Source organism: Larimichthys crocea, chromosome X, assembly GCF_000972845.2.
Source record: "Larimichthys crocea isolate SSNF chromosome X, L_crocea_2.0, whole genome shotgun sequence".
NCBI lineage: Eukaryota > Metazoa > Chordata > Actinopteri > Sciaenidae > Larimichthys > Larimichthys crocea.
Genome location: NC_040020.1, coordinates 10,282,061 through 10,426,239, shown reverse-complemented (window position 1 = coordinate 10,426,239; position 144,179 = coordinate 10,282,061). Strand labels below are relative to the sequence as shown.

Genomic DNA, 144,179 nt, shown 5'->3' with positions numbered 1-144,179 from the left:
CATTAATACAACACAACGTCTCTTTACTGTCAGCCATGCAGGAGTGTTTAGTAGAGTGCGGTCAGCTGCATGCGTTCATATTAACGGTACAGAGTTCTGACATGCACGACTTCACAAAAGTCCTCCTCAAATAAGGGACTGATCAGGACAAAAGAGCTGAAAGAGATGGTCAGACAGAGTGACAGAGAGGAATTAAATGAAGAGGTGACGAGTCTGTATACCTCCGTGGTTCTATTGACCATCATCTGGTTAGGACGCATTGAGAGAGAAAGGAGGGGGGATAGGGCGTAGGGTTGTTAGGGAAAGGGTTTACAAGGTCACACAAACCAAGACAAGCAGGCACACAACAAAGTATTCTCAGAGAGGCTTTGTCCATTAATATTAGATTTCCAAATGGACATGCAAATACTCCATTATCCATTCAGTCAGATGCATTATGACACACTTACTCAATTCTCTTTTCCCTCTCCCATTTTGTAATTACACCCTCCCCTCCTATTCTTCCTCTACTCCCATCAAGCACTCTACCTCCTTTTTTCCTCGACATCGCTCTCCCTCACCTTGGACTGGACGTCAGCGTTGTGGTCGTTCTGGAGCAGCAGCGCCGCAGACTTCGTGTCGTCTTTCCGGGCCGCGATGTGCAGGGCTGGGAGTCGGACCTTGCCCTTGGTGTCGTGCTCCAACAGCAGGGACACCACTGAGTTGTGGCCCTGCTGGAGAGCGATGGCCAGCGGAGTGAAGCCATCCTGGAAAAGAAACAAAGGAATTATAATATAAATGATCTATTTATAATTTGTACAATTCAACACATATACAGGCATTTTACACACAAACTCACCTCTGTTGCAATGCTTTGATTCCCGTCATTTTCCAACAGGTATCGAACCACCTCCAAGTGACTCTCCTGTGCCGCCATGTAGAGTGGAGTGAAGCCATTCTGTGGATGCGACGAATACATGCACACACACGTAAAGTAAGCTCGAGTTCTTGTTATTACACAGCTGAATTATCTACACAGATTTTGATCATTGAGAAGCATCTCACCTGTGACTGAGAGTTGATATCTGCACCTCTCTTCACCAGTAGTCTGACGACTTCTTTTTGTCCGGCCAACGACGCGATGTGGAGGGCGGTGTTTCCTTTCTGCAAAGACAGATTCAGGGTATACTTGCTGATTACAACCCCTCACTTCACCCTCTCCCTCTACAATAGAAACATCAACACATGGAGGACCCACAGCATCTGCAAACAGAGCTTCCTACATCCGACACACTGGAAGTAAAAGTACTGATTCTGCAGAAAAAACGGTCTGTGTTTAAGGTTGAGCTAATTTTAACTACTTTATATACTGCTGTGTAGTATAATCTAACCAATGCATCATATGTTGCATGTGTTGCTGTCCTGTGAGGATTGCATATCATGTGTATCATCATTTTCATGAGCTAAGCAAATCCAAAGACCTTTTTTTTTTCAGCTTTGTGATGGTACGTGTTCCAGCTAATTCAAAGAGGTTTTAAATAGTTTCTTCAGCTGGAGAAGTAGAATTTTCTAAAACCATAAAGGAATGTTTAAACCTTCAGTTTATCAGAAAATAAAAATCACTAAATTTGGAGAAAAGGTACAATATTTAGTATAAAGTTGCATAAAATGGAAATATTCATGTAAAGTACTTTCTTGAGTAAATGTACTCAAACTCCACCACTGGAAAACTCTAATGCAAATCGATAATACGCCAATGTTTTTATTTTTAAGGACGTGAAGGTTACTGACTGATTAATATCAAAGGCCAAATTCATGAGCGGCAGGGTGAGACATTCCTCGCTGACGCTTCTTGTTGGTATCTGTTCAACCTGACACATCAGGCATTCACACCGTCACATGGCAAACGACTCGCCGAGCAGCTGACCCCACGCTCACTCTCATCCCTTCTTTCCAGTAAGCTGAAGTCGGAAGTGATTTTAAGTTTCATTATAACATAAATTAAAAAAAGGGAAGCCGTCCATAATAAACACACATAAAACCTGTGAATGTATAAGGTCACAATACTGAACTCTATTGACATTCTCCCTCTGGAATCAGCCTCATGTCCAGCACCGTCCTCATGTTTCATATTCCAAGACAGAAGCTTTACATAGTACCTTACAACTGATACCACCATATATTACTTACACTTATGTGCACTCCTGCCTGTCATCTCCTTCGTTCTCTTTCTATCGCCCAGCTATCACTGTCCTCCGTCCCTCCTCCCTGTTTTCCCCTCATATCTCACCCCCCCACGTAAAGCTAAAGATCAAACTGTATCCGACAGTTAAATAATATGAATAATGTGCATGTACCTTAGTGGAAGAGTCAACAGGTGCTCCTCTTTCCAACAGTTCCTCCACTAAATCCGTGTGTCCCTCTTTGGCTGCCAGGTGTAACGCGTTCAGACCGTTCTGAAGAGAGAAAAGAAAAAAAGAAAATGTCATCACACGACTTCAAGGCTTACAGAAATAAAGCCCCGGACCGTATAGCCTGGGCAATAATAAAGCACCTGCACCTGAAGTACTATATTCCTTTAATATAAACACACGCTCCCCCTGCTGATCCTCCACCATGATGTAAAGGTGCAGAGATCTTAATGTTTTATGGCAATAATGTGAGCTCTGTACTGAATTATACTATATCGAACAGATGCTATTATGGATCTTGTGAACATTTAGACTGGCAGTGGTTAATATTGCATTAAAACTATATGATTTGTAGCTTCTTCGGCAATATTATGGTCAGATAAAATGTTAAAAATGTTATTTTTAATCAATTAAATCAAATTTGCACATTGATAGAACAAATTCTTGCAGCAGCATTTCTAAAAAAATAAATAAACAAAACATTTTTTTAGAAATAATTTGGGAGATCCATACCCAGCATCTCAAACCCAACATGTACTGTATCAGGCAGTTTTGGCATGAGCATTACCACCGAAGGCCTCTGATCCATCAAGCAGAGCTCCACAGGTTAGGAGCAGTGTACATGTTTTACTCTGACAGGCAATCGCAACCCAACTGATGTATTGACACAACACACACATGCACCAACATATTTCCTCTGAGACAGATCTATATAAACACGCAGAAGAAGAGTGATTCACCTCGTCCTCCTCGTCTTCCATTCTCTCCGAAACGCGTAAACTCACTCAAATGCGAGTCTTTTAAAAGCGCGGTCTCGTTCTTATCCTTCAGGTTCCCCTCCGCTTCTTTTCTCAAAGCTGAGAGTCAAACTCTCTCCTCCGTCTTCTTTCCTTTCCGAGTTTCTTTCTTTGCTCTTTTTCGATCTTTCTCCTTAGATGTTGCACCAAGACAGATTCAGAAGTGATGGAGCTCCAACCATCAACAGTGAGTGCTCCCCTGCCTCCTTCCTACACGCCCTCCCCTGGTTTAGATCCAAGCTTCAGGGTCTGTCTCCCCCCCCCTACAGGCTCTATCAGGTGGGTAACAGGGAGGAACTGTCAAGCCTCCCCTGACACTGATGTAAAAGAGGAGCTGTTATGTTGCAAACACTTCTATCATTTCACTTCTTTCCCTTGTGCATATACAACACGTACACACACACACACACACACTCTCTCTCTCTGAGTTGCAAAATGCCAAACAGCCAAAGGGGTGTCATGTTTCTGCACAGTCATAGAGGGTATGTAGGACACACACACAAACATAGATACTCATATTTAGAAGCTATTTCGAATGTCAACCTTTCAAAAAGAAAAAAAAGGGGGCATTCCTCAGAGGCCAACGCATGTAAGTGAGCGTCCGGTCGAGTGAATGATTCTGTCAAAGACACAGTATATGACATGAGAGCCGCCATCATGTCCTAGAATAAAACACTGAAAAATGCCTTTATGTTAACTGTACGTACTGTAGCACAGTCAGTCAGAAGACATCTGTAATAATTATCAATGAGATATCATGAAAACATGAGAGGAGTGGACTCATTACATTACATGTACCACACACACACACACGAGCTACAATTAATTAATATTTTTCATTATTGTTTAATCCCGTCACTTATTTCAACTATTTATTGTAATTATATAGAAAAAATATCCAATGTAAGAAGCTGGAAGCAGCAAATATTTGTTTAGTTTTTTTGCCAAAATAATTAAAGGATTCATCTCTTATCATAATTATAAATACTACTACTATATGATGCATTCAAAATCACACAAATCACACACTTGTGGGGAACTGCATGGCAGTCCTGACCTATTATTTTGCACTACGGCTGCAGCAAACTATTATTTTCATTAGGCCTGCGGAGTCATCTGTAGAATTCATTTACAATTAAACGATTAATATTTATAGTATATATAAAATGTCTTTAAATAGTGAAAAACATTTTCCTAGAGCCAAAAATGACATTTTCAATTAGCCTGTTTGATAGATTTGATCGATTGACATGACTAATCCTTTCAGCACTCTCATCATCGTCATCAGGTGATGGGTGTGGTTCTACTCCGCTCTGGACAAATGGTCCTCAGGTTTGTGAGGTCGTGCAGTCGATGTTTCTAATGTCATCACGTCGGTGAATCATAAATCACATTTCTCAGTCAGTCGATAACATTTTCACCGCAGTGCCGACAGGCGAGGTGAAACAACTCCCGGACGTAAACACTACATGCATCTCTGCTGTGGTTCCAACAGGCACAAAGTTTCAGCGCCAGGTCTGAAATGTTGGACTCACTGACACAGCAAGAATTATCTTATTAGAGCGTTTCAATCACATGTCAAGCATTATGTACTACAGGAGAGACAAGCAGAACCCACACACACACACACACACACACAAACGGATCTAAAGCTCCTTTTCCTCTCAGCTGTAAATCAAAGCTTCATTTAGCTAATGGACGCTCGATGATCCCTGGCAGTTCCTGGCAGGACGGACGCTTAGCTGAGCTCCGTCCAACACAGATTCATATTCATACGTCGTCCCTACGACCACTGAGCTTTCTTCAAATCACACACGATGAATAAAGTTTATTTTGTGTTGTTTTATGATCCAAAATGTCAGAGGGGGGTGGATGTTAGAAATAATGTAAACGCTGCAGATTAAAGGAGTAATATCACTCACCAAGGATTAACATTTGGGTAGATTAGGGGGGGACGAAACAGCTCATATACACAAACACACACAGTCATTGTCACACACACACACACTCAGACAGTGTCTACAGATCTTATATTATAAGCTGCGAGCTGAAGCTACCTGTCTTATTTACAGTATGCCGTTCATAAAATCTGTGCAGTAGTTTGGCTGACAGGACGGTGTATCTCTTTCTGTCTCTCTCTGTAACTAACTTGGACAGCCTTCTGTCCCTGGCGTCAGACTGCTGCTTTCTAGGATCAGACTCTCCAGTTATTACTCAGCACACCGCCAGGAGCAACTCTTGAAATTCCCATGTTACGTTCCAGCATCTGGCGCTGTCGCCCAGGTGAACAGTTTGACGAAGTCAAGCCCAGAAACCAGTGATGATGTAACATCGCACATTCATATTCAATCATATTAGAGCGAGAACTATTAGTCTATTAATCAATTAGCTGGCAACTACCAACTATTCTGTCAATCCATTAAGCTTCTCAAATGTGACTATTTTCTGTGTTCCTTTATTACTCTGAACTTATTATCTATTTTACTATTTTATGGAGCAAACGAGGACGCTTGAGGACATTTTTCACCACTTTCTTACATTTTTTGGACCAAACAACTAATCGATTAATTAAAAAAATGATCAACAGATTAATCGAGAAATGAAAATAACTGCTGCAGCCTTGGATGGACGTTATATTGTAGCACACTGAAGATTCCCATTAGTTTCCTTAAGTTCAAAGTCACTGCAGATTATACGTTTGTTAGTTGCTTGTAACCAGACCGCACATTTGTGTCTGTTGGTGCTCTTATCGACAGAGCTCTGCCTCCGCTGACTGCGACGCTTACAGATAATGGTCCTGCAATTGTGTGGAGTGCTTTTTTTTTTCTCCCACCGACATGATTCTGATCCACTCATTTCCTTGAGAGCAATTCTGCCGCTAATCACACATAACCTGTTACCTTTGAATGAATCGCATCCTGTCGTTGTGTTTGTAGAAAATTGGTATCTCTTTGAAAATGTCATTATGGTTCAAATGACATTATATCTGGGGGGGAAAATGTCAATTAGCAGAGTCACGGAGAGTCGAACCGCTCGTCAGCTGCCGTCCACACAAACGATGCATCTGGTTAACGTGTGGCCGAGCCTCTTCGGCGGTGAGTGCGATCATAAACCTTCACCACCGGATCTCATACATGAAGTGAACATGAAGTAAAGTGTTTCTAATTAAGTTGCATGATTAAGCCTGTGACCATGACAACATGGCAGTCTGGACAGAAAAGCAGTGTGAAGTATAAGAGATACAATTTCACTATGAAACAACATGACAGGAGGAGGAATACGAGTACTGTACTTGAAGAATGTGTGTGTGTGTGTGTGTAAGCTTGTGCACACACATACGAGGGAATATGCACACATAAGTGTGTGTGTGTGTGTGTGTGTGTGCGTGTGCGATCCATGTGATCACTTCTCTAATACAAATTAAAATGAGCCACAACTTACTGCATAGCTTCAAGGTCATAACTGAGTAGTTATGTCTTGTGACTCCCGAACAAAATTACATGTACTGCATTACAGTATACACACACACATGCACACACTTTGTAAAAGCATCACGGGGATATATCTGAAAATGTCACTTGCATTTTTGGTCATCTGACAAGGGCTCAAATGTGATCATCTGACCCCCTGACAGATACGATGAAGGGCAGGACTCTCCTGTTGCAGGGAGGGAGCTGTGTGTGTTTATATGTGTGTGTGTGTGAGATGTATGTAGCCCTGAATAGTTAGGTGGTGCACAAAACAAAAACCCCACAGTGCCCATGACAACCTGTGTGCCAACCAATTACAGCCCGGTGTATAAATAGTTGCCATTAAACTGCTGGGAAATTACAAAAGGCCAACCTGCAGTGAGACAGCACAAAATGTGAGGAGCTGATGATACGCACACACAGTCCTTTAAGCCACCTTGTGACTACTGTAAATCATACAGACACAGACAGGGCAAGAGCTCCAGGGGGAAGTATTTTGTTCCCTCCCCTAATCCGTCCTCCCACAGTGGAATGTGGGTGAGGGGGGTTGAGAACAGCTGTCAGATGGACACAGACCCCCCCCTGTCAAATACAGCTGAGATTGGATGGAAGAGGGGGGTGTGGTTGAGAGGGGAGGAATATGTTGATGGGGTTTGTTGTGATCTTGTGAGGGAGACGTGGTAGGTCGAGGTATGCGCTGACCTGGCTGGGCTGGGCGATGCCGCCGTGACACAGCAGAGCGATGGGAAGGTTCGATTCAGCAGGTTTGAACCAGTTAACAGTTTTGACAGACAGGAGCAATGTACCGCGTGTGTTTGTGCAGCATTCTGTGCATTTACTTCAAATGAGACAAAATCTAGATTTAGTCGACCATAAAACAGCTTTCCTACAGTTACAGTTACAGTTTTCCGTGACTAAAAATACAACAAAACCGAGCTGATTCAGCTGATGATGACATAGGAACAGTTTCTTCCCGTTGCTCCGATGAACAGTTAACACCAAACACACAGTGTGCGCCTCAAACATCCACTGAACCTGTAAAATATTTATCCACACTGTTTCACTTCAGATGTTTTTTCTTTAAACATGTAAATTTAAATCAGTCATACACAATCTACTAATGTTGTGCATATGATATATCTATATTTCATATCCACCCGCCTCATTAACATTGAGCAACCTGCTACATAAATCATATTTCAGCATCCTCTGCACTATTGTCTTACTGTACTTACTTATGTTTACCTTGCTGTAGCTGTGTGTATGCTTGTGTATTTGCACTAAGAGAGATGTCAGATTCCTCGTGTGTGCACACATGCCTGACCAATAAAAGTGATTCTGATTCTGACAACCCAATGAATAAAAACTAAAAAAGTACGTGCAAATTATACCGTACGTCCTTAAATAAGAAGACTAAAGTTTTCATTACACTACATTGCCTTGTGTTGCTCAGCCTGTGAATATTTATACTTTTTTTAATGTTCAGAGTTTAAAATGAGTCAACACAAGTTAAAATGGAAATCAGTGAGTTTACTTACTTACTTTGTCTGTCTCTTTCAGGGTCATGCCTAGTCAGGCACGGTATTGGTTGAAGATGCAGTCACATCTCCCCTCTCTCATTAATGCATGTTACTAACTAAACTTCTTTCCTTCCTCACTCGAACCGAGTGTCTAAGGACAGAGGGTGTCACTCCCTGTACAGATTGTAAAGCCCTCCGAGGCAAATGTACTTTGTGACTTTGGGCTTTACAAATAAGATTATTTAAAGTGTAATATTCTCACACACGGCTGAACTGAACTCTAGAGCTTCTGCACAAATGTTTAGTCAAATTTAACTGCACAGCAGCATGATGTGATCGTCACCTGCTGAACAACACACATTAGCACATGCTTGCCTGTCCCCACTGTGTTGAATGATTTAATTGACTCAATAAATGATGATGAACATGACTTTCTGAAGACTGCATCAACACCAGTCAGTAAATGATCAATGAGGAAAGACACCGTGACTGTTGTGTAGCGGTTCATTTGTAAAGATGACACAGGAAAAAAAACGATGCACATCAAGAGCAAGAGGAGAAACAAAGACGTCATCAGGTACCAGCCTCTGTTGAGACCAGTAAGAAGTTCCCTTACCTGGTTACAGGTGCTAATGTCTACTCCGTTTTTCAGGAAGTCGAGGACTTTGTCAATATTCCCGGCTCTGGCAGCTCGCAGGAAACTGGTGTTACTGTCGGACTAGAGAGGCAAAGACAGAAAGGAGATGATATTAGGAGCAGGAACACAAGCAAGTTTTCAAGTGTCGGTTCTAGGTATCATCTTATCCTGTGTCATCATTTGTTTTAGGTCTATTTTTGATATTTCTGGTAGAGGTGAGGTGTCTATAAAGGCAACAGGACTGTATTTATTATACAAATATATTATTTATTATACAAAATATTTACATTTTTACCCAGCACATACACAAAAACTAAAAGTATTGTAATATTAGCTTTTACAGACCAATCTTTCATTTCATTATATAAAACTGACCCCGTGTTTTGTTCAGTTCTGTTTGTGTTCACATCTGCATTAGAAAAACTCGAGTCAATCTACAAAGATGGATGCGGTTTGTTATTGCCGTGCCGTGAGCTTTCAGAAAGGGTTTGATGCTTTTATGAAGTCGGACTTCCTGTTTGTATCAACAGTTTGTCTGCGTAGGCTATTTTAAATTTAACCACCAGCCATCAAGACTGCACAAACAGCTGCAACACGCACTGTGTTTGGCCTCGTTTATGTGCATGAATTGGATTTAAAGTTTCTCACTGAACTTCTCAAAAACGTTGACGGCATGTACGCAGAGAGGAAGTTTTACACGTGAACAGTTACAATCAAAGCTGAGTGCACAAGTATATTAGGACCAAATTAATTTTAAATATAAATAATAACAAGATGTAAAGTTTTAAGGTTTAATTAAGAACATTAAGGGTATATGGTAATAGTATAAGGCTGCTGACAGCAGTGAATAACAATTATTTTCATTATCAGTTCTTGTGGTGATTATTTTTCCAATTAATAAATGATTAATGAATGATAAATGATTATTTTGGTCTATAAAAATGTAAAAGAAATTGTGACAATGCACCAAAAAACATGAAATCCTCACATCTGACAAAAAGTATGGAATGTTTGTAATTTTATCTTGAATTATGCAATTAATCAATAATGAAAATAGTTGCCGTGGATCAGCTCACCACTGATTAATGGACTAATAACAAACATTTACAAAGATATTCCCTCATAAACTTTACAAAGCTTCTATTCTGCACCATGCATGCCACGATACTTGTGCAAAGGACTCGTGGCTGTATTGCTTTGACAGTGTTGACGTGGTTTTGGTTTGCCAACACAATCAAACTCCTCATCACATGTCTGCGACGAGGCCACACCCCTGTGTAGGATCAAGGGTCAAACCACACAAACACACACACACAAACACACACACACACACAAGCAGATTAACACGACATGTTTTCTTGAACACACCATCAGTGCAACACGTGTGACAGAAAAGCTGATGAACCGCGGTTCTCTCTCTCCGCCTCTTACCGGTGAATCATCAGTGTCAGATCCAGAGTCAGCTGCTCCGTAGTGATAGTTTGAATCTTTGTCACCGCCATTGGTCTTTAAAGCTTTATCTGATCCACAGGCTTTACATGATGCTGCATTGCCCATGGTTACCATCCAAATCAGGAAGCAATTCCCCAGCTATCAGTGAAAACCGTGGCTTTTCTTCACTTCACTCACTGTGCAGTCCACCAAAGTCCAATCCTTGTGTTTTCTTACTTTGCTTCCTTAAGATAAAGCCTCTCCGGCCCACGTTCCTGATGTTCGGCTGCATCAATCAATCTTACAATCCATTAAAACTATCCATGTCTTCAGTCCAAATCACACTTACGTCACAATTAACACCACTCTCTTCCTTTCTCAGCAAAAACTCTTCGGTCTTGGACACCTCTGCCTCTGTGTTAGTCTTAGTTTATGAGCTGAGCCAAGCCAAGGCCCAGTCCTGCTCTTCTCCTCCGTAAGATAGAACAACTGCAGCCATAAACATTCAACCCTCATGTCTCTTCTCCCGCCTTGGCTATTTTTACCTTTCCAGACCTTCTCCTCAGTGAAGACCACCACCCCTCGCTGTGTGTACCCAGGGTGGGGTGCATGACAGCTGGGTTTGAGTCTGGCTGGAGAGCGCACGGCCTGTGGTGCTCTTCAGGAACGTGGAGGGTCATGATGGAATGATAGAAGACGAGCCTGAACTCAGTGCTCGAATTTCATTTTTAACTTACAACCTTACACAAGAAAACACTGTTCATCAGTTAGGGAATGTAAAAAATGTCTGACATGTAGACAGGGTTCAGAAAACAGCCGTTACTGCAGAATATTCCAGATTCTGGGTCTTTGCATAACAAATTTAAAGGCATAGTCAGAGTATTATCACAACGGCACATGCAGCGTGTTTTCCAATCACTTCTGCTCGCTCGCTTTCTTGTTCGACTCACCGCCGAGGAAGCGCAGAGATTGGATTGATTGAGAACCGGCTGTAATCTCTGTATCTGTACCGGATTTGATCTGCAGTCCGTCATGTAACAGAGGATACTGGATTATACACTGTGCAGTACTCTGTCCCAGTCTATGCTTACAATGGAGGTACATCGAAACTCTACTTTGTATCATAAACAGCTGTATTTACATGCACACACGGCCATTTATGGTAATTTTAAACCACTGTAATGGCCTGTATTATAACAAGTATAATCACACAATATTCATTTGATGAGTGTTGTCAAACACTCAATCCAAATAAAGAGTGTGTGGCGGTATCTTTCAGGTGAAATCAGGCTACACGATATATTTAGACGTCATAAGCACGATAATGCACTGTGTTCCAATATTAGAAAATAATGGACTCCACTTTGGACATTAATTCCCATGAACCTTTTTACCGTAGCGTTTATTTCACGTCTCACCAAAAGGTCACTCAGTCTGAGGTCAGCATGTGACCTCCCTCTGAGCTTCTCACATCTGTCATCAATCCCACCATCATCCATCTCCCTCAGACTGCTTTATAAATCATCTGAGAGGACAGCAGCCCGGTCGGCCACATCCACATCTGTGCAAACCCCACAACCCACCCACTCCCCACACACACACACACACACACAACGGCCTAACACCGATGCTTACAGTACACGGCTACGCCTGTGAGAGCGTGTGTAGTTGAAATATATTAACATGTAGATATGGTAATGTGCGTTTTTACCTGCCGCTTGCGCTCAGCTCTCTCACGCTGACGTCTCCTCTTGTCTCTGGCTTTCTGCAGAGCTCTGTACTCGACGCTTTGCTCGAGCTCTCGAGCTTTCTTCAGGTGGGCCGCAGCGTGGGCCATGACTTCCTCTTTCTACTCTTACTCTTACGCGTCCTTAACTTAATTAACTAAGAACCTCATATATGCAAATTAGTCATCAACTGAAAATGAAATTTAAAAAAATATCCTCAGGTTGTGGGTTGGCTCCAAAATATGATCCTGTTAACTGACACTGTTCCCCTCTTTATTGATTCTTCTTCAGGAGCTTTTAATCAGACTTTGTCTCTTCACATCAAGCCGAGAAACAGCTACCGAACACGCCACACATGCACACACACGACTGAACCGTTCACATTCATGTGTACATGAACACGACAGAGGGAGACGATGACTGCAAAGGGTTGATGAATGATGACAGTAAGACCCAACCGCTTAGTCACTACACATCCCACAACACACACACACAAACACACAGGAAATGACCCAGTCCAGATGTACATGAAAACCCGACTCCAAGTGAACAGATGTGGCTACGAAACATTTGTGTGTGTGAGTGTGTGTGTGTGTGTTACTGTGAGCCACTGTCACAGGAAAGTGTTTATTGTGTGAGAGGTTTAGGGAGGCTGCATGCCAGCAGCCAGCTGACTGCTGATAGCTGCAGCTACTCTCTCTTACTACTGCTGTGAAACTAAACTGTGCTGTATCCTGAGGGGAAGAAGGACCCATGGGGGGAGACAGAAAGGTTACTGGGTGAGGAGGGGAGATAGGGCTGAATCAGACGGGGAGAGTGGAAGAAAACAGGTGGAATATGTTAAATATTTTAGACGTTTTGTGTGGAATTTACCAGTTCGGTGACCCCGAGTGGTAGCATCAGAAAAGCTACGCTTAGATCTAACCAAGAGACTGTCTCGTTTTTGATGAGCAAAGACTAATTCTATCCAATTGCACAATAATAACATAAATATCGGATGCATAGTGGCTTTAAAAGAACAGCAAGTTTGGTTTTGAAGCCAAGACATCTTGGGTCAAGTCTTACAGAGAGAAGAAGATTGTACAGCGAGGATGAATTAAAATGAAGAGCGTGAAAAGAAGGACCGCTGCAAGGAAGAGAAAGAAGAGTCGGGAGGAGAGAGAAACAGGGTGAACCTGGGTACAGGATGTCCTTCTGTGAGCAAGCAGAGAAGATGGGACACACCACCCGGTCCGGAGGGGGACCAGTGAGCACTGAGCACAGAACAGCGGCTCCCAATCACCTGCAAGTTAGGCAGGCTTCCCCCTGCACGGTGCGGGGAAAGTGGGTCGGTCTGCGTCTCAACTGCATCTGCATGTGTGTGTGTGTGTGTGTGTGTGTTCATCACTTGGGTGTCAAGGTGTCTCTTTATCAGTGCAGCTAATGTTAGGAGTTTGAAATTTCAGCACAGAGGACAGGGAGACTACCTCACACCTCTATTTCTGTTCACATGTTTTCGCCGGCTCAGTCAACAACACCAACAACAACAACAACAACAACAACAACAACAGCAACGTCGGCAACGTCGGCAACGTCTCTCTTTACCGTGAATGGGACACATCTGCTGAATCACTCGGCTCTGTCGTGCAATCTAAAATGCTCTACTCTGACTGCTTCATTCAGTTTTATGGTGATCCTGCTGTTTGAACATTTCTGCGGATCTGCACCTCTGGCACGCTCTGCTGGTCAAACAGAGAATGAGGCATCCTTCTCTAAAGGATGAATAACAGAACATTAATTCAGTGATGATGCATTATGTTATATAAATATTTTATGACAGTGGTTCCCAAACTTTTTACTAAAACAACAGTACACAATAACTGATAAACTGTAACTTTAACCTAAACAGTTTGCGCAAAATGAGAGATTTGAATGAATCTGTGATGGTTTTTCCTGATATTTTAACTTTTTCTGTCTGTATTATGTGTTTGTTACAGTTTTTAACAGACTTCTCATGCTTGACCATTGTTCTATGAGCTTTTTGGTTGTTTTAGCTGTTTTCTAATGCAAGATGAGGCTGTTTAGCAGAGAGGCAAAGCTTTGTGAATATAGGTAGACCTGAAATCAAGAAGGCCTCACGAGACCCTGTGAAGCTTTGGGACCCACAGGTTAAAAACCAGTGTTGTATAAGTCTGAGATTCAAAACAGAATAAAGAATTCTTCAGATATTTATTTTCCAGGATCGTTAATCGGTCTTTAAATATTAAGAACACTAAATGAAGATTAATAAATGCTCATTATAATGTACGCATGTAACTCCATGAAAGCCTAAAAACAGTTTTCCAACAGCGGGGCTGTGCTAAAAAAGATAACAGAATCTTAAAACGACTTCAGTCTCAGCTTTGCAATGATGCATTCCAGTTTTTTCTATTCTCATGAGTGTCACGTCTTTGTGTCCCAGTCTGTCAGTACTTTTTGTTTTTATATCTGGCGTCTAGGAATAACTATACACACATTACGTAATCCATCTAATCAGGGCCGGTCCTAGCTATGGGCAATGTGGGCGGCCGCCCAGGGCGCATTCTCCGTGGGGGGCGCACGAACGCCCGAAAAAGCAAAAAACCTCGGTAATTTTCGATACCGCTCATTAAGTTAGCGGAGCGGGCGCCCCGATAGCGGGGTGTTGACAAGGCAGAGGGGGGCGTCGGACAGACAGATGGGGGCGCACGCATCCAGGGGCGCACGGCGCATCCAGGGGCGCACGGGCGGCCGTTAGGGCGCACGAGAAAATGTTCGCCTCGGGGGGGGGTTCGCCCAGGGCGCAAATGTGGCCAGGACCGGCGCTGCATCTAATCTTTTAAACGTCCTGAAACTTAAAAGTGAAACACAAACATAACACACACAATACTGCACACTGCAGGCAAATCTAAAGACCTGCTGTACTGTATTAGTTCTTGAGTTTCATATTTAACAGCCAGATTCTATCAGCTTATTGATCGGCATGTTAGTTGAGCCTGAAACAGTGTTCTGACTGTAATACTGTTACAGTGTGTGTGTGTGTGTGTGTGTGTGTGTGTGTGTGTGAGCACAGCATGTCTTTATTAATACAAACTTCCCAATGTCTGTGCATCAGCAAAGGCTGATCAATGACCTCTATTGATCCCTTCCATCACTCATGCCAGACAATGAAGATTAGGAGAATACATTAAAAAACTAAAGTGTGTGTGTGTCTGTGAGTCCATTTGGGAGTCAGATTACACTGAAGGAGGGGGGCAGGGTCCCAGAGAGAGCTGATGCGAGCTCTTGTTTCTCTTAGTTTGGTGTACGCGAGGAGGGTTAATGGTCTACTTTTCATTTTATAGATCCAGAGGCTTTTATACGGCCCATTAGTCTCTATGATAGACAGATATGAGAGACACAGAGGCTGCGCGGTGCACGTGTCGGATCGTGTGCCTCAAACCGTTGGTGGATGTGTGCACGCAGGTGTGGCGCGTATGTACAGCGCCCCATCACGTGCATGCACACAAATAAACACACAAATTTTAACGTGACAAACGTTTCACGGCGTCCGCGTTTAGTCTTTTCTTGTTCGATTTCCCGACAGTGCTCGCTCCGTTATGAGGCAAAAGAAACGTAACTTTGACAATACATAAATAAATGTTCACTGTGATGGATTGCCTATGCACAACTTGCTTGTCTCTGCAGGTTTATTTTCATATCACACTGACATAAACTAAAAAGAACCGGTGGCTGCTTAGGAAGAAGAAACGATGCATGAACTGATTCTATGATATGCTTTGGAGCATGACTGTACTGTAAAGTACATACAGATTTGTAGTAAATGAGCTAATGAGCCATTCGTTTGTTTACTTAAATCATCTTTCTGCTCCTGGGAGCCGGTGTCTTATGATTTTTGCTGTTCTCTGGATGTCGCCGCTGTTGTTGTTGGTGATTCGTCTGCCTGATAATGGAGCCACGGTGCGGACTAGTGGAGTTCTGCCAGTGATATGAGTGTCTGATGGTGTATAATGCATCTGAGATTTATTGGAGGAGGATTCTTTCTGTTTAAGATGACTCATTTGAACTTTTAGAAGTCCATACAATTTCCATTTACTGCACCCATTCACTGACAAATGCTTGTGTTTGGTTTAAGTTATGCATTAGGCTTACGTTAACCTGGTAAGTGAGTGAAAATCTCCATGTGCTGCAGAAGGCCTGAATCTCTTATACTTATGCAACACTTTTTTTTAAGAGTGGACTCGAAGGCCAAACCCAAGAGACTCGAGTGCTTCCTACGCTCTGATACATTTGATATTAGTATCAAGTGCATCACTGAGTTTCTTCTATGTGTCAAGATTGTAAATGCCAACCAAGAAAACTCCCGTACAGGATACAATTTATGAATCAATAGATACTTTTCCAAAGAAAGTTCAAGTCTGAATAGTTAATAGTTCATTTCTTGTGGTGAGAAATCTAAAGCATCATTTCCAAGAAGTCACAGCACCTGAAGATAAATAGTTCCACTCCATAACTCCCTGAAAACCTCAACTTCTTGTTGTTTCATTTCAGTTTGTGCACGGATTAAACAATTGAAATGCCACGGTTACTTTGCGAGAGATGTTGGTGGGTGTATTTATTTTTGTTTGCCCACTGCTTCCCATCTGTATAACGCACAGACATGATAGTGGTATAGATTTTCAAGTCTAAGTCTCAGGAAGCAAGAAAGTACAATTTTAAAATTGTTTAATTAACCCTTTAAAGAGACTTTTTAGAGTTGTGCATCTTCGATGTGTTTCGTTTTTCTTCAGGTAGTTATTATTGAACCGTGTTCTATTTTTAGAACCTGCCAGTTCAATATAAAGTCATTTTATTTGGGCGAGTGCCTCGTTTTCTTCACGATTTCTTTGCTCTCCTTTCATTTGTACTCAACAATTTCGAAAACCTCTCTTAGTTTCTTATGATGTTTCATGTTTTGGTTTTCAGCCTATCGCAGTCAGCAGTGGTAAATGACACCAGCAACCCAGGCTTCACTTGACTTAATTTAGACCATGGCTTCATAATAGAGACAACACATCCAGAAACCTGGGGGATTATTTTTTTATAGAAACTACGCTCAAGACAACAACAGGAGGTCTGCAGTGCCCACACTGATGCTCAGAATATTACACACACACACACACACACACACACACACACACACACACACAATTCCCCTTCGGGATATTGATCCTAAACTGCAGCTGAACCCTGCACCACATGACTGTAACATGAGATAACACTGCAGTTTTACTACCTGCCTCTTTCCCAAAGCTGCATGTTCAAACAAACATAGTTTCCAGTCGAAGAAGTTCTTAATATGAGCCGTGACTTTGTGCTTAAATGGCAGTAAAAACACGACACAGTCTCTGACGAGGATTTGCTACAGGAATGAGTTATGTGACGAAGCTGTGGGCTTCATAAATCAACCAACAACCCGACAAAAACAACACATCTTTGCATTTAAAGCATCGATGGTCGTCCAGGTAGACCTGTGTGAACGGTTCGATTGCGAGTCCGCAGTATAAATGCGTAAACACGTAACGGAGTGAACAAAATACAGAGCAGAGACAGGAATGGATTGGCTCGCAGATATGATTTAAATGTCAAGTCATCTCGCTGCCTCTTTTACTGCCTATGAAAGGTCAGACCCATAAAGTACACCACACACTAACTCTCTCTCTCTCTCACAAAACCAAATCACACGGTCTCAAATTTAATAACACAAATCCAGATCAGACCACACCCAAAAACAGTGAGTAATAACAGTGAGACAGCAAGGGTGGGTGAGTTAGAGAGGGAAAAGAGAGATGCACTGTGGATTGGAGATATAACCTTGATACGGCCACATGATGCGCCCAGAGGGAGTGACTGGAGGGGAAGAAGTGGAGACGACCACGCCCTGAAGCAGCACCACCTCCAAAACACAGTTTATATACGAGCCTCTTGATTCCACAGAGCAGCAGCCCTGCAGGCAGACAGCAGCACTACATGAACTGACTGCATGCAGCTTTTTGCTTCATTTGGTTGCAGCCTTCAGCATCCTGTTTCCAAAACAAACCATAAGAATAATGGATGTGGGAAAAGAAACGCAGAGCAAGCAACTGAATTTTTTTTTTTAGAATTTCATTATTCAGCTGACGGAGGGGGGTTTATGAGGTGTTATATCTAAAAGCTATCAGTAAAAATGCAATGCCTGCAACCATAACCAATATCCACTGCTTCTCCAGGATACAGGAGGGTTGGTTTTGAAATCCTCTTGCCTTGAAAATGGCCGTCAAATTAATTTACGGCTTTGCCTTTCCTTTTTTTTCCCTTTTTGAAGTGCTGCCCAAGTCTCCCCCCGGGGAGCACATGACGTCAGTTTGTCGTTCCCGTTAATGAAATGAGAGAGAGAGAAAGAGAAAGAGAGAGAGAGAGAGAGTCTTGGAGTCCTCTGGAAAATAAACGGCCATATTCCAGTCCTGCAGTCCTACTGCACAAGCTATATTATATATATCAATATCCTGGCATGGGGCACTTGAGATACCGTACTGTGTAACGTACTGTGAAAAAAGCAGGTCATGGGTTCAGAAGAGTGCAACACAATGACTCATCTGCCCATTAAGACATTAATTGCCCTCATTAGTTACTCTAGAGCTAAGATGAAGTAAGTGAAAAGATGGAGTTTGAGATTTGCCAGAAAATGTGAGAGAAAACTGAATTCTCCAGAAGAAACTTTGGCAACACTTTCTCCAAATGGTAATTTGCGTACAACATCTTGAAATCTGACCGATCTTCACCTCTGGACTGCACACAGAGAAGCCACGGCCCACAAATGTTGCACAGAGTTTCATGGCAGACAGACACATTTTCTGTTTTTACCACTCTGACTCACAGTTTATGTGCTGCCATCGCTTACATATTAGCAGAATGTGTTTCCATCTGGTAGCTGATCTCATCCAGCGTCAGATGACAAAGGTTGCTGAGGCAGAAACTGATTTCACCTCCGAGTTGAACGTACGATGAATAATGAAGCGTGTGACCTAAAATTGGCGGCGGCCAGTACGAGGAATGCTGAGTGACGCTGGCAGAAAGAGAGAGAGAGAGAGAGAGAGAGAGAGAGAGAAATAACCGGGCTGGCAATTAAAAATAAAAAGAGAGGGAAAGGATTCAAACTGAATTAAACAGATGTGTAAGTACATTTACGTTCACTTCAGTTCTGGACTAAAACCAAGCGCGATGAGTCTGACCGCCCAACTGCAGGAGTTCAAAATTGCATCACAGCATCTTCCTCAGCATGTGGCAAAATCAGTTTTTCACCAGAATATATGTGTGTGTGTGTGTGTGTGTGTGTGTGTGTGTCCATTTGATCTGTGCCTGCGTGCAGTGTGCAGAGCTTTGATGTGTTCCCCTGTGAGAAAACCTTCACTTACTCAGCTCAAACATTCTCAGAGCGGATGGAGAGAGAGGAGGAGGAGTGGAGTGCAGGAAGGTTAAGGGAAAGTGAAAGAGCACATTTACATGAAGGTGTTGTGAGTTCAGCTTCTGAGAAGTCCATTGATCACCGGCCACGCCCCGCTTCTCTCTCTGTCTTTCTGACGGGAAACACAGTTATGAGGCCTTAATGAATAATTGACATCTAAATGCCTCCCACTGCCTCCAGTCCAAAAACACCTGCCTTCCATAGAGCACGACCAGCAAAGGATGCATCTGATATCACCCCTTCCTTGAGGGAGCATATCAATCTTTAAATCCCACATCTGTGGCCAGTTAATGCATGCATCTCTGTGCATTATGCACTCTCCTGTCTTTGTCACTCTTTGACTTTGTCTTGTCTCGACTCTCTCTGATCAACGGCCTTTTACCTAAACGAGAAAAGCTTGACGATGACGAACTATGACTCATCAAATGATGCTATCTCGCCCTTAAAACATCCATCGGGGGAAAAATAGGCCAGTGGGAGATGGTGTCAGATATAACTAGGCCACCCCAACTAGTTATGAGGTACCATGACAACCAAGAAGGACAGTACATGAGTGTCAGGATGCCGTTTGTACCCAAATATAGAAATGCTGACGGTCTATATGGATGTTGGATCCGGGACAGGAATACCTGCGCTTTTCTCACCACCCTATCACCATTACACTGTATGGAAACTCATACGAAGCCCATAGATAACCATCGCATGACTGTTGCTTGTATGTTGCATCAGAGCTGGTCGACGAAGTGGCTCCTTGATATCTGGAGGAGTATCATGCCAAACATGGTCACCGTCTGAGGTAAAATTTCCCCCACGAGTGGGATGTGAATATTCGTGAGTCAGTTCTGCAGGTCAGCTTTGGACAGTGCAGTAGACCCGGTTCAGAACCAGAGCTGAGACTAGTCGCCGATTAGCCGGTTAGTCTATTGATAATCGATAATCAACTGTTTTGATAATTAAATCATCATTTGATTTACTTTTTAAAGCAGAAATTCCAAGAATATGATGGTTCCAGCTCCTTCGATATGAGGCATGCTGCTTCCCTCTATTGTATATCACTGTACATTGAGTATTTTTGGGTTTAGGATTGTTGATTGAACAAAACAAGACATCACTTTGAGCTGTGGGAATCTGAGACAATATTCTAATTAATGAAATCAATGAAAACTATCTGTGAATTAAATGATTATGAAAATAATTGATATATGCAGCCCTAAAGACAATAAGAATAGTGCTGAAATGATTAGATTTCAATTATTTGAGGAGTCATTTGGCAAGAAAAACAACAGATTTGATAGTTAATCAATCATTGAAGTCCCTGAGTTGTACCAAACTTTGTATGGTTACAGCTTGTGGGGATATGCATGCTTGTAAAACTTGTTTCTACAAAACATGCAATCTACAGTACTCGCAACTAACATATATTGATTAATCTGCGGATTATTTTGTCAGTTAAATTAAAAGAAAGTAATGCCAATTTTGCCCATCATGAGTTATACCAAAACCCAAAAGCTTTGTCCAACCAAAACCAGATCCCTTATGTAAATATTCACACGTCCTCGCACTCGAGAAGCAAGAACTAGTGAATGTTTTAATATTTGTGTCATTTTTCAAGCACAAACTCTAATCAGTTATCAAAAATCGTTTCAGTTTTACAATCTTCAATCTCTCGTCTGACTCTGACTAAAAACATGCAAGAGACCATTTAATGATTTTCTGATATTTGATAGATTAAATGATGATTTGAAAATAACTGATTATGACAGATAATGATAATAATCACTGGTTGCAGCCCTGGGTAACTATACTTGATGTTGCATCATTTATGATGTTCATACAGTAACATGACTGCACTTAAGGTCCCATTCAAAGGAGAGATTATATTAAAAAACAAAGGCTGCACACTGACAACAAACTTCGGTGGGGTCTGTTTTGTCAAAGCTGATTATGCTGATCGTATATAGGGAGCGGGACAGAGCACTGGGCGGACACATCTTGCTGAATCATGCCTGACTACAGAACACAACAATGCAGGTATCTCCAAGAAAACAAATATTAATTAATTCTTAATGGCTTCTGGTAACCCTCAGTCGAGGTACTGGAGCGGTTCACTTGCGGTCTCCCAGGTTTCTCTGTAAGCACTTATAACCAGACAAGTGCTCTAACAGCTCTGGTAAATACAGCTAAGTAATGCTGAGTTTGTTTGGGTGTGTGTGCATGCTCATATACTCTCTGAAGACCCCAGCTGGCCAGATATTCCTATTGGACCTCATGCTATAGCTGTATGGGCGTGCATGTGTGTGTGTGTGACTGTAGTTGTTCAGAGGTAATGTAATGAAGGCCATGGCTCCATTAGGACTCCCTTCCTGCAGAATCCCATCATACCACTCCCAGTGGAGGAGAAAGAGATAGACAGATAGGGGGGAGGCAGAGTGGTGAGATGGAAATGTCAAAGGCTGCAGTGAAACCTGACCTCCTGGCACATCAGGATCTTAGTGTAGCGGACTAGGGGTGGAGGAGGATGGTGGAGCAGACGGGGGCGAAGGGAGAGGGAGCGGCATTTTGGAGGGAAATGAGCTGATGGATAAGAATGACAGTCATGAAGACGAGGAGGAAACTAGGGTAAAGAGTCTCATTTTAAGGCAGTGAGGCTCTGAAGGAGGAAGAGATGGATAGGAAGCTGGCAAAAGGAATGGTGCATGAAGAGCTGTAGAACGAAGGGAAAGAGAGGATGATGCTTGAAAAGTGATCACAAGGTTAAGTTGTCTCATCCTAAACATCATTTATGTCGACATATAAGACAAGACATTTGTGTTTGGAGGTAAACAAAAGTCCTGATCTCGTCTCCGAGAGTTGAAGCCATGTCTCATCTAAGATTTCAATTATCAATATCAGACTGCATCAGTCCTGAATTGATCTCTGTAAACCGAGCTCTTAAGTATCCACTATTCACCCACAGGCAGAGGTTTGACAAAGTATGACGCAGTCTCTGTATTGTTCAGACAGAAGACGTGGTCGCTCAGCACCAGAGCAGCGACGAGTAAACGCCCGGTGACAAAGGTTCAGCGAGCGCAGAGGCATTGGACACACGAGCCACTTGGCGAGGAAGAAGCTATTTTCCTCCCCGGACAGTTACACCAGAGACGGGCTGTATTTTTAGACCTGTCTTCACATCACATCGTGTCCCTTTGTCGCTTCTGTCTCGCAAACGTTAATCTGTTATTTCTGTACGTGAGCTCTGTCTCGATATCAAGTTTTATTAGCTTGAGGTTTTTCCTATTAGTTCATCTTTCACACTTAATCTCTGTCACGGAGCTTCCACCGGCTTTAAGTGAATCACAGAAAACATTGTTTTTCACTTAACCTCGAGTAGCATCGCCATAGAGCTATTTTTAGATTGCGAGGTATTGCATGGTGGTAGTTCTGTGTCAACACTGTAGGATACTATAGGAGATCAACATTTGACTATTTGACTGTTTCCTAGAAACAATGTGTTATCCTGAGACACCAAGACATATTCAAATATCTGCATCAAAATACACACTAGAATAAAGCAGATTTAACCATTCCCTAAAAAAAACCCAATGACTGTACGTGATGTGGAATGAGCGCAGTGATGAACCCACAGAGGATTCTCACACAACTCTGTAGCTTTCAAGCCTGTTGGCTCATCGCTGTGCTTTCTCATTTACTTCAGCATCGCTGCTTTCATCAACCCCAATTCCAGCAGCAGCAGCAGCAGCAGCATGGCATGTTTTCTCTCCGATGAAAGCACCTGCACCAAACTGCAGTCAGACAAAGTAGCAACTACCTGGTGAAGAAGGTCAAACTATCTACAGAGCTGACCACACAGATATTTTTCACCAGAGCTCCGTCTCGAAATAAAGTTGCTCTTTGCTCTTCAAATGTGGGCTAACATGCCAATATTATGTCAGAGCTGTGTCTGTCAGCTTTAAAGGCCTTTCACGCCAATCGCCTGATCAGACCTCTTGTCAGGACCAAGCAGCAACCTCCATAGCTGTGAAGTGAAGCCAACGTCAAAGCGCCAAAACCTGAAGCAATCAAACGTCCACCTGAGGCTGGCTCCACAACAAATCAGTCTCCATAAGTCCCCATGTTCAAATGTCCAACTTCACATCAGAAATAAACATGTTTACAGCCTGGTACAAAAAACAGTTTTGGTCTCTGTAGCTAATTTCCCCGTTCATGACAACTGTACTGAGGGTGAATTTATATACAACTCACCTGTTCACATTATATTAAGGCTTAAAGTTATGCAGGATTATTAGTGTGGATGCTTTGACTGACAGGTAGGTGTTGTTACAGGTGGCTGGTTTCAGCAGCCAGGCTTCATTCAGCTCCACCCATGCTCCATCTCTTTTTATGGTTGCTCTGTACAATGGAGTTTAGTGATCTCCCATAACTCCCAGCAGAGCCCCACCCAGCTTCAACCTGGTGGATGTAAACAATGCTATGCCCCACCCAGCTTCAACCTGGTGGATGTAAACAATGCTATAACCAAAGGGCATTATTGAGTGATACCCCTCTCATATGTTAGTGTCCAATTCTACCTGCAGTTTAGGCCTCACGAACTCAAAGTCACACTCTTGTTTGGGGGGCAGGGTGTAGATAAAAAGATGGTGCTGCGGCGAGGACATGATCATTCATCACCACTGCCACTTGTGATCGATCATATGGGGCCAAGTCGGAGGCACTGCTGCGAGGGGGCTAAACATGGATCTCTGCAGTGGTGAATGATTCTTCCTCCTGCACCACCCAGGTGCCTCAGATAGCCTCATACCTGAACAGGTTTGTACCTTCATCTATCCAAAACTACTCTGCATCTTCACAGCGGATCAAAAGGAACACATCTACTCTCCTGAAAACTCTTGAGTGAGTCGGCGTGAAGGGAAAACACTGTGGGGGTTTATTTGTGATCAGGTCGAAGCGATCATCAGTTACCAGCACATAACCCACTTTAGCTGGAGAAAGGAGTTTCCACAGAGAATGTGGACGCTTTCACTTGAGAGGTAAACAGTGAAACTGTGCTTCTGTGTCGAAAGCTGCTTAGGAGAAGTGTTTATCCATGCTCAGCTGATGTAACAGACTGATGTGTACTCGGGAGATCCTCTAAGATCTGCACACATGTGGATACAGATGTCAGTAAACGGCACAAGCTTCCAACCTAAACTTTTGACCTCTCATCATTAAAGAGCATCAAGATAAACACACACACACACACACTGGTTAATTGACTAATTTGCTCATCTTCTCTCAACAAAAGGACACAATTATTCCGATTCGCTCTGCAAAATAGATTCATTTCTATGCCGATGATGCAAAAACTCCTGATTGCATTCAAGTATGTGAGCTCAATGAGCCCCACCCTAAAAGAACTTAAGTGTGTGTGTGTGTGTGTAGCACTACAGTCCATTACTGAAATCACATTAGCCTGAGAGAGTGCACTGAGACAGGAAACAGCCGTCTACCATCTCCTGACTCACTTTCACTGAACAGAGAAACACTCACGTTACACGATCAGACGTGGACGGTAAAAAACTTGACATTCGTTCTCAAGTTTACGCCTTTCATGTCTGAAAACAGATGACACGAGCTTTGTTGTTTTGCAGGTTGAATAAGAGAGGAGGGAGAAGCTGCAGGGTAATCTTAGTATTTCAGTCCACACTAGGACAGAATGACTTATTGTCACAGCAGCCCAGCCCAAGAGTGGCTTCAGAGATAGTGCACAGTATTTATCTAACATTGCATTATGCTGAAGATAAACCGAGCACAGACCACCTATTAGAATAAAAGAGACACATTATTATGTGTCATGTTTATGGTGGAAGACTCTGACCGCTGGAGCCCAGCATGGTCAACAGAAAAGCTCCAGTGATTGATGTGAAGTTGTAAACATTGCTCACTGCAGCCTGAGTCTGCTGCTGTTTATTGTGACGGCAACACAGGCAACAAATCGGCCTGTTCTGGCAATATCACATATGGAAACAGATTATCTCCAGCAGCTAATTTAAAAATAAAAAAAACACAATTTATTTAATTTAACATAATTTAAAATCAGAGAGATTCTGTCACATCACCGGTGCCGACGTGCCCAAAGACGCACACACACACACACACACACACGGCAACGCCTTTCCCCGCTCAGCCCGCAGCATCAGCAGCAGGTTCGGGCACGGATGACTGGCTGGGCCGGTCAATGCAGACTCGAGAGCAGCGGACGGACGGACACCCACCTGCCGTATACGGTTCTGGTGCAGCGGTTGTGGAGGTCCACCCTCCGGGGACGTGTTGCTCGATGAGGCCATTTTCAAGTCACACTGGGAGCCGCCGCCCCTGGACTGACTTTCTTCGGCGCTACTTGACATTCTGCCTCGGGGAGGCTGAACTGCTGCAGCTGCTGGAGGCGAGGGGTCCTCTCCCGGTGCAAGGTGGATGTCAGTGCGGGCCTCAGAATCCAGAAGGCTCGGCTGGGCCCGGGATCATCCTGCGGTGTTTGCACACAGTCTGTTATTAGGCGTGATTCAGATATAAATAACTGTGGCTCTGGATCCGGATTGTTAAACCCAAACGAGCGCTCCCCTCCTCAGCCCAGCTCAGGGATGCTCCCCGCGTGTGTGTGTGTGTGTGTGTGTTGCTCTATGGCTTGCGCGCGCTTGTGTGTGCGGTGTATGTGTGTGTGGACACGTGAACGCGCTTTTCAGATGCGCTGCCCCGAAACTCCGCAGGATCAATGCTGCTTTCAGGGACAGTCGGGAATTTCACAAACACACCTTAATTAGGATGATCAATCTGGAATTATTAAGTGCAATTATCTGACTGAAATATGATCTGTACGTACTGACGTAGACTGTTATGATTGGTTGGTTTATATTAATTGTCATATTTACTCTCTGATATTACACCAATTAAAACAATAATTAAATTAAATTAAATAATAAATAAATATAATGTATAATAAATAAATAAAAATAAGAATATCATCCCCTACTAGCACAGAGAAACCTGCTCCATATGATTCCCATAATAAAAACATATTGTGACCACACCACATGTAACCGATGGTACTTGAATGCACCGTGAGGCTGTAGTGTGCTCCTGTTATGCTTCTTGTAGCCCCTCCACCCTCAGTGCTTCTGCAGCAGCATCAGGCAGTGAAGTTCACAGTGTGGTCCATCATGATGTCCCATGATCCAATGAAAACTGCAAACATTGCCCACACACAAACTTCATTGAAGCCCATGCAGGCACACTGGGCCAGGCTTAGATAATGTAATCTCCCTTTTAGTATTCTTACGCCCACCACCTTGGCCTGTGCGTCTTCACTGAGCTGCAAATTTAATGGAAGATGACAGGGGGAAAAATCAATAAGAATGTCAGACACAAACAGGCGGAGCTGGAGAAGAGCAGGCAGAAATGGAGAAGGTGTAAGAAATCATGTTGGGGAAGACAACAAACCTGCCACTGTTGGAGTCTTCAGAGGGACGCTGACGTTGGAGTCAGAGTCAGATATTGATGTTTATTTAGCTTTTCTTAAAAATGTCAGAGTGAAGGATGAACATGTGGGAATAAGTGTAGACCAAAGGTTGCTTCATGTATGAAACATAACCTGATGCCAGATGTCTGCCTGAGACCCTGAGCTTCAGGAAACCTGGAAGAAACCTTTGCCACTTTAGAGTGTGTGACCTGCGACGAAGATAAAAACACACAGGTGTAATGATAAGGCTGTATGAGCTACAGAAACTGTGTCTAAAAGCAATTTCATAGTGGTTGGCCTCATCAGCAATGACCACTCTGAACCTTCTCCTACTGTAATGTTAGATTTTGAACATGTACAGTAATAGGTCTGGTGTAAGGTTGTCCAATCTGTATCAGCAAAGGTCTTTTATAGGTTTATGTGCTGCTGTAACACTTGAATTTTCTAAACTAATTATAACATCAAGACACACAATTTGAGAACCAGATTCCTTCATTGCTGTTCTGTTAAAGGTCACAGAGAATGACTTGTTATTGTAGAAACTGAGCTACATTATACTTTCATTTGAGAGGAAATGCTATGGAAGTCTGTGTTGCACCTCGGGCAAACATTTTATTACTGTAGCAGACATCTGTGCGATCACAAAAATACATTTAATGACCCAGTCTGCTGCTAGATAATAGGTAAGAAGACTTAAGGTTTACATAGGGAATGGTGTGTGACCACATAAGAAATAAGACTTTAATGAGGGGAACTCGCTGAATAAATTACAGAGTGCAACAGAAAGCAACAATCTCAGTCTTTAGTCACTCTTCTACTAGTCCAGAGAAACTTCTTTAACAGGCGCTGAATAATCAACCAGGTAAAGCAGGAAACTGACCAGACAGTTTACTCATTTACTGCGCCCCCTTACTTATTTCATACAGTTTCAACTGGTTTCTCAGTGATTATGTAATCATGCATCTCTGTCTTTTAACCTAAAGAGGCTGATGTCAAATTAAAGCTAGAAGACCTACTGACGCTATGATTGGTGGATTTTTCTAAATAAAGTTGTTTCATTAAGATGTGGGGCCACCTATGCAGAGTTCTGTGCACTGTACTTGTGAGGCAGCATCAAATGTGTGAGACAAGCTAATGAAGTCATATTCCTGGAAATTCAATATTTCCTGGGCACTGCAATTTTCCTTTTTCATAAAGCATCAACCTAGAAATAAATTCTTAAATCTACATATAGGACGTTTTACTCCATCAGTGTGAATGACTGCTGCGTTTATCCGTACCTCAGGACATGATGACTCAGCCGTGTGGTGGATGTCTTTCACAAACACATGTGATGATGCTCTTTTTCAAAAATATATAAGCAACACTGCCCTCTGTTTACGCTGCAAGGTATCACACTCAAAGCACAATACACGTTTCATAAGGCTGCCTATTATGGCAGGTGTAAAACATCCTGCCTTGATCGTCTGAATCAAAAATTTTAATTAAGGATTCATCATGATCACCTCGGATACAAAAAGTGGATGGGTAAATATATAAAAATACTTTATTAAACATCTAACTTGTACAAACAAAATATCATTGAAGTGAATCAATGACAGCAGCACCAAAACCACCAAGAAACATTAACAATGACAGACAACAGAAGACAAGGACAAATGGTGGAGAGAAAAGCTAGAACTGAAGTTTTTTTTTTTGTTTTTGTTTTTTTGTAATTCATTGTGCGGAGAGTTGGTCCAGGTCGTCATGGCTGCGGCTCGAGAGGTGGGCCTCCACAATCTCCCCAAACAAATTCCTTTTCAGCAAGCTGTAGGCCATGGGCAGGAGCTGCTTGACCACCTTGTGGAAATACTGGAGAGGAGTCAGGAAAGCAAACATTAATGAAGCATTTCTTTCACTTAGTGAAACTCGTGGCCTAAAGGGCTGCTACCCAAATGTTTTGGCTTGTAAAGCCCAAAAATGGATACAAATCTGTGTGGCAGAATATTTCCATTAAATCCCACTTTGCCGCACTTCAGATTTATCTTGTGATTCACTGGAGGGGTGCTAACCCCTGGGTAGGGAAACAACAACAGAGCTATTAGGCGATACTTTGTAATGAGTGTTTCGACAACGTCTAATACGACACAGAGGGAGCACTGTGCGGGACTGACAACACAAACAACAATCTGAGATTAGCATACGAGAAATTAATCATATCACAATGTCTGAATATTTGTTTTTGCACGGCACAGTTAACAGAGCGGTCACGCAGCAGAGGAACAGTGGGTGTGATGAAACCACTTTATGACACTCACATGGGATCCGTAACAGAAGAGGTCTATTCCCAGCTCGTAGCCCATGCCGTAGTCACACTCGTCGTTGGCGAACTGAACAAACGTGATCATCTCCTGGAGAGGTCCGAAGGCTTTGACGCGCTCCTCGTCATTCCGGGCTTCGGCGATTGCCTTGCAGATCTTTTTGAGACCGGCTGGATATTCAGATCAGATGTTCAAATCATTACTCATAGATTCTATATAGCTGGACCTAAAAACATGTTGAATAACTTATTCAACATAAATAGTGGTCTCATTTTTCAGAATGCCGTCTAGATCACAGTGAACCAATGATATATCAATAGATCAATCGGGACGAGACGAACTTTCCATAAATATCAAGCATTACTATATACACTGTATATAATCTCACCATCTGTTTCTGGTAGTTCTCTGTATCCTACATCATTCTTGTCTACGGGTACAACGATGCCGGCACCGTGGAACGTCTTGGTGACCACCTATGGTGCGACAAGAGGTTTCATATTATGTTCTGATGTCAGAATTTGCAGTCCTGAAATATACTAAAGAGAACGCCAGTGTTTACCTTCTTGTCCCTCTGCTTCATGCCTTTGGTCTTCTGCTCTAGAGACAAGCCCAGCGTCTCTGCCCGGTCTCTCAGCTGTGCCTCCAAGCTTTCCAGAGCCTCTCCCGCTGCTTTCTTGCCACCTCTCTCTTTCCTCCTCTTCAAGAGATACAGGCTGATGTCGAAGGGAATCAACGGTAAGTCATATTGGACACATACAATAAGGCAGATTATCATAAACAAGAATATGTGAGGTGGTTAGCACTCACAGGACAGCAGCGAACACGTTATCCCCCATCTGTGTAATAGCGTAGCCTTTCTTGGCTTCATTTTCCCCGACAAACGAAGGAAGGGAGTCTGGAGTATCTCTAAAAAAAAAAATAAATCAATCAGAATGACACATGTGGACAGTTACCACACAGCAGTGGGAGCTACAGCACTTAAATAAAAGCATCTGGATCAGTTGTGTGTTCTTTACCTGTAGTAGCCAATGTGATGCTGACTGTCCTCGCTCCCCAGGAGGACGGTCTGAAACTCTGGTGGGTCGTAGAAAAACCTCCAGTGCAGGTGGAAGTTGGGCTGAGGGTTCTTGGACTTTTTGTGAGCTCCTGCCAGAATTTCAAAAGGACCAACCAGCTGCAAACCCAGCGTGTCTTTCAGTGCACCTGCACAGATTAAGATGAATTAAATTCATATATCGATACAGAAATTAACTGACGTAAATATATCACTCAAATGCTTGAGCAGAAGATGCAGATGTCACTTTGGGACCTTGTAATCAGGATGTATTCCTTTGGCTTTTACAAGGCTACATGTTCATTAGCAGTTCGTTCCTGTTCACATGGTGTGTGTAACAGCAATGCTTCATTAACTGGCAGCACTTTAAATCTGCTCAAAACAAACATAAAGGCAATATCTAACAAAGACACTTGTGTCAGCAGGTTTCCTCAAACGTTGGGCTGCGTCTGTGGATTTTCACGAGTAGTCTACTTTGTGCATGCAGCCCACCCATCCCAATTTTCCACTGGCTAAGTATAAGTCCATCCCGCTGTCTCTACGTCTACAGACAGAAAAATTGATTAAACGTCAGATGCATCTTCTGTCCTATCAGTATTACTGTAACAAGATACAGCGTTAGTGCACACAGCGTACCACAGGGGCTGTCGGGGCAGAGCTCCTTGCAGAAGTCCCAGAAGTGGTACAGATCTTCTGGCATTTGAAGCTTATACAGTTGCATGATCTCATCACGCCGAGCTGAATCCACCTGCGACGACGGCGCGGCTTTGGACTCATCAGGACGGGCTTTCTTCAACTCCCCGTTGCCTTTACCCGACTCCTAAAGAAATGTATTGTAGGAAAAGTTAAAACACAAGGTTGCCAATAAAGTGAACTGTGCTGGATTATACTGAGACATCTTATGCCTGCACTGCCTAATCTCCTACTTGGTAAAACAGAAACAATCTAAATGAACATATTACTGTAAGTATTATTACCATCTGTGCGTGGATGCACATTTAAAATATCAGACAAAAACACGTGACACAACACAACGCTGTTCTGGACTGGGTCTAAATTTACTAACGGCAGCTCGACTGAGGGCCCTGGTGAAGATGTTGAAACAAGATGGGCTCAGATTGAAGTTCGATACGTGCAGGTCATTTCTCAACATGGACTAAAGAATGCAGATTAAGAATAAACACAACACGTTGAAGCTTTGGGAACTGGTGAAGAGAAAAAGGAGGAGGACAAATGTATGTGTCTGACTAAAAGAAAACTCATTCGCCAGAGGCTGCAGAGGCTGAAATGATCAAATCCACTTTAAACTTTGATGCGTGTTCAGAACTTTGATACTTTAAACAAGGAGATGTACCTGCTACCAGTCCTGAATGTAATCAAGTATTTTTGTTAAGAACTTTACTGTTAATTGAAGATTTTGACTCTGTAATGGTAACAAAAACAAAAAGGAAAGACTTGGACAGCTGAACACACCACCATGCATTATTATTATTATATTCTTATTCTTATTATCTTTAGTTTAAAGGTGTGTGTCTGTGCAGGTACATGCATGTACAACATGTCGTTTAGTATTTATGGTGACAGATGAACACTGCCACATCTTATTTTTATTTATTTATTTACTCTTTATTCTTGTTTTCTCTGCAATTCTGCCTTCTTGTCTCAGGATTTCACATTTTAAGAGACAGATAGTGAGTCTGCATGTCAAGGAATGTTAATATGGTGTGTACATTTTTGCCTGAAATGATAAATAAAATACATTTTTACCTTTTAGGTGAACACAAACTCAACAGCATCACAAAGCCCTGCCTATAAAATGTATTAAATCAGCCATCCACATTTCTAAGACAGTGTAAACAATAATATGTAGATTTGCTGCATGCATGTTGTTTTAATGCCCGCAGCAGAGAGGTGTATAAGGTAAATAATAAACATGAAACCTTTGTTAACTTGATTTATGGCCTTTGTGCATCAAACCACCAATTTAAAATCAGCACACACCCAGACTATGAACGTCACCGAGCTCAGACACTCACACACAGCCGCTGCTGCTGCTGTGATACCCGGGTGTGTGTCCGGTGATGGACGCAGTGACCGAGCTGCTGCAGCTGCAGCTGCTGTGCGTAACCGTCTGCAGAGCTGCTGCCATGTTGTCGTGTGACCGTGCCAAACACTTCAGCCCTGCAGCGTTTAACCCGAGCGGCAGCACGCAGCTCACCTGCCCGCCCAAACACGGCTACACGCAGACACCTGTGCAGGCCGACAGAGGAGGTGCACAGTCTGAGAGATTACCTGAGTGGATCTGGGTTTTCTTTTTGCGCGCCCTGTCATTTTCTTCCTCTTGTCTCTCCGCCGGCGTCTTCTTCTTCTGCGAGTGGGAACTTGCCAAACGCGTTAAAGCGCGCCGCTGCGCCCCAGAGGACTGGGATGGAAACTGCAGACAGCCGCTGGTTACCCACACTGGAACCAGTGATGGGAAGTAACCAAACAACTCCACTCAATGGCAACCAGGTTTCTGTATTTGGAGGAGGTTATTAGTGAGTGATTTTGTGAGATCTACCCCTTTTTTGTAGGTTGTTTTTGTGATGTTTTGTGTGAGACATTCCCCCTGGAGGTCACACAAGTCAATGTGCTTGAATAGTAAAAACATAGCTGTGTGAATTTCTCCATTTCTTCTCTACTTTTATAAAGGTTTGACATCTGCTGGGTAGGTGTGATGCTTTTTCTAAGCAACTTTTAGTTACATAATTTCAACAATGAGACTCTTCGACATAGAAAAAAAAGGATTTATGAGGTCTCTCTTGGCCCAGAACAGGGTCTGAAATCTGACTTCCACTTCACAAAATTTTGAGAACTAACATAAAATGTAACAAGACACAGTCCCGCTGCTCAACGGACTTACAATAGGTTTGATTTTGAACTCTTCTCTCTCTTTGTCCCCCTGTGCAATGGCAACCAGGTTGGCAATCTGTTTTTGGAGGAGGTTATTAGTGAGTGATTATGTGTTTTCGGATGAACACTATTTTGTGAGACCTACCCCTTTTTTGTAGGTTGTAGGTTTTTTTTGTGATGTTTTGTGTGAGACATTCCCCCTGGAGGACACACAAGTCAATGTGCCTGAATAGTAAAAACATAGCTGTGTGAATTTCTCCATTTCTTTTCTACTTTTATAAAGGTTTGACATCTGCTGGGTAGGTGTGATGCTTTTTCTAAGCAACTTTTAGTTACATTATTTCAATAATGAGAGCTTAACTGGGATGAAAAGATGCTTGAAGGACTCTTCGACATGAAAAAAAAGGATTTATGAGGTCTCTCTTGGCCCAGAACAGGCTCTGAAATCTGACATAATCTGACATAAAATGTAACAAGACACAGTCCCGCTGCTCAACGGACTTACAATAGATTTGATTTTGAACTCTTCTCTCTCTTTGTCCCCCTGTGCAAACAACTCCATGGCAACCAGGTTGGCAATCTGTTTTTGGAGGAGGAATGAGGTTGCGGTGAACTCAAAATGACTGATTATGTGTGTTCAGATGAACACTGTTTTGTGAAACCTACCCTTTTTTGGCATTACCATACAAAAATCAGGATTTATGAGGTCTCTCTTTGCCCAAAACAGGCTCTGAAATCTGACTTTCACTTCACACAATTTTGAGAACTAACTAACAAGACACAGTCCCGCCGCTCAACGGACTTACAATAGGTTTGATTTTGAACTCTTCTCTCTCTCTTTGTCCCCCCGTGCAAACAACTCCATGGTATAAAGAACATATTTAATAGTTTTAATGGAAAGATTTATTTAAAAATGTATCCCATAATACTGATCGATCATCAATACATTTACATACAACAATCTGAGGATGAAAAATAAGTGTGAAAGTAAATGTTTAAATTTCAAAAACAAAAATACATTAGCACAAACAGTAGCTCAATTTCAGTGTTGATGAAAATCCATAAATGTATAAGGTTTTGTAAACAACAACAGGTCTTGTGTTGCTAAAATATAGTTTTGCTTTTGTTTTTATGCCTATATGTTTTTCATTCATTTTACACAAATGATTGTTTTGGGGTTTTTTTTTTGTCTCTAATAGATTCCATCTTATTTCATGTAATTTCAATTTCCAATCTCAACAGACTTTTTTAATAAGCACTAAAATCCAATAAAAAGTGGTATGTTCCATTTGGCCCGTGCAGCAATTTACTACAAATTAGCAAACAGAGTAAGTATGCAACAAGAGATCAATTTAATATAATAATAATAATTTTTAATGATGAAAACATTGGTATAATGCAATTTAAACAGTAAAACATGAGGGCTGGGGAGTGAACTGACTCTCCTGCCAATGCAAGACGTTCTAGATCTGGACAGAAAATAACTGAACACAAACTTCACTGCAGCGTTCTTTTCTCAGACATGATACTGACAAGAAATGTTATTTAATGTAATGAATGTTTCTTATCCACAAGAGTAGTACATCCCAGTATAAATATGATCTCTGACTACATCCAAGGTTGGACAACAACACTTCAAAAAATGCTGGTTTGATCTGGCAACATGGAAACTCGCACACTTTTTCAAATCTGGATATACGTTCACAAATCTTTACTCGGTACACATTTGAACATCTAGACATGCGTTCATAAAACTGCAAATATAATATGGAAATGAATATTTTCTCAGGTTCTGCAGCTTCAGTCTTTTCAGACTTGCTGACAGGTTTCACATTGGACTTGCTACAGGACATGTGGCGTTTGTGACGTGGTCAATATTCAGTCAAGGGGTGTCCAAGAGAGGACGAAGAACAACAGATTCAGGTGGGTAAAACTCCTCTTTTGCTTCCAAAGCTCTACTCCTCTCTCTGCGTGTCTTCCTTGCTGTCTTTAAGTGTTTCCAGGTTTAGAGTTCTACTATTTTCACTGTTTTCTTCCTCTCTTTTCTCAGCCAGTTGCAGCCACTTTTCTCTGTTCTTCTTACAACCATTCAACAGTGGGGAGCAGGTGTCGAACAGTCTTGATACAGCCTGAGGGAGACGGAGACAAGAGGGTGTGATGATTGGAGTGACGGAAAAGCAGAAATTAGAGCAGAGGATGAGAGAATAGGACAGCAGTACAACTCAGACTCAGACATAACACACCTTGTAGAGTGGATAGCAGATGTCATCAATGTATTCAACTTGCATGTACGGCAACCGAGTACTGTTTTCTCTGTTCATTATGTCCTGGTGAAAAGAGTGACATGTGTTAGAATAGAACTTCTTCAGAGGAGACTCGATCAGTTGTAGCTGATCTAGTCAACATTGTATTATACTTTTTGCAGTCTGTTTAAAGACCATGTGGGAGGAAATATTGCATGAGAAATCATCCATGATTCCACTGTGACTATCACCTCAGACATTCTGGAGGTCACACAAGTCAATGTGCCTGAATAGTAAAAACATAGCTGTGTGAATTTCTCCATTTCTTCTCTACTTGTATAAAGGTTTGACATCTGCTGGGTAGGTGTGATGCTTTTTCTAAGCAACTTTTAGTTACATAATTTCAACAATGAGAGCTTAACTGGAATGAAAAGATGCTTGAAGGACTCTTCGACCTGAAAAAAAAAGCCATTACCGTACAAAAATCAGGATTTATGAGGTATGCAACAAAACACAGTCCCGCCACTTAACGGACTTACAATAGGTTTGATTTTGAACTCTTGTCTCTCTTTGTCCCCCTGTGCAAAGAACTCCATGGCAACCAGGTTGGCAATCTGTTTTTTGGAGGAGGAGTGAGGTTAAGGTTGCGGTGAACTCAAAATGACTGATTATGTGTGTTCAGATGAACACTGTTTTGTGAGACCTACCCTTTTTTGTTCGGGCCAAGGCTTTGTGATAGCAGAGAGGTCGCTAGCTGTCATCAACATCGACCTGCGGAGGTGAATAATTATCTTAAAAGAACAGCTCCATGCCCCACACACATCACATTTATATTCAGAATATGCCCCTGATTCTAATTTATGTGATTCTCGCCTCAGTAAGTCTCGTTGTTTCTCGCTCTTCCAGCTCACTCTGTTTTTCTTAGTGAGAGAAAAAAACTCTTTTCTTCTCCTGAAAAGACAAGCACACAAAAACAAGGTTATGAGGGGTGAAACATCACAGACACGCTTGACCTACTTTGATATTTTCTGCCTTCACATACTCCATGTAGACGGCCAGGTCAGTGGAGAGGATTGCCCTTTTGATCATGTGTAGTACAGCTCTGTGGTCTTCTGTAGAGAGACCGCTGAGGATCTGACTCCCCTGGATATAGATATATACAGTCAGTCTGTTTAAGGAACAAAGATTGCCTACACCACTTAAAATTTTAGATTTGGCAACGTTTCTCTTGGAGAAGATCTGGTGACTTTAAAGCTTTTGCATAGTCTGACATTTTTGAAGAAACACCAGAATCATGTTTTTCATTTTGTCTAGCTAGCTGAAAATATTCCAAGTACTATAATTCTGAAAGCATCCAATATCCATAACAAGCTTATCATGCAGTTAGTTCAAGTCTGTCTTAGTCTATTTGTATATCATTGCTGTTTAAATCTTTTGAGAAATTTGATTACAAGAGGTTTGATCAAATACTAAATGTGTACATACACAGGTGGCTGGAGAGAGAGAGATGAGTCAGAAAGAACAGATGGGGTCTTACAGTGTTGTTTAGGATGAAAAGGCACAGGTTGTAGTGGTGGTTCTCAAGAGAAGAGTGTCCGTACAGCTGAGCTAAAGGCTGCTGACTCCTGAGAGAGAGAGTGAAGAAGGATAGGAGGTGATAAGAAGGCACTAAAATACAGGATAAATAAAACTGCTCAACATGATGATACCTTTCTATGTAAGAGTTACTGACTCCTCTGTGGTCAAGATCGTGATTCAGAGTGGCTATCATCAACGCTAAGATCTCCAGACGGGAAAAAATTATCTGAAATACAAAAACAAAACGATCAATGTTATTTTCCTGATTCTTCTTTGATTTTGCAGCTTTCACAGTGAAATCAATCAGCCACGGAGAGAAGGCAAACAAATGAAGAACAAAACACATTTTGCATTTTATATAATGCGCGTGAATATAATCCACTGATCCTGAATACCATTAAGTACAAGTGAGAAAGCAAAACTGAGAGCATATTATGCAAAAAAAAGAATAAATAAGATTTTTGCTTTGCAGGCAAAGTCATATCGGATCTAATTTATTGACCCAGAAGTTGCAAAGATTTGGCTTTTGCCTCGATACCTGTAAATCAAATAAATAACACACTGTCAGCTTCAACCATCATTCCAACTCCTTATCTTCACACAACCGCCCACTCAAACATTCAGTGTGCAAAATGCTGACATATCAAACGAGATGATGTGGCTAGTTTCACAGCGTTATGACACAGAGTCACAATTAATCATGTAAATAGAAAGAGGGAGAAACAGTAACATAAGTGAGAGGCAAATGTGACTTAAGTAGAGATTTGTGGAGTTAATAAATGAATCCTCTGAGTGCTCTGTACCAGAGAAACACTGCAGTCATTGAATGAAACTTCAGAATACCTGAACTTTAAACAGATGAGTTCAGTAGATATATGTCAACATGATGCAACTGTCAAGATATGACAGTTCTACCAAAGTGATCACCAAAGTGTATAAAATCTTCCAGGCCAATCTCATATTATGCGATACATACATATTCCTACATTTGGACCATAGCACTGCTCTGCTATAGCCATGTCTGTGATGTCTGATGAAAGTCAAGCATGCAAAGATTTAGATTTAAGATGCAGAGTATCAGAGAGAAAAAATACTTCCAGGGAACGTCTCAAACATAAAACATAAATGCATGCGTGCACTGACCTTGAGTTGGTCTGCGGCCATGAGCATAGCAAACATGCTCTGAGCAGTGCTTAGTGCATGGTTCCAGTTGTGATAGGGCACACTGTTCCTGTAACCACGTCTCACTGTCAGGACCCACTGGCAGAGACTCTGGAGGAAAGAGACGTGTACAAGTGTTCAGTTGCCAACAGTGAAACCACACCTTGTCATGTGTCACATCTAATAGTCGGTTACCTTGTAATCAATGTTAAAATCCTGCACCAAATTGAGGTCAAGGAACATACGAACGGTGGCCTGAGAGGTCAGGTCTTCTGCCAGGCTAGAGTCAGAGAAATGGAAGTCTAAGATAGACAGCGACTCAGCAGAGGGAATAGTGGCCTCCTAAAAAACAAACAAATAAAAACCATTGAAATATACACACAGAACATTCATCCACCCACAAACACAACTGAAAACACCATGGCTTTTTCTACCTGTTGCCCACACAGCATATGCACAGAGGAATCCTCTCAGGTTTAACGTGGGTAAGAGGTTGCCTTTACCTTTGCCACTCACAGGCGGTGATAGCAGCTGATCGAGAGATTTAAATTGGTAGAACGTTAGCTGTACGTTTGCATTAAAGCCAGTTAATCTGACGTGCGGAAATAAACAGAGGGGTAATTCCAGGACGACGGACGGAGTGACAAAACAAAGAGGAAATCACCAATTAACAGCACCTCAGATTAGAGCGCTTCACAGAGTTCAAGTAGCAGACACATCTCAACATCAACTGTTCAGAGGCGACTGTATAATTCAAACACAAGGAATGAACATTATAATGAGCAGAAATCTGTACTTTGGTCTGAAGAGCCCGAATTTGAAATATGCACTTCCAACTGCTGTGTCTTTGCGAGATACGGAGAAAGTGAACGGATGGTACCTGCATGTGTGGTTCCCACCGTGAAGCATGGAGGAGGAGGTATAATGACGTGGAGGTGATTTGCTGATGCCACTGTATGACTGTGATTTATTTCAAATTCAAGGTCCATCCCATCTGGTTTGAGCTTAGTGGGACCATCATTTGTTTTTCAACTGGTCAGTGACCCAAAACACACCTCCAGGCTATTTAAGAGCTATGTGATCAAGAAAGGGTGTGATGCAATACTGCATCAGGATGTTATTTCATAGTTTTGATGTCATGTACATTTAATAAGAATACAGAAAGTAAAGAATCACCTGCAATGCTTGGATCTCCTGCTCTGCTGCGGTAATGTGGTAGGCAAGAACCTGCAAGAAGAAGAGTGAACACACACACATCTAGCAACATTTGAACATTGAATAGGTTGACTTAATGCTAAGCTTAAGATATGAGCGAAATAAAGGGGTTACCCACCTCCTGTGTGACCTCTATACTGGCCCTCCGTTCCTCGGTGATCTGCACTGCCTGAGCGTACTGCAGCGCCAGGCCACAGTACACTGCCAGGTCCTCCAGTAGGCGCTCATCATATCTGTTAAAGGCTTCCATCTCATCTGAGTCCTTGCTTCTTTTATTCATCAGCTGGCACACCGCTATGTGTCAATAAAGAGACGGTTAGAGGGCGGGAAGACGATGGGTTTGGACTTTGTTTGAGAGCCATGACTCCATCTCCATCTACAGTATATCTTCTTTCTAGCAAACCTTTAAGTAATAGTCTTTATATACTAGCAAACAGTTGGTTGCAAACCTTTAAGTAATAGTCTTTATATACTAGCAAACAGTTGGTTTCCCTTTCCAGTTAGTCGACACCCAGCAACATTTTGTACCTAGGCATGAATGAATCCAGACTGAAGCCTAGAGTGATCATGATCGCTGACATTCGAAACAGACTCACCAATAACATCCTCAGATTGCTCATTTCTGACAGGGCAGCAGATCATACTCTTCACCGATTCCCCAGAACTCTCTGACATGTTAAGTGTTTTCATAGCAACCAGAGTTCGAAGAGCATACGATGGGTCTATGTCACGGATGTCACGCTGCCTGAAAAAAAAAAGATATGGAATTATTTACACTGTGTCTGATCAAAAATAATTCGATTGAAGCAAGACTTGGAATCAAGCAACATGCAGCCACAACCTCCTGTAGACCTGGCATGTAGATCCGAGCTCCTCACACTCCAGGTGGATCACTCTGGAGAACGAAACCTGAAATAAAATCACCGGCGTACATTAGGAAAGACACGATTCGAAGACAAAACAAATAGGAATCAAACGGGATGACGCACCTCTTCTTCCACATCTGAGGTCTGCTCGCTGGGGATGAAGATGGTGCAGTACTGGGCGTGTGTGAAGGGCATGATGGTGGAGGCCATCCTACTCAGCAGAACTTCAAAAGAATGGTGCTCCTCTGACAAAACCTTTGCCATCTCTATCAAGGCCTGACACACACATTACACAGACACAGAGATTACATAGACATACATACAAAGAAACAGATATATTCCATGTTGTTCTCTGATGCTGTTACCTGACTGCGTTTGGCTTCTTGTCTTGAACTCTCATACAGCTGAACATTATCCAGGACCATCCCCAGCACATCCATATGATTGGACAGCACCTGGCCAATAAAGTTCAACTCAAATTTAAAGCAAGCTCATGGCCGTTAGTCACTCCTTAACAAAATTTTTAATTGTTTACGTGGTTAGCATGGTCTAACATTTGCTGCCCTGTAGTAACCATCCCGCACCTTTTCATCCATATTGGTAAAAACAGAAGCTGATCCATCACAGCCATTTCTCTTGTTGATCATCACCACTACACCTACCACCTGCCCACAAAAAGAAGAAGAAGCAATCTGTATCATGACCTCTGTTACTCAATGCAAACATTGATAGGACTGTGTCTGTACATATACCGTAATTTTCAGACTATAAGCCGCTACATTTTTCACACACTTTGAACCCTGCGGCCTATACAATGGTGCCGCTAATTTATAGATTTTTACTGGCACTCTCTGGCAGTAAAGGCAAAAGCGAGACAGACATGGGGAAAGATTGTGCGCCAAAGAGGACACTAGTTTTGATTTTGATTTTGAAACGTCATTTTGTGCATCATGCACACACCCTCATCATGGAAAACACACAAAGAAATGCATATGATGCAGATTTTAAGTTAAAGGCAATCTGGCCGTCAAAGAAGGAAATAGAGCCACTGCACGTAATCTTGGCATCCTGTGTTGATGCCGCATTGATGGCGGTTTGGCGCCGTACTCCCGATTTTCAGGCACAGTTTTAAAAAAGCGTGTTTTAAATTAAAATTAAAAAAAAATCTTCTGTGTACCGTCTTTCTATGTAAATATCTCATGTTACAACATGAAAACAGTTTATATTCAAGTGCGGCCTATATACAGTATGTACAAAATTTATTTTCTTTTAAAATTTACCTAGTGCAGCTTATATTCAGGTGCGCTCAATAGTCGGAAAATTACGGTATTTATCCCCAATAACACATACAAATATTTGAAAAAAAATATTGAAATAAATAAAAGAACAGTGTTGAATGTTACCTCTCCTCTATGGCTCTTGATGGGAACACTCAAAACAGTCCTGATGTTTGATGACTGGTCATCATCGAAGTCGAATCTGGGGTCCTGAGGATGTGAACACACTTAACTGCAACACATGAATCATGCATTTTGCACCATTGTGTGTATTAGCAGAAACAACATTTGATATCTACTCAAATGTGACTCCTGCGTCCTTAAATTATCTGATCAGTATGTTAGAAACATCCTGGCCAGGTTACTAAAAAACAACCATCCACACCCACATTGACTCGGGATTATCTGGTGTGCAACTCTGTCAGGAGTTGGCACTGGTTCCTAATCACATTGCTGTTGAGGACAAGGAAGGAAGGTGCGGGCACCTCCTTTAAGCCCTTAAGTCAGCTGTACCATCTTATCTCTTTGTGTGGGTGTGTGTTTTGTTTGGGTGTGCTCAAGTATGAGGACACATCACCATCTCAATAAACAAAGGTTAATCAGTGGAGGAAACCTCTGAAGGGATTAAAAGCAAGTGCGTCATCTGGGATTCCCTTGACGCCCCCACACTCCACGAAATGACCATGTCATCATCTAAAAACAGGAAATGCTTGACTCATGGTTGTACTGTCCTCGTTGCTTTAAAGCCCGAGAACAAACGTACAATTTTCTGTCTAAAGAAGAGCTTACTACAGAATGCAGAGTCATGACTACAACTAACGTGCCAGTCTGAAGGTTTACCTCTGATACATCTCTCAGGTTCATTGGCGATTCTGTAGCCAGTACACATCCCATGATACTCCTAACCAGCTCCAGATGTGCACTGCTGCAGAGATCGTCTTCGCTCAAGCACCCCAACGCTGCTGGAGCAATCACTGCCTCCAAGATGTTCCTTCCACTGGAGTCTTTCTTTACAAGAGAGAGAGAGCCCGCCTCAGCTGCCAGCAGTTCACCAGTGTGTAGGACAGCCCCGTGGCAGAGCTCTGCTACAGAGCCCATCAAGCTTAGACCTCCTTGCAGGAGCTCCATCATCCATGGGCAGCACTCACCGATGCCACAGGCTGGGGCCTTTGTGGCAGAGCGGCACTGCGGCTGAGGGGAGTGGGGTAAGTTGGGGGAGCAAGGGCAAATGGGAGAAAGAGGACGGCAACGTGAAGGGCGAGGAGAGCAAGGGGAGTAACTGCTCAAAACATCTGGACTGGAATGATTCACTTTGATCCGCTCAGTGGCGTTGAGATTGGAAGCAAGAGGTTTGAGTCTGTCCGTTAAGAAAGAAATGTTCAGGTGTGAGCTGTTCGAAGGAGAAGAACCTCTGCGGGGGTGACCCTTCATGGGCAGGTCAGCGTGGTCAGAGCTGTTCCTGCGGACCCTGGGCAGCTGTGGGGACATCTCTGGCTGTGGACCACTGACCCTGAAGCCACAGACAAGACAGATTACACATCTGATTGGCTGAGAAAGCACAAAACTAAACTGGAAAAGACATTTCCTTACTGCAATAATGTTACTAAAACCATTTGTATGCATCATTTTTGAAGCTTACATTAACTTTAACAAAAATGTATGAATTTAAAAGTGATGTGATCAAATATCTCACACTGAAGCTCTGCGTAAAAAGTAGGCCCTCGTGAAGTCGGAGTGGTCATCCAGCCATGCCTCGCTTTTCACACTGTCTCCAAACCTGCTGCGCGCCTTGGAGCGAGGACTCCAAAGCGGGGAGAAGAACCAGCCCGTGTCCATCGGAGTCGCGGCCACCGTTTCCCTGTGCAGAGTCTCCTCTGTCCCAGGAGCAGCAGCAGGAGCAGCAGGAGGAGGAGGAGGAGGAGGCGCTCTGCCAGACTCCATGGACTCCAAGCAGGGCATCCCCTCGCTCAGGTAAAGCGAGAAAAGATCGACTAAACTCAGTTTGAGTCTGTCTGAGTTATCTCTCCGGAGAAACACTTGCCATGAAGCAGCTAGTGAGGCAGACTGAGCCTATGGAGCAGCCAGTGGAAACGATTACGCCAAGGTAATCCCCTTACCTGTATTTAGCCGTTATGGCGCCACAGGTTTATTCATTAACTGGATCTTCATTACGGCTCTTTGCTCCATGGGTTCGTCTCCCTGTCATATTTTGCTGAAGTGCACCTGAAGAAACTTTAATTAAAGTTTAATGGCCTTATCAGTTTCGTTATTCATAAATGCTATGCAGACATAGATCACGTGGTATCACTCACATAATGGGAATAACCGACACAAAAATAAGTGACATGATTACAATTGAATATATGCAATAATTACCTGTCAAATCAAAACACTGCACTTTATAAACACAATATTTTTTTATTGTATCAGTGTTTCTAAGCAACTTCAGCTTCATAATGTGTCTTAAAAACAACACACATTAAGTATTTAGTTATAAAATGCTGAGTAACATTATAGATAAATGCATTTATGAATTTAAGTTTAATAAATTACTGTGTGAAGTCTGGTGGAAGGTATCTTAAAGGTCCAGTGTGTAAGATTTAGGAGTATTTCTTTGCAGGAATTGAATACAGTATTAATTAGCATGTTTTCATTAGTGTATAATCACCTGATAATAAGAATCGTTGTGTTCTTAAAATGAGCTTTTATATCTACAGTGAGAGCGGGTCCACCATGTTCAACCACCATTTTTGTACAGTAGCCTAGAACAGACAAAGCAAACTCTGATCTAGAAATGGCCCTTTGCTTTTTATGTGAGTTTTTCCTACATCCCTGGGAGCAGATGATGTGACGTGGGAGAGTATTCACTTGGTTTCATTCTACAACTTCACCGCTAGACGCCACTAAATCCTGCACACCGCACCTTTTAACTTAATTACCTTTAACTCAACTACAGTTTAACAATTTAAAATACATGCCAACGCTAATGCATCAGTAAACATCACTTAAAATCTGAAAAGAGCGAGGATAAAGGGATCAAGGCCACATGATCGGTGCGATGTTTTTGTAGAGAGGAATGTCCAGGTAACACTGTTGTGTCTGGAGAGAACCACAAAGCAATCAGGAAACTGCTGTGTGAGAATTGAATTCCTTTCAAATGAACTTTATGGTATAATTTAAATCTTTCCTTTTAAAAAACCCAAATGTTGATGAGTTTTAGCAGTGTGTAAGCACACACACACACACCACTCTGTGTCTAACTGCTCCCTCTGCTGGCCTCTTACTCCTTTACCATCTGCAGTGGGTGGATCCACGAGTGACAGCTGTGCCGCAATTGGCTGCTCCAGGAGGAGGCTGCCATGACACAGTGGATGCTGCACAGAATCAGTTCCACAGCATCAGCAGGGGAAGCGGACCTCCATCCTCCTCGTTATCCCTCTCTCTCTCTCCTTCTCTTTTTTCTCCTCCTTTGCCTCTCATCCTCCTACCACCACCACCACCCAATCCTTGCTCTCTCTTCTCTCTCTCCCTCCTCCTCTCCCTCGGACAGACAGGCAGGAATAGCAGCAGCAGTAGCAGCGGCAGCAGCATCGGCAGCAGCAGGCGGACTGGTAGGTGTGCTGAGGCCTGTCTCCCTCCTGCAGCACAGGCAAGACATTGCGTTCTCCTCTGATCTCCATCAAGGACTATCTGTTTGAGGAGTATGTGTGTGTGTGTGTGTGTGCCTGTAAGAGCAGGGATCTGGAAAGTAGGCAGAGGGGACTACCACACCTTGGAAGCATTTACTGCCACTGCCGGAGCTACACAGGGTGAATGTTGCAGTGGATATTTTTATACTCACATCCTCTTCATCCTCTTCTTGTGTCTGTGTGCATGCAGAAGGATTCATGTTCTCTGTTTGTTGTTTTTCCTTCACTACCACAGCTCTGGGATTTGCTTCAGTGTTGACTAGGCCTCGTGCGTCTGCACACGTGTGTCTTTGCTAATGAGTGTGTTGAATTTCTAACAAAAGGTCACATGCTGTGTACATGTATTGTCAGCCTGCCTAATGACAACCTTCATCTTCTATCTCCAAAACTTCATCACCAGCCTCTCCATCCACTTCTCCCTTGCCTCACATCTCTCTCTCCATCCTCCTGCATCTTCCTCTCCACCTCACTCCTTCTCCTCTTCCTCTTCAAACCCTCTCTCTCTCCTATCCTGTCATTTCTTGTCTCCATCTCCTCTTCCCTCGCCTCTTCTCCTTCCGGAACGGGCTGGTTTTTTTCCCAGGATGCCTTGTTCCAGGCCACTCCGCTAGGCCCTAGCAGCATGGGCGGAGCCTGGGTGGGGAGAGAGAGCACGGTTTGGACCCTTCCCCTCAGGACGGGCGCGCTGGCGGGTCACCCTCCCTCGGCTTCAGATGGGCGAGGACGCTGAGAGCTCCAAAATCAACCACACCTTCCTGCGAGACTACGTCACTGAAGGTAGAAGAGACGGCGTGTCACTGCTGTGTCTGTGGTGTCAGATGACACGCTGGTATGATTGAACGGATTCATTTCAGCTTCATGGGTGCATTATCCCTGAACTGCTGGGATATAGGGAGTGGATGGTCACATTAATCACGCCGTGACTTACTCAATGCTCACTGAGAGACTGTATTGTTGGGCCTGTTTTAAATTGTAGATCTGATTTTGACATCATATTCTCTTATGACAGATAAATGTTTGATTTATGGTTCTGTGTGTACAGAGGAGAAGGTAGCAGAAATAACGTTTTGTGGTGGTTGTCCCATTGAGAATTTATCAGGCTCAGACATCGTGAGTAGGAGTTATTACTATGTATGAGTTAGTTTGTATTGATCCAGCGTTTCTCCTCTCGTTCTCGCCGCCTTACACATTTCTTACTGTCTTTTAATTCTCTGCCCTTTATTTTCTCTGCGCCTACCTAATTTCCTGTCTCTTCTATCACCTCCTAATCTTTCTCTCATTCACTCCTGCTGCTTTTATTCAAATCATTATCCTCCATCCTTTAATCACCTCATATGTTCCCGTCACCCTCCCCAGCTGATGTCATCTCTACAGTGGAGTTTAACCAGACTGGGGACCTGCTGGCCACGGGGGATAAAGGTGGCCGAGTGGTCATCTTCCAGAGGGAGACTGAGGTTGGTCTAACATGTTAAATACCCCATTCTATACCCAGGATTTCCACAAATACTACAGCGCTCTGTGCGTCATAACGAGATGTTCTTTCTACTAGTTTTTCCACACGTAGACCTTCATTCAAAGCTGTGTTTGTTTCGCTGTTTGCCCCGGACAGTCTAAAGGGGAGGCGGAGGAGGCGGGGGAGACGGGGGACTCCGGGGAGTACAATGTCTACAGCACGTTCCAGAGTCACGAGCCAGACTTTGACTACCTGAAGAGTCTGGAGATCGAAGAGAAAATCAACAAAATCCGATGGCTGCCACAGCAGAATGCAGCACACTTCCTCCTCTCCACCAATGGTGAGAAACCAGTGACACGTCACACCCAGTCAGATGAAGAACATGTGCACAGTTCTACTACGATAACCGCGAATATGCATGAATTTTGATTTCGATATTAGAAATGGCATTAGTACAACCTACCTCTAATTTCTAGCGTTATGCCAGCCTGGCTTTATCTTCTATTAACTGGGTGGGATACTGTTACACCAAGCCAGCCATTGGAGTCACATTTGTGGGTACAGTAGTGACACTGACCTGCCAGAGTGAAAACCACAGAATCTAATCTGCACTTTAATTATATTCCTGTCATGAGTATTAATTACCCTCATACATGTAAGACAGAGATCATATTTTGGAGAAATGTACCTCAATTTACAAAAAAGTACAATTCCCAACTGCAGTAAAGGAAATTTCTCATCAGGACTGCCTTAGAGACTAGTCAAGAGGAAGAAGAAATCATTATCTGGTCTCTTCTCCGCTCGCTGGAGGGCGTTTAAGTTGTCCGTAGCATTTATTGTCAGCTCTCTCTGCAATTAATCAGCGTCCTGTGATGTGCAAATCTCCCCGCCTGTCACAGATAAGACCATTAAACTGTGGAAGGTGAGTGAGAGAGACAAGAGACCAGAGGGATACAACCTGAAAGATGAGGAGGGACGACTCAAGGACATCTCTACCATCACCTCTCTGCAGGTGCGTGCACTCACATGCAAGCCTCCGCATGCACACCTTTATTTCGGACAGTCAGATGCCGTATGTATCGAGTTGGATTGGCGAGCACTCTGTTCTTTTACACGATCCCTGACTGTTTTGTCCTTTAAATCTGTTCTTCACGTCTTCTTGGTCGTCCTATCACTCTTTATTTCCTTCCCTCTCTTTGTGTAAAGGTGCCGGTGCTGAAACCTACAGATCTGATGGTAGAGGTCCGTCCCAGACGAGTCTTCTCCAACGGACACACCTACCATGTTAACTCCATCTCGGTCAACAGCGACGGGGAGACCTACCTGTCTGCCGATGACCTCCGCATCAATATGTGGCACCTGGGCATCACGGATCGCAGCTTCAGTATCCTTTCCCTCATAGTGTTTTGTTTATGTCATACACGTTTAAGTTTTTTTTGTGCTTCCTGTTACTCGATAGCTCGCCTCAGATTCTTGTGTGTAACGTAATCTTTTACTGGCGGAGGCGACTCAGATTTCACAGGGTATGAGTTTCCCAGAACAAAGTAGATCATCTTTTTTTTGCAGTGTTATGAACGTATCAGCGTGCGTCATCACAACCAGTTCTGCAATGTGAAAATTATACTCGGATATTTTCAACTCGGATAAGTTCAAATCTATTTGTGGAGCAGGAATAAGGGACAAAATTAGAAGAGTGAAAGCACATAAAAGTGCATGTCACTGAACACTTTCTCATTGGATTAAAGTTATAATAGCTCAATAACAATCAAGTCTAAATCTTTTTAATCATTTTGCAAACCTAAAAGGGATAACCAGATTTTAATTGGAGCAAAAGAAGTGTGTCTACATGCTCTCCAATGCAGACTTCTACATGTTACCTATCTCTGAAATTTATTGTGCATAGTTCATATTTGCCGTATTACCATTCAGTGTTACACACACACATACAATTCCCTTACATACAGTTGAAATATACTTCACATATGATGCTCATATGATTTCATCCTGGATCTATATTTAATGTAAAGAGCAGCATGACCGTGTTTGGATTTATGTTTCGTTTAGAGTGCCGTGTACCGCCTCAGAGTGTGCGTTCAGTGTGCAAGCCGCCGTAGCGTGTTGGACGGGAGGGGGATGCATTTTCGGTGATTTCCCATTCAAGTGGAAGCTGACCTAGAAAATCACAGAGGCATCTATGGAAGAAGTGTTTAAATAATTCACTCAGCAGTACACTTTCTACTGAACCACACAGGACTACCACAAATAGAACAGGGAGGGGAGCAGAGTGTGCATGCGTATTATTGGGGAGCATTTCTTTTTTTTTTTGGGTTGTGGTTTTGGTGCATGGAGAAAAAAGAAACCGAAGATTGAATTGCCCTCTTTTGTATGTGCTTCCTGGGTATCCATTACATCATGCCATGTGCATATCCCTGATACATTGTGTACCCTGGAATGCCTTTACTCTGTTTGACACCTCCCAAGATTCCCCGTTTAATCCCTAACAGACCCTTTTTCTCAGACATCGTGGACATCAAACCAGCCAACATGGAGGATCTGACAGAGGTGATAACAGCAGCAGAGTTCCACCCTCACCACTGCCACTTGTTTGTGTACAGCAGCAGCAAGGGTACCCTGCGCCTCTGTGACATGAGAGCCTCTGCGCTCTGTGACAAACACACCAAATGTGAGTATGTCGCGGAGATTAGAGACTGAGCACGAGCCGACAAAACCGCGTTTGTAAATGATCGACCACTACTCTGTCATTGGTCAGTGTTTGAGGAACCTGAGGATCCAGGGAATCGGTCCTTCTTCTCAGAGATCATTTCCTCCGTTTCGGACGTCAAGTTCAGCCACAGTGGACGCTACCTGCTGACCAGAGACTACCTCACCGCAAAGGTGTGGGACCTGAACATGGACAAGGGCCCTGTGGAGACGTACCAGGTAAGATAGCACGTCTGTTTCTCTGATCTGCATCTCTTCCATACACCACTCATCATCTGTATTACCTGTGCTAACTGAATATATAACCACCAATGTCTGCCTGGGGCGGTCGGTAGCGTAGTGGGTTAAGCGGCCGCCCCGTGTGTGGAGGCTATAGTCCTCGCTGCAGCTGGCCCGCAATCCCGCATCGGACGGCCATTTACTGCGTGTCACTCCCCCTCTATTTGCTTCCTGTCTATCTTCAGCTGTACTATCAATAAAGGCATAAAAGGCCAAAAAAATAATCTTAAAAAAAAACAATGTCTGCCTTATTTTTAGTTATTATTTTTAAAATATATGTCTGGTGCTGCAAGTGTTGCTAAATATTGGTATTACATCTAGAAAAACTGAAAGAGGACGAGGAGGCAGGAGATATACATGACATCCACCATGAGACCACCATATGTGATTCTGAATCTATCCCAGAAAATAAGTCTGACTGTCTGCATCCCCAGGTCCATGAATACCTAAGGAGTAAGCTGTGTTCCCTCTATGAAAACGACTGCATCTTTGACAAGTTTGAGTGTGTTTGGAACAGCTCAGACAGGTAAGATAAAAGCAAGGAAAGGATGGACAAAGTACAGTATATTTAAGCCAATTTGAAAGCAAGGGAGGGTGTGTGTGTGTCTGTGTTTTTGCTTACAGTGATTCCCTAAATGCTCTGCCTCCGCCATTATCCGACATTTAAATCAATCCTAGAGACAGGCTTCACAGACATCAAATCAATCCCTGTGCCTTCAGTCTTGTTTTCCTCGTTTCCACTTCCCTGAACCTTCTCTGCTCCGTCTGCATTGCATCCACTTGCCCTACTCAATATGGCATCTCATTATGTCCATTCCTCTCTTCTCCTCAGCGTCATCATGACAGGGGCGTACAACAGCTTCTTCCGGATGTTCGACAGGGAGACGGGACGAGGCGTAACCCTGGAGGCCTGGCGAGAAAGCAGCAAGCCTCGGGCCGTGCTGCGGACCCGCCGGGTGTATACCGGCGGCAAGCGTCGCCGCGGAGATGTGGGCGTCGATAGCCTGGACTTTACCAAGAAAATCCTGCACATGGCTTGGCACCCATCCGAGAATATCATCGCCATAGCAGCCACCAACAACCTGTACATCTTCCAGGATCGCGTCAACCCTGATACGCAGACACAGTGACAGACATGGACGGAGAGAGAGATATAGACTGTGGCAGGCACGGTGCTATCGATTGTCACAGACGGTGATCCAGATATATTTGGATGTCTTAGAGAAGGCATGGGGGGTGGACAGCCTTTATGAGGAGATGAAGTCAACGCCAAGCTGATTCACAAATACCGAGATGCATCATGATAAAATATTGGATTCGTGATAAAACGAGACTGTTAATTTATTCGATCCCCAAGGAAGGTGTATAATCATTTTTGTTCAACAGAGACGAACTGACGTCTTCCGGCACCCATCAGGACGTGTTTTTGGTCCCACCACTCCCACTTTTTGAAGATGTTTGTGTAACTGCCCCACTGTAGGGGCAGTAAAAAGAGGTGCGGGGACACCTCTGCAGCTGCATTGACTCAGTGCTGTCGACCACACAAAGTTGCACTCCTCACTGATTTCGCTCTAGCAAACAGAGAAAGGGATGAGGCTACAAAACAAACAGTTCTTAAGATGATTAGATGGCGGATTCCCAATGACTTTGCCAGGCAGTGCATCTAAACTAAGCATTTTTTTCACTATTGTTGAACATTAGGAGTGGCGTTATTGTACAGCTCTTCACAAATACATCCTGAACTTTTTTTTTTCTTTTTCTCTACAACAGCAGCTGATCCTCTCCTTTAGAGCAGTGCTCTCGGAGATCGCACGCATTAAATGACCCATAATCTTTGCCCTATTCACTTTGCAATAACAGCACTAAGATAAAACACAGTGCGGCAGTATTCCTGCTTTAAATCATAAGCTCTTGTTATACAGGTAATACACTCTTTTTACTGTTAGCTGTAAATATTCTGTGTTGTTTTGTTTTTTTAAGGTGGTACCAATTTTGGTTCCAGAGAGCTAAAAGATAAAAAGTTGCATTTTGTCATAGAATGAACCTGGAATCTAATGTATAGAAAGTTTGCAGAATCGCACTATTCCAGTTAGAAACTCGATGTGTGGGCTTTTTTCTTGCAGCGGTACAGAAATAGGTATTGTTGGCTGTAGAGAGGGAGGGGTGAGTTGTGCACAAACCAACACTTTCTGTTTTATTATGTATATTATTGGGCTTTGATTGCTGTATTAAGGTCATTTCCCTGTCTAAAGTCTACATATCTATGTGGTACAAATTGAGGCTGATTGGTGATTAAATCGAATACAGGCAAAAGGTTCATTCATGTTAAGTGTTATGCTGATTTAAAATGAGCCGTGTTCATTTTAGTGCATAAGCACAATTTGATTAAGTATCTTACAATCAAGAAGAAAAAAGAAGATGGAATCCAAGCACATTGTTCATAATCGAGGCCCTTGATCCAGCTAATCAAAGTTTGTGTCCAGTGTATTTGAATCTCAGAGGTAATCATCAGTGCAATAGCTCATTATGTACATTGCAGAAATATCTTTAACATACAAACAATAACGTCATATGAATTTATCAGATCACAGGCTCTAAACGTCATTATACCGTATACCTCACAGTGCCACATGCTTACTCTGGGATGCGACACTGAAAGCCCGGGATGTACAGCGGTACAAGGCGACGTCTGTGTTGGACTGAATTGTGTGACTTGGTCGAGATTTGATTGTTTACAGTGAAGTGCTTTGTTTTCAAGTGACCTTGGCCCTGATGGGAGTTATTAGAAGTGGTTTGGATGTGTACTGTAGCAGGTGGAGTAACAGAGTCAGTGCAAAGAGGTGGAAAGTTTCCAGTCCCTTTGCACTTTTGCATTTTTTTTTCCAAAATCTGAAAAGTACCCGACCTTAAATCCCAAGAAAAGAAGGAAATTGCTCATATATATGTTGCATTTGTCTGCTCTCTCCTCACTTATCACCTCCTTTCGGTTTCCAAATCAGCGTTCACAGATGTTTATGTTGCAGCCTGTGGGCTACTATTATGTTCTCACTGTCTGCCAGTGTTGTTGAACGCAGACACAATCTTGCACTGATTGGTTTAACAAAGTGTACAAAACACAGCAAAAAGTCCCGGGGCTCAGTCCTCCAGTGGTGAGCTGTAGTTTAGAGCAGGACAGTTGTAATCGCATCATAACCACCACAACCAGTGAGAGGATTGGTGTTCAGGAACACAGCAGCAGCAGCATGTCGCCATTACTCAATGCTACTAGCGTGTATATCTATCATACTTTAAAAAAAGACGAATCTAACAATACAAAAAAAAAAAACATAACTCAAATGAGGTGAATGAAAGGAATGTGCATTAATTAAACAATGTGAAATCCGACAAAGAAACGTGTCGTGTCGATCATTTTTTCTCATCACTGAACAAAAACATTCAAAAGGTTTTCTGTTTGAAAGACAAACACTTTTAATAGTCATCGCAGGCTCAGTTATTGTCATTCACAGTAGTGTTCACATACAGTATATGGCTTTTTTCATGCACTGCAAGTGTCACATGCTTGACATATGATCAGTACTGCAATTTAATAAAACATTAAATAGTATCATAACAAGCCTTTTTTCTGCTTTGTGACTTTTCAGATCATCGTCTTAATTATGGGTTTTCAAATTGTCTATCTTACTTAAGATGTCAGAGAGTGGACCCAAATTCAGACCAGTGGGTGAGTAAAAAAAAAAGAAGAAAAAAGGTAACATTAATAACTGGATGGACAGGTCGGCAAACTTAACATAACAAAAAGTGTCAGGAAGTGAAGTAACACAAGAGAGGAGATTTACAAAATAAAACTGTAAACACTAGACCATAAACCCAAAACCATGACAGAAAAAGTCGGGGAGTTTTCTTAAAGAAACTTAATATAATTCAGTTTATCTAAAAAAAAAAAATCAAACTTGTCAAGTGGGGTAGAAACATGATTATCATTATTATAAATATGACTAAATTATCACGACATCAAGGCAATGTAGAGGTACCAAATCATTTCAAATATTCCCACTATTGACACTATTTCTACGGAATGAAAGCTTGTCAATGTTTTCATGAAGATGAGACGACGCTAAAAATAAAGTCATTTTTCATTTTGTTTGTTTCCCAGAGGAAGACTCCTGATGTTTATATACATATAAAAAACATATTTTTATGATAACCCTCCTCCCGAGTTGGCTCAATAAAATCTCTGCATGGTTTGGCCAGACCCCATAAATAGTAAGACCCAACATTGCCCATGACATTTGGCATTTTGGTGTGCGAGTGTGTAATAGTAAACCATGAAACCGAGACTACAGCTGCATACTTTGATGAGTTTGTCGGCTTACCATAAACAGCCTCGTGTCTTATGTTGCTATTTTATGTGCATTTTAGCTCAAGGCACAGGAAGTGAATTCATTATTCTAAAATTCTGGAAATTAACTTCATTTAAAAATTAAAAGATTAAGACCACAAAGCCAGAAATATGTCTGCCATACAACACGTATAAATAAATAGCTACATTTAAAAATGCACTAATGTACACACACATACTGTACATGCAAACATACCCCGCCCCCCCTCATATATGTAAGAAATACTTTAATATAAAAGCAGCTTTGCTCTATCAAAGATAAATGTCATCTGATAATAGTTTATTTTTAACAAATGTACAAATTCAGAAGTGTTCAGCACAATTACAGGCTTTATTTGAAAGCCCGACGCTGGATATAAATAGAAGAGTATGATTTAAACAGGATTTTAAAAATGTAAATGATTATGTCTGTAAGTCTCAAGGCAAAGGTGGCATCTGACCAATCTTAAACTATTTCAGAGGTCCATAAACTGAAAGTAAAATCTTTGTATAATAATATTAATATTAAATCATTTCCTAGATGCTGTCATCTTGTTGAACTTTCAACACTTAAACACGAGCTGTAGATCCGTTCAGTTAGATCAAATTGTAAACAATAATATAAGTTACGTTCGAAGTCATTTTTGCTTCAGCTTCACAGTCTCGCTGTGTTTCTTCTCCTCAGGTGGTGATTTTCGCCGACAGGAAAGGAGAAAAGAAAAAATCAAAAGCAAACTTCAGCGCTCTCATGGTGGTGCGTCTCCAGTCTCTCTCTATCTTTACCTGCCGGCCTCCGGTCAGCAGTGAGGAATCACAGTCCAGACAGTGGATGGCCTTCAGCTCAAAGGCCGGAGCTCTGGATCCGAGACGGCCCTCCAACTTGGTGCTAAACTCCACCATGTTACCGGGTTTGAGGTTGAGCAGAACTTGTCTGAACTCGTGGCTGGCCATTAGGATTACATCCCTGGCTGGGTCTTCAACTCCTCCATCCAGGATAATCCCTACTGTCACCTCAAATCGGTAGCTGTCAAAGCGCTTGGTATGGCAGGTGTTTTTGGCCAGAGCCTTGATCTGACACAACTCTTCCTCTTCCTGCATTCGAAGCAGCATGGGCAGTGAAGCGGTAGATGACGCGGAATTGGCTGTCAGGTTTGCGACTGTAGCGTTCTTCGGCTCACATTTGGGGTACGTCTCTCCATACAGGCATCGCAGCCAGTCTCCCATGAACACTGGCAACATGTTGATGACCGCCCGTGCACCGTTTTCTGTCTCTGCCACACGAACATGCTTAAAACGGCCAGTCCATGTGACTCTGTGTCCGTTCAGGTGGCTGCAGAAAATCTGTGTCTGGGCCATGCCTTTAGTTTCCCAGGCAGGCGGCCCGCAGACCTGGCTGTACTGTTTCCAGGTCATGGTGGAATTGTAAACCTTCTGTACCTCTGCATGATACACATAGATAGAGAAGAACAGGATCACCATGGAGATACAGAGTAAGATGAGTTTAACCGGGCCGCGGTGGGTCAGTGAGCGGAAGACATCCAGAATAGACATGCTGAACCGCGTCCAGAGCCGCAGGGTGACAGGGATTGCGCAGACTACCAGGGTCACGATCATCTTCGTCACTTCAAGCTCAAGGAACCACTTGAAGAGCTGGATGAAGAGCATGGCAGCAAGGCCAAAAGCCAGCACAGGCAAGGCAAACAGGAAGAGAAAGTAGGCCACTAAGGTGCGGATTAGCCCCACAACAGATGAACTCTGGAGAAGCACCACCGAGAACTCACACCACATGAAGCACACAAGGTAAGGAACCAGGACGCAGTAAGTCCCCCTGAAACCACGAATCCTGGCCATGCTGGAGGTGAAAGAAGAGGAAAGAAAATAAATCATTTGAGGACATAAACTTGTGAATTTACAAAAGTGCTAAGGTGGGTTTTAAAGTCAGCTGACAGTGTCTGAAACAAATGCAATGGGTCAAATGCTCCCGCTCACCTGAAGAACAGATAGAACAGGTAAACATACAGCAGACAGGGCAGACTGAGCTTCAGCACCACTGAATCCCCTAGTGGCAGTGTGGCGAAGGTACGCCCCAGCAAACGAATGGCCATTTGCTCTGGCAGGAACTGGGTCAGGCAACACAGAGACGATGCTACCTGGATTAAGAAAAAAAAGGACAACTTGTATTCAGTTATTCGTTTCTAATCCAGTTAATCACACATGTTAAGCCAGTGCTGTGTGACCTCTGACCTCTATGAGCATCGCCCGGCGTGCATAAGCTGCAGCGGTGGGACTCAGGCTCTTGTAGCTGACAGCGGTGAAGAAGATGGCCACAGTGGAGAGCTCAGAACACGGGATCCAGCCTTTGTCGGCTACAGGGAAGGAGAAAATCACAAAGAAAACCGACAGGATAAAATAGAGATACGGTTCTAGGTTGTTCCAGCCAAAGTTGGTCTCTGCCTGCTCCACATCCAAACCGGGTTCGAAACGCGTCAGCAGGGATGTCAGGGCTCTGAAGTTCTCCCAAGTCTGTGAAAGAAAGGGAAAGAAAGATGTGAGGTCAAAGCAAGAAAGAAAGACATCGCAGATTTGGATTCAGTAGATCAGAACTGCACTCGCCTTGCTGCTCTGGAAAACACGCAGCGTGCAGATGATCATGGAGATGAAGGAAAGGTAGAAGACGAGCAGCGGGATGACAAAAGCAAACAAGTCCACTGTCAGGCTGCTGATGATGAAGAAGAAAATCAGTGCGTTGACGTGCTGCGTGGGGATGATCGTGCTCAGCCACTGGACTCCGGCCCGCGACGCCCAGTCGACCAAGTGCTCTTTCATCTCAATAATGGAATGCAGCGGGTACTGCAGCATCTGAGGAGAGACCAGAGAGATAAAGACATGCACAACATTCAACAGACAGTGTCTGAACTGTAATACTAGACATGGTTAAGATACCATTAAGCGTGATTTCATGTCCATGGCTTTTCTTATGGCTCCAGTCTGCTGCGAGTCCAGCATCATCCCGCTTCCACCGAAACCCCAAGAGGTCTTGTGCGCCCTCTTGTGTGATGGAACCAGCTCGTCCTTGTGCTTTAACACAAATACAAACTAGTTTGAATAGTTATAAACATAATTAGAATAATATCTATGTCTTTATGGTGACAGATTATTTCTATTTGTATTGATTGGGTCTTTTACCTCTTCCCCTCTGTCATGAGGTGTCAGGATTTCGGCCTTAGCTGTCACCTTGCTGCTATTTTGCTGCGCAGAGGGGACGATACCTTGTGCATACTTTTTAGTGATCTCAACAAAGTCATCCAAGTCCACCAACTGTGTGGCTGAGAGGACACAAAGCAGGCAGTTATATTATACTCTCTGTCTCTCTGTCTCTGTCTGTCTGTCTGGATACTTACACTCCTTGCTGACCATGCTCTCCAATACTTTCTGTGTCTGGCCTGAGGTTGGGGCAGGAATCCAATTTGCAGTGCCACCTATTGGTCAGGAATGAACACAATGTTGTGAGTGAGGTACAAACATTTCCCCCCCTGAGGTCTGCATGTAATGTGATATTCTTCACTATGACAGCTGCAAATACTGAAATCACAAAGGGGACTATATGATATATTTAACACCAATGGAAGCTATCATATAACAACATGCTACATCATCCTGGGCAGTCTGTATTCCATCAGACAGGATTGTTGTCACAATATAAAAATGTATATAGATATAAATATATGTCCACATGTGTGTGTGATTGTGTGTGTGCAGCCTACCCTGCACTGCATTGACCTGGCTGACATTTTCCAGCATCTCAGCCACGGCCACCTTCTTCTTCCTCTCCGGGTTGAGTTTCCAGTACATCATCATGGCCGCTTTACGCACTGCCAGCTCAAACTTACTCTCTGTCGACAACTTTCGCACGTCGGCCTCGTTCTCTGGAGTGATTCCTAACAGCGAGACAAGGTTAACAGTTAAGATGCTGCGAATACAAACAAGCACATACGTGCGTTGAATTCTGTAACGTGAACCTTTTTTCTGGATCCAGCAGCGCTGCAAGGCTTTTGCGGCCTTTTTTCTTCCCTGTTTAGCTGCTTTAATCAGCCAATTAACACCCAGGAGATTATTCAACTCTGCGTCCTTCTCTTCTGCAAGAATCAAATAGTGTTGACCCAGCTGAAACACAGAAGAAAGGAAGAAGTGAGGAGATTAATTCAGCTCGTGTGGCCTTGGTTAAAAACCTTGGACATGAAGTTTAATGTGCTGTTTTGTATGCATGTATTTAGAATATTACATAAATTAGCTAACTTAGGTTATTACCTAATAGGTGATGTTAAGATATTTAATGTGACTATATTAAATAGTAAGTTACATTGTTATCTATTGCAATATAAGTCATATTATATGCACTTATATGCTATATGTGCTTATACTTTTGCAATAGGGGCATTCATTTAAAACTTATTTTATTTAAACTCAATTTGAAAAAAGAAAAACTTCAACAGTAACCTGTATTTACACAAACTCAATCCTCAAGACACACTTTTATATTTTTAGGGACTATTAATTTTCCAAATAAAGCACTACAGAGCCCACAATCCTCTGCTCCTGTGGCTATTAAAGCTAATTACCAGGGGCAGAGGAGCCCCCGGTGGCATATCAAGTGTCTGTTTTCTAATCTTGACTTTCATTTCATAACTTCCCTCTCTCTCACAGCTCACATCAAATGTGCCTATTTTTAGGGCGCTGTGTTTTCAAGTGGCTGAGCATTTATATATATTCCTGTCTGCGACTATAGGCTAGAAACATAAACATATAATCTCATAAATCTCCTTTAGTAGCATGCATTTTAAAGATTAAAGAGTTGTCAACGCATCGATCGTCTATTATGATATATGAGACATGACTTCACTGCATGTAAAGTCCAACCTCTCGACGTGTTTTGCCATGTTCACTAACACACAATCTCTGTGGTTATTTAGGTATGTGTGAATACACGACATATACCATGTGAAAGTTCAATCCCAGAGCAGCCACTTAGGAATTTACCCTTTAAGAGCTGGAGGGTCTTAGATGCAAAGTCTAGTCTCATTTTCCACCTCGAGACCGCGCCCTTATTGGATTTGTTTTCAGAGAATGAGGAGTAAAGAATATTTTACGCTTATTTGAAAAAAGAAAAATTGAGTGCGGTGCTGCAACGCTCTGTAATAGTGTTCATAATGATTTGTAAGCCCGGGATCATCTTGCAAACAGCCAAAAATAGACAAACGCTCACTGAGACTGAGTCAACCAGCAGGACTGAAAACAATGCCAAGTCCCAGTCTCTGTGCATGTGTTTTCACTCACCCGGGTCTGAGCGCCGGCATCGCCAGCTTTGGCCTTCTCTTCCATCTGTTCAACGGTCAAATCTTCCTCTGGCTCTTCATCTGGAGGAGGAGGAGGTGTTTTAAATGTGCACACATTAAAAACTACTCTCCGAATCAATGGATTACATAACTGCTTCCAAATGTTTATGCCACCAGCGGTGAAGAAATCCCACCTGACATACATGTTGTAACACGAGAATGAGAAGTATAAGTCAGGGGTTAGGTAGATGTGAGAGTATGTGAATTTGAAACACGTCTGTCTGTCCAAGCACATAATGTGTGACAGGAGCCCAGAGCTCTGTCGACATCGTGTCCAACTCCTGTGTCACACCAATACTACTTATTACTTATTACTGTGACTGTCTCCCCAGTGTCCTTTATGCAAAGGAGCTCAGCTTCTTTGCCTGTAGCCATATTTCAAATGTCACAGTTTCTCATACACAACAAACCTTCATGCTGGCGTAACCGGTTAGTTTGTTTCACCTGCAGTAATAAAAGTCCAAATTGGTAACAAATGTCAGTTTCTCTAGGGAAACTGGGTATTTCAGTAAATCAGAATTTACCGGTTCATATATTGCTGACAAAACGTTACCTGGCAACAGCAGAAATGTGTTCAGATTTAACAAGACAAAGAGGCTAGCCATGTTAGTGGAATCTGTGATTGTGGGACGTAGTCGTGGCAGCTGAACTCTAACATCGCAGGCTCAAAAAAGGCAGGTATAATGTGCACCTGTACGAGGAGATGGGAATGTCACACCGTTTGCAGGTATTTGGCTTGAAACAAAAGTATTTTAAAAAGAAAATCTTTGGCCGCTTGATAAATAAAATGGGTTACCAAAAGGATCACCAGAATTTGAAGAATTCATCTTGAAGGGAAGATCCCAGAACAGTTCAGCAAGGTATGTGCTGCATGTGTGGCAAACAGAAGGTGAGTTGTTGCAAACTATTTGTCTGCATGTTCATTACTCTTAACCTGCCAGTCAGTCAAGGAGACATATGTAATGTATGCACTTCTTCTCTTTGGAATGTATTGAGCAATACCAGTGGTCTAACAAGTAGGGATTCAAATGTTGAATCTTCTTTATTGCATACTATATATATATATATTTTTGTATGCAGAGGTGCAGCCCAAGGATCTTCTCTATAACGAGGTGTATGTTTATTGAAGTGCAGGGTTACTCTGCTACACGTGGAAAGACATTTCAAAACATAGCACAAGGCTTATCACCTCGACACATGCAGCGATGGGTCTGTGGTCCGAGAGACTTCAGCTCTGAGTAATTTAATCCTACACTCAAAATAAAGGCATTCTTACCATCCTCGTCATCATGTGCATCCTCCTCAGCTTTCCTAAGTCTCTCCTGTATTATCACCCGCTTGGCCATGGAGGCAAAGGTGCGTTTGGCAGGAGCGGTGGTAGAAGTTGCAGGAGCCACGGTGGAAGAAGAGGTAGGGGAAGAAGACGGAGCGTTACAGGCCGAGGAGGCAGACGAAGGCTTGGACACAGGTGAAACTTCGGTGACTTGAGCAGGTGAGCGATTAGGAGAGGTAACAAGTGGTGTTTTGTTTGGAGCTGGAGAGGAGGGTTTAGAGGACCCAGCTGGAGTCTTTGACCCCTGTAAAGAAGGTGGGGAATCCATCGGTTTAGAGATGACGTGAGCAGATGGGTGAGAGGAATGAGATTTTCTGGGCTCTCTGGTGTTTTCTGTAGAGGATGGAGATTTGGTGGATTGAGAGGGAGCGGCAGAGAGGTTACTGGAGTCGAGTGAAGGAGGAATCTGTGTGGGGGAGGGAGGAGAGCTTCCACCCAGGACAGGGCGCGACCCCTGGGTGCTGACAGCAGTTGGGGTTGACAGTAAATCCTTCTCCATGTTTCCTGGAATAAAAAAAAAGAGCGCAAGTAATTAATCGCGTAACTAATGACAACCGTGCACTGCAGCAAAACAAACAAGGTTCATTTCTGACGGTGTGTCATCGGTGAAAACGCAGCTGGGTCGGTGAACTCGCTGACAGTGAAACCAGAGGAGGCTAAAACTCGAAAATATGACACCTTCCCTTTGAATGGAGAGAGAGATTTGACAGGGAAACAAACATCAGTAAAACCCTGCTCAACAATGTGAAAGAAGATCATATCTAAAAGAATATCCACTGAAATAACACAATGAGACAAAACAGCAAATCAAAGCAGGAACATTCAGTTAATATCAAGTACGGCACTCCTGAAGCAGGGTTAGGGTCGCCTTCACTTCATGCTGCTGACAGCTGTAGTTATTACTGACTTTTCAGGTCAGTTCAAACAATATGATGCATTCTTATGAATCAAACTATAACATAAATGCATCTATAATACAATTCCAGTAACATGCATTTAGAATATATAGTATGACACTCTGAGTGGGGTCACTTTGCATGAGGAGTGCTTGTTTTCTCCTCCACCACAGGGTAGTATTTAAACTTTAAAAAGGGAAATATGAATACTGTGATTATAATTATCACCTGAGCTGTCTGGAGTTTGCTTCATTCCTAAAACTTTCAACTAACCTCCACCAAACAGCACTGAGTGAAATAAAATGAAGACATCTTACTTGGCTCAATGAGTCGATTTCTTCACGATAAAAAAAGTCGACCGTCCTCCTGTATTTTTAAAACTTGTGTCTTTAGTCCATGTTGGACGCCACGTACTCCACACAGCTGAGCAGAGAAACCAGAGACTGCGGTCAAACTCTCATGTGTCTGCTCTTTAACACGGCCTGCCCTCTGGAAATAGACTCCTTCCTAAGAGGGAGAGATAAATGCCCATCAAATGACCAACTTGTGTGATTGGTTGTCATTAGAGAAAGTTAAAAATAAATAAATAATGAGGCTGGTCCAACTTTTTATTGTTATTTTTGTATTTAATCAGACAAACAGCCTCTTCTTTACAAGCAGGCAGCAGCAGACAAACAAGTTTACACAACAAGACTCAGCTCACTGTGGCCTGGATCACACAGATAAGTAACTCAGCCAAAGCATTTATAGCCTGATGTGACTGAATGGCCAATTTAAGCAGATTATCAGTTTCCAGGTCAAAATCAATGTCGGCCTACTGTTAATCGAGTCTGACTCTCTCCCATATGGCTCCAAGTCAGCAGCAAGACTGACCAGAGAGATGCAGGAGGAGGCGGTGACAACGTAACACATTGATAAAGGCACAATAAGAATGATTTGAACTTTATTGATGAAGCACCTTTAAAAACAGAGTTCACAAAAGGCCAAACAGAACAGTCAGGCAAAAATAACAAGAGAGAGCCAGAAAGTGAGGGGAAGATTTAAGGACATGATGAGGAGAAAACATGACAATATAAAAACATGAGAACAATAAAGACCGTTCAGATAAATAAATGAATAAATGAGATAAAAGTAAAAGAATTCAAATCTTTAAATAGAGGATGTATCATGAATATTAAGTGTTGATTAAGCCTTAGCCCAACTTAATGGATCAATAATTAATAAATATTAACTGAGGCTGTAAACAGCAGATTAATCAATGCATTGATCACCATGAGTCATGCATTAGTTGTGTATTACATAATCATATGTGTAGCTTTATTCTGAAGTTTGAGCTCATAATAGTCACGTGTTCTATGCAGCAGACTGTAGTCCTGCATCATATGGATAAATGTACTCTAGATACTGCTCATGCACGTGCAATGGGTGGTAAGGAACAGGTGTGTGTTGTAATGCGTCCATTAGGCTCCACGTGCTGTGCTGCTGTCCCTCTGGGAGTTGTCCACCTGCGCGAGTTACTAAAAAGACTTTCCCAGCATCCCCCACGGGCCATGAGAAGGACACGCACACACACACACACACACACATGTGGCTGCCTGGAATAAACTCCAGCTCTGTCTGTCCACATCAGCATGAGCAGACAGGTCACCGCCTCCTGCCTCGGTCCAGATAAAAGCACCTGCTGCACTCATTAATGGATGATTGTGGTTTTGCAATCTGTCCCTCCAGATGTGGGACACATGCTGGATTAATCCGCTGATGGTGTGACCTGCTCACGCACACAGCTCCCCCCTCCTCCCGCATCAGAAGGAAGGAGGGAGGGAGGGATGCTCTCCTTTTATTTCTGCGTATGTTTAATCACTAACTAGGTTCTTCGCAATAAAACTAGTTCACACTGACACTATTAAAACTGGAGCACTGCATCATTTCTCTGTTTGTATATGTGTGTGTGTGTGTGTGTGTTCTGAGGTAGTCACAGTTCACAGCATCAGAGCGCGCTCGGGAGGCGGGGCTGTCTGTGACCCGGTTAGACGAAGCCAGGCTCCGGTCTCCATCGTTTCAGATTCAGAGTAAAGCGGGAGGGAACGTCTCTCTGTCTCCCCGTGGTAAGCCACCATGTCTGACTGCAGGAGGCAGTGGAACCGGGAGGATGAGCTACCTGTTTACCTGGCGGGACCGATCAGCACCGGGCCGAACCAGAGGAAAAGCTTCGGGATGTTCAGCTCCGTGGAGGGGGCGTTCGACAGCAAGACCATAGACTTCGATAACTACGCGGTGGGGAGGAAAGGGAGCCGCACCCCGAGGAGCGGGAGCCGGGAGAGGGTGTTGGAAACGGGTGACCCCGTCGGTAAGACGCCCGGTGAAGCGGAGGAGGGGACAGTGAACGAGTCGACGGCGGAGACAGAAGATGGAGGACCCGGTGTCGAGATCACGAATTCATCCGGGAAGGAAAGTCCAAATGGGAAGGTAGGACTGGACTGATGCTTAGTGCGTGTGTTTGTCTCCGTTTGGATGAAGCCCACTTAAAAAAAATAGAAGAACAAAGAGTGAAATCAGGAATATTTAATGCGCATAATTTCTTGAATTAATTCATGAATTAATTTCTAACCCCTCGTGAGTTTGACACAAACACATCAGTCTGCATAAATGATGAACTTTTGTGTTTGGCCATTTTAGTTTCATCAGATAAAAATGCTCCAAAACGCTCATCTTTAGTCTGTGGTGCTGAAATGGACAGCGACACACACACACACACACACACACACACACACACACACACACACACACACACACACACACACACACACACACACCGAGCACCCCGCGCGGTGTTGTTGTTGTTGTTGTCCTCTCACGTGAGCTGTCCTTGTGTCTCCTTCCTCGGTGCCTTTACGCGCGCGTCACCTGTCTCTCACACGGTGCGCGCTCCACGCATCCTGACGCAGCCGTTACGATTGTCGTTCACTCTCACACACACACATACGGAAACACTAAACTGACACACACATCAGAAGAGGAGGGGGGGTCATCACAAGCCGCTTCTGAGGTGACTGCCCGCGGGAAAAGCGACGAACACAGAGGGAGAGGATGTCTGAGTCCAGTTACCAGGGGAAGAACAGCATCCCCAATCTGACGGTAAGAGACCCGGCCTTGCCTGGAGAGGCTCTCTGCTTGTATGCAAATCCCTGCTGCCAATGCACCGGCAGGGAAGAAGGGATTAAATTCTTAGTGAGGCTGCAAAGAGCAGAAGGCCCCTCTACGGTTTCTCCCGAGTGTAACAGAAAACCCAAGACAGAGAGGTGAATGCCATTTTCTCAATGCCGGTGTGTCAAATCGAGCGTGTGTTCTCGCTCAGGGTCGAATACTGCTGTGTAATCTCGTCGCCTGTCGGAGAGATTAACTGGGTTTGACGTGTCTGGTCGAACCGGGGACTCGTTCAGGAAACAATTGGTTTGCATGAAACAGCACAAAAGGTGGATCGGATCTGTGGGGCCAGACAACAAGTGGACAATTCAGTCTGATGCTAAAGCGTCCTGCAGAAAGACAACATGCAAATGATGATGATAAAGATGATGAGCTTTCATCTCGAACCATGGATGATCAGTGGTTACCATGGCAACATAACATCTTCCCAATACTGTTGCCAGGCACCCTCCATGCTGGCAGAGGGTGTGGACGCATGGTAGTCTAATATTCAGTATCTGATCGCACTTTTGCATCTGCAAATAAGAGAGGAGGACAAACTGTGCTAATATTAGCTCATGTGAGCCCCCCTGCCCATGCACAGGACCTGTGTGGCTGTGTGTTTCTTGTCATAATGTTCCTAAAAGGTCATGAATTATTACTGATTGTGCAGCGTATCAAAATGTCAGGATGAAATTCAGTCGCTCGTGGACCTCTCCCTCACTCCCTCGCTCTCTCTGTACCCCCCCCTGCAGAGTGAAAAGCTGTTGATCAAAGGAGGGCGGGTGGTCAATGATGACCAGTCTCTCTATGCAGATGTCTACATTGAAGACGGACTCATCAAGTGCGTATATAAGAAGGCATTTATGTCAAAAAACATTTTTGAGATCTGTGAATATTTTGCTGCCGGTTATGATTTCACGTCCTTATTCCCTTTGTGCTCTTTTCCATCTCCTCATCCTCCACCAACTCCCTTTTATCCACACGCATACATCTTTTCCTGTCATCCCTGCACCTCCTCGCTCGCCTCCATTTCACCCACCCCATTTTGTCTCTACGTGCATCTGATCCTTGGCAGGCAGGTGGGGGAGAATCTGGTTGTGCCCGGGGGCGTCAAGGTGATCGAGGCTAATGGTCGCATGGTGATACCAGGGGGGATAGATGTCAACACCTGCCTGATGAAGCCTTTTCTGGGAACACATCCTGTTGATGATTTCCTCCAGGGAACCAAGGCTGCGCTCGCTGGGGGCACCACCATGATCAGTGAGTGCATACTGCAACCGCATGTTCGTTTAAAATACTGGTCACATTCTTTCCGTCTTAACCTTTCCACATCTTCCCACCTTTCAGTCGACCATGTGACCCCTCAGCCCGGGGACAGTCTGCTGGAGGCGTTCGAGTGCTGGCAGGAGGCTGCAGATAAGAAGGCATGTTGTGATTATTCCCTCCACGTAGACATCCCCCAGTGGAACGAGATTGTTAAAGATGAGTTGGAGCTGCTGGTGCACGAGAAAGGTACATCGGTTTCTAGTTGTTTAGAGTTGCTGTAATATTTGTTTCAGTCCCTATTTTGGACCCATTTCTTGAGAACAATGCGGACGGATTTAGTAACAATTTGGCCCAGCGTTGAATCCTCTTACAGCAAAGTCACAAAAGAAGTCCATTGTCGTCTTTATGGGGCTGTCATTGTGGCAGTGGAAGAATTCTGGTTGTAATCTGTTTAAAGTAAAAAATCACTTTTCTTTTGGGGACGCAACAACAAAATGCAGTGACTGAGCCAAGGCAGCTGCCCGTGTGACAAATCTCTCTCAGAAATAAAGTCGGGAGTTGTAATTCTTGGCTCAGATGCTCGAGGTAAACAGGCAGGGTTGTACATCAGTTCCTGAATTTTGCAACTGGAAGTTCGGCCTTCATCTTGACTTCATTTATTACATTTCGTGATACATTATTTTGGCTACACTTGCACAGTTTGTCTTTGTAATCCTCTCCGCTGAGTTCCCTTTTATTACCTTCTTGTCGTGACTGCATTCATCATTTCCACTGTTGTCAGGTATCAACTCCTTCCAAGTGTACATGGCGTATAAGGACTTGTACCAGATGTCAGACTCTGAGGTGTGTTTCATAATCTCTAACACTAATTATGGATTCCTTCATGCAAATCTGTCACTTGACTATTAATCCCTTTTTTGTTCTTTGGACTCATCTCTCTCTTTAGCTGTATGAGGCTTTTACCTTCCTGAAGCAGCTGGGTGCCGTGGTGTTAGTTCATGCTGAAAATGGAGACCTGATTGCTCAGGTAGGTGCTAACACTGCTATTTTTATCTCTCAGCAGCAACTGGCAACTCATACCTCCATAACACCATTACGACCAGTCGGCATCTTTACCCAGCCTCCAGACACAGGCACTAACGCTATATATATAAATCATGACCAACCTTTTACCTTGGTCACCCCCTGCAGTCGAGAGATATATTCTTGTCACGTAACTAACCATCTCTCCTGGAGAGAGAAAGGATTAATGCTGCTGCAGCTGCTGGATGTGACAGCTTTATCATAGGCCACCATTGCTGTTGACCGTTATTATACTAATGATGATGATGTAACGGTGATTAAGATGGTAAGGATGAAGGTGCAGATAATGCTGACAGCTGTGATGAAAAGTGGTGGTCGGGCTCATGGAGATGATGGTCCCTTATTAGGGGCACAATTATGGCAAAACCATGATGTATTTGAAAGAGTAATGAATGATAATGAGGGCGCTGATGAATGATAATGACATAATTGTTAACAGCAATGGAAGTAAGTAAGGGAACCCATGAAAGAAACAATGAAACCAAAAGAATTCAAAAAACAACAAGTCGGCATTCCAGGATTACAATGCACACCTTATTTTCTTTGATAGCATGACGAACCATGAGATACTAACTAACCTTCCTAAAGTCTTGTGGCTCAAACATGATTTGACAGTTCTCGTAGTTGGTATGAAGAGAATTCTTTTCATTTGTGGTTTTAGGAACAGAGAAAAATCCTCGGAATGGGAATCACCGGACCTGAAGGCCATCCCCTGAGTCGTCCTGAAGAGGTGATATCATTTTCGCATACCCCATTATCTATCCATCCATCCATCCATCCATCCATCCATCCGTCCATCCGTCAGTTTTAATGTTTTATTTACTTCCTGTCAACACAGCTGGAGGCTGAGGCGGTGTTCCGCGCCATCACTCTCGGCAACCGTGTGAACTGTCCCGTCTACATCACCAAGGTGATGAGCAAGAGTGCAGCAGACACTATCACCCAGGCCCGTAGGAAAGGTCAGCACGCATCTGATTCTATTTCAGTCAAGTGTACGTATATGAACATCTTCTTTACACATCCCGACCTTCACTGTCTTCACCGTCGTCCCACCCAGGTTCTGTAGTTTTTGGGGAGCCGATCACAGCAAGCTTGGCCACTGATGGTTCTCACTATTGGAGCAAGAACTGGGCCAAAGCAGCTGCTTATGTGACCTCGCCACCTTTGAGTCCTGATCCCACAACTCCAGACCACCTCCACACTCTGCTGGCTTGGTATGTCTTCAACCTCTTCATCAATGGATGCACATGTTGCAAACTACGTAAATGCACTCAAGTCTCCTTCTGATGCAAGGACACTGTGTTGCCTTCCTCTGACAAAATATGTAGCCTACATTAAATTTCATGAACACTAGAAACTTTTCTAATTAATGCAGACTCTGCAGACAAAGTGCTTCATTAGCTACAACCTCTGCAGAAAGTGAAATGCAAATCAGCTGAATGACACCAAAGGAGACACTTACAAGGATCTAACTCTCACTGTGTGCCCTTTGATATCAGTTTGGTATTCATGCCACAAACAAGTGTTGTGTGTGTAATGCACAATGTCAGACCAAGTTCAGTGATGAAGAAGCAGATGGAGAGAAGGTGAAGACGTTTGCAAACCAGTTTAACCACTTCAATGTGTAAAACGCATAAATCATATCAAGTTGTAACTTATGAGTATCATAGAGGGACAAAGTGTCCCAGACCAAACACACCTAAGTTCTCCCTTCACAATCCACAATGCAGAGAAGATCCTGCTGTATACTTTTGTCTGTCCCCGATTATATAAATAGCACAGGAACTAGAATCCTTCATCATCTGTTGCCTTGGCTACCAACTGCCTTCCTCCTCTTCCTCACTCACTCCTCCACCCTCCGCCTGAAACTCCAGCTTCTCAGGGCGGGTCCGTGCTGTCACACACCGGTGGTGTGATGCTGCTGTTCTGTTTGAGCTTGTGCTGAAGCGACAGGGTGTATTTTTAGGCTCCTTTTCCGGAGACACGAACAAAAGAACGACCCAGATAGATGCTGGATACACTTTTGCTCACGTATCAGCGGAGGTCCATTATATCCACGATAAGTACTCTCGTGGCACTGGGGTGATCCCACATCTCACTTATCATGAAGTAATCACTGTAATTAACAAATGAATAAAAGGCTCGAGATGATAAATTATGCTAATCATAGCTCATTAACATGTCAGATTCGTCTTCTTGTATATTCAAGGGTAAAATGAGTTGATCACTTTTTGATGATGGAGTGGATCTTTGTGATGTCGCCTGGTTTAGGCTTTAGGGACTGGTATTGCAGCTGTGTTGCACCATTCTGACTGGTTCAGCTGGCTGGTTTTTCTGCCCCTGGCCACTACATGACTTGTACTTTAACTGACATGCTCAGTGAGGACGCCTGGTGGCTAATAGCAGTAATGTTCTTTAACTGATCATCTGAGTTCAGGGTGTTTGAAAACCCTCGATGGAAAAATCTAACATCTGACAGGTTAATCACTGCGGTTTCAAAGGTGTGCTGATGATTTCATATTTTAATACAGTGGGGACCTCCAGGTGGTGGGCAGCGCTCACTGCACGTACAGCACTTCCCAGAAAGCAATCGGTAAAGATGACTTCACCCTGATCCCAGAGGGAACCAGTGGAGTGGAGGAGAGAATGGGGTTCGTCTGGGACAAGGCCGTGGTGAGCAATGAGGACATTTTGTGTGTGTTTGTGTAGCTGTCAGTTTGAATTTAGTCTAAACATCCAATTCTCTGTCTCTAAGGCCATGGGGAAGATGGATGAAAACCAGTTTGTGGCAGTCACATCTACAAACGCAGCTAAAATCTTCAACCTGTACCCACGCAAAGGCCGGATAGCGGTGGGCTCCGATGCTGACATTGTCATCTGGGACCCCGACAGCGTCAAAACAATCAGTGCCAAACTCCAGCAGTCGGTGAGAAGCAAAAGAAAACAGGAGAGAGGGAAAAGAAAAAAGAAAAAGGGAGGATGGATAAAATGTTGAATAGAATACAAGGAGTGACAAGGTAATTAAACTGATGTTCTGACAACTACACTGATCTTCGAATACTGCGTCAGTTGAGGTAGCAGAAGCACATGAAGGGCGGGGAGGCAGGGGGAAGGCTGCAGGAGAGAGGAGGTGGTAGAGTGAAGGACAAAAACAAAGAAAGAGGTGAAGAGAACCACAGATGCACTTTCAAGTTACAATATAATATTTAAGTCTGGCTTTACAGTCTGACTTAATTATTATAGATAATAAAATAAAAGTCTGGTATACAAATCCACTGGTTTTAAGAAAGTTGAAATTATATTTGACAAAACTTTATAGGATTTATCTTTAATGGTGAGTTTGCCCAAAACGTTTTCTAATTTACTTGGTCCGATGCCACTTTAAAGCAATTAAGGAGTTGAATAATATTTTGTTGCAGCTCTCACAGTATTACCATATTTGCAATGCCACTGAGGTTTTCGTCAAAGACTTTTGAGGACCGTGGTTTTATCAGGACATTGTTGTTTTAATCCTTTAATTGCCAAAAGCAAAGATGAATTCATTCCCTTTTGTTGTGGGGTGGCATCAGAAAGTTTTAAAATCCAGATAATAGAATCATGACTGTGCATGGTCAGGTGCCTCAAGTGGTAAGTAAGAATTTTGCAATTAATGTGATTTTTCGAAAGATTAGATAATAAAATTTCGAAACAAAACTCGGCAGAATGGCCTCGGAGGTGAAGACAGGATACAGTGAAAGATATTAGACAGTGGATAATGTATTCAGTCTGCTCTGCCAGTCTCAAAGACCCTAATCCGGACTGGTGCCGGCTTTAGGTTATAATCCCCCTTCACCCCTCACACATTCTGTGCTTCCATCTCTCAACCCATCCCCCTGTGTGCCTCCTATATGCCCCGAGCCTCTTACTTATTCATCCCCCATCTTCTCAACTGCTGCATTTTACTGCATGTATTAAGCCATCTGATACAATGCCTGCTGAAACAGAACAGTGTGCAGACACAGTGTAGATTATCAGTGTTTGAAATGGTGGGTGGAAATGAAAGAGCTCTCCTTTTGTTCATCTGCTTAATTCCCTTTTTCTCCACATTCTTTGTCTTTATCTCTCTGCGCACAGGCGGCAGAATACAACATCTTTGAGGGTATGGAGTGCCGTGGCGGTCCAGTGCTGGTGTTGAGTCAAGGTCAGGTGGTTTACGAGGAAGGCAAGCTGCAAGTTCAGCCGGGTACCGGACGATTTATTCCCCGCAAGCACTTCCCGGACCTCGCTTACCAGCGCATTAAGTTCAGAAACCAGGTACAGTGGACGGATGATTTTCAAGACATTTCTTCAGTCATATTAGAAATTTGACTTATTTTCATAGCTGTCCCTGATGTTTTTACAGTCCACCAACTTTTTTTTTAAGATGACAGGCAGGCAGTCATTGTCTGATATTAAGAAATATTAGAAGTAGGGAGTAAAAAAACTAAATATGAATCCTATGAACAGTCACCATAAAAAAACACATCTTGAAAACCAACAGAAATCTGTCACTTGACATGGTCTGATCTTTGTTGTACATCATATTATGAAAACACTAATATTTTGCACCAATAATATAATTACAGTATAATAATTTATAATAATAAATAAAGAATATACTTAACATGCTAAAATCACCGTTACTATATTTCACAGCAATCTGAATCTGATGTTTTTGTGCATAACAAACATGAAGTAAAATAATATAAGGAAAATAAAAATCAAGTTTAAAAAAGGAAAAGAGCTGAACAGTTTTGTGTAGGAATGTGCAAAGTATTCACAAGTTACTGTGCAAACAAAAGACGTAATAATCAAAATGTAATAATCTAAAAGAGGGGAATGACTTTGATCAGTTTGTGTTTGGGGTGGGAGCGGGGTCAGCCACAATCTTACCAACATGGATCAGGGTCCTGGAGGAGTACAGGTCCTGAAGAGATGGAGGATTACAGCCAGTCACTTTCTCAGCAGACCAAATGACACGCTGCAGTCTGCCCTTGTCCTTGGCACTGGCAGCAACATACCAGATGGTGATGGAGGAGGTGAGGGTGGACTCAAGGATGGCGAGTGTAGAAGTGCACCGTCAGTCTTTGGCAGGTTGAACTTCTTTACCTGCTGCAGGAAGTACATCCTGTGCGGTCGTGACGAGGGAGCTGATATGTCGACTGGTGACCCCTGACTCATGTGTCTTAAGAGCGCTGAGCTCCAAGTTGTTCCAACTGCACCAGGTCACCACCATTCTCCCACCTGCAGGCAGACTTGTCCCCATCTGAAGAGGGTGGAGTCGTCTGCAAACTTGAGGATATAAATGCATATAAAGAACTGTATAGATACATTCTATTATCAGTTTCAAAGAAGCTTATTTCAGCAAAAACAAATGAGCCAAGTGGTCATATATTTCTGTACGCAGACCATATGTTACAGGCCACCACAATGACTAATAGCTTTGCTTTGTGTATGTGTCACTGTGTGTTTTCTGTGCAGGTGATGAGCAAGAAGGGTGTTACTCGTGGGATGTACGATGGCCCAGTGTATGATGTTGATCCTGCCCCCAAATATATTACTCCTGCTCCATCAGCCAAATCTTCCCCCACCTCTCACCAGCCTCCACCAATACGCAATCTTCACCAGTCCAACTTCAGCCTGTCAGGTAACAGAAATAATATAATTTAAAATCCAGTGATTCCTTTTATGAATATAAATGGAACATACTGTAAATATATCCTTTGTTTTCATTTCCTAGGGGCACAGACTGATGACAATGTCCCTCGTCGGTCTGGCCACCGTATTGTAGCGCCCCCCGGTGGTCGCTCCAACATCACCAGCCTTGGTTGAACGCTTGACATGGCACAAAGTGTGGTTGTGGTGGGGTTTCACCTCTTGAGTGTGTGTGTGTGTGTGTGTGGGTGTGTGAGTGTACGTGTATGACTGAGAGTGCGAGCACACTGGCATGTATGAATACCTTTGTATTTTTTGGTACAATGGTGACACGCTCTTTTTACACCGTTATGATTTTTAATCAGTTTGCCTTGAGTCACTGAGAAGAAGCACATTAATACTTTTAATAAAAGAAGAGTGTGATTTACAATCAACCAAGTCATTCAAAAAACTCTCTCTCACACGCACACACACACACACACACACACACACACAGATCCGGTGTTGAACTCCCCCTCAGTGTTACGTCATGATGTTGTTATCTCCTTTCTCGTGAGCATGACTTCCTCCTTAACCTTCCTCACATCTCACGTCTTACTGTGTGGGTCTGCTCAGACATGGTGCTCCTTTCCACCCGTGTGGTGGACAGCTGAAGAAGTAACAGATTACTCCTTGCATTTGTTTTGTTTTCAACATCTTGGCAATATTTGTTTTCAATGTGGCTCAAGTGGATCTGTTATACATATTGCATGGACACGTCTTTAGATGTTGCACTACTTGTGGTTTATTGTCACGATGGATGAACACTTAGAATTGTACTCAAGGCACACAAACATATTCTTATACTGGTAAACGTATGCTTTGAATACACAATGACATTCACTGTGGATAGAGCCAGCTGAGTTCAAAGCACATAAATTCATCTTAACATTAACGTGAACTTCAATAAAAGCAATGCTACTTCCTCTCCACCATCAAATACTATATGCAAAAGTGTCAATACTCTCCTATAAAGTGTGAAAGTAGATGAAACACATACAAAGACAGCTGCGGAAAAGAATTTTTAGATCGATGTACCTTCATAATAGAGTTTCTCTGTAAAGCCTTTATGATGTGTGTGATAGTTTTCTGCCAGTCACTCATGCCAGAAGTAGATCTTTGTTGTAATGAAACGCTGAACTCACTGCTGTAAAAGGGCTTCATCTCCCACACCTGCTCTTAAAACGTCACTGATAATCTTTCGAAGCTGTTTTTATTTCATTTTATTGATTCTTGATGTTTTCTTGGCACATTTAGTGTTTCTATGCTGCTCTGTTTTGTTGCTGTTGTCTGATGTCTCCAATGGAACCACTAACGATCAATAAAGACTTGACTGTTGTCAAAAAATGAAACATTCCTGAGAGTTTAATATCAATTTGATGTGACGGATATTATGCATCGCTCTAACTTGAATTGTGAGTCCTTTCTCCGTTGTCTGCTTAATTTCTTTGGCAAAAACAATTCCTGCCAATAAATCTTGCTAGGTCGAATTGCAAGTGCTTCAGTTAGGACAATATGAGCTCGAGACAGACCAAGCCAAAAGACACACACATCCAGGTGAGACGGTTCATGATTGTAACCTAAAGCAGATTTTCAATTTCAAGTAATTCAACCACGATAAAAAAGAAAAAAACGTGGTGTTTTGCAGCAATATAATGGAGTTTTTATAAACTGGGTTTCGGGAATAAGGGCCACGCCTTGCACTCATTCAATTTCCGTTCTCCATGTACTTAAGCATTCCTTTTCCATCCACTCCTTCTTTGATGCCGCTGTCACATCCCACCCTCTTTCTCGCTTTGTCTTTCCTTTTCTCGTCTCCATTCTCACACAGGAACCAGGGTCTCTAATCCGTAGAGTCGCAGAGAGACTGTTTCGAGAATGCTTCCCTGCCTAACAAAACTAACAAAACTAACAACTACTCTGTGCTCCTTTACACCTTTCTCAGCTTATGTCCTCCTCTGTAAGTCGCTTTGGATAAAATCGTCTGCTAAATGCAATGTAATGTAAAGAGACGGTTCCCCCACTCAGAGTCTCCATCCCCCCAGGTTCCTTCCAGGATCCCTCCCGTCAACCTCAGGACCACTTTACCGATGGTCCCGCCTCATCCCTCTCACCTTTCCCTCCCCTCATCCCTTACTCCCTCCCTCCCATCATCCCTCATCCTAACATCCCTAATCCTCCGACCCTCATCCCATCATCCCTCCATCGCTCAACCCCTCTAACCCCCACCCTTTCCCTAACCCCTCCCCGCAGCATATCACCCATGCTTCCCGAATGTCACTCGTAATAAACATGTTTAAACTTCATCTGTACGGGCGTGGTCCTTGTTAGTGAATTGTCTTTTAGTGTCAGAGACAAAGGGATGTTAAAACATGTTAAAAATGTGACGTGCAAGCCGTGAAAACTCACCAAGCTTTGCATCAACACCTTAAAATCTTTAGATAAATAGGTTTTTGACCGTCACTGTGACCACAGAGATTTCCATTCCTTCTATGAAAATCTGAAGTGTGTGTGAATTTGGATTAATTAGACATGAAAATAAGGACAGTTGTTTTCAGTTCAGTTTGAAAGGCATGGGTTGATTTAGACTAAAACATACTCTAGCACGTATTAGAGAAATGGAAAAAAAAGATATTATTGATACTGAAGTGGACACTTCAACCATGCCAAAAAGAAATTTTGGCACACCCCTCGAAGTGGACACTCCACTTCAATGTCAACACTAAGCCCCTGAACTTAACTTATCTAGAGAGGAAAGAAGCACACCAATGACTGAAAAAGAAAATATTACGCTGTATTTTTTTATTGAATGTGGGCTGTAATGACATTATAAAACCTTTGTGGCAATGAATTTAATTTTGTGTCGGTTTATAGCCTCATTTATAAAAAGACTGTTGAATTGAAAAGCAAAAACACTTCATTAAAATTCTTTTGTATCTGCTGTTGAACAAATAAATGAACAGAGCAAGGACAACGGACGCACTTCTTCCTCCAAGCAGAAAACAAGCACCGACAAAGACAGCTGCAGACCATGTCATCACAAAGCACATTAAACATATTTGCAAGCAGCATATTCTTTAATAATTTTACTTTTAACTTAAAAAGGTATAGATAACTTTAGTGCACACAATATCATCAACATTAGAAAGTAAACTCTGTCCTACAAGTGGTGGGACCTTAGGTTGGCAAAGTCAGTCAGTCTCTATCCATTATGTATTATTTGTGCACTGTTCAGTGCATCCTTGCTGTTATCAGCAGAGGGTGTTCTGAAGTGGGCTACCTAAGCCAACTTATACATGCAGATAAAAATGAAATATGAGATTTCAAATGAGAAAAACTGTTTTACTCACAGGGATTGGGAAAATATTTACTGTATGTGTCATGTTGTAACTAAGAGGATGTTATTTAAGTGCATGTTTACTGTCATTTAGTGTTCACATAGTCAAGTATCATGAGATGTTTAAAGCAGAGCTGTAAACTGAACAATAAATCTGAATCTCACAGGCAAATGTTCATGAGTGTAATGAAAATTGCATCTCTAAGTGGCTTGAATGGAACAAAACTTTCAGCCTTGTTTAATACTATAGTCAGCTTGTTATCAGCTCGAACATGCTTTCATTGTCAATGTGCCACAACACTGTATATAATGAATTAAACCACATCTGTGATATATCTACACCCATCTGTCGTCCCTGAGGAATGTTTCCTTTTATTGTAGTCCTTGACAATAACAGCTAATTCACTTCGCTTAATTTTCACGTTTCATCTGGCGGAGATTGGCATCACTTGTTCTAAAGTGTTTTCTCAAAAGGAGAACTCTTCAGTAGATGAGTTTCTCTGGAATGTTTGTCATGCCACAGTTGCATAAATATTATGATATTGCATCAAGATGCACTCTCTTTCATAAAGCGGCGACACACTTAAAGGTTTATTTGATGTAGTTTCCTGCTACGATTCTCCACATTAGACTGTATTTGTAATGGTTGAGACCAGCCAGGAAAAACATGTATATGAAAATCGCTACACTGACAGTGTGTATAATTAAATGTGTTTTTCCATCCCACCTTTTATGCTTGAAGCATTATATATTTTTTCTAACACTTCCAAAGCATGAGCTATCCTGAGGTGCCGTGCAGGATCTTGCCTTACTTGCCCATAAAGATCACAAGTATTTCCAGTGTACTACTGTATCTGAAATGTAAGAGAATTTTAAATGATGTCACATGTAGCTGACAGGGTTGCTCTGCAAACACGGCAAAATGTTCAGAACGTGCTGTAATGCAGATCAGCACATTTCTTTAGTGATCTTTCGAGTCTGCTAGTTTCAGCTCATTTACAGCACACAGGCTGGGTATGTGCAAAGAACACTTTCCGGGTTTCCTACTACAGATGATCTGATTCCAGACAACATCACCTTCATAGAGACCAACAGAGACCTGCATGCTGCTGCTGCCATCTGCTCCGGGAGCAAACCGAACAGATGTAATATTGAGGTTCTGAGACCAAAAAAATATGCAAGTTTTCCATTTTCCGTAGAAGGTCATGAAATCACAGAAATAGAAAACAGTGGCTGTCTGTGTTTAGGGCATACAGAAGTCGGGAACAGGTGCCATAACAATGCAGAGACGTCCCATCCCTTGAAAGGAACAGGCTGCTGTTTGGCAGTAATAGAAGGGCCTATGACTGCATCATGGCAAATTACTGAGCCAGCTGTGCTGTTCTTCTACCAATGACGGTCCCTCAGCTCCCTACTGTGCATATCTGAGCTGTATCCAGCTACTATGCAATGAGCAAAAAAATGCTACATTTGTCTGCAGAAGCGGATACATTGTGATTAAAATCCAATCAAACAACAGTGTAGTAATTAAGTACTAATATCTAATGTGTGTTGACCTTTTAATAGATATCTAATTACTTCTGTCGTAACTTCAAGGGGATAAAACATGAAGTATTAATCTTTAACTCTCATTTGATGTAATATTTAATGAAAGAAATATTTAATTTGATATGAAACAGAATTGGTTATAATTAGCTTTTCGATAGCACCTCCATGCGCTAATGTCATATACATACATTATCTTTTAAGTGTTGCACTTTAGATTGATGTGCTATAGTTTTCTTCATTCCAGTCTTCATCATTCGTATTATTAATTGACCTAATGATTATAAATGATCGACTCTCTCTTTAGCTGATGTTTATTTCACAACAGGCTATAGACCAAAATAATACTACTGTACTAGGAATCTAACAAATAAATTCAACTGTGGCGCCTGTAGCCTGATCCCCAAGCTGTAGCACTCCCATTTGCCCAGTTGGTGTCCACGTTGAGCTTCATTTAAAGGTCAAGGCTGCTCTTGAGTTCTTGAGTTCTTGTCCCTGAATAAACTAAAGAAAATCACCCTACTACTACCACTAAAACTATAAAAGTACCTTAAAAAGTAAGTAAAGCAAAAACTATGTTACTGTTTACTACTATTTACTCTTATATGTGTAAGTAATTAAAATTACAGCCTCGAGGTAACTGTTACCTGCCCCTCAAATCACTATTGTCACAGTCTGAGGCTGGCACTTATCTACACACAAGGCAAAAACTTTCTCATTTAGCACAATTAGGGGTTAAGACACACAGCGAGCAGCTGAGGAGAAAAACAACACAGACCGAGTGTTATTTGTCTCTGGTCTTTCAAAAAGCCAGAAGCTGTCAACTATCAGGCCAATCAGTAGATGAGAAACACCTCTGCAATCACTTGAAAGAGTAAATCACACAGCACCTGCAGGCCATCAGCCACACACACACACACACACACACACACACACACACACACACGTGTATATACATACACGTCTTTGTTACTTTCTAGGGACCATGGTCTCAAAGTGACATGTGAGGACAACAAATCTAAAATATCTGACTTTAGATGTGTTCACTCAAAATGTGATTTTTAAAACCACACTAATATATGACAAGATATTTTCATGTTCACATTGCATATTTTCTCCCTCACTGTAAATGTAATCATTTCATTTCTTGCATCTATTTCATTTTGCCCGTGGCTTGTTTGTGTCTTTACATTAGAGTGAACCGGAAACTTCACTCTTCCTTGATTCCTATTCCACCCAAAACCTCACGGCTTGTACATCTGCATGCTAAATATAAAACAACCCAACGCTGCTGACGTTAACGACTAGTCTGGCTGATGCAGAACGGCATAAATAAAATCAACATCAGAAACAAAACTGTGCAGTGAAAACTAGATTAATTAGGCAGTTACGGTTTTCACGCGTTACTGTAAAAGCAATTTCACTGTCCACTGCCAAATAAATATATTTTATATGTCTTGGAAATTAGTAGTGTAAAAAAAACAAGCTTAAAGGTCATTTTTGTGACAGAATATTTCATATTTAACATCTTTTTTATTTAAGAATATGTGGATATCTCCAGTTTAATTGGAAACAGTCTTTTTCTTTGTGCAGTTGTAGACTGATACATTAGGTATCTCATTCCACTGCAGTATATATGTATATTCTTCTGGCACAGCTTTGATGAGTTCAGGCTGACGTGACCATGAAAAGATGAAGAGACATAAATGACAGCCTACGGAGCAACACAGGGAGGATCAAATCTCACATCAACAGCCGCCTGGCGTATCAGGGAGAAAGAATGTTTACAGCTCTGCTGCAAGGCTTTCCTGAACAGAGGAACACAACGCTGACAGAACCGATCACATCTGCGATGTTTAATGCTCAGCTGTACTGATGCAGAACGTTTCTTTTGGTGTTGGAGGGTTGCAGCAACCTGCTATAGATGTTAACTGACTGGACATCAGAAGAACATTTCCTTTTGACAGGATTAGCACAAATAAGTAAGATAGGGAGATTTCAACACAAGAAACGATTATGTGTTTTCACTTTGAAACCAAGGTTTTCTCTCCTTCTGCATGAAAAGGGAAATTCAAAGGCAATTCACTTCAGCTCACTTTCACGTCAGAAAAGAAGTCTGCTTAAGCCCCTGAAAGCATCTGACAACTCCAAAGACCATTTGATATAGTGGACAGTGTGCGAGGAAGTTAACATTCTGGGGTTTACTTCACCAGGCGCCTTCTTCACAACATTTTCCTCTATCTTTATAAAATCAATAAAATGTACATCCACTGGGTCTATCCCTGGAATTTAATTAAGAGTTCAAAGAAACTGACATCGTTTCTCTTTTTCTTTTGTTTTTGCAGTGCAGACAAGTCCTTGTCCATTTATCTGGTGAAGCAGTGTGATTTATCTAGAAAGCTTTTTATGGACACCACTTAGATGAGATGACTTACGGATACGGAGGTTGATTGATACGATACCTGATGCTTTTGGTGTTCCAGAGAAGGTTGCTCATACCTTTTTATTGTGTGGTTTAATGATTTTTGTCTTTTATGTGTGTTTTTATGACTTTATTGCAGGCTGCAGAACAATTGGTCCTTTGGGGGTGGTAATGTCTGTACTGTTTTCCCCCCAGAAGACCCAAAACTATGGTCAGTAATTCATAATTTTCAGTTTAACACAAGACTTTTATTGGATGTGACACATGCTGGCATTTAAATACAAGTGATTATACTAATTGCAGATAATGAGGAGGATACAAATCATGAGGCCTTGCGATGCATGAATTGACGTTTCAACTCGTTCCTAAATCAAATGTGACGTTGCTATAAGCCATCAGTCTAAAAAACCCCCACAACAATTGCAATCGTTTCCTCAAACAGCATATTTCATTCAAGCTGTGGAGTGAATATAAAGTCAAGAGGTAAGAGTGACTAGTACAAACTGCAGAGCAACTTTCTGGCTGACAGCATAACAGTATAGATTGATTTATTTGGTTGTTTTGCTGTTAAAATAATAGAAAATTGTCTAATTTGGTTTGTTGGTCTAATTTATAATGGTGTCTGTGTTGTAAATGAATGAATGATTACCATAGTAAGTTTATCTTCTCTACACTTGATGCATGTGACATCTGAAACATTCAGGCAGCCACATATCGCTCACCTTTTCTCCAATTTTCACCTCTGAATTACACCTAAAGTACAGGAAATGTATTACTCCCCCTATTATCCATTTTTCTATCTGACATAAAGTGTGAAATATGAAGGGCCTTCTACTCCTAAATGATCATTTCCCAGATTGTGTCACATTAAACCTCTTTCCATTCTATTAGAGGAGAATAACCACGTGAGGCCACATTCGCTGCTATAAATTAAACTGGCAGCTGTATCTTCCAGCTGTCTGCCCCAAAGAAACGTCCTCTAACCGAACATACAAAGAAACGTATTCATAGTTCTTCACTGTTAGTCGTCGTTTCTGAAGTATATTTAGAGAAACTGATGTCTTGTCATGCTGCTTTTCTTTCGCCATCTTTCACTATGACCAAAATGAATTTGGTCATAAAGGACAGCTGATACACGTGCCAGAAAACTAATGTAATACTGATTTATGTCCACATGGTGTCATTATTGCATACTGGACAAAATACAATACTGATTGGGGATTTTTTTTTTTTCTTTCTTGACATTTTGAGTCCTTCACACTAATCTTTGCAGCAAACACCTCTGAAGCGTTTTCCGATAAGTCTAAGTCCAAATTGCCCTCTGCATTTTGAAACTTTTCTTGCAAGCAGGATCCAGTTCACAATATTCAGCTTTCAAAGATAAAGCTGATGGACTGTGCCACATTTTAGAAATGTATTCTAGTCAGCCAGGTGCAAATTGACATTACCCATTAAAATAACAGTATCAAGGTGTCATTCTGCCAAATGGATGGATTTCAGGTCTATTGGTTCGGCATTAAAAACTGTTTAACAGTTTAGCTCGACTGTTCATTCGTGACCTTGGAAACAGAAGATGTCAATGCAGCTTCCACTCAAAGCCCCATTAGTTGGTTATTCTAGGGCTTTCGTCTGTATCACATGGTCTTCATTAGGTTTTGATGTTGTCATTGGTCGCCAGTTTTGGTACCACTTTCCTAATAAGTTGTAAATGTTAGTAGGAACGAATAAAGGTTCAGAAATGTTTAATCTTCTAATAAGCCATCAGAAAAAGTCAAGTTTGTCATCTGACGTTATCAGTGCTTATCATTAATTAAGGGTTTATACAGCGATCCTTCAAGTCTGAAGTTGTAAAATTGTTAATAAATTGATTTTGGTCCAGATGCCCACAGCCGTTTTTTCCCAAAGGTATGTGGTGAAAAAGTCAATTTAAGGAATCCTCTTGATGAACTGAAGGTTTTGGCTGAAGAGCAACTTCGTTTTGTTTATCTCGTAGTTATCGTGTGAAATAATCTTCAAGAAGTTACCGGACAAACAAGTGTTTGAAGTTTTTAATGTCAAAGTCAAACTTTTACATGATTCATCTTCGTACCAAACCATTCTTCGACAGCTCCTCTTCTTCCTCGTCATAGCAAATGCAATTAGTTCATTATGTAATTACAGGAAGGGAGCAGCAAAAAACAGAGCCAGCCCCCGTAAGAAACGAAAACAAAGAAGAGGAAAATAAAAATAACATTTTTTTTTTTCTCATTTTTTTTCTCAAGTGCAGATTTGAAGACCTTAAGCATGCCATTGTCTGTTATGGTTTCCAGTTGTCTGTTCTACAGTGTAGTTTTTATCTGTACATGGCTATAAGGGTAACGACAGCACGAGGGGGATGACAGCATGATGTGCGCTGAAGTGTCTGTTTTGCAAAATGTCTCGATTAGTGGGTGATAGATCTCAGACGTTAACGCTCTTCTCTGTCCGTCTCCCCTCTCTGTTTTGCAGAAGATTGAAACATATTCATGTTTAAACGTGCAGTATAAAAAAAAAAGATACACACCCACACAGATTCATGTACAGTAAGTTCCCTTAAATCCGGATAGGAGGGTTTGAAAGGTGCCATAATGGAACTGCCTTAAAACAGCAGTTTGAAGAAATATCTGCCGCTTCGAAGCGGCAGGGCTGTGTCAAGAGTCTCTTTCCAAAAAACCGATAAACTGGACGTTAGTCCTTCAAGACCTTTCCGGCGTCCGAAGGGATTGAGACACACTTGTCTTTCTTCCAGAGAAAGAGCGTTGTCCTTCTGTCTCGCATGTACCCTGCAGGATGTTGTGATTGTTTTCACCAATCCCTTTTTCAATGTGAACTCTCTTGTGTTGGGCCTTGAGTTTCATCCTCAGCACAGTCCATCAGTAACAGAGCTCAGTAAACAGCCATGTTGGGGTTTTGGGGGGTAATGAAGGCTTAGGGAGTAAGTACATCAGTGGTTTAAAAGAAGGGGGTTGGTCACAGAGTCATGAAGTTGAAGGTATATACAGGTATACAAAGTGTAATCACGCACATACTGTAGAGCGCACCCATTTTTCAGCCCAATTACCGCTGTAAAATGAAAGTAGAGGACACGGTGCTGCTTCCACGTGTTCAGTTATCTTTCAGTCGAGCAGCAGCAGTGTGTGGGTTTGTGTGTGGCCAAAACCACAAGTAGTTAGTTTACGAGTCGAACATCTTACCTGAGTGTTGTTCTCCTTTCTGAATAACTCTAAGCGAAGGATGTCTGAACTTAATAGTAGCACACCCTTAACAAGCACGTCTCCTTCGCCTCATCTGATCCAAAACAACCAGAAAAATGAAGAGACACACTTACTGGCAATTTACAGCAGTGTTACATTCACCTATCCAGACATTAATGAGATCAGTGCAGATCAAGGGAGGAGAAGAGAGGAGAAAGGAAACTCATTAAGACCAGAGGGACGACCTAACCCTATTATCCCTATCACACCACTGAACCACACGCTGATGATGGGAATTAAGATGTGCTGGCCTCAATCCACACCCACTCGTCAGCTCAGTGCAGCAGAGTGTGTCTGGAGTCGTGCAGTAGCTGCTGGGAAGGACGAATGTGAAGGAGTCTGTTATCTGTGTGCTTCAGCACAGCAGTATGGGCGTGTTCGGGTCGGCACTGTGCGGTGAAAAGGGTGCAGCAGAACTCTGCGCTCACACTTACATTGTGTTCTTTTTTTTTTTTTTTGTTACAGCCTGCGGCACACTTTGGTGCCAACTCCGGGGCCGTGGAAACAGAGAGAAAAAGCCCAAGGTTACCCCAAAGTTGCTCCGCGATAAAGAAGGAACAGTTTAATCCACTGAAGCTAACTCCCTTGCTGCCATCATTATCTCCGTTTCCCCATAAGCATACAGATATAGTACAGATGTATCCAAATAGGCGTGGTATCCAAAAAGGCGTGTGGTTTTTTTAAAAAAGAGAGGAAAAAAAGTTAGCATTATCTTTCTTTCATGCAGAGTCCTGTTTTTTTTCCCCTTACAGAAATTTGGTTTTTCTATGAGTCCTACTTACAGTATGCAGAAAATCTCCCACATTATCTTATCGTTACATACAGTAGATGTCATGTCTGAAATTCCCTTTAATGTAGCCCCACACATCAGTCGGAGAGATGAGTAATTATTTAAATACATTTCATGTTTAAATACTGGCTGGAGAGGAGCAGGCAAAATGCTACAGCTAGTTCAATGAGACGCAATATGTTAAAAAATCAGGAATAAGAGCACATACACACATAGTGCATATGAATTGCGTACTGCACACATCTTACTATGGGTTTGGGTTTCTACCTATGTTTTAATATGCCGCATGTGTGCATGTGTGTTCGCGCGTGTGTGCTTAATGTTTTCCGTAATGAAAGTTAATGCAAGTTATTATATACTTTACAGTTACACAGCCACTGAATCATGTCATAAACTGTGGCCCTATGCATGTTCACATTCGGTAAATGCGCTGTATGAGCTCGTGTTTACATGCTTAGGCCTGCGTGTGTAAGTGCGTGCATGCGTGCATGTGTTTATGTGTTGCGCATGTGTGTGTGTGAGAGAACATTTATGATACATGAACACTGTAAGGACGCTGCAGGCCGCGAGAGCGTGGCCTCGGTCTATACTCTGAAACGGTGGACGCCAGCAGAGAGATAACACTGCCGTTTTTTTTTTGTTTATCAAATACACACGTACAATATATACATACAGACTGGGTGTGGAGGCAAAATAATAAAACACATATTTTCACACACGCCGGAATAGGGTGGCAATACTGACACTCTATGAGAACCTTGTATTCTGGTTACATTTGATTACTGTAAAAAAAGAAAGAAAAAAAAGTCTTTTCACATTGTTGCAGTTTGTTTATGTTTTTAAAGAACGATACCTGATAATCGAGATCAGCACATTTTTTTTCTGCCTTGTAACTGTACAGTGACCACACGTCCTGTTGGTGCTTTGATACTCTGTTTATGACGGGATCAGCAGTTTGATTGGTTAATATCCCCGTCTTATGTTACGATACGAGTTGATCAGGCATTAGAAAGTTTGATTGGTTTGAATTACATCCAAAGAACTCAATCAAAGACCCGTTACTTCTTTTTTGTCTACTTTGCCCGGATAAGACCTCTGTGGTTTCTTTTTTTCCAGTGGATCGTTCACCAGTTGAGTCTAAATCTTCCTCGGTGAAAGTTTTTGTTTGCACCGTGAGTATTTATAGTATCAGGATTTACTCAGTCTTTCTTCTTCACACGGATCCCTCTGTGGCAGAGGGGCAGGCATGCATTGAATTCAGGTAAAAAGAAGAGATGAAGTTGTCCTCCTCCACATAGACGTAATGGGATTGCCTGTAGGCATCTTTCACTAGTAGTTAAAAAAAGACGTTTTTTAAAATTTTTTTTTAAAGAAAGTACTCCTGGTCACAGCTCCCCGTAGAGTTGATCCATCACTTGCTTAAGTTTAAGTGCCTATAAATATTAGTCAGAATCCAAAAGTTCCAATTTGATATACAGCTTTTGGAAAATGTCTTGACATTTTCACATCTTCACAGGTTTTAAAAGGCCTTCCAAACTGATGACTTGCCAGTAAAGTCTTAACCCTCCCTCTTTTTTTTTCGAAAAAGGGAGGGTTGTGTGGTGATGATTGCGCCATTGCCAAGGCTGTCACAGGTAGACCTCACGGCGTGACAGCGTGAGGCAGGACGTGGTCTTGTAGTCCCCTCCCGTCCGCGTCAGCGGTATGACCTCAGGTGGGTTCTGGCCTTCACCTCCGTCTTCCTCCTGCTGGCGCCTCCCGAAGCCCGCGCTGCTGAATGTGTCGTAGGATGCTGAAGTCATCTTGCGGTTAAGAAGGTTGCGGTTGTGATCGCCCATGTTCCTGTTGCGGTCTCCTCTGCCCAGGGTGCCAAGAGGATCCCCGTTGGCTAAGGGTAACCTCTGACCTTCTCCGCCGACGACCACCCCCGGTTCCGAGCTCCCTGCGCTGCCGGCACTCTCGCTGTCGCTCTCGTGGTCGTTGCCGCGGAGATTGTTGTTATCGTCTCCCGGGGCGAAGGTGGAGAGCCGCGGGGGGTCGCTGCCGTGGCGCTGACGCTGGCGAGGCGAAGGGCGGACGGGCATCCAACAGGTGTCAGAGTGGCCAAACTCATCACACTCCCTGGTACATTTTCCTGTCAGAGCTACGTCTGGCAGCTGTCTGGCATCTGGACATTTGAAAGAGACAGGAAAAGAAAAAATAAATAAATTTCTGGTGCCTTCAAGAAAGAGACACAGAGGAAATACAGGCAGAGAGAGAAGGGTATGATGTGAACTTGGATTCCTGCAATTGTAAGGTTGTGTCCTTACAGCTAGGTCACCAGGAAGACATAATTAAAAAAAGAAAAAGAAAGCAGATGCATAGAGCACAGCAGAAATGATGAGTTAAACACCGGGTGAGGAAGACAGGAGAAAGAAAAATGGGCAGGAAAATAAAGCAAAGCACGAAGGTTAAGGGAGAGGAGAGAATTTGAAGGAAGTACGAAAGGAAAGAAAAATGCTGCAGGAGCAAAATGGAAATCGCTGACTTCAATCTTTTTAAAAAATAATCCCCCCGCTGCGCTCAGCGTTACATGAAAGGTGAGAGGTGAAGTCAAAACAAACAACTATGGAGGCCAAAGAGGAGGTCAGAAATCTGAATGACAAACAGAAACGTCTTCACGTGTGAGGAAACGATTAAGTTACATATCAGCATCATTACATCCCATGAGTGACGGTTCAAAAGGTTAGTGAGGCCACCGGAGACTGAACGCCGACGTCCGACAAGATCAAGTGTCAAAGGTTATGGTCATCATCTATGTAAAGCAGTCATCTATGAATCAATACTGACATCGCGTTGAATGCAGACAGGACTTTTAATGATGATAGATGAGGTAAATGTGACTTTCCTGCCAATTTAGAGAAACTGTCCATGTCACAGATAGCCAAAGGTAACGTAATACACCCTATACACATTTAATGAGCGCTACATTCATTCTACACTAAATACAAGAAATTAAATAGTTTTGTTGCATTGTGAAGATTAATTCCAGTTTTGTCGGCTTTGTACAGCAGCAGCGGCGGCGGGAGGGAGGGAGGGAAATTCACGTGAAAGCAAACAAACACATAATTATACAGCATAATTACGACCAACAGAATGAATTCGGTTCAGTTCCTTTCTCCGCCTGACCGTGACTCCACAAAATCCTTTTTACGCGTTGTGAAAAAACAGCTTTTAACCGCGGAGGTGCAGGCAGTCAGGCAGTCAGTCAAGTTCAGAGTGACCTTGGTGTTTCTTAAGGCTTCGCTCTGGCGTGAGTACACACAGAGGAAAAAAGCTTCTTTTCACTCCATCCTTGACAAAAAAAAAAGGTAAAAACACAATTTTCTTTGTTGAAAGGGAAGTCGTGGACGAGCTTCTGGCACAACACACTGCTGCACATTAAGCTTTTCTAAAAAAGATCTTCACGTGACACAAATGCATCTGCACGCAGGACAATTGCTTTATTCCATAACGCACATTCCCATCATCATGTGAGGAGAGAAAAGCCTCCTGAGACCTCGACTGCGAGTCAAAGGTTGGAAAGGGGCCTGGGCTCGTGTGATTGAGAGTGTCTACAATCAAAACATGTGTAAGCCTTTCACAGAATACACTGCACATAGCCTTGGGAGACAAAAGTTGTAAGTAAATGTATCTGGGTCTCCTCTGAATGGGTTCAATGAATTCTATTGGTTTGCTGTGTGTGTGTGTGTGTGTGTGTTCTCTGACCATTCTCCACATGCTCCTCCTCTCCCACGCTGCCCTCCGGTGTGGTCCGCTCGTAGCCTTCCTCGGGCAGCGGGAGGGCTCCCAAACGCGGTCCCGATGAACTCTTGCTGCTTGGCGTCTCCGAGTCCTCCATGCCGCTGTCATAGCAACCGCCGTCCTGGGGCTGGCTCACTACCGAGAAGGTCACCCGGCGGAGGGTCCCCTGCAATGGGAGGGGGAACATACACAAACACAATATGTGGATTAATCATCCAGGATTCCTAATCGGAGACTAAATCTGAGGATTAGGCTCGTGGGCAGGGGTCTGCAAAGACATATTGAGATTATCTGATCGTGTTCGCCTTGATGAGTTTAGCTGCTACAATGCGGGGTAATAGTCATCAACCAATCATGGGCGTCTTTCAAAGTTTTCGGTTGGCTTTTAATCCCAGTTGAGATTAATGCTGCTGGACACGGCTGATGTTTACAGACCTGCCTGGAGACACTTATTTTCTTTATCTGGACTGGAGCCCACTAGTATCATCAGTAGCAGCTGGGTAACTCTCAAAAACACTTACTTAATGCTCAGTAAGTCGGCTGGTATTATTTTCCTATTGTCAACAAATCCCATTGAAAAAGCTATTTGTTCCGTTTGCTCTAAATCTGGCGTCACTGAGGTTTTAGGAAATGATTTCACCTTTATAAATATATATATTCCTTCATATTTTTATATATTTGTGACGTACTTTTAAGGATTCAGCCTGAAGCTCATTTGCTCCTTCTGAAGATACTTCTGAAGGAACAAATGGGCTTTGGGCTGAGTGCCACACAGGGTATGAAAGTTGGAAAGTACAGAGAGACGGATTAATGCATTGCCGGTTTTGGTCTTTTTATTGGATTTGTTAACAATAACAACAAAAACATAGAATATCATCAGCCTTATCCTTTCAGGTCTGATGATTTTTCAGACAGTTTCTTTTCAGTTTTACTTTTTATTTTTTACCCTCCAGCTTGCAGAATAATTTCACTTATTTTGGATTCGGTTTGGTTCATTCCGACTTTTCTCGTTTCTGTTGACACTGCGTGCCGTTTGTTTCCGTTTTTATTATTTTTCCACGCTGGCCCAAGGAAAACTACCAACCGCTATGTTGAATTTAATTGGCATCTGAATGAAAAAATAAAAAAATAAAGAAGTACCGCTTCCTTTTGTACGATGTAGCCATCACTGGCAAACAGGCTATCCACCACCAGCGACAAATCTCCTAATTCATTCCTTCAGTGGAAGTGGTGGCGGCGATTTAGTCACAACTCACATCATTCACTCCAACTGTGCATCACACCTGCTGCTATTTCACCACACAAATCACCCCAGTCTAGTTAGCGAACCGGTTTTCACCTTGGAGGGAGGGAAGAAAAACTGTAATAAGTCCATGCTGAGAGAATATCAGAGAGAGTTAAATGACTCCGTCTGGCCTGGAGGGATCACTCTGCACCAGGAAGCCCACTTCTATACAACATCCCCCCTGTCTCCGCTCCTGCTCATTTATCCGCTTGCAAAATTACAACCCTTTCAATTTAGACCTGCTTTGAAACACGCGGCGTATATGGAAGGAAGTGAGGGAACAGAGGGAAAGACACAGATTAGGGCGGAAAACCTTCAGCCCGGGAACGTCGCCTCAGGATAATCTGGAGGGAAACTGATGGACGGCTGGCAGAAAAGCCCCAATCTGAGCCAATTCTTCCTCTTCTTCTTCTAATCACCCAGAGAAAAGGGAACGTTTGAACGTTTCACCTCATGAACATGCATGCAGACAGGGAAAATGGCTAAATTAATTAAGCAGAAGTGGGAAATTAACGGAGAAACTTCTGCAATTTCTCGACAAACGCTCAGATGAAAGAGGGATGAGAGAAAGTAACTCAGAGGGCTTGGGGTTGGTGAGCACATGCAAGACCGAGGAGGAGGAAGAGGAAGCGATGTTAGAGTCTAATGGAAAAGCGGCAGTTCTTGGAATCTTCATCTTAACTCTCCACAGGGAGAGCGATGTATTTTTAGAGCGTTAACTCAGATGAAGAAGCAGTCCAACCCTCTTTTTCCACTTGTTCAGACTCGGGGCAATAACAGAACGAGGAAAAAGTGGGTGTAAAAGTGCACGGAGCAGAATATGAAGTGACGTGAGGATCGCTTCTGTTTCCTGCTGATGAGAAAAGAAAATTAATTGTGTGATCTCGCCCAACAAGTTTGTTTTAGGAGATCACAGACGATTCCTCTGACTTTAGCAGGCTGTCAAAGCGTTCTCTTAGCATCATAGAATAACAAAAATGATAATTATTTCCAATCACGAGAAAACAAGAGACTCGATGTCTCCACACACGTTTCCTGTCCAGCCTTCTGTTCTGAGAAACAGGAAGGAAATGAGATTACCGTGGATTATTGTTCGCGCCGGGTTCGTGCCTCTCATGTATCACATGTATTACATTCAACTCACAGAGCTGTGGATTTGATTCTTTAAAACGATGAATAGCGAACTCTAGCAACACTTAGCAGAAGCTGTGAGGCTTTGAGTTCAAGTCAGACTCGGTCACCCACGATCACAAGCTTTTCACTCCACGACTCTTTATAAATGCGTGTTTTTGATTTTTTCCAAAGCCCGGAAAGTATTTAAATAAGATTTCTGAGTATTAATACCTCTGACCACCACCGCTGTATATTATCCAGACACAGAGTGGAGAGCAGAGGGAATGAAACAACACTATGATATATTTTCCTGGAGTCAATAACTGTAATTGCTGCATAACTACGTTCATTAATTATGTAAACACAGAGAGGCTTTGTTGTTTAGTCAGATTACGGAATAAAGATATACCTGACCAGCCAGGTGTGAGTCAGTCTAGTGCTGTGGGACGGACTGAGGCTGTGCTTTTATACTAATTTAGATCATCACTGATTGCTTTGCAGTTTATCATCACCGTAAGACGCCGTGACAGCAGTGAGACAGACTTCAACTTTAACTTTATTTATTCATATAGCACCTTTCATACTGAACTGTAGCCCAAAGTGCTTCAAGAACCTATAGGATAAAAAGCATAATTTAAGAACAGTTGCTTTAAAAGTAGATATGACCTGTACAGTGAATAAGCACCAGAGATAAAAGTATCAGGGAGTGATCAGGACATAAAAATTCAGTAGTGAATGGCATCTTAGGTAAAAGCCGTCTTAAGTTTTTTTTTAAAAACGTCTACAGAGGTCAGATCCATAGGCAGGCTGTTCCAGAGATGGGGCCGCGGTATCTAAAAGCGGCCTCACCAAACTTCTGTGTGGAGGTTCTGGGGACAACTATGAGTCCAGATGCCGAGGATCTGAGGGACCTGCTTGGTACATACCTCTGTAGCATGTCACAAAGGTAGGTCGGTGCCATTTAAAAAACAATAAGTGAATCTTAAAATCAATTCTAAAACTAACGGGTAACCAGTGCAAGGCTTTTAAAACAGGGGTCACGTGTGCCCTCTGTCTGGTCTTTGTCAGTACTCGGGCTGCAGAGTTCTTCAGTTGTAAGCGGCCTTGTTTAGTCAGATTACAGAATAAACTCACATGCATTTTACTGCAAAGGCACAAAAACAAGGGATGGGATTACTTTGTGAATGTGGAAATCCAGCTCGCGCCACAGGACGGGACTTTGACTGACAGTCGGGGAGTGAGTTGCCTCTTGCCGGTCGCTCCGTGTGTGTCTTCTATTACAGAATTCATCTGTGCAGCCGTGATTCCATCTAATTCAATTTCCCTCTAACCCTCTTTGTGGCCAGGGCTGCCCCCTTTCATTTCTTCATCCTGATAATTTTATTTTCTATTTCTCTCCTTTATCCTCCCATCTTTTTTTTTTTTTTTTGGGCCGACGCTGCAGTCGACTCTGCTTCTCACAGCTCTAACTCTCCCTCCTTTCTCTGTTCCTCCCTCTCACTTTGCTCAGGCCCCCTCCTCCCCTTCCTCCTCCACCTCCTCCTCCTCCTACATCCCTTCTCCTTCTTGCCAGTCAGCTTTATGATGTGGCGATCGATGATGTGTCCTTGACCTCGTTATGAGTCCCTCTCCTCTTCCCCACAGCAGGCTTTATTGACCCATAACTCCTCTACACTCCCTAACCCCCTTTTTTCCCCTCTTTTTCCTCTCATGCTCTGTCTCTCCGCTATCTCAAAGTGTTTTTGCTCATTGACAAACCTCTCTTCTTTTTCTTTTGCCAGATCCCCTGCCCTTAAAGTCATTAAACTCCACTGAGTATACGCTCTACATGTTCTGCCCCCATCCCTCTGTCTTCTTATCATTTTTTATCTTACTTTTTTATTACAAAGTTGGCTTGATACTTGTTCCCGTTCTAAAATTTTATGGTAATATGGTCTTTTAAAAGCTTTTTACACCTCTGTCTTCTTTGCTCATACCTTAAATTTGCTTCCTGTCTACTTCGCCAGCTTGTACCTTTCCTCTAAAAAGAACACCCTGTGTACCCAAGAACCTCCTTGATGTTTTTCTGAACTGACTCACAAAGCACAAAGCATGTTTTTGCGTGTGCATGCTTTCTGTTATTTGGCTGTGAAAATGCAATAAAGTACCGAGTACTACGTATCCCAATTACCCACTGAATGTCGACACACGTCTATGCTCACACTTTTGAAGACACACACACACACCCGCGCGCATTCGGATGAATTGGCTAAGGTCCAGTGTGGCCTATGAATTCATGGCTGATGGAATATTAATTGAGTTTGACGGAGGACATAAAAAACCTTCCCCTTAATCTGACACGGGCCATTACAGTTCAATACTGACATGGGAGCTTCACTCATCTGCGTGTCACGGCGAGTGTGTTTCGAGTGGGAGTGTTTGTGTACGTGTGCGCTTGTAATGCATCTGAACACGCGTTATGAGTAGCTCGACACTGTATGGGTGTTATTGGGGAGTTATTTCTGGCACATCGGTGTGAATCAAACAGAGGCATGATGGGTCTGAACTTGAATAAACTTAACCATCTGAATCTTGCAGCTCTGAAGTAACTGTAGAAGGGAAAAAAAAGTTCCTAATATAGCTTTCATTTTCAGTCCAACAGTGTGCAGTGCACACGTGTGTGTGTGTGTGTGTGTGTGTGTGTGTGTGTGTGTGTGTGTGTGTGTGTCTGTGTGTGTGTGTGTGTGCATGCATATGCTTATGAGCGAGTGAGACTTCACACCTTTATGTTTGTGTTTTTACTGCTGTGTATGAGTGTGAGACTTTCAAAGCCTGAAAGATGTGTTATGTCAGCTTGTGAAAGTACACGTGTGTGTGTCTGTGTGTGTGTGTGTGTGTGTTTGAAGTGCGAGGGAGGTGCATATGCGTGTGCGAGTGCACAGGTTGGCTCAGTCATCAAGGTAATTAGTGTGTAAACCTCCTTGCTGTCGGTTCAAAGAGAATTAACGAGCTCTAGTTAATTAACAGTCTCCCTCTCTTCTCGTTACATGTGTCTGCATATTCAACACATGCGTGTTTGCGTGCAGATGTGCATCACCGTGCACATTTGGACGTGTGTTTTTTGTTTGCCTGTGCCCGCGCTACCCTCTGGTCTGCATAATGAATCGACAGGATGCGGCTTATGCATAAACCAAAACTACAAATATGGTTGTAGGATGAGAGCCACGTTTCCCTTTTGGCTCTCTGCTCGGTCTCATTTAATTGTATTATTTATTAGTTTGTTACATACTGTATACTTTCTATTGTTTAGTTCCTCTTTAGTGCATGAGCAGTATTTTGGTTATGAGACACAGATTTCTGCTGTTGCACACATTTGTTCATCCGCTCACTGAACCCAGAGTCACGTTGCATGCGGGCAGAGCGAGGATGTCATGCATAATCCATAGCTTGTAGACGAAGGGTATATCCCATTTTAGATATACCACAACATATACATTACATCCAGCGTACTATACACAGACATAATGCATTTCCTGCAAGAAAATATGACTGGAGTTTGACTTATTTAACGCTGATGCAACAACATCCTTTTTTTTTTTTTTACAATCAATATCACAGTGACAGCGGATGGCGGCTTCTGCGCTCCTGAATTTATATTTGATAGCGAAGATGCAGCCAAATTAACATAAAGGCTGTTCAATAATTACCTTAAATAAACGGCTCTTAGATTTTAATTACATAAAATGTGTTTTTTTTTTCTTGCCTGCATGCTTTTCTTTATTACAAATGTAACAGACTGTGGCAGAGCGGATTCATACATTTTAATGATTGAGAATGAGGCCTCTATATTTTCTAATATTTCACAAATGTTCATCAGTTATGATGCTGTTGGCAAGTCTAATGGCACGTTGGCCAGAATCAAAGTGATGGATTATGTTTTCATCCTTCTTTACCCAACATCCCACTCTCACTTTTCTCTGTTTTTTTTTTCCATTCAAAACAAAATAAACAACTCAAGGTAGATATTTTTGCTTCTTCTCCCTGCTGGCTTCGTGTTGGACAGTGTTATGAGCGAAATGTCAATCAAGCAGACACCTGACAGCCTGTTTGTGATCACTCCCCCTCCAGAAACCTGATTTTTTCCTAATGCTGACTGAGGGGTGTAGCTTTGCATGTTAATACACCTGCCAGTTGTCCTTCACTGGTGATTTCCGCATGTGGACGTGTTTTATATGAAGTCAGGCTTCAATATTTATAAATGTGATTATTTAAATAAGTGGTCAGTGGGCAGGATGACCTATGGAAGGATTAAAACTGTGGCTTTTAAACATGAAATAACCTATGGAAGGATTAAAACTGTGGCTTTTAAACATGAAATATGATGTGTTTTTTTTAAAGATTATTTTTTTGGTCTTTTATGCCTTTATTGATAGTACAGCTGAAGATAGACAGGAAGCAGGGGGCAGAGACAGGCAGTAAATTAGCCGCCCGATGCGGGATTCGAACCGGGGCCAGCTGCAGCGAGGACTACAGCCTCCACACACGGGGCGGCCGCTTAACCCACTACGCTACCGACTGCCCCATGAAATATGATGTTGATTAAATGATCAGATTACAAAAATCGGTGAACAAGCAAATAAATGTTTACAGAATATTTGGAAGTTGCTTTCAGGAAACTGGACGAATCGAGATATTCGATATTTCAACACATAAAGATCAATAAAACAGTCCGACATCACCATCATCAAATTATGTCCCCTCATCCTGTTTCTCGTCACACGATACCTTATTTACTACCTAAAAATAATTGAGCTGATAAAGTGTCGGTCTTTTGCATATTACAGCTTCTAACTGTGCCGAATATGTAAGGTGATATTGCTGCCACAACACACAGTGAAAACTAATATGCTCTGTGTTGACAGCGCATGGGTGCAGTCCAGGCTTCATATCCGGAATGCTGATCAGTCAAAATGACCTTTGCTTCTGCTCCCTTGTTTTGACTTAGAAATCATGTTGTGCTAATGCGTGCACAAACTCTTTGGAGAGAGGAGCGAGCGCTGGAATAAATAAAGTTTCTGTTTGTATTGACTCTCTTTATTCTGATTATTGAGCAGTTTGAAGCAGGAGTGATGTCACTCTGCATGATTAATCTCCCACGTAAAAGATGCTTTGCGCGGACACGCCACATGAATCAACGAGCTCATATATTCAAAGAGAAAGGCGTGCATGACTCTGCTGATAACACGTTTTTTATTACTCGCACTTGATGTAATGTGCGCTTTTCATTACCATTCTTAACAATTGTTTCTTACCGTTAGATCTATTCTGCAGAAAGTGTTTTACAAGCACCTCATGTGTGAACTTGAAAAGTTGTAAAATCAATATCTCGGGTGTTTTTATCTCACCTACAACACTTTTTCTATCACTTTCCTCTTGTGTTTTTTTTTATCACAGTAGGAGGCCAATTAATAAAACTTAAAACCAAAGAAAACTTTGATTATACCATCGAGTCAGCTGGTCAAGTTTCTCTGTTCTCTGGTTTACATTTGCCCACTAATCTTTGTTGGAAAAACCTTTTGAAACCTTTTTTGCTGTCGACTCTTGTGTTACGCATCAAAGGCACGCGTGGAGAAGAAACAGTGAAATATGCTGACAGAAAGCATCTCGCAGGGGCCGTGCGAACGGGACAGATGTGTTAACAATTCATTTGACGATGATATATTTGCACTGGTTATTTAAATATAGAACTGATCTAAAATTGTATTCAGGACCAAGAGACTTGCTGCCTTGCTGCAATATGGGATGACGTGTGCAGTGTTGGAATGCCATTTCCTGAGGCTATGCTGTAAAGAGCAGACATCCTGTTTACACTGTGTACCCGTTAGGTCAAGCAGACAGGTAAAGACAGGTTTGGGAAGACCGGGTGAGAGAGCGAAGGCGACGGATGGTGAATAATAGGACTGGTAAATGGGTAAATGAGCAACAAAAAAAGACGAAGAGAGGTGCTGTGAGTCAACACGTTTGTGGCAGGGCGAAGTGTTGTGAAAGAAAAAGAAAAGGACAGACTTGCGAAACTCTCCAAGACCACAGACCGTCTGAAGTCGAGAGGACGAGACAAAGAATGCGGCTCAGGGCTGAGACGGTCGACTGTTGTGGTATTTGCAGAATGCAGAAAATGGTTTGCAGCAGGTTGAAACTCAGCTCGGGGGGAGAGATGAAGCAACGTGAGCGGCGTTTCTTCAGCTGTCTGACTCGCAGATGCTGATGAGCCGAGGCGCCCCGTTACCACAACACACAGTCACACACACACTCATGCAGATACCGTAAATCCACACATTAGGCACACCTGCTTGCCTATGCTCACACATGCAGGTGTGCACGTACGCACACGCTCACACATTCATAACTATGCAGCGTGTATGTTGCAGTGGGACCACCTCTGCAGTAAGAGCACTCCTCTCTTCTCCATGCCTCTGCTTTTCTCCCCCCTCCCATATCTCTCTCTGCTCCCTCTCACCCTTCATTCATTTTCTCTCCTCTTTCCCCCCCTTTCATCCCTCTTATTCTGCAGGCCCCCCACCCTCCTCCCTCTTTCCTCTCTCAGTCTCAGTCTCCCTCTCTCTCGGTTGCTCCCTCTAGAAGCAGGTGATGTAGAAGGGTGCTCAGCAGTATCTGACTATCAGGCCTGCCTCTGTGAGAGGAATGATAATCACTGTGCTGCACTGCAGAGAGAGAGAGAAAGAAGAGAGGGAGCGAGGGAGAGAGAAGAGAAGGGAGGGAAACGGGGCATGAGGTAGAGAGAAAGGGGGGCAAGTGCGGCAGTAGAGGAGAGGGGGCAAAATTACGGGGGGGGGGGGGGGGTGGGAGGAGGACAAAGAGAGAAGATGGATTGGAAGACAAAGAAGAGAAGAAAGGAAGAGAGGAAGAGAGAGAAAGAAAGAAAGAAAGAAAGAAAGAAAGAAAGAAAGAAAGAAAGAATTGAGCTCTGCTTTAGTAATTTATACCTCGTCTGTGTCATGCTCCCTCTTTCCACCTCACACAAACACCTTCATCTTCCTCCACTACTCACCCTCATCAGTCCACTCCTACACACACACATATATGCACACACACACACACACCTTTCGACAACACCCCCCCTGTACCACCACAATAGCTTGTAGTACAGCAGCCCCGCGGTACGAGGGGGAGCCTTAGCCTTGTGTCTGAGCACCAGAGAACATTAACTGCAGCAGCGAGGTCATCTGATCGGCACTATGCGGTCCCTCTCTCTCCCTCTCTCTCTCTCTCTCTCTTCACTCCTCTTCACACTGCTGCAGTCTGTCGTCGGCCCCCGTGTGGCCACGAGTGGAACTACCTGCCACGCTGCCTACCTGCCTGTCCCGGTAAACAGTTTTCACGTTACGCATAATGCATGTATGTAATTTGCCGGAGCACGCCGGCCATAAATCACTTTGTCTTACTGGGAGCAATTAAAGCCAAACCCTGCAGCCACTGCTCATTATCAATGCCCTAACTAGTTCCTGTAAGTGTGTGTGTGTGCTTTGCTCGTAGGTGTGCTATTTATGAGTATCTGTGTGTGTGTGTGTGTGTGTGTGTGAGAGAGAGGTCTTCTCCGCATGCAGGTCTACTGCATCGCCAATCAACACAGCTTTGTTACTATCAAGCTGTCCACTCTGGCATTGAGCTTTCTCCCTTCTCCCCGTCTCCATCTGGGCTCTCCACCCTGCAGATACACATTGAAAATCACTGACTCTATTCACAGCATCAGGCCTTTGAAATGTTTATCCTTTTGTGTAGCCGTGGCTGTCTATAGGAGGGTCGGACAAAACAGAAACAAAAGCTCATGGAGGAAGACGTAAAGCGAGGCTTACCGGACAAATGCCCCATGATTCAGATTAGCTCCTTTTGTTGGTGTGTTTGTGTGTGTGTGTGTGTGTGTGTGTGTGGATGCTGGTGATGATCGCTTTCCACTGCATGCCTCTAAAACAGTCATCTCTTATAATATCCATGACAGCGGTCATTGTTGAGACAGATGCAAACAGGATGGTGCAGCACAACTGGACCACTGTGTGCACGCGTGAGTAAGGCAGACCATACATATGTATGGCTGCTATTTAGATGGCATTTACTGCCCATTCTCTGTGTGTGTGTGTGTGTGTGGACCATTAGACTAATAGTATGCGTGTTAGGAGCAGGCTTTTCCCACCCACTGCTATTGTCCATTAAGGTTGACCAGAGGAGAGTTGAACAATAGCTTCACTGTGGGGGCCAGTGCATGAAAGAGTAAAAGTGAGGATGAGGCTAAAGATATGTAGCCTTACACGCAAGCCTTGTGGACGGGCACGCAAGCACGAGCAGAAACACAACCTCCCTGTTGAGAGTGATTAGGAGTGCTGCTGTGAACAATAGACAGAGTCAATAAAGGACCTCAGAGACATCCGGATACAAGAGCACGGTCTCTATCCCTCCTCATCCACCTCCACCTCCATTTCCTCCCCCATATTTTCTCTTTCCCTGCATCCTGTGCACTCTCTCCTCCTCCTCCTCCTCTCTGCATCCCATTCTCCTCACAACAACAACACCACCACTTTCCAAACTATTTTATTCATCATATCTGACCCTGCTCGCTCTATATATCTCCCCCTGCCTTGCCCCCTTGTTTTCTTGTCGTCTCCATCCCCCCTGTCTCTCTCTCTCTCTCTGTGTCTCGCATATTCCCCGTCTCCTTTGTGGCGCTCCTGTCTTTTTGTAAAAATGGGCGGACGGGCTGAACTGACAGAGGCTGACACGGTGGAACGCCACGGTAAACTGAAATCCATCCTGTCAGTTTAGAATCAGTGTCACTCATTTCACAAGGTTAAAGATAGCTTTGCCTAATGTGCTGTCAGACGCAAACAAACACGTACGAGACACGAGGGGGGGCTTTCAGCCACACAGACACAATCACAAGGCTGTAAGGTGGGCTGGAAGTCCACACACACACACACACACACACACACACACACACACACATACATGAAGGCTGCATTAACTAACCCACCTACACATGAAAATGGCCTAAAATGGTAATCTGTGTAATATGCATTGGACATATCTGAGTGTGTGTGTGTGTGTGTGTGTGTGTGTGTGTGTGTGTGTGTGTGTGTGTGAACCCCGTTTCAGCCCTATCACCCCCGTGACAGACACAGTGTCACAGAAATGTCTTGGGGCGCCTCGCCCAACGTCCTGACAATAGTCTCAGTGTGTGTGAGTGACTCGGGGACACAGAGGGGGCGTTATACTGGGTAGACGACACGCATGCACACACACACACACACACATATACGTAGACGCACACACACACACACATTAAAGAGGGAAGACAGTGCACTCTTTCTCTCCCTCTGCGCTATTTCTCATTCCCTCTCTCCCTGACGCAGAGAGACTCAATCATTCTCACACTCTGTCTCCTTTGACGCAGAGGAAAAACATAAAACAACTGCTCCCTCCCTCCCTCTCTCCCTCTCTCACTCACTCTATCTCTTCTTCTGTGTGTGTGTGTGTGTGCGTGCGTGTGCGAATGCAAGACTGTATAATTAATATAGCTTTCATTTTCTTTGAGCTATGAAGTGTGCTTTTGGTATGCAAACAGACCTCTTGCATTTGAGTGTGCGTATGTGTGTGTGTGCATGTGTGTGCATGTGTGTGTGTGTGCGTGTGTGTGTGCATGTGTGCCGTTCGATACACCAGAGACCGAGTGCAGAGCCGGGCCATTGAGCGGAAGGAGAAGGAAGGAGGAGAGTTAATGAGAAATCAGAGGAGAATCCGACCCATCCCCATCGATAACCTCACACCACACTCGGAGCATACACATACGTACATTGGCTCCGCTTCTTGAAGTCCCCCATTGAAAACTATGGTTCAGCATTAAGGTTAAAGGAATGACTTCAGTGAAGTCATATGCAGCAGCAGCAGCAGCAGCAGAGTCTCGCAAAGCCGAGCCTCTGGCTGAGGAATCGGCCTGATTATTATGCGACTCCTGGCATTAAAAAAAAAAAGTTTAAAAAATGCAAATTATTCCAGAGCTACTGCAGTAAAATAAAATAGTGATTCTGCAGCTGTTTGTTGCATACTAACACTACAAGTATATTCTGTAATGGCACTTATTAGTTATAATGGATAAGTGGATACCTGTATGATGCTTTACAGTGTTTCATTTGAGGATATGAGGATTTAAGGATTAACATGTTGGGCATTTCTTTGCTTGCAGGACTTCAGGGTCATACATGTTAAGAATCAACCATTTTGCATCATTGATTTGTCTGCAGATCATTTTCTTGATTAATTGATCTGTGATTTGGCCTTTAAAATGTAAGAACATAGTTAAAAATACTGATTATTCCGCAGCTGAAGATGACGGTAGACATTCGGTTCATTACCTTTGAGGCCTTTTGCTTAAGAATGACATAAATTGTTGCTGATTGGGTTTCTCTCAAGCCAATAATCGACCAGTCCAATCATCGTTTCAGCTCTAAACTGCAGCTCTTGCACTGAGTCGCAGCACGCATCTCCAAAGCGTTGATTCTTTCATGAGCTATGAGGCAAACGGTCTCGTTTTAAGCTTTGCAACAATCCATTTTCAAGATAATCTCATGACTTTTTAAAACGTATAAATGTTTCAAGGCATATTGTTTCGGGTAGGGCAACAACGAGACCTCGAACGTGTATGATATTTGCATGACTTAACTGCGTGCACTGAAAAGATCAGACTTTGAATCGAGCACTTTGCACAAGTTAGGCTGTGCTGTCTGTAAATTGGTTTTCCTCAGACTCACATTCCACATAAAGCCCCATATGGGAGTAAGGCAATGAATTATTAAACCATTCATAATTATCACGCCATGTGAGAATAACACTGCTTTGTAAAAGTCACGCACATGGAAAATAACACCAACCGTCTTTGATATTCAATTAGTAGTTTAGTCGATAATTTGAAATTCAGCGTTTGATCGCCCTTGAAACTACACCGCTGCTGCTTTGCGGTTGAGATCTACTTTAAATGTGGCCAAGCAGAATGCTTGACTTGTGCCTCTTTAGAAAATTAAAAAAAGAAATAGGAACGAGAAAAAAAAGAAAGAAAAGAAAAACCCACAGAGAGCGTGTTGAGGTGAAATCGTCAATTCAACATATTTCTGATGGAAGGCTCCCCGCGACGGCTCTGCTGGATTTAAAAAGGGCCGTCGTCAGCAAAGGCCGGCATTAAGAAAAGCTCTCACACATCTAATTCTAATCAAAGCCTGCTCCCTTTTTAACAGCCGTGAAAGCTTTCATGTTAACACGACACCGCGACCAAAAGCTTTATTCACGCTTTTAAAAAGAGAGCGACCGGTCAATGAGGCACGTGTGTTCGCCCGCGACTGACAATACACCATATCTGTGTCAACACACACTATCCCCGCTTCTCATCTTACCGCTGATACTGTGCGTGACTCCCCTAACCATGCATAAATTGTCAGTGATCCCCACTTACACTGCGTTTGTTTGGGTGTATGCACTATGCATGCATGCACACAGGGATGTGTGTATTTTTCCGAGCCATCTCAAGTTGTTGGCTCAGATGTGGAGCGTTTCTTTTTTATCCAGCCAATTAAAGGTTGCCATTTCATCCCCATGGAAACCTGTTTGGAGCTCTAATTGGCAGATAGATTTGCATGACTTTGATTGCAATTTTTTTTTTCCTGTTGTTGCTCGTGCGCTCGTGTTTAAGTTTGTGTGCACGGATCTGAGCGAGGTTCAGTGACAGTGTTGTTTTGATTTTGTCGGTTTCATTCCCATCTTTCCTTTCTTTCTTTCTTTTTTTTTTGCACAGGAGCACTGTTAGTAATATCTCTGTATTTGTGAAACAGGAGAAGAGAGCCTCTTAAATAATGCATATCTGACTTGTACCTGTGCAGGGTTGACCCATTAAGAACCAGCTTTACTGTAATGCCTTTGCGATTACCGTATTAGGAGGCACGCCATTGATTCAAAGTGCAGTGCAGTTAATCAAAGATCATCTTGTTTTTGTGGTGCGGGTGTCTGTATCCAGACGGGTAAAAAAAATGTTATCTGGCATATTATGGATGATGGTTGCAGTTGGAGTTATTCGTTTGTAATGTCCACGGGAGACTTTTAAAAGGAGCGTGATTATGTAGTCCATGTGAGTATGTGTGTGTGTCAAACAGGTCAAACTATTTTAATGCCGCTGTTTGAAGGCACCGGGGGGATTTCTCTCTAAAGGCTTGACCGGCTAGTTCTTGTAGTTCAGCTCTACCTGTCTGTGTGTGTATGTGTGTGTGTGTGTGTGTGTGTGTGTGTGTGTGTGTACAAGTAGGCGTCTCTTATCTGGTCTATTTCTGACATGAGCAAGCAAGTGGGGCTGAACAAGGATCTGAACACGCATACACACATACATTCAGGGAGGCTTGGGTCAATGGTATAATATGGAGCATCGCTGCAGGCAGAGGCCTGCCCACTCAGATTTATGTAACTTCTTCGATAGGGCAGGTAGAAAGAGCTTTCCTCTCTCTCTCTCTCTCTCCTTCGCTTTCTATCTATCACACACATATACATACACACACACACACACACACACACACACACACACACACTCCAAAATAGCCCGAAGAGTCTGAGCTGGCTTTACTCGCAGAGTGAAGCTCCCTCCTCCTCCTCTCCCTCCCTGTCTTCTCCTAACCCTAGACCCACATACCTCATTTCTATCTTTTTCATCCCATCTCCTCGTTCTCTGCACACTCTCTCTATCAGCTTTACACCCCAAGGCGATACCTAAGAACCCATTTTGTAGCTCCGCTTCTCCCCCTACCACTCACCGAAGCGTCCACCTTTTCTTCCAGTCGCCTTATTTCTCTTTATCTTTCTGCTCTCATAAACCCCCAACTTCTCCTCCCCCATCACCCCCATCCTCTCTCTCTTTTTTTTTTTTCTTTCTAAGCCATGGGTGCTGACCAGGATTTTCCTTTCTCTCCTTCCACTCATTTTCTGGTTCCACTCCTTTGTTTTCCTCTATCTCCATTTGGATCTTCCAATTTATCTATCGTCCTACCAACATTTCTAAAACAGATGGCTACACTTAGCCCAGGGCAAAAACATTGGCTTTGGACTACAGCGCTACCAGGGCCCGTCTTTCACACTCACGTAAGATCTAATATGCTGATATCCAGCGAGAAATGTGCTCTGATTTGCCAGTAGCAAAAATGCATAAACCATATTGCAAAGCGCAGATATTCACACCTTAGGCTCATTCCTTGGAAGCATGCTTAATTTTTACCAAACGGTGGGACAAAAAAAAGAAGAAAAGCAAAGATTAAAGCTGATTTTTAAACTACGGTCTAAAAGAAGGAGGGACATGAAAATGGAGAGGGGCTGTTATGAGCCATTTGTAAAAATTTAAAGAAACTATTAAGTGTTATTAAAAAAAGAAGAAGCTTGGACCCATTAAAAGAAACGTGTTTTTAAAAAGGATGGATCCAGATGGAGGGTGATGAAAAGAGATGAAACCACTTAGGGAGAACAGAGAGATCAATCAGAGGGAAAGACAGACGGAGGAGGATGTGGGTGTGTGTGGTGGAGAGGGGCAGACAGACATTGGGGATGGAGGTTTGGAAGGAGACACTTTTTTATTGGATGAGTTACAAAGCACCGAGTTCAGAGGCAGACAGTGCAGGCAATAGTCAATCATTTATAATGGTGCTCTTCTTGTTAGCTTAGTTTTTAGAAGTTTGTACTTGTAAACTCTTGTTTATTCAGATCTGTGCTTGTAGGCCTTCATTTAAGTCTGAACATTATGTTTCTGCCCGAATAGTCATTTGTAAATTCATGTAAACAAGTTCCACGGCTTCAATTTTTACAAACTGTGAGGTGAATAAACCATGTCCAGGTGGGGTTGTGCGAGGTACTCGTGCATAGTTAGTAGACAGCGGTTTGGAGGAGCAGACTGGGATCCAGGCACAGAAACATAATCCCAATTGCGCCATGCGCGCCTCTGTGATCAGTTGTTTGGATCAGAGTTGCAGCGGCACAGTCGGAAAAACAAAAACTAGGTCCACACTTGTACATACTTGTGCAACTTTCTTACTCAATCAGCTGATAACATCGGAGCACGGTGCAGTCGGATGTTCTGTCGTTAGCGATGAAGTAAAAGGCCGTCTGATGTCAAGGTAAAGCAGTCACGCTATTCTAAACATAGTGCACCCTTAAACTGATATTGATTTTTTTTATTTTTGGTGGGCTTTTTTTTTACGTGGCTAAAATACGTTTTTGTGCTGACACTTCAAACCGTGAGCACCACCATCTACTGTTGAAACTGACACTGACTATCGTGAAGTACCTCATACAACCCCACTTGAAAAATACCTGGACTATCTAACAGAACAAAGAGTGTGGAGGGGATATCACAGTTTGTTTGGAGCTGCGAAACCAACAATGAAATTGACTACCTAAGTAATTGCAACCGTGAGACAACTGTGAGGTGATCTCACAGTACCAGAACCATCAGTCCGACGATCTCTGTATGTTTGTCCACATGGCCGGAGGTGATAGTGTCACAGCGTTTTCTCTCAATCGTCACACTTCTTTGTCTCTCTTATGACTTTCTGCGTCTTGAACTGGGTGCAACATCATAAAAGACTGCCCGGAAAGTGTGCGCGCTTATCCCCACATTTAAGATTAATTACATAGATTCATACAGAGCTCTTGGAGAGGGATCAGGGAGACTGTGTAATACAGGCAGATATAAATAATTTGACCTTAAGACGGGGTCTGTATGACCCAGTTCATGTCAAGCACCCAAGAGCCCTTTAGAGGTGGACAGCTTGGAAGATTAAGCTTGCTCACGGACGGAAACTTTAAATTCTCAGACCTGAATATATGAAACTTTCATAACAGCGTTTGCAGCTGCAAACTTGAGCTTCTAAAACTAAGATTACTTCCATCCCTTGAAGTTAATAACATTATGTCAGTCCACTTATAATAATTCGCTCGCTGCGCTGATACCTGGAAAAATCCACCGGCGGGGGGTAAACAAATTGAAATCTCTTGGGTTTGATTCAGTTTGAGTCGGCTCAGTCCGACTCGATTCCATACAGTTTGAATTATGTAATTGAGCCGAGTTGGGCTGAGTCCAATTCAGTTCAATTCAAAATCCATTCAAGTCAATTTAATTCAGCTCAACTCAATAACCACTTAATGCACTGAAGATTCTTTTGTGTAGGTGGATAAAACCAGTCAAAGGGCTATACTAAGCTGTCTAGAATCCCTGTCTAGTGCGGAGAGAGCGCTTTTGTTTAGCAATATTGGGTAAAATTGCTCAACCCACAGACAGCCATTAAGGTAATGCTGTAAGGCAGATGAGCTGAATGCAGAGCCGCTCGGTTACAGAGCAGAGTCTCGAAGAAGCAAATAAAAAGGAAGCATCTCTGCTATGTAGGTCTTTGTGTGTGTTTGAGTGTGAGTCGGGGAGGTAAGAGAGAGTGTTTGTAAGGCTCGACGGGTATGAGTGTGTGGATCCATTCTAGAAGAAAGAGTGTGCCAGGGCTTGTGCATGTGATTCGATCCAGAGGGAACAGGGAAGAAGAAACTGATGTAAGAGTCAGAAAACTTTTCTCCCCGCTCGTGTGTCATCATATTCTTATCGGTCTCGCTCGCGGTGAAAAGTGTATATGCACAAGGATCTGGGAGGGTGTGTAATTATGTGCTATTATGTACACACACGAGCGTGTTTCAGTGGGCACGTCTGCGTGTGTTAAAATCACACGTCTGATGGCGTCTGCTGTGTGTGTCTCGGCTTGTCGGCGTGTGTGCGTGGATGTGTGGGAATGACATTCCCACATTCCTGCCATTTCACGGCGAGCTTGAAACAAAAGCTGAAGGGAGGAGTTGTTAACACAGTAACATTATCAGCTGAACAGCCTGTCTGTATTATCTTGTGTGGGTAAACAGCCAAGACAGACAGGGGACTTCCAATCACATTTCAGCTCTGGGTGACCTTGATGTGTGAGGAAACAGACAATTTCTCTCTCTCTCCCTCTGCCTCCCACCGCAAATCTCACTCCCCCCTGATTCTCCCCCTCGCTCTGTCTTTCCGCCTTTGTCCTGAGCTCACACCATGGAAACTCGCACACACAAAAACACACACAATACATTTGTGAGGATGTTCCACTGACTTTCATTCCGCTACTAAAACTAACCTCGCTGCCACATGCCGCCGATTACCTTCACCTCAGCCATCACTTTTTGAGGTCATCTCCATCCAGCTGAGGACGTTTCGGGCTTACACCTCGTCTACTTTGGCCTAACACTGAAAGCACCTTGTCGGGGCAGCAATAGCAGCTGTAGTCCTCTGTCTGTTTCTATAGCTACTGTGCAATTGCAAAAGGTTTATGACAGCACTTACAGCCCCATTCACAGCGTACACAGTGTGTAGTTCACACCTAAGTTGGAAAAGAAAAAAAAATAAGTGTTTGTGTTCTTTCACATCGACAGTGTTCAAATCTAATCTGGTGATGATGAGGTATGACCAGATGTGTTATAACATGACCCGGGTTCCATGCTTATGTCACGTGATCAGTGCTGATCTGTCTCTATGACAACTGAGATAAGTCAGTCTGCTGAGATTCGGGAGGATCTGGACTTTTTGTTTTGTCACACTGCTAAGTTTTGTTCACACGCTGTCTACGAAGAGTACAAAAAATCCTGCCACCATCCTGTCAATCATCTGTTCAAACTGCTGCCCTCAGGTAGAAGATACAGGTCCATTCTGACCCAGACTAAAAGGCTGGACAACAGCCTGTACCCCAATGCAATAAGACTGTTAAATTCACAAGGGCTGCTAGGATAACTGCTTGTTCATATTATGGACAAAAACAAAAACAATTTCCCTACGGGGATTAATAAAGTACTTCTGATTCTGATTCTGATCTTGGGGCTATTTATTTATTTATTCATATTTTCAGTATGGGGATGGGGAGCCTGTCTGTTTATGCATGGGATCTGGGAGGGGGGGGGCAAGCACAAATGTCACTTTATCCTGTCACTTATCTTTTTTGCACTTTAAGGGGCACTGGCACTTTTTTTGTAAATGTAACTACTGCTCTGTGTTGTGCTCTACACACAATTTCGTTGCCTTTGGACAATGAGAATAAACTCTTGAATTGACAATTGTTGAAGTGAACCTGCAGAACATGAGAAACTCCACGGTCACGTGAATTTGTCAAATTAAAAAGCGCACGCGGGCGAATTACCAGGATGTGTTTTGTCTGCCCATCGTCACATTTTCCTGCATCTCCTACGAAACTACTCGGTTCCCACAGCAGCACAAATGTGTTTATGTTTCCACACTTTGTGATTAAAATCCATTCATAATTTACAGTGCCACAGATGAGGTCCAGCAGCGGTGTTAACTAATAATGCTCACAGTCTATTACAAGCTATTACTTTGGAGAGCCCTTTGTGCCCACCGGAGGAGGACGAACAAAGCCAACAACAAAGTGCAGCATGACTTGCGGTTACCAGAATAAAGTAGTTTTTTTCTTCTGTTTGGTTAATTATTCATTCATCATTAATATTAACTTTTTTAAAAAGCCGTAACCAGCGTTTAATGTTTTTCTTTGGTCTGCAGCAGCAGATCTGACCTGCACCTTTAAACACAGCATATTTGTAACGTATCCGTGTGATCCTGGCCGAGCGGAAAATCAATGTTTACAGGGTGAGCACGTGTTCCACCTCCACAACCCGAGCATCCAACACAAACACACATGTGCCTCCATTTTCCGGTAACGTTTGAACCTTTCTTCATCTTCTTTCATCATCGATACCTCTCTCTCTCTCTGGCTCACGTTCCCTCTCCGATGCCCACATGACTCTCACCTCCTCCCCCCCCTTCGTCTCCTCCCCTCGCTCTTTGTCTCCAGGTCAGTAGATCAGTTTTCAGTCTGGGTCGTCGGGCGATCCCCCCGCTTTGGTTACCTCGTCCTTCTCACCTCTCGCTTACCCCCACCTCCTCACCTCCTCACCCCCGGCGCGAGCATATGGCCCGGCTGCGCGGCTTGAACTCGCGGTGGCTTTAATAAATACATCAGTGAGGTGGTATCATCATGACAGGGGTCACGGTTCGGTTACAGTGTGTGTGTGTAACTGAGAGAAAAGGGGGTGGGAAGTGTGAGTGTTTCTGTTTGTTTCTAGCTGGCAGTGCCTTCACCTCTATGACCCTAATGCACGCTGCATGTCATCACAGGAGGTGTATGTGTGGATGTGCTCATGCGGAGCAGCCCGGAGTGCGCGTGGCGGGATGGGATGAGTGTGAGTCTATGACAGACGCTCATCATATTTAATCCTGGAAGGATTTCGTCGAAATGAAAAGCTGCTTTTCAATTTTATAATCCGGTAGACCTAATCTCTCCGCCGGCGCTCGTCCATACAGTCCAATTAGATGGACAAGGCCGGTCGGATGAGCCCTACTCAACACAAAAACGGCCACGTCCTTGCCGTGTCACAAACACCGTGGCAGCCCGTGTTACGACGACCCGGCGCTGACCGCCACAAAACTCTGCAATGCACAAAAAGTGTCAACCCACCTGTTTCTACCGCAGTCTTGGCCTTGTAAACTGTACATTGATTAGACTTTGTGTGTGTGTGTGTGTGTCTGGTTCGATTCAGCCTTTGTGGCACCGCGCTCCCCCCTGCTCTCCATACACACACACACACACACACACACACACACACACACACACAGGATCCAGAGAGAGAAAGTGCTCACTACAGTAAAAGAAGAAGTCGCACTAGTGAAAACGCTGAGTCAATTTATTCTCAGAGGTCAGTGCGGTGCAGAGAAGACGCAAAGGTAGCAGTGGCTGTGGGTGTTTAGATTTATGACCGTGCATACGGCTAAAGAAAGGTGTGTGTGTGTGTGTGTGTGTGTGTGTGTGTGTGTGTGCAGAGAACGACAGAGAGGAGCAAAGGGTGAGAGTCAAAAAGGAGAGCGAAGAAGAAAAGAAGGCGGCGAGATGAGTTTCACACCGAGATAAAAAGAGAAGTGAGAAAACCAGAGGAAACGGAAACCTGAATGTTTCAGTGAGTTCAAACAACCACTAGGACCTTTGTTGTGGTTGACTGAGGACGGCAGACAGGAAGAATAGGTCTGTGGTTGTTGGAGTGTGTGTGCTACGTGTGTGTGTGTGCGCGTGTGTGTGTGTGTGTGTGTGTGTGTGTGTGCGTGTGTGTGTGGGTTAGTGGTTAGAGGGTAGAACGAGGCCACTTTGCCCATATTGACTGCAGTGCCATGTGACTGCTGTGATCATTAATGTGTCCTGATGCCAACGGGTATCCTGATGACCCACATCTCAGCAGTCCACTCTCACTCTCTGGCTGCCACCCAAAGCAGACCTCTCTCTCTCTCTCTCTCTCTCTCTCTCTCTCTCTCTCTCCATACTTTTCAAAGCATGCACTATAACCTTCTCCATCAGCATTAGGACAGGCATCAATACTTGTCAGGTACCAACCCAAATCTGTCTGAGTATTAAAGTACCAAAAGTTGGTCTCAAACATTATTTTTTTTAAATCTCATATTCACGGCCTATTTTACACTGCATTTATTTACTTATCTACTTTTTGTTAAAACAAAATGTTTTTTTATGTATTGAAACAAAGCCTAAACACAATTTACTGATCAGCCATGATATAATTTAAGTTAATATAACATCACGGTTCATTGATTTATTAAGGAATATTTACAGTGTTTACAGGACGATGTATTTACGGTTCAGATTTACAGCAATGCAGTTAATTGTGTAATTCCTTGTACTTAAATCATTTTAAATGTGTAAAAATCTCATTTGTATTATATCTGTAATATTCTGGAATGTGATTATTGCTTCCTATCAACGTGAAGAGAGAGTTGGAGGCATTTCAGGCATTTTCTTTTTCTTATTAACCTTTCTCTGTCTCAATATTGATAAAAGGAAATGAGGAATTGTTTTGTACCATTTTTTTCTCTTGTGGAAGTAAACGGTTTAACCCTCTGGGGTCTGAGCATTCGACCCCCATTTGCAAAAGCAATTGATAGGAGCTATTGATAGCACCCCAGAGGGTTAACTTAGAGACGAGGGGGATCGTTAGAGTGTCACACTGAGGAAACCAACACGTATCATTTTGTTATCTGCAGCAAAACTCAGGTGTCAGGTTGGCATCAGCATCAGAAACACCCAGATATCTGATTCTCTGCCCGCCACTTTCTCCTCTTTCTCTTAATTGGCTTCCACCTGCCTTTTTTCTCCATTACTGCCCCTCTCTCTCTCTCTCTTTCACACTTCTTTTCACACCCCTCTTCCCCTTCAGCTAACCTCTATCTCTCAATCCCGCTCCCTCACGCTCCTCTCCTCTTCATTTTTCGTATTTATTCAAAAGTCCATTGATATGGATACCCTTCCTCCGCCCTTCTCCTCGGTGAGCAATTTAGATTTAAAAAAAAAAAAGGTGCAACACCGTCGGACTGAACTATTTCGTGATCTCGTTGCCTCCCCGATGCAATCTAGCTCCTCATCCATGACGCCCGGTTTTTATTACTTGCCTATTTCCATACGTTCTTTTCCTATTTGGAGCACCCCGGTAGGTCTGATGATGTGCTGACTTCAGATGAACAGTTTTTAGAGTTTTCACTGACCCAGTAAAGTAGCTTTGAAATTCAAAGCCCCCCTCCCTTCCCCTTCCTTCCTTCCTCCACCCCCTTCCTCCTCCTCATCTCGTTTACTCCATCTTCCTCCCCTCCTAACCTCCTATAATTCTCTCCCACTCCTGATCTAATGCTATTCCAAATTCTGTCAGCGTCCCAGTTCCTACATTTGGCACATACTCGCCACCTATTACTCCCCGAGTCTATCTCTGACTTGCACTCACGTATAAAATGCATATGACTTGATGAAATAAGCGGCCCCTCGAGTGCAGTGACAGGAACCCACCGACATAAACCTGCTCATGTCGCCAAACTGTTCGAGTTAACTAAATCTGACACGTAGGCTATGCGGATGCAGTCACGCACAAACACACACAGCCTTAGACACACACACACACACACACACACATGGAGCTGTGTATGAAACCCCTGACTGCTGGATATTTTGGGGGCGGGTTAGGGTGGGTAGGAGGTACACTCCACTGCAGCGCAGGAGTTAATTACCCCATACGATCAATAATTCATTATGCTGTCAGTTTGTGTGTCGTCCTGTCTCCGTATATGTGCTGGCATGTTTTGAGTACACGTAAGCATGAACGCCAAACTCTCCCAGTAAGCATTTTCTTTCCCTGGGAACGGCAGATTAAGAGGATTGACTCCGTAATGGATTAACCTCTGGAGTGTGTGCGTGCGCGTGTGTGTTCCTAATGTGTGTGTGTGTGCGTGTGGAAAGGGATCAGAGAAGCCCGTGTATGAATTGATTAGCCTAAGAAGCTCCTCTCTCTCCTTTTTAATGACCACATCAGCACTTTTTCACCACGGGGAGGATAAACGTGGAGCTGTCCGTCAAGGAAATGAGACACCGCCTCTTTAAGAAGGGTTAGCTGTCACTCAAACATCACTCTCGGGGAGCACTCCCCGTGGACTTGGGAGACCCTGCTGTGTCAGTGTGTGCACGCTGATAGATGTGTGTGTGTTTTAGCGTGCAAGAGCGTGGGCAGAGGCATAAGTGACCGTCTCTATGCAGTATTTATCTGACAGCAGGACTCTAGCTTTTAAACTTTCCTGAGCAAAAACCAAATCCATTGCATCCATTATCTACGCAGCTGATATTGTTTACGGGATAAACATGTATGCTAAATGGAAGAAAGATAACAGCTTGACAAGGGAAACAGAAAGACAAAATGACCAATTACCCTGTTGGATGCAACAATTCGCCCACTCCCTCTGCGTCTTTACTCCAACTGAACTCCTCAGGGGTTTATACACATCGTCACACAAACAGTCATGCATATATATATATATATATATATAATACACACAAAGGCACGTTCACATATTGTCGGGCTACAATGGGGGGTTGACTCATGCCCCCTGCATTAGATCTCTGCTAAACAGAGGGCTGACGGTTGACATGGAGCGCGCACACACACACACACACACACACACACACACACACACACACACACACACACACACACACACACACACACACACTCTGACAGCAGGGTACCATCACACAGCTCACAGGCTTAGGACGCTGACACAGACACACAAACGCGTGTGCAACACACTGACAGCTATTTTGTAGAGATAAAAAGGTGTTTAGACATTAGCGACGGGGTGCGCGGTACAGTGTGTCAGCGTGTGTGTGTGTGTGTGTGTGTGTATAATAAGAGATCAAGCCAGCCAGGAGTAGAAGGAGGAGACAGATATCTGGAGCCAGAGAGCGGACAAAAGAGTGAGAAAGAGCTGACTGAGATATTTAAGATAGAATTACACAAAGAGAGGACACAGAGGACCAAAACTAAAGATCCAGAGAGTCTATGTGATCCCAGCCTATTCCCAAAGCTCCTACCTGTTTGCTGTACTTGTTCCCAGTCTGGCAGCCATATTCTGAGCACTGGTCAGACCCCAGGGACATGGCATCAGCGTTGCCACTGCCCCCACTACTGCTGCTGCTGGAGCCGGCACTCCCCACACAACCCCCGCTGCCCACAAAGGTGTTGGAGGGAGGCAGATCCTGGACCGCCTGGTGCTTCTTTCCCTCAGCTGGGGGGGAGTGAGGCTGCAGATTCACCGCGGGGAGAGGTGAGCTGGATTTGTAGTGCCTGGCCAGATCTGGGCTCGACTGGTGTCTCCTGCCGCCGCCCATCCGAGGGCTGCCGGGGTCACCGTCCACGACACAGTAGCGGGCCGCCAGGCGCTCGCTGGCGCTGCTCAAATCCTCCTCATCGTCGTCGTTGGCGTGGCGACGCAGCCCATTGACTGTGACGATGCCACTGTAGAGTGACCTGTCCGACTTTCCTCCTCCTGCAACTGCACTGCCGCCACTTCCGTTGCGTTTGTCTCGCCGAGGTTTGCGTCCACGGTCTGACCCCCTGCCGCGGCCGGCCTGTGGCTGAGCCCCCGGAGGACTGAAGAAGTCCTCCTCTGGCTCCTTCTTACCGGCCTCGTAACCGTTCTTGCCTTGAGCGCCGCACTGTCGAGCCGTGACAACAAGGAGGATAACCAAGATAACAGCTGCGGCTCCCGCCAGGACACCGATAGCTACACTGAGGCGTTGTTTCCCCAATGCACGCTCGCTGTCTGGATCCCCGGCGATGTCCAACGAAAGAGGAGCCATCAGGCTTCGGGCCACCTGGAGCGAGAGGGAGAGTGAAGAAGAACAAAAGAGAGAGAGAGAGAGAAGATGCAGAACGACAGAAAGAGGCAAACCATCAGTGAGAAGAAAGTCCCAAACACCGACTGTAAAAGATGACAGTGGGTGTGAGCTACTGAGAAACATCAAACAGCATCTTCAACTTAATTAAACTCATCACTGCGTTTTAGTGGGGGAGCGTCTCCATTATTCCCAGACACATAGAGTGTTGCTAAATATATAATTGCTCTTGGTTCCCAGTTGCAGCATTTCAAGTTGCGCTTGTAATGTCTCCACTTTTGCGATCTGGTACAGGAAATGCATGGGATCAGACTGTTTTAGAGCTCATTAAAAGAATGAAAGGGAACTTTACACAATGAGGGGGACAGCTAGAAGAGAGGGAAAGCTGGAGAAACAGTCAATAAATGTGCAATAATGGTAAGAGACAAGCTCTGACTACGTCCCCCCAGAACACAAACACATCTACTGTCTCATCAATGAACAATGTCCCCATTGTAAATGATAGCGTAGGCGTGGATTTGTTAAGGATTTGCAATCACAATTTTTGTTTTTTTGCACAGGGAATTGGACGAACAGACAGATAGAAGGCGACTGTAAACATGTGAGCTGGATCTGTTGTTCTGTTCAAAATTATTGTTTGCAAAGGAAAATCCGTGTTAATCCACTTTGATCAATATATTTTACACTGCGGTAATGTTCCTCTGTGATCGTATATATATATATATACAGGGAGGGCAGTTGCACGCACATGCTCCGAGCTTGTACACTAATAAAAGGATCATTACAAGAAAAGTGGGTTATGCAGAAACAGTCATTACTGGTTATGGAGGCAACAAGGCTGTGTGGCGTTCACAGCCTCGGCTGGTAAACGTGTGGCAGGCTCATGAATCAGAATATTTTCTAATCAATACATAGCAACTATGTTTCGAAGAATCATTAAGCAGAGACACGACAGCAAAATAATGAAACACCCAGACAGACGGTGTAATCTATGCATGCACCTACACAAGCCCACACAGAGTGTAAGCTGTCCGTTAGCGAGAAAACTCATTCAGCAGCCTTGACACCTCATCTCGGAGCTCGTGTGACAATTCCTTTGGACTGTCAAGGCTGAAAATTATATACTCATGTAATCCCCGCCGCTTTAAGAATGGTGGGTAATAAGGCTTGCAGGAATGAACGGGAGACAGATAGAGAGTGAAGGTGAAAAAGAGGAGTTCAATTTGAGCCCCCGTGGTTTGCAATAACCAAATAAAATAACTACAGTATAACCTGGAGTATTGGTAATACTGCAGAGAGTGCTGCACAGACAGCTGCACTGTGTACCTTGCTTATTACATTATCCAAGGCATATTAGGCTTACTCATATAGAGAGACACATTATTCACTTCTCGTCGCCCCCCCGAGCGAAGCACGGGACTGTATTATATTTCATTGTTTCATCACCATCTATCTCTGGGTTAAGTTTCATTGTTTTTGAGCGAGTTGTGTTGGTTCTATTCCATTATTGTGCTTTCCACTGCAGAGGGGCCTCTCCGCCAGGCTCCGCTCTCCCTTCAGCCCCATTGTTCTTCTCTTGCCTGCAGTATTCCTTTTCCATTCACATTCTGCTGTGCGTGTCTCTGGCTTAGCGCATCCCTGCACTGTCTGCTGTATTGTGCGTGCGAAACGAGGAAAGAAAATAGCGATGCAGTGTCGTATACGTGTACATGTGACAAGTACGCCAGCACTTGTGTGTGTGTGTGTGTGTGTGAGAAGAAGAGATACCCCGCTGAGTGCAAGCTATGTATAGACACCCAAGTGCATGCGCCTATACGTTACGTGTGTATAGGCATGCACAGGACGGTTAAGTGTTCAGCGGGATAAAGCACAGCTCTACCGCATTTGAGTGCATCCCTCTGACGCATCCCAAACTCCCAGTGGAATCTTCCATTCTGCTGCATGAGCTTTGTTCCGGCTGGGCTTAACACCACCATCTATCTGCTCCACTCTCCAAGGAATCTGTTATCTGCATGTCACTGCAGAGATGCCAATGCTGCAACCAAGACAAAGAGTTCTGCCCCGACCACACTATTGACCCAAGCTCAGAAAGTGCCTGTTCTCAGTAGTAGCTCAATGCGTTTCACGGCTCCGCATTAAGAGCAGAGAGGTGCAGTTTGGTAACTGTTAATTAGATTAATAAAAGAAATATCCCACATTTCAAGATAAGAAGATACTCTTGATCTAAGATGAAACTGTGAGAATGTGAAAATACTATCACTAAAAGTCTGTGAATCAGATCCAGAGTACAATGTACTTTTGATGTACATAGTACTTTAAAGTTCTCCGAATGACGCCATCTAAAATCTCACAACTCCTTCTAATTCCTTCTTCCTCTCACTCAAACTCTGCAGCATCATATTGTAGCTAATTACCCAACATGTGGTTCACCCAGTACTGTTGGATAGAAAAGACTGGAGTCATTTTCTGCCGCGGTGCTGCAGCAGTAGCAGCCGTTTTCCTTCCCTAATTGAATCTGGCATGCATCCACCACTCGGTTTGACTTCATTATGAGATGGAGGTATTCTCTCTTCAATGACTTCTACTCAATTACTCTGCCAAGTTCCTGCCTACAATCAAACTAAACTATGCATATTGTAATCAAAGACGGCTTTTTGTACCAGCTTGGACATATTACACCCTATTGTTACGTTCAATGGCCCCGGTCATTTAGGCACACTGCAGTTAATTCAACCTGTCAACACCATTGTTCCGCCGCTTACCAACTGTTCTGTTCTAATCCTCACCTCCTTGATTGTTCAATTTGTACTTTTCATTCTACTCTTAAGTGACAGCGTTACATTCAGGAGGTGTTCTGGAGCTTAAATACTGCACCTCCTGTTGAAGAAGTGCCATTTTTGCCAGTCAAAATTCACATTCCAACTTGTTTTTCTTCTGCTAAAGTAAAAAAAGGCTTTTAAGTGTCGTACAAAACAAGGATACTGAGAGCTCAAAGGGCACGCAAAGCACAGTGTTACTGTGGTTGCTATGCGACTGCCTAGGATAGTTAAAGCAACATTATTGAAAATGAGTTTGAGCTACAGTTTACATGATCTACGTACTTGGAAACCTTACACATTCCCAGAGTAACTCTATTTTATTCCCTGTTTGACACAAATTGAAATACTCAAGCAGGACCAAAGCAGGACCACGTGTTAGTTTGCAGTACTTGCTCCAAACATCTGTATTGTAAGGTGTGTCCTTGGAGAGCAGAAACCTTGGTTCATTTTTAAGAGACAGAGAGAGAGCTACAAAAACATCTTTTTTTGTGTGTTTTGCTACAAAAGAGATTTGCAGTGTATTCAAGGATGGCATAGTGTTTTGAGGGACACAAACAATATCAATGCTCCGGCACAATTTTGGAGGTTTGTGCCTCTTATCTGTATCTGTATGTTCTTCTCTTCCTCATAAATGTGTAATTTAGGGTTATGCTGTTTACGTCACATTAGCATGCACGGACTTGACAGTTGAAGACCTTTTCCTCAGAGAAAATATGAGAACAAGTTTCAAGGGGAGGGTTAAAAACCACAAGCTGTTAGCCTGAGAACCAACACTGTAACCGCAAGGCCACTGAGCCGATTTAATTATTAGTCAATACAAATTACTTTGCCCACACACCAGAGACGAAGTTTTAGTAATTATTACCTGCCAGCATTTATAGCTTTGTTGAACATTTTTTAAAGCATAATGGGAAGTTCGTTTGATTAACACCACGAGGGCAGCGAAGAGGGAAAGATTTCCACCAGCAAAGCGTAATCTGAATGTGAACCCATGCTGTTGTAGTTATTTCTGGTATCCCAGTAATGTCTCCGACTGTAGTCAATTACTTCTTCACCCCAGTATGGATCTTGCTGTAAAGTTCTTGGTTCCAGAAGACCACACAGTTTCATTCAATAATAGCAGCTATATTAGTGCTCACACATTCACTCCAGTCCCCCCCTCATAAACATTATTCATTACTGTAGAGTTTATAGTCCATGGAGTTACTTTCCTCCAAGTCTGACCGCTTCTGTTCTGCTCAGAATGCACTGCGTGACACAATGAAAACCCCTGAACCTCATCAATATTCAGGCCTATAGTGAAGAGACACTGCTAAAGTACAACTTCTATTCAAATGAACATACTTCAACCTACTCTGTATTACAAGGCCAAAACTGGGACAGGCCCGTCTCGCTCTTTCTCTGCCTCTCCAACACACTCACCCCTAATGCTCTCTCTCTCTCTCTCTGTCCCTCTCCCACCCTTTCTCTCTCTCTCTCTCACACACACACACACCTAATGCTCTAAGCTCTTGAGTTCAATGTCCCATAAAAGAAGAACCACTTCAGTAATAACAGTTATTTTAACCACAGAGTCATTATAAGAACGTATTGCTGGACAAAGAATATCCAAACTACAAAGAAGCTGGTATTGCCGATAGCCCTCAAATGAGAAACGGGGTTCTTTATCTGGGACAAATATAGACACAATTATTTCCTCAAAAGTGGGAAAGAAATTGCATCATCATGCAGACTGAAGAAACTGTGCATTTATCTCATTCTATCATGAATATAATGGTCAGACCGGTTTAGTTTAAAAAGCTACAATCAGTTGCCATTAACACCCTGCTCCGTCTTGTCAGAGTGGCCATTATGTGAATGGATCTAAGGGCTGTATGCTCACTGTCATTATTGGTTATCATCACTGACTCTGTGGCATAACAGAGAACAATAGGATAGCATGTGCATATACATGTCTTTCAACATTACCTGTGCATCCACTAGGGTTGCGTTGGCCAAGCTCTCATTGATGAAGACATGAACCAGGGCAGTGGCACAGAGAGAGGGGGCGCCGCTGTCATTGACCCGGACCACCAAGCGATGAAGACCTCTGTGGCGCCGCTCCAGAGGTTCTGCCAGAGTGATGACTCCGTTGGTGTGGCCAATCTCAAACAGTCTGAAGGGATTTCCCCCCACAAGAGCATAGCGAAGGTCTGCATTCGGGCCGGTGTCTGAATCTATGGCTGTCACAGTCCTGACAATGGTGCGGGCGCTGCTGGCAGGTGGAAGGAGAGTGTAGGACTCATTGGCTGGAGAGGTGATTGAGGGGGCGTTGTCGTTTTCATCTGTCACAAAGAGTGAGACAGTGGCGGTGGCAGTTTTGCGTGGCTCTCCTCCATCCACTGCCCGGACGCGGAAGGTGTAGGTGGAAAGCTTTTCACGGTCAAACGATGCCGAAGAGAAGATAGTTCCTGTGTTGTTCTCAATGGAAAACACCTCTTCTTGCTCCTTCTCACCATCTTCCCCTTCTGCCTTCTCTCCCGCCTTCTTCTCATCAACTCCATCCATCTCTACGAACAGGCTAAGTTCTGCATTCTCGCCTTCATCGGCGTCGGTCACAGTGACCATGCCAACTGGGCTGTTGGCAAGCAGGTTCTCTTTCACGTAGAAAGTAAAGATTTCCTGGACAAACTTTGGAGCGTTGTCATTGCGGTCGGTCACCTGAACGACAACAGTGGCAGAGCCTTGCAGAGATGGGGTGCCCTTGTCCTTGGCAATAACCCGGAGTTCATACCTCTCTCGCTGCTCACGGTCCAGAACACCGGTGGCACGGATATCTCCATTATCTGCGTCTATGTAAAACGGCCCATTACCAGCTGGATCCAGGGTGTATGCAATCTCTGCATTCTTGCCACTGTCTGCATCTGTGGCTACAACAGTGACCACCCTTTCACCAGGTGAGTTGTTCTCGGCAAAGTGGACCTCCACGACGCTCTGGGCAAAGGTTGGAGCATGGTCATTGATATCTACGACTCGCACCATCAGGGAGCTGTTGCTGGACAGACTGGGGCTGCCAGAATCTACTGCCACAATAGTAACACTGTACTCTTTGGTGGTCTCATAGTCCAGCAAGGCAGAAGTATGTAAGAAGTATTTTTTCTTATTCCTGTGAAAATAATAAGAAAAGAAATATTATAAATATAGGTGCTACTTTAAATGGAAATGTAATCTTGCCCACAAAGTAGTCAATCAAAGTGCTAGTGCTGTTCTCTCCTAGTCGATTATCAGTTACCGAGATGTTGGTTGGCTAAAAATTATTTTGTCAGTTGTCATTGTGATGTTTTCTTTATAAGAAATGTTCTATTATATGCTAAAAAGCCTGAGGTGACACTGTCAAATGTCTTGTGTCTGAACAGATCATGCCAAAGACGTGAAGATTACAATGATTTGAGACAAAGAAAAGCAGCAAATCCTCACATTTGAAAAGCTTTCAGCAGAGAATCTTTGGAGTTTTTTGCTTTAAAAATGTCTAAACTGATAGATTCATGTCAGAGTACCTGACACCTGACTACTTGATTAATCAACTAATCATCTGCTGTGGTCTTTAACGCCCAAGAGATCTTTCTGCACAACTGCAGTCATCTGCAGAGAGACAATAATACCGCAGAAACTGTGACTGATTCTTTTAATTAAACCAACTAATCGACTGGCTGAAGACCACATAATTATTACTTTGACTCAGAACTGCTCTAGTCAACAACAGCCCGACAGTCAATACAACACCCAGCCTTATTGTACGGGTGTCATAAGCAGTAGCATTAATATCCTAAGATGGCATTTTCTATTTCCCACACTCCCTCCCATTCAATAGCTTCAGGAAATATCTGTACAATTGACTTGAAGAGCATTGACATTTACAGCCTGCACCGCTGTAATAATATCACAAAAATGTCTAAAACCCTTGACTTTATGCTCAAAGTTTACAGATTGTATGGCATTCTGACAACTCTGTAGCCTTTAGTGAATGAGTGGCACTACTTGAACCGAGCTTTAATGAATCTGTATGCAACAACACCTCCCTGAATTCTCTGTGGAAAATGTAAACTGTTGCAATACAACCCAAGGCTGGAGTGTGGGTAAGATTTATAGGAACTGCATGCTGAATGTGTAGCTGTCAAGATAAGAAACATATTGGCTACAAGCAGTACCAGCCCCTGATGAAAAAGACAAACATACTCTGTCTATGAAGGATGTCAAATCATACCTTTAATAACACTCGATAACTGAATTCAAATGGATGAAACTCTGATAACAGTAAAAGTAAGATACTTGAGAATATGTTCATAAATCGATCGGTCTTAATGAACGATAACCACTTTTAAATGAGCGTCGAAATTGAATAAATTGTTCCTGGTAACTTTATATGAGCTATATCAAAACAATATTTTCTGATTATGCATATTTTAGTTAATGTTTTCTTTCCCCTTAGGTAAAGTGATGCCTCACACTGAGCTATTATTTCAAGTGCATTATTATTTCATGATTACCTTACCGCTGCTTACCATTTTCATGTTCCCTCAAGAAAAGTAGTGCATCACCCTCCCCAAATGACAGGGACTTATTACTAGATACTGGTTCATTACAGTATCTAGAAGTCTGTTTAAAAGCTACTTATTATAGTCCTTTATTTAGGAACTACTTATTAAGAAGAAGGAGTTAGTTCCTTCCTTTGTGATGAGTGAGGATTTCTATGACTTACTTTGTGGGGTTACCTTTGGTTTGACTTACCTGTCAAAGGCTTCATCTGCAGGTAGAGGTGGGAGTGCTGTTTCACCAGCTGGCTTCAATGTGAATGGGACGTCTCCCACAACGGTGCACGTCACAGCCCCGTTCTCTCCCTGGTCTCGATCTGACACCTGCACCAGAGCTACAGGTGTGTCCACCAGGACATTCTCTGGAACCAATGCTGCTCCATCTCGAACGGGGATCCGTCCGATCTTTCGGATCTCTACGACTGGGACGTTGTCGTTTTCATCCCGCACAGCCAAAATCACGGTGGTGCGGTCGGTGCGGGGTGGCTGACCTCGGTCTCGGGCCATTACTGTGAACCTCAGTTGAGCCACTTCTTCCCTGTCAATCCTGTGAAGAACACTCAGCCAACCAGTTGCCTCGTCCAGCCGAAGGAGTCGCCTGACGGATTCGGTGGCAGCTCCAAAGACGTACTCCACCTGCCCGTTAACTCCAATGTCACGGTCAGAAGCTCTGACCTGGAGGACAGGTGTTCCCGGAGGAGCATTTTCTGCCATTTCGGCCTCATAGGTGGACCTCTCGAACTGTGGGCTGTTGTCATTCACATCAGTGATGGAAACACGTAGCAGTGCTTGAGAGGATCGTGGTGGGTTCCCTCCATCTCGAACCCTGAGGACGAGCTCGTAGGAGTCTTTTTGCTCACGATCCAATGTACCTTTCACAATGAGCTGTGGTTGCTTTTCACCATCTGGTATATCTGCAACTTGTAGTTCAAACACAGTGCTCCTGGCTCCTCCTCCATTATCTCCAGTTCTACCCCTCCGGTCCCCAAGTCCATCTACTCTAGTAATGGGGTTTCCTCCTGCTGTGCGTCTTGTTGAACTTGACCCAGCTCCACCATCCTGGATCAGCTCGTACCGGTCAATGCCATTCCGTCCAAAATCCCTGTCAGTGGCTGTGGGCAGCAGGTAAAGGGTTCCTATTGGGCGATTCTCCTCAACTGAGAGCTGGAGCACAGGTGAGGGGAAGGAAGGTGTGTTGTCATTGATGTCTGTTATGACCACGCGGCCTTCAAACAGGTCCACCCAACTCTGCAGCGGCCCTATCACTGACACCTCAAAGTCCAAGAAACACTCATTCTCATCAAAGATCATCTGGCACTGTGGGAGCTTCTCTCTGTCGATGCGCCGCGGGCCTGTCGTCAGCTCACCTGTCACATTGTCAATCTTGAAGAACTCTGAGCCGCTCTCCAAGGCGAAGGTGACATCCCCGCTGCCCGTACCCGCCGTGAGACCCAAGTCTGCGGCCACGTTGCCAATCTTGACGTCAGGTGGGCCCTCCTCCGCCACCCGGTACCGGAGAGCTGAGTCGGCACCCGGTAGCTGAGTCAGCAGCTGCAGCACTAAGACCACGAGGCTGAGAGCCTGCGCCGCGGAGGAGTGCACTGCACCAAGCCTCTGCATGGCTCCTTTCCTTTCCTCTCGCCTCTCTCTCCTTCCCGCTCTGTCTGCCTCGGAGCTGCCTCTTCCTAATCGGTGCGTCGTGGCGCGGTGCGCCTCGCAGCGTGGGTGTTTGATTTATCCCTTCTTACCTGGTCGCTATCGCTCTCTGCGGACCGCCTGCCTGAGGTCCGGGGGAAACCTTCCGCACTCTTCTTCACTGTAGTTGACTTGAGCTGGTCGCAGGCTCCTTTCTTTTATCCTCCTCCTCCGCTCACTAGTTCTTTTTGGACCAACTTCTATAATAAGAAGAATAATTGCGTTGTCTTGCCGGGCTGTTCGTGCCACAAAGATATGAAAAAATCCATCCCGCTGCGTAAAAAAACTAATTCATCAGTCTTTGATTAATCCACTTCACTCTTCCTTTCTTTCCCTCCCCCGGTACGCGTATCAGTTCATAACGCCGTTTGTAAGTTCTTTATTTTATTCCAGTCACATTTGGGACAGCAGCTTTTCCTTTTTCACAGTTAGAAACTGCAATGCAGCACCGCACAAAAGGGGGGGAGAGAAAACACACACACACACACACACTCACAGCTCGGCTCTCCGGATACCGAGCAGAATCAACTCACATCCCCTCCTCAAAGAGGAATAAAAAAAAAAATCAGTTTGGAGGAAAAGAAAAGTCTTTGTGATGCTGCTGCTGGATCTTTTCTTACCTCAGATCCAGCTTTCTCCCCGCAGTGGAGCAACGTGCCAAATCGTCGGATTCCTTCCTTTCCTTCAAGTTATGAGGAGACAGGAGTGCGTTTCAGAGCGAGTTTCTCAGAATATGTATATGTCATGTGTTTTTTCTTTCTTCCTCTCTCATGAAGCATAAAAAATCAGAACCTCTCTTGGTGGGCTGAGCAGGGAGATCCCAATACCATCATCAGTTTAGCGTATTCCTGTACAAGCCTGTGTTCGGGATGGATGTCTCGGTGATGGACCGAGTGTAGATGCGTCTTTTTCCAAGAGTCCCGCATTCTCTCTCTCTCTCTCTCTCTCTCTCTCTCTCTCTCTCTCTCTCCTCCACATGCGCCTCCTCCTCCTCCTCCTCCTCCCCTGGCTTTTTTTTCCCTCTCACCTGCGCTGCTTGGGACTGCTGCCGGTCTCAAGCGATGCTCAGTCTCTCTCTCTCTCTCTCCCTCTCTCTCTCTTCCTCTCTACTGCAACATTTTTCCCCGGCCGCGTAACTCGATCGTTGAGCTGTAACGGGAGAGGCAGTAGAGGCGGTGTTGGGTCGCCGTGTGTGTGCGTGTGCGTCTCTCTCTCTCTCCCCCTGTGTGTATGTCGGTTACCAGGAGGACAGACCTCACCTCCTCCTGTCATATAGGAAGATTAAATGGCTTGGTGTCCCGGCTGCTGACAGCTCCTGGTTGGGGGGGGGTGAGAAGAAGAAGAAAAAAAAATCTTTATTCAAACATTCATACAAAGGACAAAGAGAGACGGAAAGAAGAGAGAGAGTGATCTGGCTTTAATACAAGTCAGCCCGGTGCTCAGTCATATTTCTGCTGGTGCAGCTATTTTGCCGGGGCAAAGTGTGGGAGGCTTCATTCATTCTTTTTCTGGGAGAGACAGAAATTGTCACACACTCTCTAACGGGCTGGGAAATGATGCTGTATAGGCTTAGTGGCACACTATCTAATGTTTCCTCACTGTACTCCACTACCGCAACCAATATTCTAAAGGGGCAAATAAATAAATAAACAAGTAGTATTCTGTCTGCTGTTGCCCCCTCCTTTTGTTATAAGTTATTTATTTATTAGATTTTTTTATGTTAAATGCTCCTCCACCTCATGCATCCACACGCACATGCACTCTGAGGATGCTGTCTCCCGGCGGACCGACAGACCGACCTGCTCGGTGAGGAGCGCAATGCAGCAGCGGTCTGCTGCTATTGAACACTACCGGGGCTTCCACGCTGCCGCTCTGCTAAACCGCTCCCCCTTTCCTCCACCACCTCCTCCTCCCTCCCTTCTGCATTTCTAATTTCCAAGCCAGTCAGGGCCGTTCTAGGTCCAAAATTTGCTGCCCAGCCTGGCTGGAAAGTAGGGAGTTCCCCCCCTCTAACATAATGATATTGACCGAGAGACAGAGTGTTTTGCGCACCAGCTATTAGTGAACACTTTATGGCTGGCAGCGGGTAAACACAGACTGACAAACTGCAGAGAGAGGTCAGATATCTCTGCAACCCCACCACACACACACACACACATGCACACACGCACACACACTCTCTCCATCACACTTTTCCTCCATTGTTCTCTGCCACTCTCAGCTGCACCATGAGGAACTCGTCTGCGCGTGTTCGGGGCCTCTTTAGTATTCCAGAGGCATCGGCACACGCGTCCGCTCCAAGCGCGCACCCACGCCCTCTGTCGTTCGACCCATACGCGCGCTTTTATCATTTCCACTCGGAATGAATCGCGGTGGATTCGCCCCGTGGTGCATGCGTGCGTGCCGTGGCATGCGTGCGGGTTTGGAAGAGGAGTTAAGAGATAAAGAGAAGGGGAAGGAAAGTGTGTGTGTGTGTGTAGCTTTCAAATCTGTTTTACTTTAGCTGATTTAGAGTCAGATTTGACCTGATGAAGAAAAAAAAGCATCTGTTGGTCTGTTATATCCGAGCCATTAAGATAGAATTGAGCATGAAGCCTCTTTCATCAGCAAATGAACTGCAGTCTCAATTTGCATATTGAATGAAAAGTGATGTGTGTGTGTGTGTGTGAGTACACGCACAGGCAATGTGTGTGTTTTCTACTTAAGTGCAGGAGAAACATAACCTGAGTTAACATTCATTATAGCCTAAAGGTCTAATCTACTGTCTGAGCCACCACAGCAGAGGATCACAGCTTCACCACATGGTCTACCAGGATAATGGTGGAGAAAATGAAGACAATCTTGACATACATATTTCATAACATTTGGCAACCGCAACTGTTATTCAAGTGAAGTATCGAGTATCGAGTATCGCCAGATATCCTGAACACATCCTGCAGGCTCTTTAACCTTCTGGGGTCAATGAGCAGCAGGGTAACATGTGACCTTTAAGGCCTCGTACTGTAGGTTTAGTGCAAAGTACGAATCAAAGCAGCTCAGACAAGCATCTTTCTCTAACTTCCACCTGGTAGATTTTTCAATTCAGACTGCAGACAGACAGAAAATAACTTTCACAGATGAACATTCATTAGACAGCCAGTCATTAAGCATCAGTTTCCAGTTCATAGAGTGAATCCCGACATTTATGCCGGTAATATTTTTAACTTAAAGGATAGGGTCGGCTTGTTTTTTTATTTTTTTACTGTCAACCAACATCAATGTACTGGCTCATCTCTCTACATCTTCTGACCTTCTCTGTCTGTGGCTCTCAGCCACCATCCCCTTTGGTCCTGAAGGTGTAAATCCTTGAATTTGATTAGGTCACACATAAAGAAAAGGTTGAGTACTTTCCTGAAACATCTGTAGTTTTAGCAAACATTATGCTCATTATTATTATTATTATTATTATCCTTATCATTATATATTATCCATGCCTATTACCTAAAAGGAATATGGCAACAGTGTGGCTCAATTATGCGTTTTTAATAGTTTTTGGACCACAATGGAGGTCCACAGCACAGGCTCTTGGTATACATGGGATAAAGCAGGATGAATCCATTGCTGGTTTTAATCTTTTTATGAAAAGTTGTTGACAAAAATGAAATACATTTTAAGTGTTCATAAGCTGTTCAGATGGGTAAACTCCTCAAACAGGATTCAAGCAAACTTGAATGGGAGACAAAGTCTGGACAGTTTGTGATCTTGGAGAATTGTAATTAGGAGTACATCCGCTAGTGAAGTCACCGTTCACATTAACGATATTTTTCTTAATGTTGAAGTTTTCACGAGTTCTAGACATTAGAGGCGTGAGCAGGACAGACTAATCTAACCAGTGACAGTAACAATGGGCAAACAGAGAAATGGTTTGGTGTGGGACAGACTAAAAGACTACTATTTTATAACCCATTTCACTTTAGATTTCAGTGAGTTATATTTTCTAATCGACTTCGTTACAGAGCTCCATGACCAGCTTTTACAGTTCACTCACCTACAGTATTTAAAGCCTATACTCCAGTGCCTCTTTATCCACAATTTTCTTGAAAATTTAGCTTCTTCTTCAAGTTCACATTTCACACAGAAATAAGCACCAGCGTTCATTGATCACTTGCTATTTGTGTTTCGGTGCAGGCGCACACGTGATTTCCTGCTATTAGATTTGAGGGTCTGTCTAGTGACACTAATTGTAGTGTACTTGTGGCACATTTGGTTGTTAGAGCAATAACAGCGATGACGGAACCTCTAATTAGCTGCTCTCAACTGTAGTAGTCCTATCCACGGAAAACTCTGCATCAAAGGCCTTAATGACTACAAGCTTGTCACGGTGACCTCGGTGGTCATGAAGCCCTTAAATAGTCCAACGTTGACTCACCTGAATCACATCAGACCTTCAGCTGGATTCACCTCCTAGATACAAGCCCAAGGATAGATGGAAGGATCCTACCTGCTGCTGGTGGACTTCAGCTCACCACTCACTGCTTTGATCCCTCAACTGCTTCACACTGAGATAGCCTGACTCACCATGCCTGCCTACATCGATCATGGGATCAGCAGCAAAAGAGGCTGGGAAAAGCCAAATCCAATACCCCGACATTGACCACTGGTGAACCCAAGCAACGTGCCCTCTTTCTTCTCCCTTTACACAAATGGCTGCGTGCATCTATAAGGAATCCTCTTTTTGCAAGTTTGTAATGCAACACTTAATCGTTTCACCTGGGATATTATAGCAACTCCGTATATTAACAGTAACATGAACAGCTCTGGCAGTCCCAACAACCTTGGGCAAAGTATGCCCTGTCAACCACGGTTAAGGAATACTCTATTGCACAAAAGGCCATGTGGAAAATGCACTTCTAAAATTATTGCAGGAAATATAACCTGTGAGAGGAACTCTTGGTTTAGTTCAAGAAGAAGAAGATTTACTTTATTAATCCTTCAATTGGGAAATTCCCTTTTTATTTATTTTTTTACACACAGGCTCGAAATACTACCACCCAAAAGGGCTTATAGACATTCTTTTAGACATATAGCAGTGCCCTGGGAGCTGTTAGGGGTTCAGGGCCTTGCTCAAGGGCACCTCGCAATGCTCAGGAGGTGAATTGGCACGAGTCCACGGCTCATTCTGTGGCCTGTGCTGCACTAGAAAGGGCCACCCTCCGTTTCCCCCAAGCCAAGCCCCTACGGACTGAGCTACTGCCGCCCCCCAACTACACAGAGTTGCTGAGTCTGTCCAAACCACTTCTGTTTGTTGGACATAACTGTATCACTAAAGAGGATATGAAGAGCTTACAATCTGTTTTGGGTAAATCGGTGATGAAGCTCAGAGAGATGTAATCCAGCATGGGGGCAATGTTTGCGGCTGGAGCCTTCTGGCCAAGATAAAGAAAATAAAAGCAGTACAGAAATAAAGACAGTGGTTTGGGTTAGGCAGGCAGGGTGAAACGAGAATCAGGGATGTAAATCCTTCACACCGTGGCCATCAACTGGAATTCCATCTGTCAGGTTCAGATCTCAGAGCACCAAAACAACCGGACATGAAAACATGTTTTCTGCTTTGAATTTATGAATGGTTTACTGCATTCATTATCAATATCCTCTGCAATACTCAAAGAGAACAGCATAGAACATACATAACCAGGCAGAAGGCTGATGTCCTTCACTTTATATAAAACCCTATCTGACACTCAGTGACCGGTGCATTCCCTTTTATGATGTGCTGAAGAGGCAGCTTCAAGGTTAGTAAAGCTAAATGGCTCAATCAGGCGGTCAAGAACACCAGTTCTGTTGTAGACCTGAGTCCAGATTGTTTAGAGGTAGCCACTCTGAGTAAGATGAGGACAAAGATTGAATCAATCCTGCACAACCCCCATACGGTTTGTCAAGGTGATAAAACCAGAAAAGTATTACACCTTTAGCACCGTCTCAGACCTTCCTTTTTATCCACACACATTTGGTTCATAATAGTTCTTCCAGGTGTATGCATTTGCCATAATTGCAGATTATCAGTTTATGTGTATACTCTAGATACACAAGTTGCTAAATAATAGAAACACTTTATTGAACCGGACTCTTGGATAAATTAAACACAACTGCAAACACTGCGACAGAGGTGGGCTGAATTAAGTGGAATGCCAATTAGTGTTTTTGTCAGGTACACGAGGCCCGGTAATCAGCAGTGTGATGTCTTTTCAAAGCTACATGAAACGACTCCTGTAACAGAGCCCCGAAGAGGCCGAATCATTTGTGCTGCAACTGTAGAAGTTTCAGTCAAAAAAAAAAAAAAAAAACCCACACACACACACACAAAAAAACCCTGTTAAAATATTCATTAGGTCCAGGGGAAGAGTCTCCAAAATCATGACAGCATATGCCAACACAGACAAAGTGCAGTGACAAAGAGGACCAGCAGTCATATGCTGAAACTAACCAACAGGGATATGACAGTATAAAGTTCAGGACAAATGATAACACACTGCTAATGGTTCTGCAGACCAGATGTTGCAGTATTTTATTACTTTGTTAGAATCTGTGTTAGAATGATTTTACATGTGTATCCTGTGCATGCCAGTATATATTGTGCATCTTTGTCTTTCATTACTGGTATGTTTTATATATGCATGCATTGAAACTGAAATCTAACTCTGGGGGAGCTTTCATAGGTTATTGTATTGTACCCTGTCCTCTATCCTATCCTCTCCTATCCTATTTCTATCCATTTAAATTGAACTTCATTTGATACTGCAGCACACACTTTGCATTTTTTGTTCTATATTAACTGCTGACTAGCTCAACCTCTTATGCAAATGTCCTTATTTATATATACCCCTGTACATAGTTTTATATTAACATCACTATTGTTATGCTATGCTGCTGAATGTACAGACATAGCTGCTAAATTAAGATTCTGACCATGATTCTCTAATCTCCTGGGTTATTTCCATTATCACTCCTCAGGGTGTTTTCTTTATTTTCCATGTTAATAGTTATGTAAATGTAATATAGCGATTATATACGGTTGTAACTGTGTAATATAATTTACCGACAACTCTTAACTGTATCTTAGCCTCATTAGATTGAAGGTACATGAGTATAAAGGCGGTGACATTGAAAAACGAACCTACTAATTTTAGTTTTGCGTCATAAAATATTGTTTTGTTTACATTCATATTCGTCAAGAGGCAACTTCAGGTTCTTTCTTTACTGATTGGTTAGGGTGGAGGAACGACAAAGGAGCTGGATGCAGGTGTGTGAGAAGTACTTGCTTGCTCACCATCCGTTGGTGTGAGCAAGCAGAAAAGCTGAGAGAGACTAATGTGCGGAGAGGAACCTTGTCAAAGTTAATTAGCCTGGATAAGAAGCTTAAAAGAGTTGTGATACTGTGACTTGCAGTCGCTGCTTTTTAAAGGTTGAGCGTTAGTACTTTCAGAACACAGTGTCTGCGTTGGGTTTCTCAGCTAATGCTAATTAGCACATTGGACTGATTTGGCTGGGCTAGCTGTGGTGCTAACACTTTCTGGAGTACAGACTTTATCATCATTATCGTGATCATCGTTTGTCCATAATATCATGACCGCTGACAGGTGAGGTGACACTGATTGTCTCATTATCACGGCACCTGTCAGTGGGTGGGATATAACAAGCAGCAAGCGAACATTTTGTCCTCAAAGTTAGTTAGTGTTAGAAGAGGGATAAATGTGCAACCCTAAGGATTTGAGCAACTTTGACAAGGGCCATAGCGTCTATCGGCTCGGAGCATCTCCAAAACTGCAGCTCTTGTGGCGTGTTCCCGGTCTGCAGTGGTCGGTATGTATCAAAAGTGGTTCAGGAAAGGTTCAAGGTGTTGACTTGGCCTTTACATTCCCCAGATCCCAATCCAATCGAACATCTGTGGGAAGTGCTGGACGAACAAATCCAATCCATGGAGGCCTCACCACGCAACTTAAAGGATCTTCTGCTAACGAGTCCATACCTCGATGGATCAGGGCTGTTTTGGCGGCGAAAGCGGGACCTACACAATATTAGCCAGGTGGTCGATGTTACGGCTGATTGGTGTACATCTCAGTGTTAAATGAACAATCGTACTGCTGGTGAGTAACCCACTTCTGTTGGCTGGTCACAAAGGTAGTCTTCATATTTGAGGCCTAATGTTTTGGGCCGTGAGCCATGGACCAGACCTCCAACAGCTCATAAGTATTTTAAGATGCACTTTAATCATTTATTGCAGGTTTACAGTATAATTGCCAAAGTTTGGGAAAATTGGTTGAAGGAAATATTACTACCTTCAATACTTGAGGATTTAAAGTATTTGTGTTGTTTGGTCATGGGTCTAAAGCCCCCAGCTGACTGGGATTTTTTCTGTATTGAGTTGCGTGTTCTCTCCGGCTCTGTGTGGGTTCTTTCCGGGTGTTCCGGTTAATTGGTGACACTAAACTGCCAATAGATTGTTATCTCTGTGTGTCAGCCTTGTGAACCGATGACCTGCGATGAACCTGCAATCTGTCCCGGGTGTACCCCGCCTCGCGCCCAATGTCAGCTGGGATCGGCTCCACCATTCTGCAGCCCTGCAAAGGATAAGTGGTTATAGATAATGAATGAACGAGGAATGAACGCCTGAGTGACATTTAAAGGTGACAACTGATGGTATCGTTTACACAGGTTTACAGTACATCCTTACGTACCCGTATACTTCCACCAAGAGGAAGGGAAGAGGAATTATTTTTTGGTTTACTTTAATTTTTACTGTAAAAAAATAACTGAGCAAGACAAATAGTGTATTTTTTTAAAACATATTTTGTTTTTTTGTGGTTTATTTCCACTATTAAAAGGTTGAGTCAGGTAAAAATGACACACAGACTTTCTATTGTCCTGTAAGTAGTTCATTAAAAAACACAAAGAAATGCAATACAACAAAAATACACAGGACAAACAACATCACTACTGAGTTGATAGTTAGTGAACTTAGGGCAGTGTAGACAGAGCTCAGCAGTACTACAGTTTTATTGCTGATTTTTATTCTCATCTAGTCATGTTTGCCCTTGAGGATGTGCAGCAGTTTTTGAGTTGGTAACATCACGTATGTACACACTGTTTTACCTTTAATGTTTTTTTGGAGAATAGCTTTTCAACTTGATTTTCTTGTGTGTGTGTGTTTTTTTCTCTCCCAGTGGACAAATCAGAAACAATCTGTACCAGGCCACAGAACAGATCTACACTGGCAGTGAATGTTTATGAGGAGTTTCCCTTTGGGATTTATTTTCAGCACTAGCAGGATGGAATGACTGCATAGACTCCACCAATCTCCACAGGGAATTTACAGGTCAGGTGGGACATGCAGTGCCTCCAACTTATCCTGGTGTATCTGCCCAGTTTTCTCATCACTGTCAACTTCACCAGGCTTGTGATTTGGACTGGCACCCTCTGGTCTTGGTTGATTGGTTGGTCAATATGTTCTTGGTCCTACAAATACGGGTGTCGCTTTTATAATGAGAAAAACACATTGTAATTTATTATATTCAGGGGCACGAGGGACATATGAAAAGTTCAAGAAATTCGAGTTAGAAGTTAGTTAAAGTTAAGAGGGAATACTACAGCTATACTGCAATACTGCAATATTAAATATATTCCCTAAACAAAAATAAATGGCACAGAATAATTCACAAGCCATATTGTAGTAACTTCCAGATACTATTCACACAGAATAATGAGTGAATAACTATGAGTTCAATGCTTTTGTTTCTCTTAGCTCTGATTCTGGTCTCCGCCAACCTTTGGAGGAAGATCTAACCCATAAGCTGCTAAATGCTCCACTCTCTGTTTACGAGCTGATCACTAACTTTTCTATGTGCTGTGTGGTGTACAGAGGGTATTTACATCTTGTTTTATTGTTGTGGGAAAAAGCTTTTTGCTGGAGCCAAAAACAATCCTATGAAAGTGGAGAGTAGAGCGGCAGTCCATAAAGAATAAGCGGAAAGTCAAGATAAAGCTCTGCAGAGCTGAGGGTAACAGTGATGTCAGATGATCGCTCCCTGTGGGTTTATCACTGCAGCCAGCTCTTTCACATACGGCTTGGAGGTAGAGCGGGTTGTCGACTAATCAGATGATCGGTGGTTCGATCCCCTCCAGTCTGCATGTCCAAGTGTCCTTGGGCAAGATACTGAACACCAAACTGCTCCCGAAGGCTGCGCCATCGGTGTGTGAATGCGTATGAATGGTTAGCTCCTCAAAGTGATGAGCAGTTGGCACCTTGCGTGGCAGCCGATGCCATCAGTGTCTGAATGGGTGAATTAGATATGTCCTGTAAAAGTGCTTTGAGTGGTTGGATATATAAGTACAGTCCATTTACTATTTACCAAACAAAAATCCATGTTCGTTGTTGATATGAAGTATGCACTCTTTAAAAAATCATGATTCCTGGGGAGCCCTTGTGGCCTATAGAGGTTTGGGTGCAGATCATAAAATGCAATGTACCCAGTTTGCATATGGACAGGGACTTTTGTTGAATCCTGCCACCTCTATACTGTTGGTTATCAATTAAAGGCATAACATGCCCCCCAGTTTATTGCAGATCCAACTGGAAAAGAGCTGTATTGCTTGTAGTGAAGTTGTATCCTGTGATACTGCAGTCATTTATTATTATTAGTTTGTTGTTAGAAAGAAAACAGCATCCTTTCAGGATTAAAACTGATTATGTTAGTATTGAAATGTTTGAAATTATTAATGGAAAGTATATAAATAGAACAACAACATTCACATCAACCGCCACATGACATATTATTTATTGCTCCCAAAGGGCTGAATAATTTCCTCTTGCCTCTGTGCGTTCACCAAAACATAAATTTGGGTTTCTTCTTTAGAAAAATGATCTTTCAGATCTTTATACGGGCCCGTATCAGTATCAGAGCGGAACCTCGGGTGCAGTTAGAAGTGTAAAATCCTTCTTTATAACTTTTTAAATTGACTATTTTATTCACAGCAGGGGCATTTCACTTATATGTTTTGAGAAACACGTCAGAAATCCCATCAAGCGTGTTCATTAATTCGTCGCAGTATATATTGTGATTCTGATTCATTGCAACGTAAGTGTTTCGGATGCTGTTTAATGGACCTGGGAAGGAGACTGTCACGTTGCAGAGGATAAATCTCAGAAGTGAGATAGAGAGAGTTGTCTCTGTACTTTCTCCTCCACACATGCATCCACCCACACACACACACACACACACACACACACACTCTCTGTCTGTCACACACACACACACACACACACACACACACACACACACACACACACCGAGGAGAAATTCTAGTCATCTCACATGCTTTTAAACATGGATTCACAACATACATAATTGCACATATGCTATCCTTGGTTCCTTTTACTGTGTCTCCCTGTCTTCTCTCTTACTTACTAGACATTTAAGCATGCAGGCACACACCCACACCCACACCCACACCCACACACACACTCACACGTGCACACACACACACACACACACACGCACACACACACACACACATGCACATACTCTCCTCTGTTACTACTTTTTTACTTCTCACCTGTCGGGTCTGGAAGAAAGTTATAGGAGCAGATAGGTCTTGACAGAGCGGTGAGTACACATAATGCATGTGCATGTGCATGCATGCACACACAGATGCAGACACACACACTCACACACCATAGTCAGTTACTGCTTTATTTCCTAGTGATCCTTCATTTCTCCGAATCCCTCTCCAAGGCTTCGTTCCTATCCCTCTCTTATGCTGTCTATAGAGATGTCTTTTTTCATTCTTCGTCTGAAAAGACATTGTGAAAGGTTTCACATACCTCGCTCAGTCTTCACACTCGAGCTTACATATACAGTGTACTATCTGCTCTTATGTCTAAATAGAAGAAATCCCTTTTTGATCCACCATGGTGGCCATTTACTTTGTTAATGCATCGCAATTCAGCTAGCTTTGCTGCAGTGGAAAGAAAAAAAACAAAAAGGAAGAGCAAAACTGTCAGCATTACTGTAGAAATTCAGCCTGTGCCAGTGTTTTGTTTTTATATATACCTGCAGTTCTACACCGCTTGGGTTAAAACATTTATATAGAGTAGACACCTGCTTGGTCCAAGAAACTGTATATATATATATAAAAAAGAGTGAACAAATAATTACTGTGTTAACACTCTAAGAAACCATCAGAAAATCTATGTGAATAAGTATGTGGAATAACACCTGAAACCATCAGAAAATCTATGTGAATAAGTATGTGGAATAACACCTCAGAACATGCTTTTGAATGTATTGGTTTCGAGTCCACGGCTTTTCATTTCATGCTTTTTCCTCACAGCAGTTTTTTTTTATATACTCACATTTTCATTTAATTTCCACCCAGACATTATGTCCCACACATCCAAAAAGCTGTTGTGTTTCCTGCTGCACGAAGCCACTGATCATCACACTTTACAGTAAACAAGTTCCTGCTGCGGCTCAGAAAATACTCGAGGTAAGAAAAGAGAAAAGTCCCTTTTTTAAAGCAACATTGTGCAACTTTTCTACCATAAAATAACAGATTGTAAATCAAGTCGATGCAACATTGACTCGTAATCAGGTGAATGGTGTCTCACACTTTGTAACTTTGGGCTCCGGGTCGGGAAAAAGTACGTAACGCTTTACGGCACTAAGTCACACACCACCAACTATTTCACTGATTCTGGTGAAACTGTTTTCTCACTGATGTGCTTCAGCAGTTTGTACATTAACTCTTTTTCCACTCTCTTTCAGTTTTCTGATGGACAGTAAAGTAAACTGCTGCAAACTGCAGCTGCTGTTAGACTCAGTTTGTTAGCTGGGCTGCCTGTACTGTGAGCTCAGAGCACCGGGGGGGGGAGTGTTAGTGTTTGTATCACAGGAGTTTTGAACCACCGGAAAGAAGAAGCGGAGGTTTACATCCCCAGGATGTGGGCAAATGGGGTGCGGGGCAAGTGTTGTGCCAGAACCGGAGCTAAGAAGAGAAAATACCATTTTCAGCATGTTCCTTTAAGAGGTCGAGTACAGAGGTCGATCTCCAATTTTCAACCAGATTCTGTTTATTAATCTTACAAATATATTTTTAAACAAAAACATCAATAACTTTTCATAAAAAAAATCATTTAACTCGCAGTAGTCATGTAATTTGTTGTATCCTCTCTCATTGAGTGAAAGGACAGTGCAAAGTATTGACCTTTATTATATAAGACCTTTATTACAATCATCATAACAAAGAGCTGAGTAAGTCTACACAGCAGAGCAACTGATTTTCACATAGTCAAAACAGTCATCTCCGTCACATCCCACTTAATTAAATTTTCTAATAAGTTTAAGAATATTAGTATAATGTGCTTATTATAAGTTCTCAGTTTCTGACTTTGTCTTTCTCCCCACCACCTGATCCCCCCCCTCCTCCCCCTCACACAGAATACACAATGTCTCCCACACTTGCCAGTAATAGTTTAATTCAAGCTGTGGCAGCCTTAGTCTTAAACTCTCAATTCGTGCGTTGAATAGCTCTCCCAGCAGCGCCCCTGGAACGTCATCAGCTTTGGAAATGCTGACAGACTGAAAAAAGAAGCTGAGTCATTCTTAATGAAGATCAGGAAGCTTTTCCTCCTCTCCTCCTTTCCCTCCATCATCAGAATAACAAGCATGCTGGCACAGACAGCACAGGCTTTACCCCCACTGGAAATTTACTGCTACAGCACTAGCTGTCAAAAAGTTACAGGCCGTCGGCAAATAAAAGGCAGGACCAGAACAAATTTTTACTTTCCACACTTCACCTTTATTTGTCATATTTGTCATAACATAACCCCCCTTCCTTCCATGGATGTCAGGACTTCATTTGCATTGTTCAAAATATCGCAGGAACGTTGAGTCAAAGCATTGAGGACGGGTGCAGTATGACCGCTAAAGTAATACCAGCAGAGAGAAAAGCCTCTAAATCTGCTCCTTTGCAGCAGAAAACAACGTTTATTGCAGCCACAATCCCTCGAGGCAAGAGGAACCTGTGCGCGCTTGGCTGCAAGTATTACATACTGACGTCTGTGCAAATATGATCCCAGCCATGAAACCACCTTGTAGTTAAAGTGAAGTTCTGACATTGTATATATCAAACTATATGTCACGGATTTCTATCATGCATAGAGCAGAAAATAAGTACGGTTGTCAAGCAGCATACATAAATCTTGGACCATGTTTTGAGTGAATAAACTGAGTGACGGAGTGGAGCGGAAATTTTTATTGGTTATGATGGAAAACTTCTCGCTTTCATGCCAGCAGTTGATACATTTGGCCTCAAGATGGTTGAAGATTCTTTTGATTTCAATTTGCCAAATACGTGAAAAAAAAAAAAAAGACTCCACACTTGTCAGCCAGCCATGTGATATTGGGTGCGGCGCTGTCAGGAGTTGAGGCTTTTGGTGTCAGATTTTATAAGCCGGCCCCTGACTGACTCCCTTTTTTTTTTCGCGCTCATACAGCAGATGTGCTTCCAGGTAACAGAGCTAGACGCATAACGTGACACTGCAGTCGGTGACTCGACAACAAAAGTTTACAGAGTATGAAATTAAAGAGGGACGATGCAGAAGAAAGTCACGTGCCAGAGACGGACGGTCTTGTCTGATAAAGAGAAGAGGAAGAAGAAGCGAGTCAGTCGTGGAAGGGAACAGATTAAGTGCTGTAATGAGTGTTGGCAGTGTGGATCTCATTATTTGTTTATTTCTCCTCACACCTGCCTAGACATGCCGTCCCACAATGTTTCCCCTCTTCATTAGTAAGGAGCCACTGCTGTGCACTAATGCATGTACTCGGCTGATGTTCATGTCCTGGACGTGTGTTGTGTGTCTGTCTGCGTGTGTTGCCCGCCGTCTGCGGATGCAGTGTGTGTGCGCACCACGCTGGCAAATTTCTTCCTTCTGATTAAACTCCTGTGGTGAAGCGATACCTCCTATGTCTCCGCAGACTCCTCCTGTCTTTGACCTTTCGGTCGGATGCGTGCAACGTGCACACGCGTTGCATGCACACATGTCGGTGGCGAGCCTCGTTGATGGATGGTGTTATTACCTGAAGCTTTTAAGGGGCAGAAAGGTGCTTAAGAGAACAAACACACCTGACTGTTTGTGCTTTATCATCAGGAATTAACACTCTGATCACACACACACACACACACACATCCGACATATGCAGTATTCTTTGATAGCATTTGCATCGAGCGAGGGGAGACAGTATGTTCTCACCCAATTTTGTTCTCGGCACACACTCTCTCACCTGTGAAAATTATTCATTAATGATTTATTGAGATTCACACAAGGTGCCCATGCTTGAGAAGCAGAATTAAGCTTTGCATTTCTAACACAGCATTAAGTACAGATAAACACACACACACACACACACACACACACATACATATTATATATATATATATATATATATATATTTATTTATTTATTGTGAATCTGCATTAGGGCATTCTAGCACTCTGCATGACCTTGCTTTGTTGCTCGGCGGTATAAACACAACACCACCGAGGAAGAAAATAAGTTGTTGTTTCTGTGGGATGATCATGCTCCTGGTAAAAGTGATGATTCAAAAAAGGCATATCGTTTTGCTGACAGTCCACATGTCACTCTGGTAATACAGACATATTGCTTTCATCCGTCTCCTTTACTTACTTCACTTACTTTTCTGTCTCCCCCCCCCTCTCTTCTTCCCTTCTGTCTCCCCCATCTCCATTTTTGCTGATTGCTTTGCACCATTAATATTTCATGTGTAATGTGGCTCTTTTGGATAGTGTGAGCATGTGTATGTGCCCCCGTGTGCTCGCGGTGTGTGTGTGTGTGTGTGTGTGTGTGTGCGTGCCTGCATATGTGCCCGCGTGCGCGTCTCGTGTTTGTGTGTGTCCGTGCCGCAGTATCAAATTCTGCTCTCACAGCTGTCGGGCTAGTCTCGGCTCTGGTTGTGATCTGTCTGTCTACCTCTCAACCTTCAACCTCTCCTTCTGTTTCACTCTCTTTCTTCCTTTCTCCTGAGTTTTTCATCTGCATCCCCCCCTCTCTCTCTCTCTCCCTTTATCTTTTTCTTATTCACCGCTTCCCTTCCGCTGCATCTTCCTGCTTCACTCCCCCGATGCCCTCTCCATCCTTCCCTCTGAGCTATTCCACCCTCCCTTTTGCATTACTTTCAATCTCTCGCTTCACTCTCTTAAAATACTTTCCTGAATCATTCCTTTCTATAGTTTAGTATAATATAGTTTTTTATCTGGGTTGTGAAGTCGGATACAGTGGTTAGGAGGATAAATAGTCAGGATCCGTGATACAGATGATGAAAAAGTCTTGAGTGGATGTCAGTCTTCTGTGTCACAGTAGTCCCTGTCCAGTTCTTGATGGAGTTCTGTGAGGAGAGCAAGGCAGCAAGTGACAGCCTCACATTGAACAGGAGTGATATGTAGGATTGGGTTCGAGCTCCTCCGCCAAATGAGAGTGGACAGGACTTTTTTTTAGAGCAGCTTTTGGAGTGCGGTTAGAGAGACGCAGACGTGGTCAATTTCATATGCAGAGTTCCTCCTCGTGAAACGCTGCGACGCCTCTGAAAAGTTCAGAGGTTGGAATGGCTTTATATTGCCTGTCATAGAGCATCCTTAAATGTCTCCTCAGCCAGCCCTTCTAGTCGGCGTGTGCGCTCTAAAAGCCTCCTGCTGATTACAGGCACACACTGTTCCCGGCACCTTAATGAACAGAATCACCACCGACACACACACTTTCCATTTATTATCCTCGCATCCTCTCATTATGGAATTTCCGTGCATGTGCTCCGGTGAGTGTGTGTGTGTGTGCATGTTCCTGCTGGTCTACGTATACTTGTGTGTGTGTGTGTGTGTGTGTCAGTGTGTATGCATTAACTCTGCTCTACCGCGGGCCCAGGCGTGTGATTGGCTGCGGATGAGAGCTAAGGTTGGCACAGCAACATTTCCGCAGAAGGCCGTAAAGCAGTAGGCCTGGAGCGTAGGCAGCATCTGCCCCTACACTGCTGCCAAGACACACACACACACACATACACACACACACTCTTACATGCGTGGATTTGCATAAACACTCACACAGACTGACGTACATGCATTGACACACACTTGATAATTCACAATTTCTCATTTAGCCCCAGATCCGTGTCCCTTGTGCCAATCTATCCTCTCTCCTGGCACCCGTCCGGCGTTCTCTCACTCCGCCGACCTCTCTCTGTCTCTCCTCTTCCATCTCTGCCACATCTTTGTCCCTCATAAGTTCTTTCTCTCTCACGTTCAATTCTCCGGCCCTTCACTCTGTTTATCTTGTCCTTTTCTGTCACATGCGCTGAGGTAAACTGTTTCCGTAGACCCTCTCCTCCAGCACGGTGCTCATTTTCTTCTTTCCCCACCTTTCTTGGCCTGCGACAGCGCCACACACTCATTACAGGTCTGCCCCTGTTCTCCATCAGTCACACACACACGGACATTTACCAAACACACAACACGCACACACTCGTACAGAGTCACTGCTCTGCCACCCACGCTTGGGTTGTTGTGGCCAGGAGATTCTGTCATAACTCAAAGGCTGACCTTTCATAAGCCACTGCTCCAGACAGATGAATAGCCCCATAGCACTGTGTCTATGTGCTGTTGTGTGTTTGTGTGTGTCTGTGTGTGTGTGTGGGAGAGAGAGCAGGCGATTGGGTTTGTGCAAGTGCATGCTGTTGTTTGTGCACACGTGTATCTTTGTGTTCATGGGATGTGTGGTAATGCATCATGAGTTTGAGCCTGTGTGCATGTGTGCGAGCGTTTGCGTGCATGTGTGTGTGCCTATGCATATGTGTGTGTGTGTGTGTGTGTGTGTGTGTGTGTGTGTCATACGGCCTGTGGCCTGGGTGGAGATAGAGAAAGGGTTGACTGAACAGTGTGGATAACAAGGAAGAGTGAGAAAAACAATAAATCACAGCTCTAAAAAATGAAACCTCACACGCTGTTTTTTTTCTATTTTTTAAATCCGTGCTTTGATATGATACATAAATAATCAAATTAATAATTAAAATGTGTTTATAGCTTTTGCACTGAAGGCCTTAAAAGTGCGTGGGCTTGTTTATCTCAGCGTGCGGAGGGAATTTTTTAGCGAGACTTTCCAAGGCCCTCTGGACATGTTAGCACACGATTGATAATCAATACAGCTTCTGTCCCGATACTTCTACATCAAAGTTGTTTTTCGCTCTCTTCTTCTTTATGTCTGGCACACGGAGCACATGTGCAAACCCAAGTAAGTGTACAAATCAGCATACCGATGCACAAAGACGGTGAGATAATGGAACAAAAGCCTTCTCTCACCACTTTCTTTGCCTGAAGAAATTAAAAGCAAGTCGGTGTCAAACGCACAAAAACAAAATACGCTTGCCTTAAAGACTCGAGTGAATTATGAGCCTGAATGTTTACACCTGCCTGTTTGTTACTTATGTTTTTTGCAACAGCTTAACACACTTGTGCATCTCATCATATTGGAAGAAAAACAATACCAAGGACTGTCCTCGAAACAGTAAACAAGAGTGCATCAAGATTCTCGGGTCGTCTCAGTACTGCTCCGAAGGAATACGTCACACAGACACACACACACACACACACACACACACACACACACACACAGAAAAACACTTTCCACTTCAGGTCTAACTTCCTCTGTTTCTATGATATCTACAAAAGCCATGGTAACAACGTTGCCATGACCACCTTAAAACCGCTGGCAACAGAGTACATATTGGGAAAGTAATGTCAAAACAAAAAGGATGCTAATGATTTCTTTCCAAGGACACAGTGTGACTGATGATTTCATTTTTTTTTTCATTTGTTGGACTTTGTTTAGGCAGAAACATGTTAAATTATTCGACTCGCGCGCGCACACGTCCACAAACACAAACGCTCACATACAAAAACATATGCGCAAACACACACACACACACACACACAACACAAGGCACACTCACTGACAGACCGTCTGCTCATAAGTAGAGATAAATTATAGATCATGTACCCACTCAGAGCTTGTGCGAGCTTCTGCCAGACGGGGTTTCTGGCTGGAAATGCTGAGACTGAGTTTCAGCGTCTCATCACGGTCTAAGATTGAGAGATGAAATCGTCACAGATGACACAAGATTGACATTTCAACATCAGTTCCAGCGCGTCAGAGTTTCTCGGGTAAAGTTGCTTTTCAAACTAACTAAATTAGCACATATATAAAATGTTGCAAAGTTTTCCGAGTTTGAATGATTGGATGTATTTTTATTGATTCAAAATATCATGTACAGCGCTGTGCAGCACACACGGTGCACAGGTGATAAGTGCCTTCTATTGTGAAGATGAAAATAGCTCCCACTAACCGGTTTATTCAGCCCACAGGTTTCTTTCTCGGTCTTGTGAGCTCTCAGGTAATAAAATATACATTAAGAGTTCAACATTTGAGATCTTGTTTTACACATTTATCGTGATTCAATAAAAAAAAAATAACATCTCCATAAAACTAGTTTCTTATTTCTGTTTACCGCTCATTTCAGCAGAGCTACCAGGGTTCAACTTTGGGTTCTTCCACCATACATTTAAAGCAGGTGCTTCAGGAGTTGGAGGATTGTTTTGGACCTCTGCACATTTTTTTATTTTTTATCCATGTGTGTGTTCTTTCACTCGACAAACACCAACAAATCTGTAGAGAAAGCACAATGTCCTGTCATTCCTCATCCTAACTAGATCATTGTTGGAGGACAATGCCTGTTACAATAACAGAATTACTTGGACGCCGGCGGGTTTTCATGTTTGGATAATTCAGCTTCGATCTGCCTATTACGTGAGGTTGAGAAGAAGGATATCGTACTGCAAACAATACTAGTAGTTTCTAGTGAACCTGAAATATTTGCTCAGTTATTTAAAGATTCTTACTGAATATGTTTTTTTCTATGAAAACCTCCTCATCCATGAATTATTATACTGCTTAGTCTGGTACTTTTTAATTACATCCCACCATCCTTATCCAAATGTCTCTCTCCCCGAGGGAATTATATTTGTTTTTTTTAATAAACCCTTGTTCTTCATCCCCTCGCTGCAGCTTCTTAGACGTAAACTTATTTGTCTAATAGAAGGGAAGAGCCCTTCAACCTCATCCATGAACATCATTAACTTCTGCTGCAGAAGACAGACAAGGGAGAAACAGAAAACCGAAGAAGGAGTCAGCGAGTGGAAAGAGCTGCGACATTATAGGCGGCGTTTAGCTGGAAAGACGCCGGTGTTCGGCATTAATTAAACAACGATATTCAAAGGAAGCAACGTGTTTATTTGCCGCAGAACATTAGTTCAAACTGCAGATGGATAAAGAAACAAAACAAAGGGACAAGGGTAAAAGAGTACACAGAGATAAAATAAGAGTTACCAACAGAAAGAGAGACATTAAAGGTTAGAACTCTTAAAAACACTATATATATTCATATAAACACTGTATAGATATATCAAGCTAGATTACATTTGTTCCACGTAACAACTATATTGTGTCACTGGATCCTCTTATCCACCATAAAAATAGGCTACACAAACAGCTTTACCCTTGGGAGTCTTCAGTGATTTCAATGACACATAAAGACAATAATGTAGTAGATACAGTAGCTCCCTCTATGCTTCTTGTAGTAACGGGACAATGACTAAAAAGAAACCAGAGAGGTCACATGATAGCGGCCTAATACGATCTCTTCGTCTCTATTTTCTAGTAGCAGAGGAATTACTGACAGAAAACAGAGAAGTCGCATAATGGTAACTTAATCACACTGTGCCTGTCGCTCTACAGTACCTCTATGTGTGTGTGTGTGTGTGTCGCTCTCTAAGCTGCTGACTCTGCAGAGCTTTACATTGACCAGTGTTCTAATTATAGATCACACGTGAACTTGTTTAATTAGGATGTGATTGTGTCTTGCGTACTCCCTGGAAACTTTGAAAAAGGGAACGTCCATGTACGAAAAATCCAAATCCGAACAAATAAGTTGCTTTGTTTGGATGCAGCTTGTGTAATGCATGCTTTCCTCTGCATGCCATATCTCTATATGTAAGTCTGCATCTGGCTGCTTCTGTGTTTCTGCAGATACATGTGAGTCACTTTGGGCCAGATCTTTTTTTTTATTTTTTTTTATTTAATGCTAATCCCTCTCCCTGGCCAAAAATACAGAGTGAATCGTCTTTA

General features: G+C 43.3%; 7 protein-coding genes across 9 annotated transcripts in view; 2 read left to right on the top strand and 5 right to left on the bottom strand.

Moving 5' to 3' along the window:
- ank2a (ankyrin 2a, neuronal) overlaps positions 1–26,186 on the bottom strand; it is a 72,232-nt gene extending 46,046 nt beyond the window's left edge. Inside the window, exons 1-7 of the mRNA XM_019256384.2 lie at positions 25,704–26,186; positions 8,794–8,895; positions 2,337–2,435; positions 1,045–1,143; positions 839–937; positions 561–746; positions 222–245 (exon numbers count right to left, since the gene is read on the bottom strand). Of these exons, the coding sequence (XP_019111929.2) occupies positions 222–245; positions 561–746; positions 839–937; positions 1,045–1,143; positions 2,337–2,435; positions 8,794–8,895; positions 25,704–25,835 (741 nt within the window). The 5' untranslated portion in view covers positions 25,836–26,186. The remainder of the gene's footprint in view (positions 1–221; positions 246–560; positions 747–838; positions 938–1,044; positions 1,144–2,336; positions 2,436–8,793; positions 8,896–25,703) is intronic.
- Positions 26,187–28,463: 2,277 nt separating this feature from the next.
- hpf1 (histone PARylation factor 1) lies at positions 28,464–32,737 on the bottom strand. The gene is made up of 8 exons (XM_019256367.2): positions 32,594–32,737; positions 30,938–31,121; positions 30,264–30,450; positions 30,055–30,153; positions 29,807–29,960; positions 29,633–29,720; positions 29,242–29,414; positions 28,464–28,795 (listed from the first exon to the last, which is right to left on the bottom strand). Exons 1-8 carry the CDS (start codon positions 32,630–32,632, stop codon positions 28,661–28,663), a joined length of 1,059 nt encoding a protein of 352 aa, XP_019111912.1. The 5' UTR covers positions 32,633–32,737; the 3' UTR covers positions 28,464–28,660.
- A 1,886-nt stretch (positions 32,738–34,623) lies between these two features.
- Positions 34,624–43,492, bottom strand: pde5aa (phosphodiesterase 5A, cGMP-specific, a). Its single transcript, XM_027282543.1, has 21 exons — positions 43,227–43,492; positions 42,845–43,043; positions 42,374–42,724; positions 41,660–41,743; positions 40,841–40,921; positions 40,622–40,711; positions 40,380–40,532; positions 40,232–40,299; positions 39,987–40,135; positions 39,509–39,684; positions 39,352–39,402; positions 38,371–38,517; positions 38,158–38,286; positions 37,146–37,240; positions 36,974–37,061; positions 36,479–36,579; positions 36,310–36,387; positions 36,144–36,207; positions 35,976–36,050; positions 35,437–35,520; positions 34,624–35,322 (listed from the first exon to the last, which is right to left on the bottom strand). The coding sequence occupies exons 1-21, from the start codon at positions 43,490–43,492 to the stop codon at positions 35,149–35,151; spliced, it is 2,703 nt and encodes a 900-aa protein (XP_027138344.1). The 3' UTR covers positions 34,624–35,148.
- A 1,616-nt stretch (positions 43,493–45,108) lies between these two features.
- Positions 45,109–53,275, top strand: ppp2r2ca (protein phosphatase 2, regulatory subunit B, gamma a). Of its 2 annotated transcripts, none has more exons than XM_019256426.2 (10): positions 45,109–45,144; positions 45,806–45,999; positions 46,579–46,676; positions 46,832–47,015; positions 47,575–47,687; positions 47,882–48,059; positions 49,194–49,358; positions 49,446–49,615; positions 50,110–50,201; positions 50,508–53,275. In XM_019256426.2, exons 2-10 carry the CDS (start codon positions 45,936–45,938, stop codon positions 50,803–50,805), a joined length of 1,362 nt encoding a protein of 453 aa, XP_019111971.1. In that variant the 5' UTR covers positions 45,109–45,144; positions 45,806–45,935; the 3' UTR covers positions 50,806–53,275. The 2 variants fall into 2 exon arrangements, with proteins under 2 accessions (XP_019111971.1, XP_019111970.1); XM_019256425.2 differs by lacking the exon at positions 45,109–45,144 and adding an exon at positions 45,241–45,342.
- On the bottom strand, positions 51,646–62,565 carry wfs1a (Wolfram syndrome 1a (wolframin)). Its single transcript, XM_019256420.2, has 12 exons — positions 61,993–62,565; positions 60,723–61,283; positions 59,388–59,467; positions 58,073–58,217; positions 57,818–57,991; positions 57,455–57,532; positions 57,240–57,379; positions 56,997–57,131; positions 56,667–56,912; positions 56,298–56,576; positions 56,043–56,203; positions 51,646–55,905 (listed from the first exon to the last, which is right to left on the bottom strand). Exons 2-12 carry the CDS (start codon positions 61,276–61,278, stop codon positions 54,735–54,737), a joined length of 3,165 nt encoding a protein of 1,054 aa, XP_019111965.2. The 5' UTR covers positions 61,279–61,283; positions 61,993–62,565; the 3' UTR covers positions 51,646–54,734.
- Positions 62,566–63,634: 1,069 nt separating this feature from the next.
- Positions 63,635–74,274, top strand: crmp1 (collapsin response mediator protein 1). Of its 2 annotated transcripts, none has more exons than XM_010737674.3 (14): positions 63,635–64,141; positions 65,614–65,702; positions 65,937–66,121; positions 66,209–66,373; positions 66,909–66,970; positions 67,074–67,154; positions 67,872–67,940; positions 68,049–68,169; positions 68,268–68,424; positions 69,742–69,883; positions 69,966–70,136; positions 71,324–71,503; positions 72,710–72,875; positions 72,969–74,274. In XM_010737674.3, exons 1-14 carry the CDS (start codon positions 63,791–63,793, stop codon positions 73,058–73,060), a joined length of 2,031 nt encoding a protein of 676 aa, XP_010735976.2. In that variant the 5' UTR covers positions 63,635–63,790; the 3' UTR covers positions 73,061–74,274. The 2 variants fall into 2 exon arrangements, with proteins under 2 accessions (XP_010735976.2, XP_019111968.1); XM_019256423.2 differs by lacking the exon at positions 63,635–64,141 and adding an exon at positions 64,482–64,810.
- A 7,982-nt stretch (positions 74,275–82,256) lies between these two features.
- Positions 82,257–123,241, bottom strand: pcdh7a (protocadherin 7a). The gene is made up of 5 exons (XM_019256396.2): positions 121,404–123,241; positions 118,605–119,781; positions 113,014–113,796; positions 88,036–88,237; positions 82,257–86,455 (listed from the first exon to the last, which is right to left on the bottom strand). Exons 1-5 carry the CDS (start codon positions 122,825–122,827, stop codon positions 85,917–85,919), a joined length of 4,125 nt encoding a protein of 1,374 aa, XP_019111941.1. The 5' UTR covers positions 122,828–123,241; the 3' UTR covers positions 82,257–85,916.
- Positions 123,242–144,179: the final 20,938 nt, after the last annotated feature.

Coding starts and splice junctions, on each gene's coding strand:
- hpf1 (XM_019256367.2), bottom strand. CDS start 32,632: ATGACAGGGCGCGCAAAAAGAAAACCCAGATCCACTCAG. Junction 31,122..32,593: donor GAAAACCCAGATCCACTCAG/GTAATCTCTCAG, acceptor ACATTTCTTTAG/GAGTCGGGTAAAGGCAACGG. Junction 29,721..29,806: donor TGAAGCAGAGGGACAAGAAG/GTAAACACTGGC, acceptor GTCGCACCATAG/GTGGTCACCAAGACGTTCCA.
- pde5aa (XM_027282543.1), bottom strand. CDS start 43,492: ATGCCCTGCTTGGAGTCCATGGAGTCTGGCAGAGCGCCTCCTCCTCCT. Junction 40,533..40,621: donor AAGAAGCCAAACGCAGTCAG/GTAACAGCATCA, acceptor TGTGTGTGTCAG/GCCTTGATAGAGATGGCAAA. Junction 40,300..40,379: donor CCTCAGATGTGGAAGAAGAG/GTGCGTCATCCC, acceptor ATTTTATTTCAG/GTTTCGTTCTCCAGAGTGAT.
- ppp2r2ca (XM_019256426.2), top strand. CDS start 45,936: ATGGGCGAGGACGCTGAGAGCTCCAAAATCAACCACACCTTCCTGCGA. Junction 47,016..47,574: donor CTTCCTCCTCTCCACCAATG/GTGAGAAACCAG, acceptor CGCCTGTCACAG/ATAAGACCATTAAACTGTGG. Junction 48,060..49,193: donor CATCACGGATCGCAGCTTCA/GTATCCTTTCCC, acceptor CCTTTTTCTCAG/ACATCGTGGACATCAAACCA.
- wfs1a (XM_019256420.2), bottom strand. CDS start 61,278: ATGGAGAAGGATTTACTGTCAACCCCAACTGCTGTCAGCACCCAGGGG. Junction 57,992..58,072: donor CTGCTGGATCCAGAAAAAAG/GTTCACGTTACA, acceptor TCTCGCTGTTAG/GAATCACTCCAGAGAACGAG. Junction 57,380..57,454: donor GAGCATGGTCAGCAAGGAGT/GTAAGTATCCAG, acceptor GTGTCCTCTCAG/CCACACAGTTGGTGGACTTG.
- crmp1 (XM_010737674.3), top strand. CDS start 63,791: ATGTCTGACTGCAGGAGGCAGTGGAACCGGGAGGATGAGCTACCTGTT. Junction 66,374..66,908: donor GCTGCTGGTGCACGAGAAAG/GTACATCGGTTT, acceptor CACTGTTGTCAG/GTATCAACTCCTTCCAAGTG. Junction 68,170..68,267: donor CACCCAGGCCCGTAGGAAAG/GTCAGCACGCAT, acceptor CGTCCCACCCAG/GTTCTGTAGTTTTTGGGGAG.
- pcdh7a (XM_019256396.2), bottom strand. CDS start 122,827: ATGCAGAGGCTTGGTGCAGTGCACTCCTCCGCGGCGCAGGCTCTCAGC. Junction 119,782..121,403: donor GCAGATGAAGCCTTTGACAG/GTAAGTCAAACC, acceptor TTATTTTCACAG/GAATAAGAAAAAATACTTCT. Junction 88,238..113,013: donor GGAACAAGTACAGCAAACAG/GTAGGAGCTTTG, acceptor CTCCCATTGCAG/GGGACCCTCCGCCGGGTGAC.